This window comes from Electrona antarctica (assembly GCF_951216825.1).
Source record: "Electrona antarctica genome assembly, chromosome: 22".
NCBI lineage: Eukaryota > Metazoa > Chordata > Actinopteri > Myctophiformes > Myctophidae > Electrona > Electrona antarctica.
In genome coordinates this window covers 26,166,852-26,311,030 of record NC_136805.1, presented here as the reverse complement: position 1 = coordinate 26,311,030, position 144,179 = coordinate 26,166,852, and the positions used below count along the sequence as shown (strand labels likewise).

Here is a 144,179-nt window from a genome sequence, read left to right as displayed (position 1 = left end):
AGTCGGGATAGACGGATGGATAGAGGGAGGGAGGAAAACAGTCAAAAAATAAAAACTGGTTAAAAAATGTTCACTCTTACCATTTTTCACGCCTACCATTCCTTTTTTGTGTGAGTGTCCCAGGCTAGGCAGGGTGTTAGACCTTGCAGAGGGGATAACTATCAGAATCAGAACACTATCAGAATATCTTTATTGTCATTGTACAAGACAACGAAATTGATTTGCAATCCAGCTCAAGTGCATTAAAACAAGACATAATACTCTATATAAAAACATACATTAAGACATATTGGTCCCTAGGCAAATAGGGGAACTATTTGCCTATACTATAGCCAAAATACAGCAGCAAGAGAAGACCTGTTTTAACACAGGTCAACTTTGTGTATGAATCTGTTAAGTTGGCCATCTGGAATAGGAGGAGGAATAAGGTTACAGGGACTGGGGTCGGTTGATCCCTTGTTGATGGCAAAGAGGTTAATGGCAGCTCGCTTCAAAGTAGAAAATGCCTACTACAGCCTGGTGGGGTATACGTACATTGGGGGCTTACAAATTGCTTTATTTTATTTTATATAAATAAAATAAAATAAGAACTGGCAAGTGCACAAAAAAAGCCAGAGGCTTGTTTCCATTGTGCTCCATAAACATTCAAACACATTAAACGATAAAAATGGGTTAAAACTGCCTATTTATTTTGTTTGTAGGCCTATCGTTGTTTGTTGTAAGTTAAAGGAGAAAGAACACTGGGATGATTATAAGACTGTCTATATTATGATCTGAAGGTTGTAGGTTCAAATCCTCCTGCTTCTTTACTGTGAAGCATGTTTTTTAACACTGACGTCATCCAGACACCACAATAAAAAGCGCCAAAGAAACGTGTAAATGTATGGAGGTGCTGTAGGGCAGCGGATAGTTGGTGGACAAGTGTTAAGGATGACGTAACGTCGAACTACCGTTACGTCATTCTCCCTTCTTTATAAGGCTACACCCAGCCAAGATCTCTTTGTCAGAAAATAAACATACAAACGTAACTCAACTTGGTTCAAACCCTTAACTAGTCAAGACAGACCAGACTTTGTCAGACTCCCACCTTCGACCTAAGAGGCCAAACCAAAACCTTAACAGTATTTTCTGACCACCTCAGGTCGAAGCCGAGTCCTCATGGACACTAGGAAACCCAAGGACCGTAGAGTCAAGCACGAAGCACTTATCCCGTCTTCTTCCAACGACGAGGGATCCACTTCTGTTATGATGCACGACGCACCTATCCTACCTTCTTCCAACGAGGCACCCACTTCAGTTATGCAGACCAACCCGCCATCCTCCAAACAGGGGGAGACTGACTCCACTTTCACACAACTAGTGAAACAACTTGCTGCTGGCAGTCAAGTTCTCTTGACTAACTTGACTAACATTCTTGCTGGCAATCGACCCCTCAGGCAAGATGCCCCCTCCCCCACCAACCACCAACCCTGTTGGTGGCCCTGGGGCTAGCCAGCAACAACTTGCTGCTGGCCAGCAGAGACAAGAAGTTCTCTTGACTAACTTGACTAACATTCTTGCTGGCAATCGACCCCTCAGGCAAGATGCCCCCTCCCCCACCAACCACCAACCCACCCTCCCTCCCTCCCTCCAAGTCGAAGCTGCCCAGGGGTCCGCTGGAGAAGGCCTCCTGGACATACCTCTTGAGGACGACCCCTGCTGTTTGGTCGACATGAACGTTGAGAATCGTGCCGCACCTCCACTCCGGTCTTTCCGGCCCCCGTCTTTTCCTAAACCGCTTTTTAATGGCACTTCCGGGGCCTGTGGCCGATACATTAACATGTTGAAGCTGTTTTTCGCCTCTGGCGACGGTGAGCCTACCAACGAGGAACGCATTGGCTACTTTGTCTCAGGTCTTTCCGACAGAGCGGCGGAGCTGGCTTTTACTCTCCTCGATAAAACGCCGGCGATCTCTTACTGGGACCTGTCTGCCGACCTCCAGAAGACTTTCGACCCACAGCTCAGTTCTGCTGATGCCGAAGGGACACGGGGCCTCTACTTGGAGCAAGGGAACCGGACCGTCTCTGAATTCGCGATTGAATTCCGCCTAGTCAATGCAGCAGCCGACCACGCTGAGGGCACTTTGATCAGTTGCTTCACCAGCGGCCTCGATAAGCCCATAAGGGAGTTTGTTGTCCTCCACCCTCGGTTCACCCGCCTGGACACCTTGATTAACGCGGCCTCCGATTATGATAATCGACGCCGTGCGGCACATGCCGATTCACGTAGCCTGGCCGCTCGGTCCTCTCCCTCACCCATTATTCTCCCCACCCATTATGCTCCCTCACCCATTATGCTCCCCACCCATTATGCTCCCCCTCAATCCACCGCGGAGTGGCTTTTGCCCCCGCCCTCTTCCCAGCCTTCGTCTGCTTCTTCTCTTCCCCCCGGGCCGAGCTTCCGATCTGGTGCTCGCGCTCCCCTCTCCCCTGAAGAGAAGGGGCGTCGTCTCAAAGCTGGGACATGCCTCTACTGCGACTCCAAAGACCACCTGGTAGGATCTTGCCACCTCCTACAGAAGAATACGATGACTCAGAGTCCCACTACCAAACTTGCTTTCCTCCTTGTCGGAGAATCGACAACGGCTGGTGTGTCTACTTTGGTCCACACCCCTCTCGAAGCGTCCGTCTGTTGGGAGAATCAGCACACCACTGTCCCGCTCCTTTTTGACTGCGGTGCTCATGGCAATTTCCTCCCTCAATCGGCTGTTGATATACTTGGGGTACCGACTAGAACCCTCCCGACTGTTTGCCGATTTTTATGCGCAAACGGCACGTTCTTGCTCTGCCATCGCGAGACGCTTCCGGTGGAGGTGATCCTCTCCGGTAACCACCGTGAGTACCTTCGATTTTTGGTTCCTGAGAAGGACTGCCCCTTGCCGTTAACCTTAGGTCTCCCGTGGCTTAACCTCCACCAGCCATCGCTTCAGTACACAGGGCAGGGCTCCAGAATATCTTCCTGGAACCCTGCTTGCCATGCCACCTGCCTCCATTCTGCCTTTTCGCCACCATCGTCGGACTCCTCTGTGGCCCCACACCCGGAGCCCGTCGACCTACCCCCACACCGAGACTACGACACTCCTACCGGTCTCCCCTCGGAGCCCCAGGCAGCGGGTGACTCCACTCCCATCTCTACCGCCGACACGGATCCTGAACCCCCCACCTCCCTCATGGATCCATGCCCTGTGACTGTCACGGACCCCTCCTTACCACTTTCCCCATCAGCGGCTGCTACTCGTACCTTCCTCCCCCTGACGCCCAACATTGCTCCCCCGCCCATTTCCCCACCTATTGAACCCGATGCTCACACATGGAGGTTGGACACTCACAGGATACGAAGGCTACTGGCCGTCCGCCGGAGGAACCGCGACCTGCAGTACCTGGTTGAATTGCTGGACGGGAATCCCGCTAAGCCCCTTTGGATGCCCTGTACTGCGATTCCTCCTCACTTCATCAGAGAATTTGACAAGACCCAGTCCACTACCCCCATGATGACGCGCGGACACGTCCGTCGAGGGGGAGGTACTGTTAAGGATGACGTAACGTCGAAACCCCCATGAACCCCCATGAAGACGCGCGGACACGTCCGTCGAGGGGGAGATACTGTTAAGGATGACGTAACGTCGAACTACCGTTACGTCATTCTCCCTTCTTTATAAGGCTACACCCAGCCAAGATCTCTTTGTCAGAAAATAAACATACAAACGTAACTCAACTCTAAATCTACGTTCTTAACTTCACGACTTGGTTGAAATCCTTAACTAGTCAAGACAGACCAGACTTTGTCAGACTCCCACCTTCGACCTAAGAGGCCAAACCAAAACCTTAACTTTGGCATGGTGCTTTGGTCTTTGGCATGGTGCCACACAGCAAGCAGAATGCAGGCATGCTGATAGCATTCATCCCTGTAAGCAAGACTTGCCTAGGAAGGCACCAAAGCCAATACCCATCAATGTACTCAGTACAGTAGGGGTTGAGGGGTAATGATTCCCCTGTTGTTTCCACACAGTAAAATTGGGTCGTTATGGCACCAAAAAGAACACCCACCTGATGTTTTATGTAACCAAGGTAACAATGTCAATTTGGTGAGGTCACTTCCTGAACTGTACTTCTCTTCCCTCCTCACTGTGGTTGTGCTTTGAAGGGCTGTGCTGTTATGTGTCCTGTTTTGTAAACTAAACTAAACTTTATAAACCACTGTTCAATATATTGGAATGCAGCCTGTCCAGTAGACGGCGCTCACACACTGTCTTTGGTTTGTGGGTTCAGTGTCTGGTGTATGACATCACATCCAGGTCAACAGTCAGTGATGTTGCTGCCAGAGAAACAAGTCAAGTGTATTCATAAGGTACAGTAGCCCTGTTGATCACCTGTCTCATACAGTTGGAGGCCATCGATATTGTCCTTTTCTTTTTGCTGAGGTTTGCGTGATCTGCGCAAAAGGACAGTTAACCCATTTTGGGCGGGAACCCCTTTTGGTGTTTTAAACATTGTTATAATTTAGCTATTGAAAAATAGCAGATCTACAAGCTCATAGCGCGCCACCGAGTGGCGCGCTACGAGCTTGTAGGTCTGCTATTTTTGAAAAATCGTGAAAATATTTATTTCAGAAAACTGGAGGATTTAGAAGGATTTTTTTTCAATGTTGAGGTCAGACCTAAATGGGTCAAATGATAAGGGACAATATCGGTGGCACCCAACTGTATACAGAGCCGGAGGATGTTGCTTCTGTCCAGCTGGCAGGTGCGATATACTGTAAACTGACGTCAGTTAAACAAAATGACTCTGAGGCCATGCAGGCATATAGTCTATTGAAACACCTTATCTGTGTGTACAGTAAATTACAGTTGCCTCATGCTCAGCCGCTGTGTTTGTGAAGGTGATATATCTAAATGGATTTAGCCTTTTTATGTTAGAGCTGGTTGTGAGAGGTTGCATCTGTATGAGGGTCAAGGCAGTATTAAGCATCCTATATTTCGGGAACCCTATGGTTTGTATTTAGGACTGTTCTTAATTTCTTATTTCTTCTTTTGCTCTAAAAGTGATCTGTCTGACTGGGTCTAAAAAACAGCAGTTCCTAAACTTGGCAGATTGGGCCTACACATTGGGAATTGGTAGTCTCCCCCAATGAATCACAAAAAAGAAAAATACACAAACAAATATATAATTGTGATACTGTACATGTCATGTATGGTATGAAATAGCCTACATTTCCTGTGTCTTAGTCGTAAATGGGCACAATCACATTCCCCCCACCCTATCTCTAGCTTGTTTGGAAGTGTTATATAATTCATGTGCAGCACATAGGATAGGCCTCGCCTACATGATAACAGATTTAGCCTATTACCAGTCTGTGTAGCACTCTGAATTTAAATGAGAATTGAATTGAATAGTCTCCTGTTCACTAATGGAGAGGTCCTAACAACCTCCTGACAGTAGGGGGCGCCTACGCTGCAGGGAACTACACTAGCAGCTACACACGCAGCTACACATCACACTCACAGCTAAACAGGAAGTGAATACTTCAGATGTGGTGTTCTGTGCAACGTGGTGTTCTGTGCAAATGTGCAGCAGAGATAAACAGTGTGCCCTTTCTTCTGTTTTTCAGGTAAATGTAATGAGAAAGGTAGAATAGTGTAATAGTAAATAGAACAGTCTGTTTATCTGTTTAAGTTCAGGTGTAGTTTGATGCAACATGATGGTAGGAATGATCAATGTAATCAGAATGTGTCTGTATGGTAATTGTATTGGTAGTCCACTGAGTTAATACATTAATAGGGATGTAGCCTACTGATATGAATGAAAGGGAAAATGAATAATTGGTCTGTGGAAATGTGAGAAGGGTAAATCCGCGAGGGAGTGTGTTTAAAAATAGAGATGTTAAAATGTTATGATTGTTATGGCTAAGAGTTATACTGAAGATACTACTACTGCTACTTATACTACTTAAGAATGTTTGGGGAATCTTTAATGAGGTTTATATTTGTTTTCTTTAATGTGGTTATTAATTAATGGATGGTAAGGTATTATCTGAGGTGTCTGTAAAAAAGACACATCACACTCACAGCTAAACAGGAAGTGAATACTTCAGATGTGGTGTTCTGTGCAACGTGGTGTTCTGTGCAAATGTGCAGCAGAGATAAACAGTGTGCCCTTTCTTCTGTTTTTCAGAAATAAATCAAAATAATTAAATGATACAGTGGCTGATTCATTCCACGTCAGACCTGTAACATTTTGGTGCCGAAACCCGGGATCCGGACATCAACCTCAGTAACAAAGTTAACAAGAGGACCAAGATTGTTCGTCTATTACCCTGTCCCAGAAAATGGAGCTTGAGGAGCTACAGGAACAGGCCAGTGCTGCATTGGGGAAGCTTCAGAAAGAAGAACTGGTCCAGGTCGGCCTGCAGGCAAAGTGCAAGGGACTGGACGCAGCGAAGCAAAGCAGACGTGGCCTGGTCAAGCTGATTGAGGCTACCATTGATGAGGTGGCCGAGAAGGAGGACGCAGAGGGGGCGTGCCATTTCATGAAAGACTTATTAAACACAATAGAAGGCTTCAAGGGCAGTGGGGGAGAACAGGACGTGCTGTTGGAGCTGAGGAAAAGATATGTCAATCTAGAGATGGAGCAACAGAAAGCCAGAGACCAGATGGGGGAACAGATAAAGTCACTCAGTCAGAGGCTGGGCCAGCCTGACAGCCTGGCAGACAATAGTACCCCTCAAAAGGAGACTGGACTCGCCCCAGAAGTGACTATAAAGAAGGAGTTTAAGATTTGGGGTCAGATTGGAGAAGGCGGCCAGAAGGAGAGGCTGAGCTACACCAACCTGCTCCACCAGATTAACGGGGGTCTAAAGAAACACTATAAAGACTCAGAAATCATCGAAGCAGTAATCCGAGCCATAAGCCCTGGCCTACCATTGCGAAGCATGCTGGAGTCTAAGAGAGACCTCACAATTCCCAAGTTAAAAATCGTGTTGAAGGGCCATTTCAAAGTGGAAAGCCCCTCTGACCTATATCATCAGCTGATCAACCTCCTGCAAGAGCCGAAAGAGACAGCACAAAGTTTCCTCTTCAGAGCCATTGAACTCAAAGACCGTCTTATTGCCACCACAGATGATGAGGGGGAAGAACAGTATGGAGCAGAACTAGTCCAAAAGAAATTCCTCAGGTCAGTGTACACCGGACTGCAAAGTGATTCACTGAAATTTGATATGAGGCATGTGCTTGAGAACACAGCAATAACAGATGAAGAGTTGATTGAACAACTGAACATGTCCTCACGGTTGGAAGAAGAAAGGAGACATAAGTTTAAGAAAACCGTCCACATGAGGGCAGCAACCGCCAGTGAACTACAAACAGACCTGACCATCAATTACAGTCCCATCCAATCGGGAGGAGATAGGCAACAGTCAGAGTCCCCACCGCAGAGTAGTGTGGCGGGGAAGACAAAAGTTGTAACAGAGAAGAGAGGGGAGTCTGCGACTAAAGATGTGGTGCACGAGTTGAGAGCAGAGATGGCAGAGATTCGGGAACTGCTGAAAGACTGTATGGGGCAACGTGGCACATCTCAGCCTGGGCAGCTGATGAGAAGAAGGCAGATTAGGGCTTGTGAGACATGCATGACCCAAGGAAAGATGGACTCATGTGACCACTGTTTCAGGTGTGGAGACGTAGGGCACTTCGCATGGGGGTGTCGCCAGTCCAGATCGAACCAGGGAAACTGAAGAGGACTGCTGAGAAGGGGAGCACTGCAGTTCAGAACACATTCCCCATGAGAGCAAAAACTACAAACGCAAAGCAGGAAGGGGATATGGGCCCTGCAAGCAACAAAGAACAAATTGAGACTCTCCGGATAGGCTTCCTGAACCCTAAGAGTCAAGCTACATTAGTGGATGTGGTAGGGAAGAAATGCATGGTGAACTGTTTTTTTGACAACACCCCAGTCACGGCCTGGTGGGACACTGGTGCTCAAGCTTGTATGGTGAATGAAGATTGGAGACAGAGACAGACATTTCTCCCACACACCCAAGTGAGACCCCTCAGTGATTTATTGGGACCAGTGAAACTCAGTGGGTTAGCGGTAAATCAAACACAGATACCTTTTTGTGGGTGGGTGGAAATAGAAATCAGCTTTGGCCAAACCAAAAATTCCCCGAAAGCTGTACAAGTACCCATTCTGGTAAGTCCTGACCCAAAAGTGGCTGAAGACCCCATTATTGGGTTTAATGTGATTGAGTGCATACTGAAAGAGGGGGTAACACCAGAGTTAATCTCCACCCTTGGAGCAGTCTTCACCCTGGAGGAAAAAGATGTAAAAAAATTGGCAGAAGTACTCATCGCCCCTGTAGAAAAACATGAACATACGCCAGTGAAAGTGGGAAATGTATGCATTAAAATACCACCTGGGGAACTAGCCATTGTGAAGGGCCGCACACACGCTGGCATTTTAGAAGATAAGAAGGTGATGCTCTTTGTACCAAATGGAGGACTAGACTGGCCTGAGGGGCTAAGCAGTGGCGAGATGCTTGTCACTCTACAGAAGGGGAAATCATCACGTATCAGAATTCCAGTGATGAATTCTACAAAACACACACTGACATTAGACAGGAAAATGCAGGTGGGCCACCTAGAGCCAGTGAGCGGATTATATCCGGCTTTGCGCAGCACTTTTGGGGCCAATGATGATAAAGACACAGACAAAGAGAAGCATCCGCCAGCGATCAGTGGTAACAGAGAAGAGACCGGAGACGACGGGCCCCCAGAAGAAAAATGGGACCCCCCAGTGCAACTAAACCACCTGCCTGAAGAGGAGCGGAGGAAAGCACAGCAGTTGCTCAGGGAAGAATGTAAGGCATTTTCACGTCATGAGCATGACATTGGATGTATTCCATCATTGAAGATACATATCACTCTCCATGATCCCACCCCTGTGAAGAGAACATACATGTCTATCCCTAAGCCACTGCATCAGGAAGTAAAGCAGTATTTGCGTGACCTGTTGGATAGGGGGTGGATTCAAAAGTCAAGATCACCATACTCCTCTCCAGTGGTGGTAGTGAGAAAAAAAGATGGAGGACTACGGCTCTGTTGTGATTACAGAGAGTTAAACAAGAAGTCGGTTCCAGACAGACATCCGATCCCCAGAATCCAGGACTTAATTGACAGTCTATGTGGGAGTTCCTGGTATTCAGTTTTGGACCAGGGGAAGGCTTATCACCAGGGTTTCGTGGATGAGGAGAGCCGGCCATTAACCGCATTCATCACACCCTGGGGCCTGTTTGAGTGGACCCGGATACCCTTTGGGTTGAGCTCTTCACCTGCGGAATTCCAGAGGGCCATGGAGGAATGCCTGGAGGGGATGAGAGATGACATCTGCTTACCCTATTTGGATGACAACCTGGTCCATAGTCACTCCTTTGATGAACACTTGAACCACATCCGTATGGTATTACAGAGCTACCAAAAGTTTGGCATTAAACTCACGGCCAAGAAATGTGAAATGTTCAGAAGGAGTGTTCGGTTCCTAGGCCGGTTAGTGTCAGAGCAGGGCTACACAATGGATCCAGCAGACATTGAGCCAGTGCTGGCTTTGAAAGAAAAGAGGCCTGCCACCGTGGGAGAGTTGAGAAAAGTATTAGGCTTTTTGTCGTACTACCGGCCGTACATAAAGAACTTTTCACGCCGTGCCAGAGCCCTATATGGGCTGTTGTGTCAGCCAAGTGATACAGACAGGAGGACCGGAGCAGCAGCTCCAATTGAACCCGTGCGTGGAAAGAAAGGTCCCAAAAAGAAACACCACAGTCAGCTGGCCAGTAGTACCCCCATATGCTGGACAGAAGAACACCAGCTGGCATTAGAGGAATTGGTGGACTGTTTGACCAACCCTCCAGTGCTGGGCTACCCAGATTTCTCCCAGCCATTCATACTACACTGCGATGCCTCCCAGGAGGGTTTAGGGGCCGTATTATACCAGAGACAAAACGGGGACATGGTGGTAATTGGATACGGGTCAAGAACCTTGAGCCCAGCTGAGAAGAATTACCATCTGCACTCCGGGAAATTGGAATTCCTCGCAATGAAATGGGCAATATGCGAGCGTTTCAGAGATTACCTTTACCACGCCTCATCATTCACCGTCTACACGGATAATAATCCGTTGACTTACGTCTTAACCTCAGCCAAACTGAATGCAACCGGCCACCGCTGGGTGGCAGAACTGGCTGACTACAATTTCAACATCAAGTACCGCCCTGGCCGGGCGAACCGTGATGCTGATGGCCTTTCCCGGATGCCCTTGCAAATAGAGAGATGGGATGAGTACACAGAAGACACTCAAGTTAATGCGGTGAGTGCGGCGCTGAAGGGTGTGTCAGTACAGATGGAGACCCTCACCACCTGGATCAGCCCAGTAGTCTTAGAGACTTTGGGTGGTGACACAGTCTGCTCAACATTGTCACAAATCCCTACAAAACAGCTAAAGACTGCTCAGGAAAAGGATGAAGTCATTGGACGGGCCCTGTGGTATCTCAAAAGAGGGCAACCACCCACAAATGTTGAACGGAGAAGAGAACAGAGAGAGGTGGGCATCCTTCTGAGAGAGTGGAAGAAGCTCCACCTGGACACTGAAGGAATCCTTTATCGTCAGACCCCCAGAAGACGTCAGCTGGTGCTGCCCCGGGAGTTTCTCCCCTGCGTCTACAAGGAGCTGCATGAGGAGATGGGGCACCTGGGAGCTGAGAGGACCATATCACTAGTAAGGGAGAGATTCTTCTGGCCTCAAATGCAAAGTGATGTTGAGCATTATGTGACTGAAGTCTGTGAGTGTCTTAAGCGTAGGAAGCCGAATAAACCCACTAGAGCCCCTCTAACAACAATCAAGTCAACTTACCCCTTTGAGTTGGTGTCAATTGATTTTTTGCACCTAGAGACATCCAGACAGGGCTATGAATACATTTTAGTGATCATGGATCACTACACAAGGTTCGCCCAGGCTTATGCCACAAAGAATAAATCTTCCAAAACAGTGGCTGAAAAATTGTTCGAGGACTTTGTGCTTAAGTTTGGATTCGCGACCCGGTTCCACCATGACCGAGGTGCTGAGTTCAATAACAAAATGATGGCAAGATTGCATGAACTGTGTGGCATCCAGAACTCCATGACAACCCCGTATCACCCCCAAGGGAATGGGCAGGTGGAACGGTTCAATCGGACTTTGCTGTCAATGTTACGGTGTCTACCTGAAGAACAGAAAAGAGATTGGCCGAAATCCCTCCCCAAAGTAGTGCATGCCTATAATTGCACAAAACATGAGGCAACCGGGTATTCCCCCTTTTACCTACTTTTCGGGCGCTCCCCAAGACTTCCAATTGACTTAATGTTCAACCTGAATCCAGACAACTCAGAGAACACACATGCGGAATATGTACAAAAATGGAGAGAGCAAATGACAGAGGCCTACCAGATCGCATCCAGAGCAGTAGAGAAACATGCTGAAAGGGGGAAAAGCCATTATGACAGGAAAGTGTATGGCACAGACCTACCGCCGGGAAGCAGAGTCCTCATCAGAAACCTTAATGAGCGAGGTGGCCCAGGCAAATTAAGATCCCATTGGGAAGACAAAATACATGTTGTCATGGGCAAGAAAAATGAAGACAGTCCCGTCTTTGAGATCCGACCAGAGGATGGAAAAGGAAGGAACAGGATAGTTCACAGGAATCTCCTTTTGCCTTGTGACTCACTCCCACTGAGTCGAGACGTTGATGCAAAGAAAAGGCAGAATCAAAGAAGGCATCTCCAGCAAAGACATGTGACAACTTATCAGGGACAAGATGATTCAGATGAGGAGTATGAAGGTGTTCTCATTCCTGTAATTCCAGTGGGAAAAGAAAACAGTGCAATGACCACCATGCTAGATGACATGGATATGGATAACGGCAGGCACGAAGGTAATGTTGAGGCAACGGGAGGGGAAGAGGAATCTACAAGTGAGCCAGAGCTGGAGACGGATAGCCTAATAGCCCCGGAATCAACCGTGTCTGACGAAGAATCTTCAGATGGGGAAGGACAGGACAGCTCCACTGATTCGGTGGACAGACAGGATCAAAGACTGTATCCTACCAGGAATAGGAGAGCACCGTTGACCTTGACCTATGACAATTTAGGACAGCCATCCCTGGGTCAACGAGGGGCCGGGGTACAGAGTCTGATAGTATCCTGCAACCAGAGTGCAGCGAATGGATTTTGGAGACCATGGCAGATGTGAAGCCCAGCAAGGACTAATTCACACAGTCACTCCTTACCACAGAGACTCTAGTGTATTTGAGACTGTGAATGACTATGGACTGAAAAGAAAATGAGAGAAGTAAACCCAAGGTAGCTGAGAAGTGTATAAAAAAAAGTGATGTGTTTTTTTTTCTTTCGCTAGTGGGGGAGGGTGTAGCACTCTGAATTTAAATGAGAATTGAATTGAATAGTCTCCTGTTCACTAATGGAGAGGTCCTAACAACCTCCTGACAGTAGGGGGCGCCTACGCTGCAGGGAACTACACTAGCAGCTACACACGCAGCTACACATCACACTCACAGCTAAACAGGAAGTGAATACTTCAGATGTGGTGTTCTGTGCAACGTGGTGTTCTGTGCAAATGTGCAGCAGAGATAAACAGTGTGCCCTTTCTTCTGTTTTTCAGGTAAATGTAATGAGAAAGGTAGAATAGTGTAATAGTAAATAGAACAGTCTGTTTATCTGTTTAAGTTCAGGTGTAGTTTGATGCAACATGATGGTAGGAATGATCAATGTAATCAGAATGTGTCTGTATGGTAATTGTATTGGTAGTCCACTGAGTTAATACATTAATAGGGATGTAGCCTACTGATATGAATGAAAGGGAAAATGAATAATTGGTCTGTGGAAATGTGAGAAGGGTAAATCCGCGAGGGAGTGTGTTTAAAAATAGAGATGTTAAAATGTTATGATTGTTATGGCTAAGAGTTATACTGAAGATACTACTACTGCTACTTATACTACTTAAGAATGTTTGGGGAATCTTTAATGAGGTTTATATTTGTTTTCTTTAATGTGGTTATTAATTAATGGATGGTAAGGTATTATCTGAGGTGTCTGTAAAAAAGACACATCACACTCACAGCTAAACAGGAAGTGAATACTTCAGATGTGGTGTTCTGTGCAACGTGGTGTTCTGTGCAAATGTGCAGCAGAGATAAACAGTGTGCCCTTTCTTCTGTTTTTCAGAAATAAATCAAAATAATTAAATGATACAGTGGCTGATTCATTCCACGTCAGACCTGTAACATCTGCATGTACTGGACAAGATAAGATGGATACCAACTTTTGTTCCTCAGAATTTCACTACAGTATAAGAATCATTCACACTTGCTGCTTTTCACTTTGTCATCGTTGTTTATTTTGTCCTCAGGCATGCATTAGATATCAACTCCTCCAAAGGTCTCAGAGTAGTCAGAAGATCTGTTAGCAGCCAAAGTTGGCCTAATTTTAAATGCCACAACAGACAGCATCAGAAGACTGATTCTGTATTAAGAGTCAGATCGCTCAACCATCAGCTCGATGAATGGAATTGACATCAAACAAATTGAGGACCTCAATTGAAAATGTCTCTGTGTAAATTGGTGGCATAGAGAAACAGATGAAACAAAATTCTTGATGGGACACATTTCATGGAGGAGCCATCCCACTAAAGCTCAGATGTATTGCGGCATCACTCCCATCTCAGTTGTTGTGGCACAAAGAGCCGTCTGCTTAGCTGGACATTTATTTAGAGCAAAAGACCAGATAATCTTGGACATTCTGCTCCAGGGACTATTCTGCCAACAAGAGGAAGCAGACCGTCAGATTTCTAGATGTTCTGAGCATGGGTACAGGACTGAGTCGACTGACTGACTAGGTGTAACAATGAGCAACAGAATCCATTGGAAGCAGCCTGTGTCTCAGATCGCTAGGGCACCCAAAGGATTATGAAGAGGAGGATGATGATCATGATGATGAAGAACTTGTTTATATTATTATTAGCCTATGCTGCACAAGGTTCAAGGTTTCTTTATTTTGTCTCCCGAAGGAGACATTTGCATACATTTGCATAAAAAATATACTGATGTACAGGGTGTCCATAAAGTCTCCTTAACAATTTTTAAATTTAATTACAAAGGCAATTGATACGATTTATAGATTTGTTCTAATGTACTCGGTGGTTATCAAAGTTTTTAACACATTCCCTCCCGTTCCCTCCCTTGGCCGTTACCATAGGCAGCAGGATCGTGAGGCCAGTGAAATGCGCGAAAAAGCAAAGAAGAGCCCTTATCCGGCATATCCGCCCCACCCGGAAGTAATAGCCTCTGTAGTCTAGCCTCACTCTAGGCTGTGGGTGATTGCCCGGAGGATTAGGATTAAGAAATGGCTACTCCTCAAGAGAAGGAACAATGTGTATTATGGTTTATTGAGACAAAATCGGATACGCAGACTCAACGAAACTACGTGCGTCAATTCGTGCATGGCACAAGACATTTATGGAGACAGGGACAGTGTTAGAAAGAGAAGTGGATGACCAAGAACATCTGAGGAAAATCCACTGAGTACAATAGAACAAGTCTGATTAAGATATTTTATCAATTGCCTTTGTAATACAAAAATGTAATTGTCCATGTCAAAAAAACTAGATAAATAAACTACTACAATTTACAATTTACAATTTAGGCATTTGGCAGACGCTCTTAATCCAGAGCGACTTACATTAGGCAGGAACAAAAGTATGGGAATACATCACATATATAAAATGCATTTATCAAGAAACATGCGTAAGCTAAGAACGTAACTAGAACATATCTATATAATGACACTATACATATTAACTATACATATATACTATACTATGCTATACATATGTAGGCTACTATGATGTGCTATGACTATATACAATGCAATTATTGTGCTGTCTACATGAAATGCTATAAGTCTGTTTCAAATGCTATCTAAATGCCATCAGGTTACCTAACAAGATTCTTACTCACTTGTTCCAGTTCTTTTTTCTCAAAAAGCCTTTTTTTCCATTCCAATTCTCATCATTGTATGTTTGTGTAATCATTTGCTGTTTATTGTTGGTTTATTTGCATTACTGCCTTATTTTAATGTTTTTCTTTTATAAGAACTTCATAAGTGACGGATACACAAAGAGTATTATTATACATATCCATACAGCATTGCTGTTCATCGCAAAAGCATGTAACTTTTCTACCATCTACCACGCTTCAGTAGATTATACATCTTTATACATGTATCTTTTGCACATACTACTAATGTTTGTGCTTTATTTTGCCACTTGTTCTTATCTGATCTGACCAAGATCATATATCAATCTAATACGGTAATAGTCATCTTTCCCCCTCCAAAATAACATTAAGCAAAGAAACAAGTTAAAAATGTTCCTATAAATTTCATCTGTTTGCAAAGTGATGTTGGCAGCAGTGCAGTGAAAGCATTCTGACAGTACAGCACCAACAGAAAAGCAATAGCATCTGTCTGTTACTGAGAGAGACAAACAGGTCTTTCCAGAAAGTAAAATGTCCCCTGATTTATCTGTTTGACAAATGCCATTTTAGCATCAAAATAAAAATTGGTCCACCAATATTTACATCAGTGAATGGATAATGGGCAAAAGAATTAACGAAACACCAATTTGATGTGGATGAAATAAAATATCATCTTACATCAGTTGAATCGTGCGTGCGTGCGTGCGTGTATAGCTACTTGAATTTGTATTCATTGTCACCAAATGAGCTTCATTAAGGTGTAAATTTGGCGGTGGCTCATTTGAGCTTCAATAGCAGCCTACCAGTAAATGGGTTGACTGTGTTTTTGTTGTTGAATAGGACAGTATCAATCTTGTTTATCACAAAATGAAGGAGGAGAATTCCAGAGCACCAATAGGTCTAAATGAATTTATAAGCAGCCTGGTTGTGGGCTTCAAAAACAAAGGCATGCAGGCCACATGAGGCCCATGGGCTGCCTGTTCGTTATCAGTTCTTACAGTACTGTATCTCATTTGGTTATTCAAAATTGAAGTCCCAGTCAACAAGGTCTGGTTTAGAACGACATTACAATAATGCAAATACATTAGATTACATGTTGCGGGAAGTGATGACAGTCCTACCGAAAGAAGACCTGGAAAAATGTACTGTAGATTATGCATAAAACAATAATCTATTCTCCACATGGGCTTGGTTTTCTTTCACGCTGTCGATGGCAGGATGTACGGTTGGTACCCATTTATTGGCAAAGTTTAATAGTTTTCTCTACAATGAGACTAAAGGCTGAACTTTCCTACTTACTGTTTGTTTTACTCCAACAAGACACCGAGTCCTTCAAAGCCTCAGATGCGGGACTATATGATGACGACCCAGTGCAACATCATGTTAACTTAAATCTGGATTAAAATTCAATTGAGTTCAGTTTTTTGCTTCAAGACATGTGGTCTTTGGTGGTGTAGTTGAAGTTGATTCAAATACATGTAAGGTTTTGTTGCCAGTTATAGCTGAAATTAGAGATTGGATTCAGTCGACAAACTGCATCCAACACAACCTTTGGAGTCTTTGCTAAAACTTCTTCAAATCCAGCAGACCATCATGGATACCAGAGCAGAGTGCCGTGTTCCGCTCCCATAGAGTACAGATCCACTTGCAGAGTCCACAGTAAGATTCTCAGAACTCCACTACAGATCAACCAGGAGAGCAGGAGGACCACACTAGAAATTGTGCCCCTGTGAGCTCAGAGCCCGCCCAAAGATCACTGGACTCAGGGAGCATGTCCACTGAGCTGGTCCTGATTGCGCTGCGAAAACAGCAGCTTGAGAACAGACGTGCCCTGCTGCAGAACATGCAGCAGTTTAGGACGAGGGCCCGGGAAGCTGGTAGCACTGCGGGTGATGGTGAGTAAAGGGAAATGGGATTTTCACTTGATTTCATCCTGTGTGCCGTCTTCTTTTCTGTCACACCAAAGTAGCAAAATTACAGCTCAAAACGTGTCACGTCTTTCTTGACCTTGTAGATGTACAATACATGTATGATAAGATCTCTCTCTGAATCAACATAAACACAGGGGGCTCTATTTGGTTTGAAAGTGTAATTAAGAACAGTAATTGAGTACATGTACTTTGTTGTTACTTTACGCCACTGATTCTTTGAAATCAGAGAGCGGCTACCAGCCGTGTGAGCTGGAGACTATTAATGAGGAGCTGAAGGAGCTGGCTCAGAAAGAGGAGGATCTCCAAGGACAGGAACAGAGAACTGTTTTCTCTGAACTCACTCCAGGTAGGAGACCCAGACATCTCACATCACCTTTCTTGGTCAGTGTCAAGGAATTCTCTGTCAACATTGCTGAGTTAGACAGAGACACTATTTCCATCTTAATTAACAATGTTAATTCATGGGAGAAGTACATTAAACACATACAGTACGTCGGTGGTCCAGACTCAGAGACTCCAGACGTTCTCTGCAGATAGAGACCAGATCATCCAGTGAGACAATAGAGCGTTGTAGTCCCGCCCCCTTTCAGAATGACGAGGGCACCGTTAGAGAATTTCCCATTCATTTTTCCATAGACGTTTCAAAAAGTATTTATTTCAAGACTTTTAAGGCCTCAGACAAAGCCAACAGCCAAGTTGACAAATCATGACAATAAACACATTTTTTTGGGGCCGAACAAATAATTAGAAAGAAGAAAAACAACAAAAAAAACACTGCCCTTTTTTCTTCTTTCTAATTATTTGTTCGGCCCAACTTTTTGAGTGGTGCAACCACTCCCTTATGGAGCTACATTATGTGTGTGGCTGGCTGCCTGGGTGCCTGGGTATGAGCACGAAAATAGCATGGTTGTTTTTCACCACCTGTGCGCAACCTAACACACTCACAAACGCACATATTAACTGTATATATGATGATTTCGGGTGTGCCAGTACAGTACAGTACAGTGACAGTACAGTACAGTACAGTACAGTACAGTACAGTAGAGGGACCCCCACACGGTAACTCTCATTTCTCTACCGTTTCGGACGTGGGGCGACTCGCCGGAACCGGGCCGGCACCCTTTCCGTGGTCCTGTGCATCTGGAACTTCTGGGGACTCCCCGGGGACCCCCACAGGGAGTTGCACCACTCACTTCACACGGGGGTGATTTTTTGTTTATTGTCATGATTTGTCACCATCCGAGTTGGCTTTGTATATGTCAGGGTCTGTCTCTCCACAGACCATGTCAGCCCTGGCCACTCCCACTTTCCATTCCACACTGCAGTCCCATTTACTCACCTGTCTACAACTCCCTCGTCATCCCACCTGTGAACAATTCAACAATCAACCTTCCCCCTATAATACTGGACTCATTGCAAATATTCAGTTGTCAGTTCATAGTTTGTTGTTTCCGATGCATGTTCCTGGTTTCGAGTTGTTCCTGTTTGACTACTTTGTCATTTTTCTGTTTGATTCCTGCATTCCTGATTTTCCTGCATACAACTTCAGTGTAAGGTTTTTGCAACTTCTTCATCTTTTGAAATCTGCCCTTGTTTGCTGTGACTGCATATGGGTTCAACTCTCACTGCATCATGAGGCTTAAAGGTCTTTAAATAGGCTAAATACTTTCTGAAACCTATGGGAAAATGAATTGGAAATGGTTTATTAAGAAGATATTAAAGGCATCAATGTATGTATATTTATTCAGAGATGCAACAAAATCATACTCCTTCAAATATCTACCATGAATGTGTAGTTAAACATGAGAATGAAGTAGACAACTATCCCTTTTATACTTGTTTTATTTTTATCTTTATTTGTATGTTGACAGAAAAGGCGAATGGGCTCCAACCGTATCCTGGGATCTATGTCCTCCCAAGCCGCTCAATTGCCTTTTCTGCCTCAGGTAAGAACATAGGAGATTATGGTCACTGTTATGGCCAGTGTGGATCGTAGCACTAACACCTTTTCTTTGTAGTGGATTCTGAGGTCTGCATTAGTAGTACACTGGACAAGAACTGCTATACGTGTTTAACTTAAGATCAACACCATCACCCAACACTTGTAGCAAAGATAATTATTTAACAGAGGGTTTCTATCGTTCCTTGGTTCGCTAAATGGCTTAATGAATTTGTATCACTGATACATCTGGAGAGGCTGCGTTGCAACAAACGGGACTGTTTAGGGTAACACTTTACTTTAAGGGACAAATTCATACACGTAATTAAGGCTTAATTAGGCCTTAATTAAGGCTTAATGGGTGATGCATTAGTTATCATTGATAACTAATGCATCACCTACGCCTTTAATATAGGCTTAATTAAGCCTTAATTACGTGTATGAATTTGTCCCTTAAAGTAAAGTGTTACCCTGTTTAGCAACATCTATCTGTCCCATTACGGGTCATCTTGACTCTGCTGTATGACTGCTCTACTTTACAGGCAAAATTGTTAAGGTGTCCAACTGTTGTATTGTGGTTGCCTATACCTCAATCATAAAATGATAGGTTCGTTACTCATGTTTACTGTATGCATTATTGTCTGTTTGTTATGTCTTGTTGATATATCTGTCTGTTATGTCTCATAAAAAATAAAATAAAAAACGAATAATAATGTTAAGGGTTAGGCTGAGCATTAGGATCTTTTTAATTTTTAATTGATATCAATGTGCATGAAGCCTAAATGACTATTCATGATTTGTCATAAGAATTTAACAACCTTAATTTAGAACATAAAGGAATAAGTCAGTTAAAAACACTTTCATATCCGTATCACAAATTAGGAACTTTGAATTTTCCCATATGGTAGTTTACCGTAAGTTACATTGTAGCCCTCATGGCCATTTTGAAATAGAGCTCTTTATATGAATGTGTGCTTGGAATGTGACACACTCCCGCTATTCTGAAGGCAATCGCATGGCACCCAATGGGGGGATCTACATCTTACCCCCTGCTGCAGAGGAGCAAGCTACTCAGGAACAGCCTGCAGAAGGTGAGTATGACCCTTCTGGTCCATAGCATAGCTCTAATGCCTTCATTAGATATGTTACTCTTCTCTTTCCTCTGTCCTTAGTGGACGCACTCTGAGCCACCCACCACCCGTATAAAGTGCACTTTTTGCCCATAAAGGGATTTATTTTTCACCGGGAAAAAATACTTTTAGTTACTCCACTGTGCCCTCTACCGATATTGCCAAGATAAAAACCTCATAGGCAAGATTTTTCCTTTCCTGGTGAAAAATAAATACTGGGCAAAAAGTGCATTTTATATGTGTGGTGGGGTGGGGTGGAGTGTGTCCACTAAGGAAAGGCTTTCTAAGAACACAAGCCGCCTTTGTATTGGTGAGTAGGTAAAACCTCTTTTATATTATATTATATTTTCGCAACAGAGGACAGGCTGGTCTGCAATTCATGCGAGGGCAGGAAGACAACAGTCCCATAGCCTTAATGCAACGGCAGCAAAGGGCATTAGGGCTATGGACTAGAGCTATGACCCGGCCTTCTTAGTTTCCGCACTCATGCAGGGGCGCCGCTGATTTTAACACCCCAATCGCCCAGGACAAAGTTCACCGTCCTTTCAATTAGTAACGCCCAGGACGAAGTTTTATCCAAAAAACGAAGATTATGGATATCACAATCGATCGCCTGTTGCGCAATACTCGATGTTGCGTAACAGTGGGACGTCATCGAAAATGTTCCCCCCCTGTTTAGCCGACGAGCACGAAAATCGTAAAACGTTACTAACTCTAAATCATCCCGTCCAATTCTAAGAAAAGATCCTGTGTTAGAGGGCCCACCGCGGCCCCATCGCTAGTCACAATAGAATGAATCATACCTCCCGTTGTTGTCGATCGGCTCTAGAGTGTTTTGGCTACATTTAGCTGCTACATCCACATCCGGGATAACATCCGGTCCGTTGGTAAAAATCGCTGGGCGCTATGATCTAATGGATTAAATAACCCTGGGCAACCCTGGGCAAGAGTGTTTTAAGAGGCGGAGCCGCGGAGCCGCGGAGCAAATTATTATTATAGGGGCAGCGGTGGCTCAGGGGTAGAGTGGCTGGATGGTAACCGCAAGGTTGCCAGTTCGAACCTGGGCTCCTCCAGAGTTAGTGTCGAAGTGTCCTTGAGCAAGACACTGAACCCCTAATTGCTCCTGATGTGCTGGTTGGTGCCTTGCATGGTTTCCACCGCCATCGGTGTATGAGTGAATGGGTGAATGTAATGCACAATCTATGTAAAGCGCCTTGGATAAAGGCGCTATATAAATGCACCATTTACCTTTTTCCATTTATTATGAGGATCGGCTTGCCACATTTAGTTGTCCCCTCAGTGTGTTGCCACAGTGCGTCTTGTGCATATGCCTGGCGGCGACGCTGCATGCATGCACGCACACATTATTATACACTATGATTCCCCATAAACCTTAAGCCAAATTTCAATACCCAAAATCTCGGCCACTCGCTCATTTCCACTTGGTCACTACAGCATGGTGGTGTTACGGTTAAATTGGTGACCTGCTGAAATGTGTGACAATCGTGTAGACAATCACATAACGTCAGTGTCCGAATGTAAATCGGTTCAGTTTTTTATTAGCAGAGTTTAGGCCACGTATTTAAAGACTTCCATGTAAGTTGTGTGAAATCCACAAGATGGTCACATTATTTTAGATCACCAATTTCACCATAAGGCCATGCTGGAGTGATGGAGTGTGAGTGAGCAAATCCATTCTTCCTACAGGACAGGTTACAGAGTTGAAGGATCTTGGCAGAACACCAGCCGTTGTCAAATGTGCCTCCTGTGAAGAAGTCATTACCACAGAAATCGACGGAAAAGTTGGCCCATCCATGTGGATTCTGTGTGGTATATGCGCCATGTTTGGGTAAGCCATGTAGATCTTTTGAACTGGGATTAGAGTCTAACCAAACCAAAACCCAACCTAACCAAACCTTTAGTTTGTCCAAAACATCAATCTCATAAAGCCTGACTTATGTTTCGGCAACAAAGTGTCACATGATTTGTCCTAAAAAAAATGTATTGTTGACTTGAGCGATAACATTTGGAATAGTTCAAATCAGGCTTTACTCTCCACTTGCTGCCTCTTTTACAGGTGTGTTGCAGGCTGCTGTCTAATTCCATTCTTCATGGACAGCCTGAGGGACGTCCATCACCAATGTCCTCGATGTCACACTCTCCTACACACATTCCAAAGGCTGTGACACATTGATGTGCCCCCGCAAAAACACATACAGTTCTGGGGTGATTAGGAAATACATTCTACTGCAATGATACTGAAGTTTGAACCAGGCCTTTGAGACTGTCCTTGCTTTCATGATATAGGCACCATGCAGCACACATCGTATTTCCTTATGCGTACAACATCCTGTTTATTGAGAATGCTCCACAGTCAATTACTCACGTTGTTCACATTTTTTGATCAGTTCAGTGCCATCTCAGGCTACAAAATGAATTGGACAAAATCGGCCCTGTTGCCGCTAAAATGAGGAGATGAGATCTGTCGTTCTGCCGCCCATAATCCCAGTAGTGAACAAATGTAAGTATCTTGGCATAGATGTGTTCTCGTTCTCGTTCAGGCTATTGTTAAAAACAACCATGGTGACACTTTGAATAAAATTTCTCTTGATTTAGGCCAGGGGTGGGCAACTTTGACGATGGAGAGAGCCACTATATTTCCACACTCACTCCAGAGGGCCGCATTGCATATTACTGTCGTTATTTAAAAACCTCATAGCACATAATCTACGGGGGTCAAATATGTTCGGTGAATAAAATGTAAATGATTTGTTGATGATCAGGATTCCTAGAAGATAATATTAGACCCCAATGTGTCCCAGCTCCAATCTGGATCTAGATTTGGTATGTCATTCCTCCATATAGTATCAACAGGTAAGGTCCCTAATAAAAAAAGCATACAGTGTGGAAACGAAACCTCTCGATCGACTAACATTACAGATAAGACTATTAAAGGGTGCATTGTAAGGAGGGTCTGCCATGGAACCCCATAAGTCTTCATGGTAGTTCTCAGTTTAGTTGTAGATAGAAAGAAGAAAAAATTACCAGGCAAATTAATAACATCACATAAATTCTGGAAACAACGTAAACCATTTTTATCAAATAAATCACCCAAAGTATGAATCCCCTTGGAACTCCATCTAGGAAAACAACTAGGGCGTTCATCCAACAGTAAACCTTCATTGTTGAACACTGGGGGAAACAAATTCCATTTCAAATACATTTTGCACATTTTTCAGCTGCTCTCCACACTGTTACTAACTGAGAAATGATTGGCCCAAAGCAAACTTTGCATTGATTATTCGTTATGTTTGAATAGATCAGATCTCTTAATTCAATAGGATGCACCAAACTCTCCTCAAGCTCTCGCCAAGAGACCTTAGCGTCGCGACGCGTTTTGAGCTTGTAGATCAGCTATTTTTGCTATATTTGAATTGAAATACTGAATTATTTTTTGCTTTTTTTTTTTTTATTAGAATCCTGAAAAGTAACCTTTTCATTGATTTTCAAATAGATTTAGTTTTAGTTATGATAACTTTATGAACTAAATACAAATTGTACACAAGACAATACTACTAATACTAGTCGGTAAGTACTAGTCATTTAATACTAGTCATTAAGTATAATTAAAGCTGGTCATGTTTGTAATTGCAACAGCTGAAATCAATACTATATCAGTATTCTGATATTAACCTGCGGGCCGCACTAAGTGAAGGTGGGGGCCGCATGTGGCCCCCGGGCCGCCAGTTGCCCACCCCTGATTTAGGCAGATGGTCGTCATTGCCCAACTCTCTTCAAGCTCGAGTATCAATCATAAAGATGAATGTCCTCCCTAGGGTTAATTTTGTGAGTTCTATGCTGCCACCGCCATCACAGTATTGGACTAAACTTCACTCTGCTATATCTAAATTTGTGTGGAATGGGAAATGCCCACTTCTCAAACTTTCCTTGTTACAGCGGGCCAGAGCTGATGGCGGCCTTTCGTTGCCTAACTTCAAATGATACTATTGGGCTTTCACTGTTCGCCCCTTTTTAAGATGGTTCGACTCAACTAAGGTCTCTTGGCGAGAGCTTGAGGAGAGTTTGGTGCATCCTATTGAATTAAGAGATCTGATCTATTCAAACATAACGAATAATCAATGCAAAGTTTGCTTTGGGCCAATCATTTCTCAGTTAGTAACAGTGTGGAGAGCAGCTGAAAAATGTGCAAAATGTATTTGAAATGGAATTTGTTTCCCCCAGTGTTCAACAATGAAGGTTTACTGTTGGATGAACGCCCTAGTTGTTTTCCTAGATGGAGTTCCAAGGGGATTCATACTTTGGGTGATTTATTTGATAAAAATGGTTTACGTTGTTTCCAGAATTTATGTGATGTTATTAATTTGCCTGGTAATTTTTTCTTCTTTCTATCTACAACTAAACTGAGAACTACCATGAAGACTTATGGGGTTCCATGGCAGACCCTCCTTACAATGCACCCTTTAATAGTCTTATCTGTAATGTTAGTCGATCGAGAGGTTTCGTTTCCACACTGTATGCTTTTTTTATTAGGGACCTTACCTGTTGATACTATATGGAGGAATGACATACCAAATCTAGATCCAGATTGGAGCTGGGACACATTGGGGTCTAATATTATCTTCTAGGAATCCTGATCATCAACAAATCATTTACATTTTATTCACCGAACATATTTGACCCCCGTAGATTATGTGCTATGAGGTTTTTAAATAATCCCAACTGCACTACCTTCTTCCATATGGTTTCGGAATGTCCAAATGTTTTCACATTTTGGAATATGGTTGCTGCTAAACTTTCAATTATATTACGAGTTAACATTACACCTTCTCTTTATTTATTTATTAACGATGTATCCCAATTGTAGTTAAATAGCACTCGCAAGTGTGTCTTTGCTGGCTTAACAGCTGCAAAGAAGATGGTTTTAACCTTTTTAGATATCGTCTATCTAGAGATGTCAACGGCAAGGTTACATGGAGCAAAAGAGGAAAATATTAATATTTGGTCGAACATTGAGGAAAAATCTAGGATATGATTTAGTTTTTATTATTTTTCTATTACACAGTGGTGAGAAACTTGGCGCAGGTGTGCATTTTGTGGCGCCGTTGGTCCTGGGAGGGAGGGGTGGGTGGGTTTGTTTGTTTGTTTTTGTGTTCCTTTTCTTTTGCTGTGTATGAGTATTGCATGTGCCCTTTTTTTGTGTTTTTATTCATTCATGATGTAAGTTTGGTTGTGCTGTTTGTCTTAAAAAAAAAACATTTGATAACAAAAACAACAAATGTTATAGGCACCAGAACTACTTTAAATCGAGTGATTAGGCTACACTGAAAGAACGATGCAAGTCTGGCATGATACAAGTTGGGGGGCAGCGGACTGACCTCATGCTTCCTTCTATGCATGAGGAGTCCAAGCTGCTTCTTGGAGTTTCCCCGGCCGGACGTAGCGCGTGGAAGGAACACGTTATTCTAACCAGTTCCTTTCTCCTCCATCAGGCGCCCCGGCTTGCCAGGGGGAGGTAGTTTAGAGACCAGGATTACTGCATGTTTTTTGTGAGGGTACCTACCCTAGGGGACACGGGGAGAACATGCAAACTCCACGCAGAAAGGCCCTTTGCCAACCCTGCCTCGGGTATGGGCACTGATGACGCGGAGGAGAGAGCATGCCCCCAACGCCCACAGTGTCCCCAGCGGGAATCAAATCCAGGACCTTCTATCTGTGAGGCGACAGCACTATACCGACTGCGCCAGGGCGAAGGGAACATTCGCCTACCAAGGGGGAGAAGGGGGGGGGGGGGGGAAATGTAAGGGGAGAGGGGGAGAAGGGGAAAGGATGAAAAACGCAAAAGGCCTTTGTTTTTGTGCATCTCCCCAGTGATTCATCCAAGTTCTTTATAGTATACATGATAGATTAATGAAAATTGTGACTGTCAATTTTAGATATACTCGCTGAGGATCCAAAGGTCAGGGCTGGTCCTGGGTTCAATTCCCACCTATGCCTACACCTAACCAATTTGTACTATTGTTGAGGGGCTAGCCCCTCCTATGTCCAGCTTTGAGGGTCTGTGTAAACACAAACAGACAAAAGTGAGGTCGCAAATTGTGATTGGCCAGAATGAGATGATGTATGATGACGTATGATGATAAGAGCACCCCTCACTTCACATTGGTGTGATTTTATATTGTATGTAGGGCAGGCCTACATTGTCAAACTTTGACAGATGCCTGTTAAGTATAACCCCTGAGACTGTACTTCATTCATACTTATTAAATTGTAGAACTATTCATATATTCGCTGGTGATAATTGTACAGTACACAATACAGTAGGCTATACAATATATTAATGTATATATTCACTACATTATCTTTCACTTACTCCAAATCAACTGCAATAACCGAGAAACCCCATTCAAACCTATTTAGGTTCATCTTATGGTGGACATGTTTGCCTGAAAAGGAATCTTTGAAATGTTTCATAGTTTTAAAAATATAGCGCTTTCAAATTTGAGAAAGTCCTGTTGGGGAAAAAGTCCCATTGGGGAAAAAGTCCCGTTGGGGAAAAGTCCCAAAAAGTCCCGTTGGGGGAAAAATCCCAAAAGTCCTGTTGGGGAAAAAGTCCCTTTGGGGGAAAAGTCCCTTTTGGGAAAAAGTCCCAAAAGTCCCGTTGGGGAAAAAGTCCCTTTGGGGGAAAAGTCCCTTTTGGGAAAAAGTCCCAAAAGTCCCGTTGGGGAAAAAGTCCCTTTGGGGGAAAAGTCCCTTTGGGGAAAAAGTCCCAAAAGTCCCTTTGGGGAAAAAGTCCCATTGGGAAAAAAGTCCCTTTGGGGTAAAAGTCCCTTTGGGGGAAAAGTCCCTTTTGGGAAAAAGTCCCAAAAGTCCCGTTGGGGAAAAAGTCCCTTTGGGGGAAAAGTCCCAAAAGTCCCTTTGGGGAAAAAGTCCCATTGGGAAAAAAAGTCCCTTTGGGGTAAAAGTCCCTTTGGGGGAAAAGTCCCGTTGGGGAAAAAGTCCCAAAAGTCCCTTTGGGGAAAAAGTCCCTTTGAGGGAAAAGTCTCGTCGCAAAAACCATGAACTATAGTTCATGGTTTTCGCAACGATTTAAAAAACAAATATGAAAATGATGAAAAAACGACATACTATAGTTCATGGTTTTGGCCCATCATCTGACAATAGTCTGTGTATTTGCATACTGGGCCCTGATTGGTGGCCCAAAACTTGGTGGGAAAGTCCCTCTTTTATGTCTGGCTTCCAGGCCAGTTGGAAAAGGGCACACTGAGAGCTGGTAAGAGTATGTTAAATTGGACATTTTCATGGTAAAAGTTTAGCTGGACAGGGTTGTTTCAGACATAAGCCCCAACCGTTACATCTCAGGAAACAGGGGGAGAGAGCACCGTCTCCCGATGGTCCTCCAGCACCTTGATGACATGGGACTTGAACCTGCCAACTGTCTGTAGCAGAGGCAACCGATCAAGCGCACCACACCATTGAGCCAAGGCACCTTTGGGCATTCAGCAGACGTCTCCTGGTGCTTTTGAGTTTTTATTTTTTTATTCGAGCCTTGAAAAGTTCAAGTTACTGCAGCATTGAATGAGACTTGAACACAGAAAGCCTGTACTGAAAGACTCATCATTAGACCACTGCGCCATCAGTCAGACGCTCTCAGCCAAACTCTCCTGGTACTTTTGAAGTGATCTTTTGTGTGTTAGGCTTCAGTTAGTAAAGTGAAGATAACACAGAATCATATTAATCAGATGTTTCTTAGCGCTGTTGAGGTCTTCTTTTGCATGTTAGTGTAACAGCCGGGAATCGAACCCAGGTCCCCCGCACGGAAGGCCAACATCCTAACCACTAAACCAAAGCAGTTGCCTATGGCGCAGGGGAGATATGAGAGGTCATCAGGCTGGGGCTGTGAGCCCCTGCTACAATAGGCTTCAGTTAATACAGCTCTACATGTTCAAATCCCTGTTCGCCTATAGTTTAATGCTGGAGTGTTTCAACTTTACTAACTGAAGGCCAACAAACACAATTACCAGGAGACTTTGGCTGAGGGTGTCTGACTGATGGTGCAATGGTCTAATGATCAGTCTCTCTGTACGGACATTCCATGTTCAAGTCCCATTGCTGCTATATAGCACAATGCTCTATACTTTGAACTTTTCAAGGCTCGAATACAAAATAAAAACTCAAAAGCACCAGGAGACATCTGTTGAATGCCCCAAGGTGCCTTGGCTCAATGGCATGGTGTGCTTGATGTTGGTTGATTCGGTTCCCTCTGCTACAGACAGTTGGCAGGTTCAATTCCCATGTCATCAAGGTGCTGGGATGGACCATCGGGAGACGGGTGCTCTCTCTCCCCGTTTCCTGATAAGTAACCGCTGGGGCTTATGTCTGAAAGAACCCTGTCCACCTAACATTTTTACAGATAAGAATTAGGTCAAACGTTTAAAGATAAAATAGCAATGCATTTTGGCCCATCATCTGACAGAATAGTCCGTGTATTTCATCTGACAGAATAGTCAGTGTATTTGCATACTGGGCCCCGATTATAATCGTCGACAATGGCAATGTCATTTTTCTTGACTTTTGACGATGAAAAAACTACACACTATAGTATATTTGTTTAATCATTTTCATCTTTTTTTGTAATCGTCGCAAAAACCATGAACTATAGTTCATGGTTTTCGCAACGATTTAAAAAACAAATATGAAAATGATGAAAAAACGACATCATGGTTTTGGCCCATCATCTGACAGAATAGTCTGTGTATTTGCATACTGGGCCCTGATTGGTGGCCCAAAACTTGGTGGGAAAGTCCCTCTTTTATGTCTGGCTTCCAGGCCAGTTGGAAAAGGGCACACTGAGAGCTGGTAAGAGTATGTTAAATTGGACATTTTCATGGTAAAAGTTTAGCTGCACAGGGTTCTTTCAGACATAAGCCCCAACCGTTACATCTCAGCAAACAGGGGGAGAGAGCACCGTCTCCCGATGGTCCTCCAGCACCTTGATGACATGGGACTTGAACCTGCCAACTGTCTGTAGCAGAGGCAACCGATCAAGCGCACCACACCATTGAGCCAAGGCACCTTTGGGCATTCAGCAGACGTCTCCTGGTGCTTTTGAGTTTTTCTTTTTTTATTCGAGCCTTGAAAAGTTCAAGTTACTGCAGCATTGAATGAGACTTGAACACAGAAAGCCTGTACTGAAAGACTCATCATTAGACCACTGCGCCATCAGTCAGACACTCTCAGCCAAAGTCTCCTGGTACTTTTGAAGTGATCTTTTGTGTGTTAGGCTTCAGTTAGTAAAGTGAAGATAACACAGAATCATATTAATCAGATGTTTCTTAGCGCTGTTGAGGTCTTCTTTTGCATGTTAGTGTAACAGCCGGGAATCGAACCCAGGTCCCCCGCACGGAAGGCCAACATCCTAACCACTAAACCAAAGCAGTTGCCTATGGCGCAGGGGAGATATGAGAGGTCATCAGGCTGGGGCTGTGAGCCCCTGCTACAATAGGCTTCAGTTAATACAGCTCTACATGTTCAAATCCCTGTTCGCCTATAGTTTAATGCTGGAGTGTTTCAACTTTACTAACTGAAGGCCAACAAACACAATTACCAGGAGACTTTGGCTGAGGGTGTCTGACTGATGGTGCAATGGTCTAATGATCAGTCTCTCTATACGGACATTCCATGTTCAAGTCCCATTGCTGCTATATAGCACAATGCTCTATACTTTGAACTTTTCAAGGCTCGAATACAAAATAAAAACTCAAAAGCACAAGGAGACATCTGCTGAATGCCCCAAGGTGCCTTGGCTCAATGGCATGGTGTGCTTGATGTTGGTTGATTCGGTTCCCTCTGCTACAGACAGTTGGCAGGTTCAAGTCCCATGTCATCAAGGTGCTGGGATGGACCATCGGGAGACGGGTGCTCTCTCTCCCCCTGTTTCCTGATAAGTAACCGCTGGGGCTTATGTCTGAAAGAACCCTGTCCACCTAACATTTTACAGATAAGAATTAGGTCAAACGTTTAAAAATAAAATAGCAATGCATTTTGGCCCATCATCTGACAGAATAGTCCGTGTATTTCATCTGACAGAATAGTCAGTGTATTTGCATACCGGTCCCCGATTATAATCGTCGACAATGGCAATGTCATTTTTCTTGACTTTTGACGATGAAAAAACTACACACTATAGTATATTTGTTTAATCATTTTCATCTTTTTTTGTAATCGTCGCAAAAACCATGAACTATAGTTCATGGTTTTCGCAATGATTTAAAAAACAAATATGAAAATGATGAAAAAACGACATCATGGTTTTGGCCCATCATCTGACAGAATAGTCTGTGTATTTGCATACTGGGCCCTGATTGGTGGCCCAAAACTTGGTGGGAAAGTCCCTCTTTTATGTCTGGCTTCCAGGCCAGTTGGAAAAGGGCACACTGAGAGCTGGTAAGAGTATGTTAAATTGGACATTTTCATGGTAAAAGTTTAGCTGGACAGGGTTCTTTCAGACATAAGCCCCAACCGTTACATCTCAGCAAACAGGGGGAGAGAGCACCGTCTCCCATGGTCCTCCAGCACCTTGATGACATGGGACTTGAACCTGCCAACTGTCTGTAGCAGAGGCAACCGATCAAGCGCACCACACCATTGAGCCAAGGCACCTTTGGGCATTCAGCAGACGTCTCCTGGTGCTTTTGAGTTTTTATTTTTTTATTCGAGCCTTGAAAAGTTCAAGTTACTGCAGCATTGAATGAGACTTGAACACAGAAAGCCTGTACTGAAAGACTCATCATTAGACCACTGCGCCATCAGTCAGACGCTCTCAGCCAAACTCTCCTGGTACTTTTGAAGTGATCTTTTGTGTGTTAGGCTTCAGTTAGTAAAGTGAAGATAACACAGAATCATATTAATCAGATGTTTCTTAGCGCTGTTGAGGTCTTCTTTTGCATGTTAGTGTAACAGCCGGGAATCGAACCCAGGTCCCCCGCACGGAAGGCCAACATCCTAACCACTAAACCAAAGCAGTTGCCTATGGCGCAGGGGAGATATGAGAGGTCATCAGGCTGGGGCTGTGAGCCCCTGCTACAATAGGCTTCAGTTAATACAGCTCTACATGTTCAAATCCCTGTTCGCCTATAGTTTAATGCTGGAGTGTTTCAACTTTACTAACTGAAGGCCAACAAACACAATTACCAGGAGACTTTGGCTGAGGGTGTCTGACTGATGGTGCAATGGTCTAATGATCAGTCTCTCTGTACGGACATTCCATGTTCAAGTCCCATTGCTGCTATATAGCACAATGCTCTATACTTTGAACTTTTCAAGGCTCGAATACAAAATAAAAACTCAAAAGCACCAGGAGACATCTGCTGAATGCCCCAAGGTGCCTTGGCTCAATGGCATGGTGTGCTTGATGTTGGTTGATTCGGTTCCCTCTGCTACAGACAGTTGGCAGGTTCAAGTCCCATGTCATCAAGGTGCTGGGATGGACCATCGGGAGACGGGTGCTCTCTCTCCCCCTGTTTCCTGATAAGTAACCGCTGGGGCTTATGTCTGAAAGAACCCTGTCCACCTAACATTTTACAGATAAGAATTAGGTCAAACGTTTAAAAATAAAATAGCAATGCATTTTGGCCCATCATCTGACAGAATAGTCCGTGTATTTTATCTGACAGAATAGTCAGTGTATTTGCATACTGGGCCCCGATTATAATCGTCGACAATGGCAATGTCATTTTTCTTGACTTTTGACGATGAAAAAACTACACACTATAGTATATTTGTTTAATCATTTTCATCTTTTTTTGTAATCGTCGCAAAAACCATGAACTATAGTTCATGGTTTTCGCAACGATTTAAAAAACAAATATGAAAATGATGAAAAAACGACATACTATAGTTCATGGTTTTGGCCCATCATCTGACAGAATAGTCTGTGTATTTGCATACTGGGTGGCCCAAAACTTGGTGGGAAAGTCCCTCTTTTATGTCTGGCTTCCAGGCCAGTTGGAAAAGGGCACACTGAGAGCTGGTAAGAGTATGTTAAATTGGACATTTTCATGGTAAAAGTTTAGCTGGACAGGGTTCTTTCAGACATAAGCCCCAACCGTTACATCTCAGGAAACAGGGGGAGAGAGCACCGTCTCCCGATGGTCCTCCAGCACCTTGATGACATGGGACTTGAACCTGCCAACTGTCTGTAGCAGAGGCAACCGATCAAGCGCACCACACCATTGAGCCAAGGCACCTTTGGGCATTCAGCAGACGTCTCCTGGTGCTTTTGAGTTTTTATTTTTTTATTCGAGCCTTGAAAAGTTCAAGTTACTGCAGCATTGAATGAGACTTGAACACAGATAGCCTGTACTGAAAGACTCATCATTAGACCACTGCGCCATCAGTCAGACGCTCTCAGCCAAAGTCTCCTGGTACTTTTGAAGTGATCTTTTGTGTGTTAGGATTCATTTAGTAAAGTGAAGATAACACAGAATCATATTAATCAGATGTTTCTTAGCGCTGTTGAGGTCTTCTTTTGCATGTTAGTGTAACAGCCGGGAATCGAACCCAGGTCCCCCGCACGGAAGGCCAACATCCTAACCACTAAACCAAAGCAGTTGCCTATGGCGCAGGGGAGATATGAGAGGTCATCAGGCTGGGGCTGTGAGCCCCTGCTACAATAGGCTTCAGTTAATACAGCTCTACATGTTCAAATCCCTGTTCGCCTATAGTTTAATGCTGGAGTGTTTCAACTTTACTAACTGAAGGCCAACAAACACAATTACCAGGAGACTTTGGCTGAGGGTGTCTGACTGATGGTGCAATGGTCTAATGATCAGTCTCTCTGTACGGACATTCCATGTTCAAGTCCCATTGCTGCTATATAGCACAATGCTCTATACTTTGAACTTTTCAAGGCTCGAATACAAAATAAAAACTCAAAAGCACCAGGAGACATCTGCTGAATGCCCCAAGGTGCCTTGGCTCAATGGCATGGTGTGCTTGATGTTGGTTGATTCGGTTCCCTCTGCTACAGACAGTTGGCAGGTTCAATTCCCATGTCATCAAGGTGCTGGGATGGACCATCGGGAGACGGGTGCTCTCTCTCCCCCTGTTTCCTGATAAGTAACCGCTGGGGCTTATGTCTGAAAGAACCCTGTCCACCTAACATTTTTACAGATAAGAATTAGGTCAAACGTTTAAAAATAAAATAGCAATGCATTTTGGCCCATCATCTGACAGAATAGTCCATGTATTTCATCTGACAGAATAGTCAGTGTATTTGCATACTGGGCCCCGATTATAATCGTCGACAATGGCAATGTCATTTTTCTTGACTTTTGACGATGAAAAAACTACACACTATAGTATATTTGTTTAATCATTTTCATCTTTTTTTGTAATCGTCGCAAAAACCATGAACTATAGTTCATGGTTTTCGCAACGATTTAAAAAACAAATATGAAAATGATGAAAAAACGACATCATGGTTTTGGCCCATCATCTGACAGAATAGTCTGTGTATTTGCATACTGGGCCCTGATTGGTGGCCCAAAACTTGGTGGGAAAGTCCCTCTTTTATGTCTGGCTTCCAGGCCAGTTGGAAAAGGGCACACTGAGAGCTGGTAAGAGTATGTTAAATTGGACATTTTCATGGTAAAAGTTTAGCTGGACAGGGTTCTTTCAGACATAAGCCCCAACCGTTACATCTCAGCAAACAGGGGGAGAGAGCACCGTCTCCCATGGTCCTCCAGCACCTTGATGACATGGGACTTGAACCTGCCAACTGTCTGTAGCAGAGGCAACCGATCAAGCGCACCACACCATTGAGCCAAGGCACCTTTGGGCATTCAGCAGACGTCTCCTGGTGCTTTTGAGTTTTTATTTTTTTATTCGAGCCTTGAAAAGTTCAAGTTACTGCAGCATTGAATGAGACTTGAACACAGAAAGCCTGTACTGAAAGACTCATCATTAGACCACTGCGCCATCAGTCAGACGCTCTCAGCCAAAGTCTCCTGGTACTTTTGAAGTGATCTTTTGTGTGTTAGGCTTCAGTTAGTAAAGTGAAGATAACACAGATTCATATTAATCAGATGTTTCTTAGCGCTGTTGAGGTCTTCTTTTGCATGTTAGTGTAACAGCCGGGAATCGAACCCAGGTCCCCCGCACGGAAGGCCAACATCCTAACCACTAATCCAAAGCAGTTGCCTATGGCGCAGGGGAGATATGAGAGGTCATCAGGCTGGGGCTGTGAGCCCCTGCTACAATAGGCTTCAGTTAATACAGCTCTACATGTTCAAATCCCTGTTCGCCTATAGTTTAATGCTGGAGTGTTTCAACTTTACTAACTGAAGGCCAACAAACACAATTACCAGGAGACTTTGGCTGAGGGTGTCTGACTGATGGTGCAATGGTCTAATGATCAGTCTCTCTGTACGGACATTCCATGTTCAAGTCCCATTGCTGCTATATAGCACAATGCTCTATACTTTGAACTTTTCAAGGCTCGAATACAAAATAAAAACTCAAAAGCACCAGGAGACATCTGCTGAATGCCCCAAGGTGCCTTGGCTCAATGGCATGGTGTGCTTGATGTTGGTTGATTCGGTTCCCTCTGCTACAGACAGTTGGCAGGTTCAATTCCCATGTCATCAAGGTGCTGGGAATCTGGGATGGACCATCGGGAGACGGGTGCTCTCTCTCCCCCTGTTTCCTGATAAGTAACCGCTGGGGCTTATGTCTGAAAGAACCCTGTCCACCTAACATTTTTACAGATAAGAATTAGGTCAAACGTTTAAAAATAAAATAGCAATGCATTTTGGCCCATCATCTGACAGAATAGTCCATGTATTTCATCTGACAGAATAGTCAGTGTATTTGCATACTGGGCCCCGATTATAATCGTCGACAATGGCAATGTCATTTTTCTTGACTTTTGACGATGAAAAAACTACACACTATAGTATATTTGTTTAATCATTTTCATCTTTTTTTGTAATCGTCGCAAAAACCATGAACTATAGTTCATGGTTTTCGCAACGATTTAAAAAACAAATATGAAAATGATGAAAAAACGACATCATGGTTTTGGCCATCATCTGACAGAATAGTCTGTGTATTTGCATACTGGGCCCTGATTGGTGGCCCAAAACTTGGTGGGAAAGTCCCTCTTTTATGTCTGGCTTCCAGGCCAGTTGGAAAAGGGCACACTGAGAGCTGGTAAGAGTATGTTAAATTGGACATTTTCATGGTAAAAGTTTAGCTGGACAGGGTTCTTTCAGACATAAGCCCCAACCGTTACATCTCAGGAAACAGGGGGAGAGAGCACCGTCTCCCAATGGTCCTCCAGCACCTTGATGACATGGGACTTGAACCTGCCAACTGTCTGTAGCAGAGGCAACCGATCAAGCGCACCACACCATTGAGCCAAGGCACCTTTGGGCATTCAGCAGACGTCTCCTGGTGCTTTTGAGTTTTTATTTTTTTATTCGAGCCTTGAAAAGTTCAAGTTACTGCAGCATTGAATGAGACTTGAACACAGAAAGCCTGTACTGAAAGACTCATCATTAGACCACTGCGCCATCAGTCAGACGCTCTCAGCCAAACTCTCCTGGTACTTTTGAAGTGATCTTTTGTGTGTTAGGCTTCAGTTAGTAAAGTGAAGATAACACAGAATCATATTAATCAGATGTTTCTTAGCGCTGTTGAGGTCTTCTTTTGCATGTTAGTGTAACAGCCGGGAATCGAACCCAGGTCCCCCGCACGGAAGGCCAACATCCTAACCACTAAACCAAAGCAGTTGCCTATGGCGCAGGGGAGATATGAGAGGTCATCAGGCTGGGGCTGTGAGCCCCTGCTACAATAGGCTTCAGTTAATACAGCTCTACATGTTCAAATCCCTGTTCGCCTATAGTTTAATGCTGGAGTGTTTCAACTTTACTAACTGAAGGCCAACAAACACAATTACCAGGAGACTTTGGCTGAGGGTGTCTGACTGATGGTGCAATGGTCTAATGATCAGTCTCTCTGTACGGACATTCCATGTTCAAGTCCCATTGCTGCTATATAGCACAATGCTCTATACTTTGAACTTTTCAAGGCTCGAATACAAAATAAAAACTCAAAAGCACCAGGAGACATCTGCTGAATGCCCCAAGGTGCCTTGGCTCAATGGCATGGTGTGCTTGATGTTGGTTGATTCGGTTCCCTCTGCTACAGACAGTTGGCAGGTTCAAGTCCCATGTCATCAAGGTGCTGGGATGGACCATCGGGAGACGGGTGCTCTCTCTCCCCCTGTTTCCTGATAAGTAACCGCTGGGGCTTATGTCTGAAAGAACCCTGTCCACCTAACATTTTACAGATAAGAATTAGGTCAAACGTTTAAAAATAAAATAGCAATGCATTTTGGCCCATCATCTGACAGAATAGTCCGTGTATTTTATCTGACAGAATAGTCAGTGTATTTGCATACTGGGCCCCGATTATAATCGTCGACAATGGCAATGTCATTTTTCTTGACTTTTGACGATGAAAAAACTACACACTATAGTATATTTGTTTAATCATTTTCATCTTTTTTTGTAATCGTCGCAAAAACCATGAACTATAGTTCATGGTTTTCGCAACGATTTAAAAAACAAATATGAAAATGATGAAAAAACGACATACTATAGTTCATGGTTTTGGCCCATCATCTGACAGAATAGTCTGTGTATTTGCATACTGGGTGGCCCAAAACTTGGTGGGAAAGTCCCTCTTTTATGTCTGGCTTCCAGGCCAGTTGGAAAAGGGCACACTGAGAGCTGGTAAGAGTATGTTAAATTGGACATTTTCATGGTAAAAGTTTAGCTGGACAGGGTTCTTTCAGACATAAGCCCCAACCGTTACATCTCAGGAAACAGGGGGAGAGAGCACCGTCTCCCGATGGTCCTCCAGCACCTTGATGACATGGGACTTGAACCTGCCAACTGTCTGTAGCAGAGGCAACCGATCAAGCGCACCACACCATTGAGCCAAGGCACCTTTGGGCATTCAGCAGACGTCTCCTGGTGCTTTTGAGTTTTTATTTTTTTATTCGAGCCTTGAAAAGTTCAAGTTACTGCAGCATTGAATGAGACTTGAACACAGATAGCCTGTACTGAAAGACTCATCATTAGACCACTGCGCCATCAGTCAGACGCTCTCAGCCAAAGTCTCCTGGTACTTTTGAAGTGATCTTTTGTGTGTTAGGCTTCAGTTAGTAAAGTGAAGATAACACAGAATCATATTAATCAGATGTTTCTTAGCGCTGTTGAGGTCTTCTTTTGCATGTTAGTGTAACAGCCGGGAATCGAACCCAGGTCCCCCGCACGGAAGGCCAACATCCTAACCACTAAACCAAAGCAGTTGCCTATGGCGCAGGGGAGATATGAGAGGTCATCAGGCTGGGGCTGTGAGCCCCTGCTACAATAGGCTTCAGTTAATACAGCTCTACATGTTCAAATCCCTGTTCGCCTATAGTTTAATGCTGGAGTGTTTCAACTTTACTAACTGAAGGCCAACAAACACAATTACCAGGAGACTTTGGCTGAGGGTGTCTGACTGATGGTGCAATGGTCTAATGATCAGTCTCTCTGTACGGACATTCCATGTTCAAGTCCCATTGCTGCTATATAGCACAATGCTCTATACTTTGAACTTTTCAAGGCTCGAATACAAAATAAAAACTCAAAAGCACCAGGAGATATCTGCTGAATGCCCCAAGGTGCCTTGGCTCAATGGCATGGTGTGCTTGATGTTGGTTGATTCGGTTCCCTCTGCTACAGACAGTTGGCAGGTTCAATTCCCATGTCATCAAGGTGCTGGGATGGACCATCGGGAGACGGGTGCTCTCTCTCCCCCTGTTTCCTGATAAGTAACCGCTGGGGCTTATGTCTGAAAGAACCCTGTCCACCTAACATTTTTACAGATAAGAATTAGGTCAAACGTTTAAAAATAAAATAGCAATGCATTTTGGCCCATCATCTGACAGAATAGTCCATGTATTTCATCTGACAGAATAGTCAGTGTATTTGCATACTGGGCCCCGATTATAATCGTCGACAATGGCAATGTCATTTTTCTTGACTTTTGACGATGAAAAAACTACACACTATAGTATATTTGTTTAATCATTTTCATCTTTTTTTGTAATCGTCGCAAAAACCATGAACTATAGTTCATGGTTTTCGCAACGATTTAAAAAACAAATATGAAAATTATGAAAAAACGACATCATGGTTTTGGCCCATCATCTGACAGAATAGTCTGTGTATTTGCATACTGGGCCCTGATTGGTGGCCCAAAACTTGGTGGGAAAGTCCCTCTTTTATGTCTGGCTTCCAGGCCAGTTGGAAAAGGGCACACTGAGAGCTGGTAAGAGTATGTTAAATTGGACATTTTCATGGTAAAAGTTTAGCTGGACAGGGTTCTTTCAGACATAAGCCCCAACCGTTACATCTCAGGAAACAGGGGGAGAGAGCACCGTCTCCCGATGGTCCTCCAGCACCTTGATGACATGGGACTTGAACCTGCCAACTGTCTGTAGCAGAGGCAACCGATCAAGCGCACCACACCATTGAGCCAAGGCACCTTTGGGCATTCAGCAGACGTCTCCTGGTGCTTTTGAGTTTTTATTTTTTTATTCGAGCCTTGAAAAGTTCAAGTTACTGCAGCATTGAATGAGACTTGAACACAGATAGCCTGTACTGAAAGACTCATCATTAGACCACTGTGCCATCAGTCAGACGCTCTCAGCCAAAGTCTCCTGGTACTTTTGAAGTGATCTTTTGTGTGTTAGGCTTCAGTTAGTAAAGTGAAGATAACACAGAATCATATTAATCAGATGTTTCTTAGCGCTGTTGAGGTCTTCTTTTGCATGTTAGTGTAACAGCCGGGAATCGAACCCAGGTCCCCCGCACGGAAGGCCAACATCCTAACCACTAAACCAAAGCAGTTGCCTATGGCGCAGGGGAGATATGAGAGGTCATCAGGCTGGGGCTGTGAGCCCCTGCTACAATAGGCTTCAGTTAATACAGCTCTACATGTTCAAATCCCTGTTCGCCTATAGTTTAATGCTGGAGTGTTTCAACTTTACTAACTGAAGGCCAACAAACACAATTACCAGGAGACTTTGGCTGAGGGTGTCTGACTGATGGTGCAATGGTCTAATGATCAGTCTCTCTATACGGACATTCCATGTTCAAGTCCCATTGCTGCTATATAGCACAATGCTCTATACTTTGAACTTTTCAAGGCTCGAATACAAAATAAAAACTCAAAAGCACCAGGAGACATCTGCTGAATGCCCCAAGGTGCCTTGGCTCAATGGCATGGTGTGCTTGATGTTGGTTGATTCGGTTCCCTCTGCTACAGACAGTTGGCAGGTTCAAGTCCCATGTCATCAAGGTGCTGGGATGGACCATCGGGAGACGGGTGCTCTCTCTCCCCCTGTTTCCTGATAAGTAACCGCTGGGGCTTATGTCTGAAAGAACCCTGTCCACCTAACATTTTACAGATAAGAATTAGGTCAAACGTTTAAAAATAAAATAGCAATGCATTTTGGCCCATCATCTGACAGAATAGTCCGTGTATTTCATCTGACAGAATAGTCAGTATATTTGCATACTGGGCCCCGATTATAATCGTCGACAATGGCAATGTCATTTTTCTTGACTTTTGACGATGAAAAAACTACACACTATAGTATATTTGTTTAATCATTTTCATCTTTTTTTGTAATCGTCGCAAAAACCATGAACTATAGTTCATGGTTTTCGCAACGATTTAAAAAACAAATATGAAAATGATGAAAAAACGACATACTATAGTTCATGGTTTTGGCCCATCATCTGACAGAATAGTCTGTGTATTTGCATACTGGGTGGCCCAAAACTTGGTGGGAAAGTCCCTCTTTTATGTCTGGCTTCCAGGCCAGTTGGAAAAGGGCACACTGAGAGCTGGTAAGAGTATGTTAAATTGGACATTTTCATGGTAAAAGTTTAGCTGGACAGGGTTCTTTCAGACATAAGCCCCAACCGTTACATCTCAGGAAACAGGGGGAGAGAGCACCGTCTCCCGATGGTCCTCCAGCACCTTGATGACATGGGACTTGAACCTGCCAACTGTCTGTAGCAGAGGCAACCGATCAAGCGCACCACACCATTGAGCCAAGGCACCTTTGGGCATTCAGCAGACGTCTCCTGGTGCTTTTGAGTTTTTATTTTTTTATTCGAGCCTTGAAAAGTTCAAGTTACTGCAGCATTGAATGAGACTTGAACACAGAAAGCCTGTACTGAAAGACTCATCATTAGACCACTGCGCCATCAGTCAGACGCTCTCAGCCAAACTCTCCTGGTACTTTTGAAGTGATCTTTTGTGTGTTAGGCTTCAGTTAGTAAAGTGAAGATAACACAGAATCATATTAATCAGATGTTTCTTAGCGCTGTTGAGGTCTTCTTTTGCATGTTAGTGTAACAGCCGGGAATCGAACCCAGGTCCCCCGCACGGAAGGCCAACATCCTAACCACTAAACCAAAGCAGTTGCCTATGGCGCAGGGGAGATATGAGAGGTCATCAGGCTGGGGCTGTGAGCCCCTGCTACAATAGGCTTCAGTTAATACAGCTCTACATGTTCAAATCCCTGTTCGCCTATAGTTTAATGCTGGAGTGTTTCAACTTTACTAACTGAAGGCCAACAAACACAATTACCAGGAGACTTTGGCTGAGGGTGTCTGACTGATGGTGCAATGGTCTAATGATCAGTCTCTCTGTACGGACATTCCATGTTCAAGTCCCATTGCTGCTATATAGCACAATGCTCTATACTTTGAACTTTTCAAGGCTCGAATACAAAATAAAAACTCAAAAGCACCAGGAGACATCTGCTGAATGCCCCAAGGTGCCTTGGCTCAATGGCATGGTGTGCTTGATGTTGGTTGATTCGGTTCCCTCTGCTACAGACAGTTGGCAGGTTCAATTCCCATGTCATCAAGGTGCTGGGATGGACCATCGGGAGACGGGTGCTCTCTCTCCCCCTGTTTCCTGATAAGTAACCGCTGGGGCTTATGTCTGAAAGAACCCTGTCCACCTAACATTTTTACAGATAAGAATTAGGTCAAACGTTTAAAAATAAAATAGCAATGCATTTTGGCCCATCATCTGACAGAATAGTCCATGTATTTCATCTGACAGAATAGTCAGTGTATTTGCATACTGGGCCCCGATTATAATCGTCGACAATGGCAATGTCATTTTTCTTGACTTTTGACGATGAAAAAACTACACACTATAGTATATTTGTTTAATCATTTTCATCTTTTTTTGTAATCGTCGCAAAAACCATGAACTATAGTTCATGGTTTTCGCAACGATTTAAAAAACAAATATGAAAATGATGAAAAAACGACATCATGGTTTTGGCCCATCATCTGACAGAATAGTCTGTGTATTTGCATACTGGGCCCTGATTGGTGGCCCAAAACTTGGTGGGAAAGTCCCTCTTTTATGTCTGGCTTCCAGGCCAGTTGGAAAAGGGCACACTGAGAGCTGGTAAGAGTATGTTAAATTGGACATTTTCATGGTAAAAGTTTAGCTGGACAGGGTTCTTTCAGACATAAGCCCCAACCGTTACATCTCAGGAAACAGGGGGAGAGAGCACCGTCTCCCAATGGTCCTCCAGCACCTTGATGACATGGGACTTGAACCTGCCAACTGTCTGTAGCAGAGGCAACCGATCAAGCGCACCACACCATTGAGCCAAGGCACCTTTGGGCATTCAGCAGACGTCTCCTGGTGCTTTTGAGTTTTTATTTTTTTATTCGAGCCTTGAAAAGTTCAAGTTACTGCAGCATTGAATGAGACTTGAACACAGAAAGCCTGTACTGAAAGACTCATCATTAGACCACTGCGCCATCAGTCAGACGCTCCCAGCCAAAGTCTCCTGGTACTTTTGAAGTGATCTTTTGTGTGTTAGGCTTCAGTTAGTAAAGTGAAGATAACACAGAATCATATTAATCAGATGTTTCTTAGCGCTGTTGAGGTCTTCTTTTGCATGTTAGTGTAACAGCCGGGAATCGAACCCAGGTCCCCCGCACGGAAGGCCAACATCCTAACCACTAAACCAAAGCAGTTGCCTATGGCGCAGGGGAGATATGAGAGGTCATCAGGCTGGGGCTGTGAGCCCCTGCTACAATAGGCTTCAGTTAATACAGCTCTACATGTTCAAATCCCTGTTCGCCTATAGTTTAATGCTGGAGTGTTTCAACTTTACTAACTGAAGGCCAACAAACACAATTACCAGGAGACTTTGGCTGAGGGTGTCTGACTGATGGTGCAATGGTCTAATGATCAGTCTCTCTGTACGGACATTCCATGTTCAAGTCCCATTGCTGCTATATAGCACAATGCTCTATACTTTGAACTTTTCAAGGCTCGAATACAAAATAAAAACTCAAAAGCACCAGGAGACATCTGCTGAATGCCCCAAGGTGCCTTGGCTCAATGGCATGGTGTGCTTGATGTTGGTTGATTCGGTTCCCTCTGCTACAGACAGTTGGCAGGTTCAAGTCCCATGTCATCAAGGTGCTGGGATGGACCATCGGGAGACGGGTGCTCTCTCTCCCCCTGTTTCCTGATAAGTAACCGCTGGGGCTTATGTCTGAAAGAACCCTGTCCACCTAACATTTTACAGATAAGAATTAGGTCAAACGTTTAAAAATAAAATAGCAATGCATTTTGGCCCATCATCTGACAGAATAGTCCGTGTATTTTATCTGACAGAATAGTCAGTGTATTTGCATACTGGGCCCCGATTATAATCGTCGACAATGGCAATGTCATTTTTCTTGACTTTTGACGATGAAAAAACTACACACTATAGTATATTTGTTTAATCATTTTCATCTTTTTTTGTAATCGTCGCAAAAACCATGAACTATAGTTCATGGTTTTCGCAACGATTTAAAAAACAAATATGAAAATGATGAAAAAACGACATACTATAGTTCATGGTTTTGGCCCATCATCTGACAGAATAGTCTGTGTATTTGCATACTGGGTGGCCCAAAACTTGGTGGGAAAGTCCCTCTTTTATGTCTGGCTTCCAGGCCAGTTGGAAAAGGGCACACTGAGAGCTGGTAAGAGTATGTTAAATTGGACATTTTCATGGTAAAAGTTTAGCTGGACAGGGTTCTTTCAGACATAAGCCCCAACCGTTACATCTCAGGAAACAGGGGGAGAGAGCACCGTCTCCCGATGGTCCTCCAGCACCTTGATGACATGGGACTTGAACCTGCCAACTGTCTGTAGCAGAGGCAACCGATCAAGCGCACCACACCATTGAGCCAAGGCACCTTTGGGCATTCAGCAGACGTCTCCTGGTGCTTTTGAGTTTTTATTTTTTTATTCGAGCCTTGAAAAGTTCAAGTTACTGCAGCATTGAATGAGACTTGAACACAGATAGCCTGTACTGAAAGACTCATCATTAGACCACTGCGCCATCAGTCAGACGCTCTCAGCCAAAGTCTCCTGGTACTTTTGAAGTGATCTTTTGTGTGTTAGGCTTCAGTTAGTAAAGTGAAGATAACACAGAATCATATTAATCAGATGTTTCTTAGCGCTGTTGAGGTCTTCTTTTGCATGTTAGTGTAACAGCCGGGAATCGAACCCAGGTCCCCCGCACGGAAGGCCAACATCCTAACCACTAAACCAAAGCAGTTGCCTATGGCGCAGGGGAGATATGAGAGGTCATCAGGCTGGGGCTGTGAGCCCCTGCTACAATAGGCTTCAGTTAATACAGCTCTACATGTTCAAATCCCTGTTCGCCTATAGTTTAATGCTGGAGTGTTTCAACTTTACTAACTGAAGGCCAACAAACACAATTACCAGGAGACTTTGGCTGAGGGTGTCTGACTGATGGTGCAATGGTCTAATGATCAGTCTCTCTGTACGGACATTCCATGTTCAAGTCCCATTGCTGCTATATAGCACAATGCTCTATACTTTGAACTTTTCAAGGCTCGAATACAAAATAAAAACTCAAAAGCACCAGGAGACATCTGCTGAATGCCCCAAGGTGCCTTGGCTCAATGGCATGGTGTGCTTGATGTTGGTTGATTCGGTTCCCTCTGCTACAGACAGTTGGCAGGTTCAATTCCCATGTCATCAAGGTGCTGGGATGGACCATCGGGAGACGGGTGCTCTCTCTCCCCCTGTTTCCTGATAAGTAACCGCTGGGGCTTATGTCTGAAAGAACCCTGTCCACCTAACATTTTTACAGATAAGAATTAGGTCAAACGTTTAAAAATAAAATAGCAATGCATTTTGGCCCATCATCTGACAGAATAGTCCATGTATTTCATCTGACAGAATAGTCAGTGTATTTGCATACTGGGCCCCGATTATAATCGTCGACAATGGCAATGTCATTTTTCTTGACTTTTGACGATGAAAAAACTACACACTATAGTATATTTGTTTAATCATTTTCATCTTTTTTTGTAATCGTCGCAAAAACCATGAACTATAGTTCATGGTTTTCGCAACGATTTAAAAAACAAATATGAAAATGATGAAAAAACGACATACTATAGTTCATGGTTTTGGCCCATCATCTGACAGAATAGTCTGTGTATTTGCATACTGGGTGGCCCAAAACTTGGTGGGAAAGTCCCTCTTTTATGTCTGGCTTCCAGGCCAGTTGGAAAAGGGCACACTGAGAGCTGGTAAGAGTATGTTAAATTGGACATTTTCATGGTAAAAGTTTAGCTGGACAGGGTTCTTTCAGACATAAGCCCCAACCGTTACATCTCAGGAAACAGGGGGAGAGAGCACCGTCTCCCGATGGTCCTCCAGCACCTTGATGACATGGGACTTGAACCTGCCAACTGTCTGTAGCAGAGGCAACCGATCAAGCGCACCACACCATTGAGCCAAGGCACCTTTGGGCATTCAGCAGACGTCTCCTGGTGCTTTTGAGTTTTTATTTTTTTATTCGAGCCTTGAAAAGTTCAAGTTACTGCAGCATTGAATGAGACTTGAACACAGAAAGCCTGTACTGAAAGACTCATCATTAGACCACTGCGCCATCAGTCAGACGCTCTCAGCCAAACTCTCCTGGTACTTTTGAAGTGATCTTTTGTGTGTTAGGCTTCAGTTAGTAAAGTGAAGATAACACAGAATCATATTAATCAGATGTTTCTTAGCACTGTTGAGGTCTTCTTTTGCATGTTAGTGTAACAGCCGGGAATCGAACCCAGGTCCCCCGCACGGAAGGCCAACATCCTAACCACTAAACCAAAGCAGTTGCCTATGGCGCAGGGGAGATATGAGAGGTCATCAGGCTGGGGCTGTGAGCCCCTGCTACAATAGGCTTCAGTTAATACAGCTCTACATGTTCAAATCCCTGTTCGCCTATAGTTTAATGCTGGAGTGTTTCAACTTTACTAACTGAAGGCCAACAAACACAATTACCAGGAGACTTTGGCTGAGGGTGTCTGACTGATGGTGCAATGGTCTAATGATCAGTCTCTCTGTACGGACATTCCATGTTCAAGTCCCATTGCTGCTATATAGCACAATGCTCTATACTTTGAACTTTTCAAGGCTCGAATACAAAATAAAAACTCAAAAGCACCAGGAGACATCTGCTGAATGCCCCAAGGTGCCTTGGCTCAATGGCATGGTGTGCTTGATGTTGGTTGATTCGGTTCCCTCTGCTACAGACAGTTGGCAGGTTCAATTCCCATGTCATCAAGGTGCTGGGATGGACCATCGGGAGACGGGTGCTCTCTCTCCCCCTGTTTCCTGATAAGTAACCGCTGGGGCTTATGTCTGAAAGAACCCTGTCCACCTAACATTTTACAGATAAGAATTAGGTCAAACGTTTAAAAATAAAATAGCAATGCATTTTGGCCCATCATCTGACAGAATAGTCCATGTATTTCATCTGACAGAATAGTCAGTGTATTTGCATACTGGGCCCCGATTATAATCGTCGACAATGGCAATGTCATTTTTCTTGACTTTTGACGATGAAAAAACTACACACTATAGTATATTTGTTTAATCATTTTCATCTTTTTTTGTAATCGTCGCAAAAACCATGAACTATAGTTCATGGTTTTCGCAACGATTTAAAAAACAAATATGAAAATTATGAAAAAACGACATCATGGTTTTGGCCCATCATCTGACAGAATAGTCTGTGTATTTGCATACTGGGCCCTGATTGGTGGCCCAAAACTTGGTGGGAAAGTCCCTCTTTTATGTCTGGCTTCCAGGCCAGTTGGAAAAGGGCACACTGAGAGCTGGTAAGAGTATGTTAAATTGGACATTTTCATGGTAAAAGTTTAGCTGGACAGGGTTCTTTCAGACATAAGCCCCAACCGTTACATCTCAGGAAACAGGGGGAGAGAGCACCGTCTCCCGATGGTCCTCCAGCACCTTGATGACATGGGACTTGAACCTGCCAACTGTCTGTAGCAGAGGCAACCGATCAAGCGCACCACACCATTGAGCCAAGGCACCTTTGGGCATTCAGCAGACGTCTCCTGGTGCTTTTGAGTTTTTATTTTTTTATTCGAGCCTTGAAAAGTTCAAGTTACTGCAGCATTGAATGAGACTTGAACACAGATAGCCTGTACTGAAAGACTCATCATTAGACCACTGCGCCATCAGTCAGACGCTCTCAGCCAAAGTCTCCTGGTACTTTTGAAGTGATCTTTTGTGTGTTAGGCTTCAGTTAGTAAAGTGAAGATAACACAGAATCATATTAATCAGATGTTTCTTAGCGCTGTTGAGGTCTTCTTTTGCATGTTAGTGTAACAGCCGGGAATCGAACCCAGGTCCCCCGCACGGAAGGCCAACATCCTAACCACTAAACCAAAGCAGTTGCCTATGGCGCAGGGGAGATATGAGAGGTCATCAGGCTGGGGCTGTGAGCCCCTGCTACAATAGGCTTCAGTTAATACAGCTCTACATGTTCAAATCCCTGTTCGCCTATAGTTTAATGCTGGAGTGTTTCAACTTTACTAACTGAAGGCCAACAAACACAATTACCAGGAGACTTTGGCTGAGGGTGTCTGACTGATGGTGCAATGGTCTAATGATCAGTCTCTCTGTACGGACATTCCATGTTCAAGTCCCATTGCTGCTATATAGCACAATGCTCTATACTTTGAACTTTTCAAGGCTCGAATACAAAATAAAAACTCAAAAGCACCAGGAGACATCTGCTGAATGCCCCAAGGTGCCTTGGCTCAATGGCATGGTGTGCTTGATGTTGGTTGATTCGGTTCCCTCTGCTACAGACAGTTGGCAGGTTCAATTCCCATGTCATCAAGGTGCTGGGATGGACCATCGGGAGACGGGTGCTCTCTCTCCCCCTGTTTCCTGATAAGTAACCGCTGGGGCTTATGTCTGAAAGAACCCTGTCCACCTAACATTTTTACAGATAAGAATTAGGTCAAACGTTTAAAAATAAAATAGCAATGCATTTTGGCCCATCATCTGACAGAATAGTCCATGTATTTCATCTGACAGAATAGTCAGTGTATTTGCATACTGGGCCCCGATTATAATCGTCGACAATGGCAATGTCATTTTTCTTGACTTTTGACGATGAAAAAACTACACACTATAGTATATTTGTTTAATCATTTTCATCTTTTTTTGTAATCGTCGCAAAAACCATGAACTATAGTTCATGGTTTTCGCAACGATTTAAAAAACAAATATGAAAATGATGAAAAAACGACATACTATAGTTCATGGTTTTGGCCCATCATCTGACAGAATAGTCTGTGTATTTGCATACTGGGTGGCCCAAAACTTGGTGGGAAAGTCCCTCTTTTATGTCTGGCTTCCAGGCCAGTTGGAAAAGGGCACACTGAGAGCTGGTAAGAGTATGTTAAATTGGACATTTTCATGGTAAAAGTTTAGCTGGACAGGGTTCTTTCAGACATAAGCCCCAACCGTTACATCTCAGGAAACAGGGGGAGAGAGCACCGTCTCCCGATGGTCCTCCAGCACCTTGATGACATGGGACTTGAACCTGCCAACTGTCTGTAGCAGAGGCAACCGATCAAGCGCACCACACCATTGAGCCAAGGCACCTTTGGGCATTCAGCAGACGTCTCCTGGTGCTTTTGAGTTTTTATTTTTTTATTCGAGCCTTGAAAAGTTCAAGTTACTGCAGCATTGAATGAGACTTGAACACAGAAAGCCTGTACTGAAAGACTCATCATTAGACCACTGCGCCATCAGTCAGACGCTCTCAGCCAAACTCTCCTGGTACTTTTGAAGTGATCTTTTGTGTGTTAGGCTTCAGTTAGTAAAGTGAAGATAACACAGAATCATATTAATCAGATGTTTCTTAGCACTGTTGAGGTCTTCTTTTGCATGTTAGTGTAACAGCCGGGAATCGAACCCAGGTCCCCCGCACGGAAGGCCAACATCCTAACCACTAAACCAAAGCAGTTGCCTATGGCGCAGGGGAGATATGAGAGGTCATCAGGCTGGGGCTGTGAGCCCCTGCTACAATAGGCTTCAGTTAATACAGCTCTACATGTTCAAATCCCTGTTCGCCTATAGTTTAATGCTGGAGTGTTTCAACTTTACTAACTGAAGGCCAACAAACACAATTACCAGGAGACTTTGGCTGAGGGTGTCTGACTGATGGTGCAATGGTCTAATGATCAGTCTCTCTGTACGGACATTCCATGTTCAAGTCCCATTGCTGCTATATAGCACAATGCTCTATACTTTGAACTTTTCAAGGCTCGAATACAAAATAAAAACTCAAAAGCACCAGGAGACATCTGCTGAATGCCCCAAGGTGCCTTGGCTCAATGGCATGGTGTGCTTGATGTTGGTTGATTCGGTTCCCTCTGCTACAGACAGTTGGCAGGTTCAATTCCCATGTCAGCAAGGTGCTGGGATGGACCATCGGGAGACGGGTGCTCTCTCTCCCCCTGTTTCCTGATAAGTAACCGCTGGGGCTTATGTCTGAAAGAACCCTGTCCACCTAACATTTTACAGATAAGAATTAGGTCAAACGTTTAAAAATAAAATAGCAATGCATTTTGGCCCATCATCTGACAGAATAGTCCATGTATTTCATCTGACAGAATAGTCAGTGTATTTGCATACTGGGCCCCGATTATAATCGTCGACAATGGCAATGTCATTTTTCTTGACTTTTGACGATGAAAAAACTACACACTATAGTATATTTGTTTAATCATTTTCATCTTTTTTTGTAATCGTCGCAAAAACCATGAACTATAGTTCATGGTTTTCGCAACGATTTAAAAAACAAATATGAAAATTATGAAAAAACGACATCATGGTTTTGGCCCATCATCTGACAGAATAGTCTGTGTATTTGCATACTGGGCCCTGATTGGTGGCCCAAAACTTGGTGGGAAAGTCCCTCTTTTATGTCTGGCTTCCAGGCCAGTTGGAAAAGGGCACACTGAGAGCTGGTAAGAGTATGTTAAATTGGACATTTTCATGGTAAAAGTTTAGCTGGACAGGGTTCTTTCAGACATAAGCCCCAACCGTTACATCTCAGGAAACAGGGGGAGAGAGCACCGTCTCCCGATGGTCCTCCAGCACCTTGATGACATGGGACTTGAACCTGCCAACTGTCTGTAGCAGAGGCAACCGATCAAGCGCACCACACCATTGAGCCAAGGCACCTTTGGGCATTCAGCAGACGTCTCCTGGTGCTTTTGAGTTTTTATTTTTTTATTCGAGCCTTGAAAAGTTCAAGTTACTGCAGCATTGAATGAGACTTGAACACAGATAGCCTGTACTGAAAGACTCATCATTAGACCACTGTGCCATCAGTCAGACGCTCTCAGCCAAAGTCTCCTGGTACTTTTGAAGTGATCTTTTGTGTGTTAGGCTTCAGTTAGTAAAGTGAAGATAACACAGAATCATATTAATCAGATGTTTCTTAGCGCTGTTGAGGTCTTCTTTTGCATGTTAGTGTAACAGCCGGGAATCGAACCCAGGTCCCCCGCACGGAAGGCCAACATCCTAACCACTAAACCAAAGCAGTTGCCTATGGCGCAGGGGAGATATGAGAGGTCATCAGGCTGGGGCTGTGAGCCCCTGCTACAATAGGCTTCAGTTAATACAGCTCTACATGTTCAAATCCCTGTTCGCCTATAGTTTAATGCTGGAGTGTTTCAACTTTACTAACTGAAGGCCAACAAACACAATTACCAGGAGACTTTGGCTGAGGGTGTCTGACTGATGGTGCAATGGTCTAATGATCAGTCTCTCTATACGGACATTCCATGTTCAAGTCCCATTGCTGCTATATAGCACAATGCTCTATACTTTGAACTTTTCAAGGCTCGAATACAAAATAAAAACTCAAAAGCACCAGGAGACATCTGCTGAATGCCCCAAGGTGCCTTGGCTCAATGGCATGGTGTGCTTGATGTTGGTTGATTCGGTTCCCTCTGCTACAGACAGTTGGCAGGTTCAAGTCCCATGTCATCAAGGTGCTGGGATGGACCATCGGGAGACGGGTGCTCTCTCTCCCCCTGTTTCCTGATAAGTAACCGCTGGGGCTTATGTCTGAAAGAACCCTGTCCACCTAACATTTTACAGATAAGAATTAGGTCAAACGTTTAAAAATAAAATAGCAATGCATTTTGGCCCATCATCTGACAGAATAGTCCGTGTATTTCATCTGACAGAATAGTCAGTATATTTGCATACTGGGCCCCGATTATAATCGTCGACAATGGCAATGTCATTTTTCTTGACTTTTGACGATGAAAAAACTACACACTATAGTATATTTGTTTAATCATTTTCATCTTTTTTTGTAATCGTCGCAAAAACCATGAACTATAGTTCATGGTTTTCGCAACGATTTAAAAAACAAATATGAAAATGATGAAAAAACGACATACTATAGTTCATGGTTTTGGCCCATCATCTGACAGAATAGTCTGTGTATTTGCATACTGGGTGGCCCAAAACTTGGTGGGAAAGTCCCTCTTTTATGTCTGGCTTCCAGGCCAGTTGGAAAAGGGCACACTGAGAGCTGGTAAGAGTATGTTAAATTGGACATTTTCATGGTAAAAGTTTAGCTGGACAGGGTTCTTTCAGACATAAGCCCCAACCGTTACATCTCAGGAAACAGGGGGAGAGAGCACCGTCTCCCGATGGTCCTCCAGCACCTTGATGACATGGGACTTGAACCTGCCAACTGTCTGTAGCAGAGGCAACCGATCAAGCGCACCACACCATTGAGCCAAGGCACCTTTGGGCATTCAGCAGACGTCTCCTGGTGCTTTTGAGTTTTTATTTTTTTATTCGAGCCTTGAAAAGTTCAAGTTACTGCAGCATTGAATGAGACTTGAACACAGAAAGCCTGTACTGAAAGACTCATCATTAGACCACTGCGCCATCAGTCAGACGCTCTCAGCCAAACTCTCCTGGTACTTTTGAAGTGATCTTTTGTGTGTTAGGCTTCAGTTAGTAAAGTGAAGATAACACAGAATCATATTAATCAGATGTTTCTTAGCGCTGTTGAGGTCTTCTTTTGCATGTTAGTGTAACAGCCGGGAATCGAACCCAGGTCCCCCGCACGGAAGGCCAACATCCTAACCACTAAACCAAAGCAGTTGCCTATGGCGCAGGGGAGATATGAGAGGTCATCAGGCTGGGGCTGTGAGCCCCTGCTACAATAGGCTTCAGTTAATACAGCTCTACATGTTCAAATCCCTGTTCGCCTATAGTTTAATGCTGGAGTGTTTCAACTTTACTAACTGAAGGCCAACAAACACAATTACCAGGAGACTTTGGCTGAGGGTGTCTGACTGATGGTGCAATGGTCTAATGATCAGTCTCTCTGTACGGACATTCCATGTTCAAGTCCCATTGCTGCTATATAGCACAATGCTCTATACTTTGAACTTTTCAAGGCTCGAATACAAAATAAAAACTCAAAAGCACCAGGAGACATCTGCTGAATGCCCCAAGGTGCCTTGGCTCAATGGCATGGTGTGCTTGATGTTGGTTGATTCGGTTCCCTCTGCTACAGACAGTTGGCAGGTTCAATTCCCATGTCATCAAGGTGCTGGGATGGACCATCGGGAGACGGGTGCTCTCTCTCCCCCTGTTTCCTGATAAGTAACCGCTGGGGCTTATGTCTGAAAGAACCCTGTCCACCTAACATTTTTACAGATAAGAATTAGGTCAAACGTTTAAAAATAAAATAGCAATGCATTTTGGCCCATCATCTGACAGAATAGTCCATGTATTTCATCTGACAGAATAGTCAGTGTATTTGCATACTGGGCCCCGATTATAATCGTCGACAATGGCAATGTCATTTTTCTTGACTTTTGACGATGAAAAAACTACACACTATAGTATATTTGTTTAATCATTTTCATCTTTTTTTGTAATCGTCGCAAAAACCATGAACTATAGTTCATGGTTTTCGCAACGATTTAAAAAACAAATATGAAAATGATGAAAAAACGACATCATGGTTTTGGCCCATCATCTGACAGAATAGTCTGTGTATTTGCATACTGGGCCCTGATTGGTGGCCCAAAACTTGGTGGGAAAGTCCCTCTTTTATGTCTGGCTTCCAGGCCAGTTGGAAAAGGGCACACTGAGAGCTGGTAAGAGTATGTTAAATTGGACATTTTCATGGTAAAAGTTTAGCTGGACAGGGTTCTTTCAGACATAAGCCCCAACCGTTACATCTCAGGAAACAGGGGGAGAGAGCACCGTCTCCCAATGGTCCTCCAGCACCTTGATGACATGGGACTTGAACCTGCCAACTGTCTGTAGCAGAGGCAACCGATCAAGCGCACCACACCATTGAGCCAAGGCACCTTTGGGCATTCAGCAGACGTCTCCTGGTGCTTTTGAGTTTTTATTTTTTTATTCGAGCCTTGAAAAGTTCAAGTTACTGCAGCATTGAATGAGACTTGAACACAGAAAGCCTGTACTGAAAGACTCATCATTAGACCACTGCGCCATCAGTCAGACGCTCTCAGCCAAAGTCTCCTGGTACTTTTGAAGTGATCTTTTGTGTGTTAGGCTTCAGTTAGTAAAGTGAAGATAACACAGAATCATATTAATCAGATGTTTCTTAGCGCTGTTGAGGTCTTCTTTTGCATGTTAGTGTAACAGCCGGGAATCGAACCCAGGTCCCCCGCACGGAAGGCCAACATCCTAACCACTAAACCAAAGCAGTTGCCTATGGCGCAGGGGAGATATGAGAGGTCATCAGGCTAGGGCTGTGAGCCCCTGCTACAATAGGCTTCAGTTAATACAGCTCTACATGTTCAAATCCCTGTTCGCCTATAGTTTAATGCTGGAGTGTTTCAACTTTACTAACTGAAGGCCAACAAACACAATTACCAGGAGACTTTGGCTGAGGGTGTCTGACTGATGGTGCAATGGTCTAATGATCAGTCTCTCTGTACGGACATTCCATGTTCAAGTCCCATTGCTGCTATATAGCACAATGCTCTATACTTTGAACTTTTCAAGGCTCGAATACAAAATAAAAACTCAAAAGCACCAGGAGACATCTGCTGAATGCCCCAAGGTGCCTTGGCTCAATGGCATGGTGTGCTTGATGTTGGTTGATTCGGTTCCCTCTGCTACAGACAGTTGGCAGGTTCAATTCCCATGTCATCAAGGTGCTGGGATGGACCATCGGGAGACGGGTGCTCTCTCTCCCCCTGTTTCCTGATAAGTAACCGCTGGGGCTTATGTCTGAAAGAACCCTGTCCACCTAACATTTTACAGATAAGAATTAGGTCAAACGTTTAAAAATAAAATAGCAATGCATTTTGGCCCATCATCTGACAGAATAGTCCATGTATTTCATCTGACAGAATAGTCAGTGTATTTGCATACTGGGCCCCGATTATAATCGTCGACAATGGCAATGTCATTTTTCTTGACTTTTGACGATGAAAAAACTACACACTATAGTATATTTGTTTAATCATTTTCATCTTTTTTTGTAATCGTCGCAAAAACCATGAACTATAGTTCATGGTTTTCGCAACGATTTAAAAAACAAATATGAAAATGATGAAAAAACGACATCATGGTTTTGGCCCATCATCTGACAGAATAGTCTGTGTATTTGCATACTGGGCCCTGATTGGTGGCCCAAAACTTGGTGGGAAAGTCCCTCTTTTATGTCTGGCTTCCAGGCCAGTTGGAAAAGGGCACACTGAGAGCTGGTAAGAGTATGTTAAATTGGACATTTTCATGGTAAAAGTTTAGCTGGACAGGGTTCTTTCAGACATAAGCCCCAACCGTTACATCTCAGGAAACAGGGGGAGAGAGCACCGTCTCCCAATGGTCCTCCAGCACCTTGATGACATGGGACTTGAACCTGCCAACTGTCTGTAGCAGAGGCAACCGATCAAGCGCACCACACCATTGAGCCAAGGCACCTTTGGGCATTCAGCAGACGTCTCCTGGTGCTTTTGAGTTTTTATTTTTTTATTCGAGCCTTGAAAAGTTCAAGTTACTGCAGCATTGAATGAGACTTGAACACAGAAAGCCTGTACTGAAAGACTCATCATTAGACCACTGCGCCATCAGTCAGACGCTCTCAGCCAAACTCTCCTGGTACTTTTGAAGTGATCTTTTGTGTGTTAGGCTTCAGTTAGTAAAGTGAAGATAACAGAATCATATTAATCAGATGTTTCTTAGCGCTGTTGAGGTCTTCTTTTGCATGTTAGTGTAACAGCCGGGAATCGAACCCAGGTCCCCCGCACGGAAGGCCAACATCCTAACCACTAAACCAAAGCAGTTGCCTATGGCGCAGGGGAGATATGAGAGGTCATCAGGCTAGGGCTGTGAGCCCCTGCTACAATAGGCTTCAGTTAATACAGCTCTACATGTTCAAATCCCTGTTCGCCTATAGTTTAATGCTGGAGTGTTTCAACTTTACTAACTGAAGGCCAACAAACACAATTACCAGGAGACTTTGGCTGAGGGTGTCTGACTGATGGTGCAATGGTCTAATGATCAGTCTCTCTATACGGACATTCCATGTTCAAGTCCCATTGCTGCTATATAGCACAATGCTCTATACTTTGAACTTTTCAAGGCTCGAATACAAAATAAAAACTCAAAAGCACCAGGAGACATCTGCTGAATGCCCCAAGGTGCCTTGGCTCAATGGCATGGTGTGCTTGATGTTGGTTGATTCGGTTCCCTCTGCTACAGACAGTTGGCAGGTTCAAGTCCCATGTCATCAAGGTGCTGGGATGGACCATCGGGAGACGGGTGCTCTCTCTCCCCCTGTTTCCTGATAAGTAACCGCTGGGGCTTATGTCTGAAAGAACCCTGTCCACCTAACATTTTACAGATAAGAATTAGGTCAAACGTTTAAAAATAAAATAGCAATGCATTTTGGCCCATCATCTGACAGAATAGTCCGTGTATTTCATCTGACAGAATAGTCAGTGTATTTGCATACTGGGCCCCGATTATAATCGTCGACAATGGCAATGTCATTTTTCTTGACTTTTGACGATGAAAAAACTACACACTATAGTATATTTGTTTAATCATTTTCATCTTTTTTTGTAATCGTCGCAAAAACCATGAACTATAGTTCATGGTTTTCGCAACGATTTAAAAAACAAATATGAAAATGATGAAAAAACGACATACTATAGTTCATGGTTTTGGCCCATCATCTGACAGAATAGTCTGTGTATTTGCATACTGGGTGGCCCAAAACTTGGTGGGAAAGTCCCTCTTTTATGTCTGGCTTCCAGGCCAGTTGGAAAAGGGCACACTGAGAGCTGGTAAGAGTATGTTAAATTGGACATTTTCATGGTAAAAGTTTAGCTGGACAGGGTTCTTTCAGACATAAGCCCCAACCGTTACATCTCAGGAAACAGGGGGAGAGAGCACCGTCTCCCGATGGTCCTCCAGCACCTTGATGACATGGGACTTGAACCTGCCAACTGTCTGTAGCAGAGGCAACCGATCAAGCGCACCACACCATTGAGCCAAGGCACCTTTGGGCATTCAGCAGACGTCTCCTGGTGCTTTTGAGTTTTTATTTTTTTATTCGAGCCTTGAAAAGTTCAAGTTACTGCAGCATTGAATGAGACTTGAACACAGAAAGCCTGTACTGAAAGACTCATCATTAGACCACTGCGCCATCAGTCAGACGCTCTCAGCCAAACTCTCCTGGTACTTTTGAAGTGATCTTTTGTGTGTTAGGCTTCAGTTAGTGAAGTGAAGATAACACAGAATCATATTAATCAGATGTTTCTTAGCGCTGTTGAGGTCTTCTTTTGCATGTTAGTGTAACAGCCGGGAATCGAACCCAGGTCCCCCGCACGGAAGGCCAACATCCTAACCACTAAACCAAAGCAGTTGCCTATGGCGCAGGGGAGATATGAGAGGTCATCAGGCTGGGGCTGTGAGCCCCTGCTACAATAGGCTTCAGTTAATACAGCTCTACATGTTCAAATCCCTGTTCGCCTATAGTTTAATGCTGGAGTGTTTCAACTTTACTAACTGAAGGCCAACAAACACAATTACCAGGAGACTTTGGCTGAGGGTGTCTGACTGATGGTGCAATGGTCTAATGATCAGTCTCTCTGTACGGACATTCCATGTTCAAGTCCCATTGCTGCTATATAGCACAATGCTCTATACTTTGAACTTTTCAAGGCTCGAATACAAAATAAAAACTCAAAAGCACCAGGAGACATCTGCTGAATGCCCCAAGGTGCCTTGGCTCAATGGCATGGTGTGCTTGATGTTGGTTGATTCGGTTCCCTCTGCTACAGACAGTTGGCAGGTTCAATTCCCATGTCATCAAGGTGCTGGGATGGACCATCGGGAGACGGGTGCTCTCTCTCCCCCTGTTTCCTGATAAGTAACCGCTGGGGCTTATGTCTGAAAGAACCCTGTCCACCTAACATTTTTACAGATAAGAATTAGGTCAAACGTTTAAAAATAAAATAGCAATGCATTTTGGCCCATCATCTGACAGAATAGTCCATGTATTTCATCTGACAGAATAGTCAGTGTATTTGCATACTGGGCCCCGATTATAATCGTCGACAATGGCAATGTCATTTTTCTTGACTTTTGACGATGAAAAAACTACACACTATAGTATATTTGTTTAATCATTTTCATCTTTTTTTGTAATCGTCGCAAAAACCATGAACTATAGTTCATGGTTTTCGCAACGATTTAAAAAACAAATATGAAAATGATGAAAAAACGACATACTATAGTTCATGGTTTTGGCCCATCATCTGACAGAATAGTCTGTGTATTTGCATACTGGGTGGCCCAAAACTTGGTGGGAAAGTCCCTCTTTTATGTCTGGCTTCCAGGCCAGTTGGAAAAGGGCACACTGAGAGCTGGTAAGAGTATGTTAAATTGGACATTTTCATGGTAAAAGTTTAGCTGGACAGGGTTCTTTCAGACATAAGCCCCAACCGTTACATCTCAGGAAACAGGGGGAGAGAGCACCGTCTCCCAATGGTCCTCCAGCACCTTGATGACATGGGACTTGAACCTGCCAACTGTCTGTAGCAGAGGCAACCGATCAAGCGCACCACACCATTGAGCCAAGGCACCTTTGGGCATTCAGCAGACGTCTCCTGGTGCTTTTGAGTTTTTATTTTTTTATTCGAGCCTTGAAAAGTTCAAGTTACTGCAGCATTGAATGAGACTTGAACACAGAAAGCCTGTACTGAAAGACTCATCATTAGACCACTGCACCATCAGTCAGACGCTCTCAGCCAAACTCTCCTGGTACTTTTGAAGTGATCTTTTGTGTGTTAGGCTTCAGTTAGTAAAGTGAAGATAACACAGAATCATATTAATCAGATGTTTCTTAGCGCTGTTGAGGTCTTCTTTTGCATGTTAGTGTAACAGCCGGGAATCGAACCCAGGTCCCCCGCACGGAAGGCCAACATCCTAACCACTAAACCAAAGCAGTTGCCTATGGCGCAGGGGAGATATGAGAGGTCATCAGGCTGGGGCTGTGAGCCCCTGCTACAATAGGCTTCAGTTAATACAGCTCTACATGTTCAAATCCCTGTTCGCCTATAGTTTAATGCTGGAGTGTTTCAACTTTACTAACTGAAGGCCAACAAACACAATTACCAGGAGACTTTGGCTGAGGGTGTCTGACTGATGGTGCAATGGTCTAATGATCAGTCTCTCTGTACGGACATTCCATGTTCAAGTCCCATTGCTGCTATATAGCACAATGCTCTATACTTTGAACTTTTCAAGGCTCGAATACAAAATAAAAACTCAAAAGCACCAGGAGACATCTGCTGAATGCCCCAAGGTGCCTTGGCTCAATGGCATGGTGTGCTTGATGTTGGTTGATTCGGTTCCCTCTGCTACAGACAGTTGGCAGGTTCAATTCCCATGTCATCAAGGTGCTGGGATGGACCATCGGGAGACGGGTGCTCTCTCTCCCCCTGTTTCCTGATAAGTAACCGCTGGGGCTTATGTCTGAAAGAACCCTGTCCACCTAACATTTTTACAGATAAGAATTAGGTCAAACGTTTAAAAATAAAATAGCAATGCATTTTGGCCCATCATCTGACAGAATAGTCCATGTATTTCATCTGACAGAATAGTCAGTGTATTTGCATACTGGGCCCCGATTATAATCGTCGACAATGGCAATGTCATTTTTCTTGACTTTTGACGATGAAAAAACTACACACTATAGTATATTTGTTTAATCATTTTCATCTTTTTTTGTAATCGTCGCAAAAACCATGAACTATAGTTCATGGTTTTCGCAACGATTTAAAAAACAAATATGAAAATGATGAAAAAACGACATACTATAGTTCATGGTTTTGGCCCATCATCTGACAGAATAGTCTGTGTATTTGCATACTGGGTGGCCCAAAACTTGGTGGGAAAGTCCCTCTTTTATGTCTGGCTTCCAGGCCAGTTGGAAAAGGGCACACTGAGAGCTGGTAAGAGTATGTTAAATTGGACATTTTCATGGTAAAAGTTTAGCTGGACAGGGTTCTTTCAGACATAAGCCCCAACCGTTACATCTCAGGAAACAGGGGGAGAGAGAACCGTCTCCCGATGGTCCTCCAGCACCTTGATGACATGGGACTTGAACCTGCCAACTGTCTGTAGCAGAGGCAACCGATCAAGCGCACCACACCATTGAGCCAAGGCACCTTTGGGCATTCAGCAGACGTCTCCTGGTGCTTTTGAGTTTTTATTTTTTTATTCGAGCCTTGAAAAGTTCAAGTTACTGCAGCATTGAATGAGACTTGAACACAGAAAGCCTGTACTGAAAGACTCATCATTAGACCACTGCGCCATCAGTCAGACGCTCTCAGCCAAACTCTCCTGGTACTTTTGAAGTGATCTTTTGTGTGTTAGGCTTCAGTTAGTAAAGTGAAGATAACACAGAATCATATTAATCAGATGTTTCTTAGCGCTGTTGAGGTCTTCTTTTGCATGTTAGTGTAACAGCCGGGAATCGAACCCAGGTCCCCCGCACGGAAGGCCAACATCCTAACCACTAAACCAAAGCAGTTGCCTATGGCGCAGGGGAGATATGAGAGGTCATCAGGCTGGGGCTGTGAGCCCCTGCTACAATAGGCTTCAGTTAATACAGCTCTACATGTTCAAATCCCTGTTCGCCTATAGTTTAATGCTGGAGTGTTTCAACTTTACTAACTGAAGGCCAACAAACACAATTACCAGGAGACTTTGGCTGAGGGTGTCTGACTGATGGTGCAATGGTCTAATGATCAGTCTCTCTGTACGGACATTCCATGTTCAAGTCCCATTGCTGCTATATAGCACAATGCTCTATACTTTGAACTTTTCAAGGCTCGAATACAAAATAAAAACTCAAAAGCACCAGGAGACATCTGCTGAATGCCCCAAGGTGCCTTGGCTCAATGGCATGGTGTGCTTGATGTTGGTTGATTCGGTTCCCTCTGCTACAGACAGTTGGCAGGTTCAATTCCCATGTCATCAAGGTGCTGGGATGGACCATCGGGAGACGGGTGCTCTCTCTCCCCCTGTTTCCTGATAAGTAACCGCTGGGGCTTATGTCTGAAAGAACCCTGTCCACCTAACATTTTTACAGATAAGAATTAGGTCAAACGTTTAAAAATAAAATAGCAATGCATTTTGGCCCATCATCTGACAGAATAGTCCATGTATTTCATCTGACAGAATAGTCAGTGTATTTGCATACTGGGCCCCGATTATAATCGTCGACAATGGCAATGTCATTTTTCTTGACTTTTGACGATGAAAAAACTACACACTATAGTATATTTGTTTAATCATTTTCATCTTTTTTTGTAATCGTCGCAAAAACCATGAACTATAGTTCATGGTTTTCGCAACGATTTAAAAAACAAATATGAAAATGATGAAAAAACGACATCATGGTTTTGGCCCATCATCTGACAGAATAGTCTGTGTATTTGCATACTGGGCCCTGATTGGTGGCCCAAAACTTGGTGGGAAAGTCCCTCTTTTATGTCTGGCTTCCAGGCCAGTTGGAAAAGGGCACACTGAGAGCTGGTAAGAGTATGTTAAATTGGACATTTTCATGGTAAAAGTTTAGCTGGACAGGGTTCTTTCAGACATAAGCCCCAACCGTTACATCTCAGGAAACAGGGGGAGAGAGCACCGTCTCCCGATGGTCCTCCAGCACCTTGATGACATGGGACTTGAACCTGCCAACTGTCTGTAGCAGAGGCAACCGATCAAGCGCACCACACCATTGAGCCAAGGCACCTTTGGGCATTCAGCAGACGTCTCCTGGTGCTTTTGAGTTTTTATTTTTTTATTCGAGCCTTGAAAAGTTCAAGTTACTGCAGCATTGAATGAGACTTGAACACAGAAAGCCTGTACTGAAAGACTCATCATTAGACCACTGCGCCATCAGTCAGACGCTCTCAGCCAAACTCTCCTGGTACTTTTGAAGTGATCTTTTGTGTGTTAGGCTTCAGTTAGTGAAGTGAAGATAACACAGAATCATATTAATCAGATGTTTCTTAGCGCTGTTGAGGTCTTCTTTTGCATGTTAGTGTAACAGCCGGGAATCGAACCCAGGTCCCCCGCACGGAAGGCCAACATCCTAACCACTAAACCAAAGCAGTTGCCTATGGCGCAGGGGAGATATGAGAGGTCATCAGGCTGGGGCTGTGAGCCCCTGCTACAATAGGCTTCAGTTAATACAGCTCTACATGTTCAAATCCCTGTTCGCCTATAGTTTAATGCTGGAGTGTTTCAACTTTACTAACTGAAGGCCAACAAACACAATTACCAGGAGACTTTGGCTGAGGGTGTCTGACTGATGGTGCAATGGTCTAATGATCAGTCTCTCTGTACGGACATTCCATGTTCAAGTCCCATTGCTGCTATATAGCACAATGCTCTATACTTTGAACTTTTCAAGGCTCGAATACAAAATAAAAACTCAAAAGCACCAGGAGACATCTGCTGAATGCCCCAAGGTGCCTTGGCTCAATGGCATGGTGTGCTTGATGTTGGTTGATTCGGTTCCCTCTGCTACAGACAGTTGGCAGGTTCAATTCCCATGTCATCAAGGTGCTGGGATGGACCATCGGGAGACGGGTGCTCTCTCTCCCCCTGTTTCCTGATAAGTAACCGCTGGGGCTTATGTCTGAAAGAACCCTGTCCACCTAACATTTTTACAGATAAGAATTAGGTCAAACGTTTAAAAATAAAATAGCAATGCATTTTGGCCCATCATCTGACAGAATAGTCCATGTATTTCATCTGACAGAATAGTCAGTGTATTTGCATACTGGGCCCCGATTATAATCGTCGACAATGGCAATGTCATTTTTCTTGACTTTTGACGATGAAAAAACTACACACTATAGTATATTTGTTTAATCATTTTCATCTTTTTTTGTAATCGTCGCAAAAACCATGAACTATAGTTCATGGTTTTCGCAACGATTTAAAAAACAAATATGAAAATGATGAAAAAACGACATCATGGTTTTGGCCCATCATCTGACAGAATAGTCTGTGTATTTGCATACTGGGCCCTGATTGGTGGCCCAAAACTTGGTGGGAAAGTCCCTCTTTTATGTCTGGTTTCCAGGCCAGTTGGAAAAGGGCACACTGAGAGCTGGTAAGAGTATGTTAAATTGGACATTTTCATGGTAAAAGTTTAGCTGGACAGGGTTCTTTCAGACATAAGCCCCAACCGTTACATCTCAGGAAACAGGGGGAGAGAGCACCGTCTCCCAATGGTCCTCCAGCACCTTGATGACATGGGACTTGAACCTGCCAACTGTCTGTAGCAGAGGCAACCGATCAAGCGCACCACACCATTGAGCCAAGGCACCTTTGGGCATTCAGCAGACGTCTCCTGGTGCTTTTGAGTTTTTATTTTTTTATTCGAGCCTTGAAAAGTTCAAGTTACTGCAGCATTGAATGAGACTTGAACACAGAAAGCCTGTACTGAAAGACTCATCATTAGACCACTGCGCCATCAGTCAGACGCTCTCAGCCAAACTCTCCTGGTACTTTTGAAGTGATCTTTTGTGTGTTAGGCTTCAGTTAGTAAAGTGAAGATAACACAGAATCATATTAATCAGATGTTTCTTAGCGCTGTTGAGGTCTTCTTTTGCATGTTAGTGTAACAGCCGGGAATCGAACCCAGGTCCCCCGCACGGAAGGCCAACATCCTAACCACTAAACCAAAGCAGTTGCCTATGGCGCAGGCGAGATATGAGAGGTCATCAGGCTGGGGCTGTGAGCCCCTGCTACAATAGGCTTCAGTTAATACAGCTCTACATGTTCAAATCCCTGTTCGCCTATAGTTTAATGCTGGAGTGTTTCAACTTTACTAACTGAAGGCCAACAAACACAATTACCAGGAGACTTTGGCTGAGGGTGTCTGACTGATGGTGCAATGGTCTAATGATCAGTCTCTCTGTACGGACATTCCATGTTCAAGTCCCATTGCTGCTATATAGCACAATGCTCTATACTTTGAACTTTTCAAGGCTCGAATACAAAATAAAAACTCAAAAGCACCAGGAGACATCTGCTGAATGCCCCAAGGTGCCTTGGCTCAATGGCATGGTGTGCTTGATGTTGGTTGATTCGGTTCCCTCTGCTACAGACAGTTGGCAGGTTCAATTCCCATGTCATCAAGGTGCTGGGATGGACCATCGGGAGACGGGTGCTCTCTCTCCCCCTGTTTCCTGATAAGTAACCGCTGGGGCTTATGTCTGAAAGAACCCTGTCCACCTAACATTTTCACAGATAAGAATTAGGTCAAACGTTTAAAAATAAAATAGCAATGCATTTTGGCCCATCATCTGACAGAATAGTCCATGTATTTCATCTGACAGAATAGTCAGTGTATTTGCATACTGGGCCCCGATTATAATCGTCGACAATGGCAATGTCATTTTTCTTGACTTTTGACGATGAAAAAACTACACACTATAGTATATTTGTTTAATCATTTTCATCTTTTTTTGTAATCGTCGCAAAAACCATGAACTATAGTTCATGGTTTTCGCAACGATTTAAAAAACAAATATGAAAATGATGAAAAAACGACATACTATAGTTCATGGTTTTGGCCCATCATCTGACAGAATAGTCTGTGTATTTGCATACTGGGTGGCCCAAAACTTGGTGGGAAAGTCCCTCTTTTATGTCTGGCTTCCAGGCCAGTTGGAAAAGGGCACACTGAGAGCTGGTAAGAGTATGTTAAATTGGACATTTTCATGGTAAAAGTTTAGCTGGACAGGGTTCTTTCAGACATAAGCCCCAACCGTTACATCTCAGGAAACAGGGGGAGAGAGCACCGTCTCCCGATGGTCCTCCAGCACCTTGATGACATGGGACTTGAACCTGCCAACTGTCTGTAGCAGAGGCAACCGATCAAGCGCACCACACCATTGAGCCAAGGCACCTTTGGGCATTCAGCAGACGTCTCCTGGTGCTTTTGAGTTTTTATTTTTTTATTCGAGCCTTGAAAAGTTCAAGTTACTGCAGCATTGAATGAGACTTGAACACAGATAGCCTGTACTGAAAGACTCATCATTAGACCACTGCGCCATCAGTCAGACGCTCTCAGCCAAAGTCTCCTGGTACTTTTGAAGTGATCTTTTGTGTGTTAGGCTTCAGTTAGTAAAGTGAAGATAACACAGAATCATATTAATCAGATGTTTCTTAGCGCTGTTGAGGTCTTCTTTTGCATGTTAGTGTAACAGCCGGGAATCGAACCCAGGTCCCCCGCACGGAAGGCCAACATCCTAACCACTAAACCAAAGCAGTTGCCTATGGCGCAGGGGAGATATGAGAGGTCATCAGGCTGGGGCTGTGAGCCCCTGCTACAATAGGCTTCAGTTAATACAGCTCTACATGTTCAAATCCCTGTTCGCCTAAAGTTTAATGCTGGAGTGTTTCAACTTTACTAACTGAAGGCCAACAAACACAATTACCAGGAGACTTTGGCTGAGGGTGTCTGACTGATGGTGCAATGGTCTAATGATCAGTCTCTCTATACGGACATTCCATGTTCAAGTCCCATTGCTGCTATATAGCACAATGCTCTATACTTTGAACTTTTCAAGGCTCGAATACAAAATAAAAACTCAAAAGCACCAGGAGACATCTGCTGAATGCCCCAAGGTACCTTGGCTCAATGGCATGGTGTGCTTGATGTTGGTTGATTCGGTTCCCTCTGCTACAGACAGTTGGCAGGTTCAAGTCCCATGTCATCAAGGTGCTGGGATGGACCATCGGGAGACGGGTGCTCTCTCTCCCCCTGTTTCCTGATAAGTAACCGCTGGGGCTTATGTCTGAAAGAACCCTGTCCACCTAACATTTTACAGATAAGAATTAGGTCAAACGTTTAAAAATAAAATAGCAATGCATTTTGGCCCATCATCTGACAGAATAGTCCGTGTATTTCATCTGACAGAATAGTCAGTGTATTTGCATACTGGGCCCCGATTATAATCGTCGACAATGGCAATGTCATTTTTCTTGACTTTTGACGATGAAAAAACTACACACTATAGTATATTTGTTTAATCATTTTCATCTTTTTTTGTAATCGTCGCAAAAACCATGAACTATAGTTCATGGTTTTCGCAACGATTTAAAAAACAAATATGAAAATGATGAAAAAACGACATACTATAGTTCATGGTTTTGGCCCATCATCTGACAGAATAGTCTGTGTATTTGCATACTGGGTGGCACAAAACTTGGTGGGAAAGTCCCTCTTTTATGTCTGGCTTCCAGGCCAGTTGGAAAAGGGCACACTGAGAGCTGGTAAGAGTATGTTAAATTGGACATTTTCATGGTAAAAGTTTAGCTGGACAGGGTTCTTTCAGACATAAGCCCCAACCGTTACATCTCAGGAAACAGGGGGAGAGAGCACCGTCTCCCGATGGTCCTCCAGCACCTTGATGACATGGGACTTGAACCTGCCAACTGTCTGTAGCAGAGGCAACCGATCAAGCGCACCACACCATTGAGCCAAGGCACCTTTGGGCATTCAGCAGACGTCTCCTGGTGCTTTTGAGTTTTTATTTTTTTATTCGAGCCTTGAAAAGTTCAAGTTACTGCAGCATTGAATGAGACTTGAACACAGATAGCCTGTACTGAAAGACTCATCATTAGACCACTGCGCCATCAGTCAGACGCTCTCAGCCAAAGTCTCCTGGTACTTTTGAAGTGATCTTTTGTGTGTTAGGCTTCAGTTAGTAAAGTGAAGATAACACAGAATCATATTAATCAGATGTTTCTTAGCACTGTTGAGGTCTTCTTTTGCATGTTAGTGTAACAGCCGGGAATCGAACCCAGGTCCCCCGCACGGAAGGCCAACATCCTAACCACTAAACCAAAGCAGTTGCCTATGGCGCAGGGGAGATATGAGAGGTCATCAGGCTGGGGCTGTGAGCCCCTGCTACAATAGGCTTCAGTTAATACAGCTCTACATGTTCAAATCCCTGTTCGCCTATAGTTTAATGCTGGAGTGTTTCAACTTTACTAACTGAAGGCCAACAAACACAATTACCAGGAGACTTTGGCTGAGGGTGTCTGACTGATGGTGCAATGGTCTAATGATCAGTCTCTCTATACGGACATTCCATGTTCAAGTCCCATTGCTGCTATATAGCACAATGCTCTATACTTTGAACTTTTCAAGGCTCGAATACAAAATAAAAACTCAAAAGCACCAGGAGACATCTGCTGAATGCCCCAAGGTGCCTTGGCTCAATGGCATGGTGTGCTTGATGTTGGTTGATTCGGTTCCCTCTGCTACAGACAGTTGGCAGGTTCAAGTCCCATGTCATCAAGGTGCTGGGATGGACCATCTGTTTCCTGATAAGTAACCGCTGGGGCTTATGTCTGAAAGAACCCTGTCCACCTAACATTTTACAGATAAGAATTAGGTCAAACGTTTACAAATAAAATAGCAATGCATTTTGGCCCATCATCTGACAGAATAGTCCGTGTATTTCATCTGACAGAATAGTCAGTGTATTTGCATACTGGGCCCCGATTATAATCGTCGACAATGGCAATGTCATTTTTCTTGACTTTTGACGATGAAAAAACTACACACTATAGTATATTTGTTTAATCATTTTCATCTTTTTTTGTAATCGTCGCAAAAACCATGAACTATAGTCCATGGTTTTCGCAACGATTTAAAAAACAAATATGAAAATGATGAAAAAACGACATACTATAGTTCATGGTTTTGGCCCATCATCTGACAGAATAGTCTGTGTATTTGCATACTGGGTGGCCCAAAACTTGGTGGGAAAGTCCCTCTTTTATGTCTGGCTTCCAGGCCAGTTGGAAAAGGGCACACTGAGAGCTGGTAAGAGTATGTTAAATTGGACATTTTCATGGTAAAAGTTTAGCTGGACAGGGTTCTTTCAGACATAAGCCCCAACCGTTACATCTCAGGAAACAGGGGGAGAGAGCACCGTCTCCCGATGGTCCTCCAGCACCTTGATGACATGGGACTTGAACCTGCCAACTGTCTGTAGCAGAGGCAACCGATCAAGCGCACCACACCATTGAGCCAAGGCACCTTTGGGCATTCAGCAGACGTCTCCTGGTGCTTTTGAGTTTTTATTTTTTTATTCGAGCCTTGAAAAGTTCAAGTTACTGCAGCATTGAATGAGACTTGACCACAGAAAGCCTGTACTGAAAGACTCATCATTAGACCACTGCGCCATCAGTCAGACGCTCTCAGCCAAAGTCTCCTGGTACTTTTGAAGTGATCTTTTGTGTGTTAGGCTTCAGTTAGGCCAACATCCTAACCACTAAACCAAAGCAGTTGCCTATGGCGCAGGGGAGATATGAGAGGTCATCAGGCTGGGGCTGTGAGCCCCTGCTACAATAGGCTTCAGTTAATACAGCTCTACATGTTCAAATCCCTGTTCGCCTATAGTTTAATGCTGGAGTGTTTCAACTTTACTAACTGAAGGCCAACAAACACAATTACCAGGAGACTTTGGCTGCGGGTGTCTGACTGATGGTGCAATGGTCTAATGATCAGTCTCTCTGTACGGACATTCCATGTTCAAGTCCCATTGCTGCTATATAGCACAATGCTCTAGTACTTTGAACTTTTCAAGGCTCGAATACAAAATAAAAACTCAAAAGCACCAGGAGACATCTGCTGAATGCCCCAAGGTGCCTTGGCTCAATGGCATGGTGTGCTTGATATTGGTTGATTCGGTTCCCTCTGCTACAGACAGTTGGCAGGTTCAAGTCCCATGTCATCAAGGTGCTGGGATGGACCATCGGGAGACGGTGCTCTCTACCCCTGTTTCCTGATAAGTAACCGTTGGGGCTTATGTCTGAAAGAACCCTGTCCACCTAACATTTTACAGATAAGAATTAGGTCAAACGTTTAAAAATAAAATTGCAATGCATTTTGGCCCATCATCCGACCGAATAGTCTTGTAGACTTATAGAATAGTCAGAATAGTCTAGTTCTTGATTTTCTACGTTTAAAAAAAAGTACTATAGTGTGTAGTTTTTTCATCTTTTTTTTGTTCATGGTTTTGGCCCATCATCTGACAGAATAGTCTGTGTATTTGCATACTGGGCCCTGATTGGTGCCCCAAAACTTGGTGGGAAAGTCCCTTTTTTATGTCTGGCTTCCAGGCCAGTTGGAAAAGGGCAGACTGAGAGGTGGTAAGAGTATAGAGGGTATGCGTGTGACATCATCATCAAACCAGGAAGTTATGCAGGAACGCCTACTGAGTGGCAAAAACTACTTTCTGGCCTTGACAGCCCATACATCCACACAGAAAAGTCTTATCTGATTGCATTAAACAACATTAAACAATGTTAAACTCGCTTTGCCACTCGATTTGCCACTCGATGTGCCATTCACTTTAAGCATGCGCATACTCTCTATTATAAATTGGACATTTTTATGGTAAAACTTTAGCTGGACAGGGTTCTTTCAGACATAACACCCCACCGTTACTTCTCAGGAAACAGGGGGAGAGAGGTCCCGATGGTCCTCCGTATACCTTGTGACATGGGACTTGAACCTGCCAACTGTCTTTAGCAGAGGCAACCGATCAAGCGCACCACACCATTGAGCCAAGGCACCTTTGGGCATTCAGCAGATGTCTCCTGGTGCTTTTGAGTTTTTATTTTTTTATTCGAGCCTTGAAAAGTTCAAATTACCTCTGGCTTTTCTGTCAATTATCTATTTGTTTTTTGTACACAGCCAGCACATTGCCTCACTGGGTAAAGAGCCTGCCTGGGACTCTGGAGGCCACAGCTTCAAGTCCCATCTTTGATGCTGGAACTTTTTACTTTGAAATGTTTTGTAGTTTCTGAGTTATTTAACTTAAATGCACAATGCATTCTCAATGGCAATAGCACAAACTTTGGCATGCTACTAGTCCTACGTACATACACCTAGAAACCCCATTCAAACTTTAAAATGTTCATCTTACAGTGGACATGTTTGCCTTGAATCCAGATGCGTTAGTTGTTGCAATACACACACACACACACACACACACACACACACACACACACACACACACACACACACACACACACACACACACACACAGTATAGAAGTAGATTATTTGAATTATTTTGATTAAGTAATTACAATCAATGAAACGTTGTCACATGGAGGCTTTTCACAGTACACCAATCGTTTAATGACACATAAAGACATACAGTACTTGTATATACACATTTTTGAAGAATTATTTACAAAATAGAGCTGATGGATGCATTACACATGTATAAAAATATGCATTACATCTATATATGTACACAATGTGCAAAACATATGGCATACAAACATCACAAGAGGCATGGGGCAGTGATGTATAGTAGAGTATAATATGATGGTTGTCAGTGGACATTAATGATAAAACATCATGTTGCCTCAGTCCCCCCCCCCCCCCCCCCCCCCCCGCCCCACACACTATGAATCTTGATAAAAGTCAAGCGGCTAAACTACAGTTCAGTTCCTCCGTCAGTATCCTGGCATTATTTTCCTATGAAATGCCACTTGAGCCCTATTTTATACTTGTATTGTACAATAGTGTGCAGATCTATACAAACTCACAATGTGTTGCATCTTGTAGATTTATTTTTTACAATTTCTTTGAAAATGTGTCCCTATAAGGACATAGCCAAAATAGGGACACCAATGGTTCATTGAAAACCGAAACGGATGTGGTTCAGCAAAGGCCTGGCAGAACTTAGGCCCCTATCTTGCGCCAGCCCCTTACTCCCTAAACGTATTTGCCACTTTTTACTACATTAAACATTTTAAAATAGTTCAACTAGCCAATCTACATTGACACGTTGTGAGCTTGTAGATCAGCCATTTAAAATGTTTTAAAATAGTACATTTGGCAAATCATTTTAGGGATAAGGGGGTGGCACAAGATATAGCCGTTAGATACAGTTGGAGGCCATCGATATTGTCCTTTTCTTTTTGCTGAGGTTTGCGTGATCTGCGCAAAAGGACAGTTAACCCATTTTGGGCGGGAACCCCTTTTGGTGTTTTAAACATTATGTTATAATTTAGCTATTGAAAAATAGCAGATCTACAAGCTCATAGCGCACCACCGAGTGGCGCGCTACGAGCTTGTAGGTCTGCTATTTTTGAAAACTGGAGGATTTAGAAGGATTTCTTTAAATTTTGAGGCAGGCCTAAATGGGTCAAATGATAAGGGACAATATCGGTGGCACCCAACTGTAGTTGCAGCTGCCGGGTGGAAAACCGTTTTTCTTTTGTTAATAAAGTATTCACTCAATCAATCAATCAATCAAAACAATAAAGTGCTCATCTGTTCCCTTTGGATTTGTGAAGAACTTCCCTATAAAATTCTGAATTTAGAGTGCAAATGCACCACGCTCCACGCCTGTATGAAGTGCTCTGTCTGGAACTAGTTTTGCAGTACTTATGTGGTGAAGGCTCTACGCATCAAGTACAAGGCAGGATCTCACATACAGCACTGTATATAAAGGGAGATCAGCCATCGAGACTTATTGCTTTTAAGTGGTCCGTCCATAAACATGACTCATGACAGAGCACCCCATGGGAAGTGGCATCACATGGTCCATTCATGAAAAAAAAAAAAAAAAAAAAAAAAGGTCTAGGATGAAATACATTCTAGAATGCTGACAACAGTTTTGTATTCATACGCCTTATATTTAAAGTAAAAAAAAAGAAGAAAAATCCAAAAGTACAACAATCTAAAAACCAAAGATATACAGATAAAACTTTCATTGACATATGTTGAAAACGATTATGATTTTTTTCTTTTACACACTCCAAAAAAAGTGATAAATAGAAAAACAAATGTGTGAAATTAAGATAATCTATGTGATAATATGCTCCACTGCCATATTTGGCAAAAGAAAAATAAACGTGTATATATTGTACTTTGACGGCCCTACAGCTAACACTTACAACAAATAAACGAAAAGACAAAACAACAACACTGTGGACGACAAATTCCCCTAGAGGTTAAAATAATCAGAAATGAGCAACTCACTCTTTCTGTGCCTCCTACATACGGCAAAATAAAAACAGCTCAGAAGCAGACAAGCTTTTGGTAGTACACGCTGTACTCTACGTGCAATATTTGGCATTAATCTCTCCTTATGATTATTAGTGTTTTTATCTGAGGAACAAAAAGCACCATATATTTTATTTTCTTGTCAGTTCGTGATGAATGTAGGCTTGGCCCCTGGCATTTTTCAAGAAAAAACAGCTGACCAATTTTACACGGCACTCAAAATGTATTGCCATCTGCATTTTTTCATGTAAGAATAATACCCTTATTTAACCCTTTGTTGACCCTTAAATATCAGTGAAAGGGTTTCAATGAAAATGTACCAACACTGTGGTGTCCATTCTTGTGCCACAGAGGGCCCTAAACTGAGGGATTAGACAAATTCACACCACCTCGAAGCAGGTGTAGCTTGGTAGGAATTTAAAACTGCATAGGTTTGGCCCCTTGTGGCACATGATTGGGCAACACTGTGGCACTATGGACCAATCAGTTATTGCTCAAGCATACAAGGATGTAACAGCGTAAGGTAGATAGGATTTTGAATTATTTAAAATGAATTCCAAATTAAAAAATAAAATAAAAGCAGACGTATATTCCAAAAGTGGTATAATAAAGTGAGTCAGTATCAGCCCTATGCAGAATTGATGAGAATATCTTGACTGAAATACTTCAGTAAGTGTGATTTTAAAGTGGCAAGACCAAATTCTACAGCCCACATTGAAACGGTCACAGACCAAACCGAGATCTTGCCTTCATTTACTTGTACTGTCCCCCACATTGGGGTGTCTTGACTTTAACACCGGTCAGGACAGACAGACAACAGTCATCAGAAGCCATTTAAGAAGCATGGTATATCAATTACATAAGCTGGATAGCAAGTGATTTGGTTTATCTGTATGAACACTAAAACACCACATATGTTCAGACAGCTGAAGGGCCATGGCCGAGGGAAAACAAGGCTCAACATCACATATGTTCAGACAGCTGAAGGGCCATGGCCGAGGGAAAACAAGGCTCAACATTTGAAGACATAAAAACAATCATGCAGCACACAGAGATAAACACAGACATGCAGAACAACAGACAGGAAGACAAAGTCACACAGTGTCGAGTTAACGCACACACACTCTCACAGTCAGTCACACTCACACACACTCTCACAGTCAGTCACACTCACACACACTCTCACAGTCAGTCACACTCACACACACTCTCACAGTCAGTCACACTCACACACACTCTCACAGTCAGTCACACTCACACACACTCTCACAGTCAGTCACACTCACACACACTCTCACAGTCAGTCACACTCACACACACACACTCTCACAGTCAGTCACACTCACACACACACACTCTCACAGTCAGTCACACACACACACACACACACACACACACACTCTCACAGTCAGTCACACACACACACACACACACACACACACACACACACACACACACACACACACACACACACACACACACACACACACACACACACACACACACACACACACACACACACACACACACACACACACACACACACACACACACACACACACACACACACACACACACACACACAGCTCCCAGTAGAAAAAAAATATTATAGTTCTCAAAAACGTTTTGGATCGCTGTGGGTGTTAATCAGGTCTGATAGTTCTACTGGGAAGTGGGAACTACTTCCCTTCTCCTCAAAACCCAGAGTTTGCCAGCCCTTTTCACAACCTAAACTCTATTTGACTGAGGGCTATACTCTAATAGTCTATACTATTGACTTTTCGGTTTTTGCTTTACTTTGCTGAAAATAGCCAATCCACAAGCTCAAAATGCAGCTGATCTACAAGCCCACAACGCATCATGTCATGCTGTGAGCTTGAAGATAGGCTATTTAATTGTATTTTACATTCAACTAAGTATATACTGTAGTGTTTAAGTGGTCAAACAGACTAATATTTCTTCAAATATTTCTTATGCGAATAACGTTTGGGTAACTGCCACAGACCAGTCAAACTCAGTCACACACACGCACGCACACACAATCACGCACGCACAGATACGTGCAGAGATACTTCAGGACAGTTCGATACACATATCCCCTTGTCTGAAGAGCACTTTATGCCACATTACAATGTGTTACAATCTGCAGCATACACCTATACAGACCTATTGCCCACGTTGTGTGTCCTATACACTGTCTTTTGTTCCCGTGCCACTGTTGTACGCAAGTTATCCATCACAAGAAAAAAAAAAGGAACAGCTGCCAACAATGTGAGGAAAGTCTTAAGTCTTAAACTTTTAAAGCGCCCGTTTAAGAATACATTCAGAATAAAGATAATGGCTGGACAAAGAAGTGTTGAGGTCTCCAGACCAGAGGAGGTGGTGACTGGCATGTCATCACAATTTGCTGTCACACCATTTATGGTGATCGTTTTGTCGTTTAACTGATCGCCTCAAATTCAGAAATATTTCACATTTCCTTGTTCTGGGGTGTAACGTTCGAGCGAGGCGTGCCGCCAGATTGCCTTGAACCTTTATTAGTGCATAGTTCTCGCAGAATGGGAAGAGCATCCACTCGTCAGGAATTTGAGTCTTTGTTCTCAATAGACAGTTGATCTCGTTGGACCTCGGTGAAAGGTTGGAATAAAAAAGAAAAGCCCTCTCCAATACTGTGATGAATTGGATTGGCCGGGACACGCATAGTCTGTGTGTTATACATGTACTGTGCAAGTTTACCAGTGTGAATAGAAGCTTGATGGAGAATCGTTCTCATACTTCTCACTGCATGAGTGAGGTTGCCTGGCTCTGCACCGTGATTTGCAGACAGGCCTAAAGATTGAGCACCCTTACAAATGTAGGAGTCCAAAATATGGGAGACGAGTCTCCCATACACCTTTTTGTCCATTTCAATAATTCAAGGAAATGATCCAATGAATATCGTCTCACTCCATATGTGTGTACTGTAGTGGTAACAATCAAGGCTTTCTAGCGATTTGAAAGTGTTTCAAATGAACATGCAACTCCATTTTCATCAGGCCAGTGGTTGTCACAATATGCATGACAAGATAAAGCCCATATACAGTATAGGGCTGACGACTACCAACACAGATTAACGTAGATCTGATCCCAGACTAAGAACATGCCTTTTGCAGGGAAATACTTCCTCCATTTTAGGGTGGTTTCCCTAATGCAGAGCAGGATGGGTCATGTCATGTCCTCTGGGGCTCTGTACTTCCTGCCACTGTGCTTTAACTGTCCAGTGAGTCCAACCCAAACTGCCTTTACAAACATCCTTTAAGATGAGTTACTGCCGTTTGACTTTGTGGGGCAGAGTGGCACAAAAGAAGTCTGCGTAAACCTGTCAGCCTCTGAGACCTAGTATACGGATAGGATATGCTTGGGCTGTCAACTAGGTCCAAACCGTGTAGTACTGTCGGGAATATCTGCCCACACTTCTGTTGTGTTACTGTGGTAACGCAGAAACACAGATTAACATTCTGGCTGTAGGTCACAAACACTCCGGGTCAGGCATGTGTGTTCTCAGCTGATGATATTTTCTTAGCAACCAGCCAAACCACTGGTGGGATAAAGGGGAAACATCTGAGCAACCCATAATACCCAGGCTCTCCATAGCGACACTGCAGTCTAGCAGAGTGTGGTGTGTACAGTATTTACATACAGAGACTTTTTTTTTCTGCACAATTAATCTCTTTGAATCCACGTTGTTTAAAAAGAAAAAATATATTTTCTGTCCTTGATATACCTTTTAATCTAAAAGCAAAGTGTATGATGTTGATCATCATACATAGTCAAATCTGCAAAGTGTTCATTTAACTCTGAAAATGTAAGCATGTATCCGTATGGGTCCACCTTTGCACTCAGAGTTAAAAGAACACTCCTAAGGCTATTGTGTATGTGACATCTATTGGCTGTGCAACAATTTATGTAACTTTTGTTCTTTGTCAACTAATGTTGTGCAAATTCTCGCTTGTAAATCTACCGACTTCAGTGTACTGCCTATGCTGCAGGTGGTTGTAGGACAGCTAGTGAATGACTGTTATTGCATGAATGTACCAGAGATATGGTGCAGAATGAGGCGTCATCAGGAGACTCCTTCCTCCTCATCCTCTGACAATCAGTTCTACCACTCCTAAATCCACACCTCTATCTAAGTTCTGCTCTTGTCTGCTGGTTGCTTAGTTACTCATCCCGTCCTTATTTCGGCCCCTTTTTCTGTCCATCAAATGCTCTCTCTCAATCCCTCAATCCCAGTGTAGCTGCAGGTCCTGCGCGTCCAGGAAGTCCGTGGGCATCCCCAGGGGCGCGAGCCCCCCCGCGGGGCCCGGAGGCATGGTGAGGTCCAGCCACTCCATGTTGTCCAGGGTGGGGTCGGACAGGCCCATGTTGAGCGAGGAGGAAGGGGAGGAGGAATCACAGAAGGACAGTTCGGACGTGTCCATGGGCGAGTAGGGCTGCTGGTCCATGAGCTGCGCGTGCAGCTCCTCCATCAGGCCCAAGGTGCGTGGGTCTGACACGGGGGCCGTGCCACCCAGGGTGCTCTCCAGGAAGGCCTCCAGCTGGTTGTCCGAGGCCAGAGAGGAGAGGCTGGGGGGCATGCAGGGGTCCGCCGCGGGGCTCAGGGTGGGCGGTGGCGCCACCTGGATCTGCGGCGGCGGCCTGCAGAGGACCGTGTTGACCGGGAGGGTGGTGATGCTGGCCGTCACTGGGAGGGGCTTGGGGAGAGTGTTAGCAGCGTCCTGCTGGATGAACGGGGTGATCTCTGGAAACGAGAGGAGAGGCAAGGAAAGGAAAGGAGCTTATTGTGAATATAATGAAGATTAAAGGAACAATAGACAACATTCCGGCAGCCACTAGATGTCACACTTTTACAACACCTCTGTTTGATAAGGTTCACGATTCCCCTATAAGATGGAAAAGGCATGTAGTCTGCAATATTGTAATGCAATGGCTGAATGCAAAAATATATTTAGGGTATTAAGGATCTTACTCAATGAAACATGGGCAGTGGTGACCGTCAGCTTTCAGCTTACAGAGGTGAACAAATCATACTTTGATCTATCAGTCTGACAACATTTAAATGATTATTTCACAATCATACTTTTTGGAGAAAGCAATACCTTTATTCCACACCTTTTCAAAAGCTCTGTGGATGTATTATTGTCTTTTCTTTATTCATTTTCAGAATACTTTCCCTATAGTATAACTTTTAATGTTGTTCTGCGAAAACCAACAGTTTAGTTGGAACTGGGGCATTGTTCAGTTTAGTGGAACTGGGGCATTGTGACTTTCATCATACTACCATCTGTCAGGGTGTGTGTGTGTGTGTGTGTGTGTGTGTGTGTGTGTGTGTGTGTGTGTGTGTGTGTGTGTGTGTGTGTGTGTGTGTGTGTGTGTGTGTGTGTGTGTGTGTGTGGCTGTGTGTATGTGTGTGTACCTCCACTCTCGATCAGAATGTCGAACAAGTCATCCATTTGCTGGCTTGTTGCCGTGGGAACCTGAGAAAAGAGCCTTTTAGTTAGGAAGAAGTGGAGAGATGTGAAAAATAGCCTAACAGTGCCTCAAGGCTACTGACTGAAAGCTGATGAGGAGAAAAACAGTGTGTGTGTACATCCTGTCAGTATTTCTTCAATGTCCTTGAATAATATTAGTGTGTGTGCAGCAATGTGTACAGCATGTATTTCAGACCTGCGAGATGTTGTTGATGTGCAAATTGCGGGTTTGTTTGACCGCATCTTCGTAGCGTGGAGGCTCTCTGGTCTTGGGGGCCTGGCTGACTAGAGAGGAGGAATGGATGATGAAGGCAGGCTGAGTTGGAGAGGGACACTGTGGGAGAGAGAGAGAGGGAGAGAGAGAGAGGGGGGAGAAAAAGTAAGGCACAGAAAGTTTGACAGATGCGAGAAAACACGAGAGCCATTAAAACCCTAACACGAAGTTGCAAGAGAATAAAACATAATACATAGATACCGCAACATTCCTTTTACAGTACTCTAGTACTACAGTACTAGTCGTTCTTTCAGTGCCAACCAGAGTGGCAGAGGCCATCCATGTACAGAAAGAAGATAATACACAATATGATGCGTTGTGAGCCCTACCTTTCTGAGCGGGCCGTTGGAGATGGTACAGTGGTTGGGTGAAGCCCGCGGAGAGAGTCTGTTTTCTGGGGAACTGCTCAGGAAGGACTGGGGATTCAAGTCAGACCTGCTCTGGTTCTCCGAGCTAGTATTAGTGTGCACTGTCAGGGTCTGTAGGGACAAGACAAAGTAGTTAAAGGTATCAGTTTTTCAAAAACAAAACAAAACAAAATGAATGGAGGATAAACCTCTTGTTGCAGCATCTCGTTTTGATGATTGTTGATGTGGGACATACTGTTACTCTAACTGTATATTTGAGTATAAAGAGCACAGTTCACTGAAATCAGTCAAGTGTGCACATTATGCATGAACAAAAGTCATATCCTGCAAAAGTCATATGGCTGCTAGCTAAAGCAAGAGACACGCCAATACTGGTCACAGAGGTCTGCCAGTGCACCGGTGCTGTGTCTGACCTGTAACATGTGGTTGTGGTTGGCCAGCTGCTGGCTGGGTGTCGTGTCCATGGTGGTGCTTTGTAGCTGGGCCAGGCCCTGGGCAGGGCTGGACACTGTGGCCTGCAGCATCGGCTGACATTCACATTCAGGGGAGGAAAGAGAACACAATCCAGTGGTTAAACCCTCTGTTTCAGACGCCTATTTCTGGCGCTTCACAGTTAAGTAAGCCAAACTGTACAAGCAAGGCAATTTAAGATGCGTAAATAAAAACACGTCGTTTTCTTTTTCCCAGGCTTTGCCGTCGCAATGGCTGGGTGCTCGATTTCTTTGTGGTTAATCCATTTGGCTTTTGTATCATACTGCTGTACTTTTAAATTGCCACTAAAATATTCAATCAATCAATCCAATTCCTCATGGGACTCCAAGTGTACATGGAACTAAAATGTGTACAAGATAAATTAACTTTGAGAAAATTACACAGTGAATTACGGTCTCGGAGACCAATGCTACCAAATGGGCCTGTGGCATAATGCACATCAAACTGGGAATGCTTGAAATTAAAAAGATTGAGCATCACTGCACTACACAAATCGATCATTCAAGTCTCATCTAATTTGAGGGATTTCTTTAAAAAAAATCAAGCACCCCAAAGTCAGAATTAGATGCTTTGAGAAAATGATATGGGTATACAATTATAATCCTATGGTATATTGATATGATATGGGTATACAATGATAATCCTATGGTATATTGATATGATATGGGTATACAATGATAATCCTATGGTATATTGATATGATATGGGTATACAATGATAATCCTATGGTATATTGTACCTGCAGTTTGACGGTGGTGGTGGGCCGCTGGATGGTGGTGGCACTGCTGGGCAGTGACACAGGGAGCAAGATCTGTGTCGTGGACTGGCCAGCTGTGGTCAGCAGCGTCTGGGTTTGACCCGTGCTGGTAAACAGGGTCTGTGGCTGACCCAGTACCTGGGACACGCCACCCTGGTGGCTGATGAAGAACTGCTGCAGGCTGGGTGCTGCCTGTTGGGCCTGCTGAGGGCGAGCCTGGAGGTTGGGGCTTAGCTGAGCCTGGGAGACCCGCTGTGAGATGTGGGACGTTCTCTGGGCCTGGGGCTGGGGGAGTAGCTGGGCTGACGGTTGCTGCTGAACCTGGGGGATCATTTGCGTCTGTTGTTGCTGGGACTGGGGTTGAGGTCGGGCTGGTTTGGCAGAAGATACAGTCACATCCTCCAGCTTCAGAGCCTGCGGGGCTTGGAGAGAGGTAGGGATGGGAGAGGCAACGAAGGAACAGTTTGACAAAACCCTGCCCTCCGATTTAACCAGGCTCGAGTTCATGGCGGAGGGCACAGAGGTGGGGACAAGGTCAGAGCTGGCCACTCCCTGGCCTCTCTTCTCCACCTCCAGTTGCATCTTGAGATCCTCCACCAGCCGCTGTTCCTGCTCCAGCTTCCTCATCAGCTCCTCAATCTGGCGCTCCTTCTCGTGCAGCCTCCTGTCCTTCTCCTCCGGGACCCGGCCCTGCGAGGCCGCCAGCGGGGAGGATCCGGCCTCCACACGACCCAGGATCACCATCTGAAGGTCCGGAGGCAGGGCCTCGAACATGCCCACGTCCTGCGGGACTGGAGTGGAGGAGGAGCTGGCGGGGAAGGGGGAGACCGGAGGGGTGGAGCTCGTGATCTCCGGGGTGACCTCCATGGGGACAGCGGAGACTTTGGAAGGGGTGTTGGGGTTTTCCTGGAAGGGTTTTAGTTTCTCCATCAGTTCGGTTTTAGTTCCCGACACGGGGAGGCCGCGAAGTTTCAGCTCCATTTTTAACTCAGCCACCTGGAACAGAAGACATCAAATGACTCACCAGTCTTTACAATCAGCCCTTTCTAATGATGCTATAGATAGAGGTTAAGCCAGAGACAGCAGTTTGTTTCAGCGAGTTTAATGTCAAGCAGGAATATTATTTGAGTACCTATTTCACCACAAAAACTAATTTGAAAAGCAGGCAGTAAACCTTAAAGTACAGATTCATTACAATACATATTGTATGTCTTCATGAAGTGCACAGTGTCAGTTTGCTCATGCGTGTGTTGAGGTTAAGTATAAGCCACTTTTCTGTGTGAAAATGAGCGTGCACGAGGCAAGGCGCGTGCACGCGCGCGCACCCCCTACTGAAGGTTCAGCACCTCCTACTGTAAATATCTTCCCGCGGCCATGGTCAAACCCCACCATAACCATAATAACTATGCTGTCTCATATGACCATATATCTTAGTAAAGATTAGGAAATAAAATAATCTTTGGGGCCTATCAATGGCATAAAGTTGAAGCTGTTCACCACAGTATGGTTTCTTCCCCTACACACTGAGTCTTCACAGCACAGTGAAACTTCACAGGCCCACAGTGGAAACATTGTGTGGAATGACAACAATAGCAGCCCCAGCCATTATCCTGGCTTCATGTCATTTCAGAGCGAACACACACACACACACACACACACACACACACACACACACACACACACACACACACACACACACACACACACACACACACACACACACACACACACACACACACACACACACACACACACACACACACACACACACACACACACACACACACACACACACACACACACCTCTCTTTTGGGTATCGAGCTACAATGTTTGGGGAACCAGCTAAATACAGTATTTGCACAGCAAAAGCATGATGATGTCTTGATACCTTCATCTCCTCCAGGTTGGCAGGCAGGATGCCCGGCTTGCGGTTGGACAGGGAGGAGGTGCTGCTGGGCCGCTGCTGGACCGGAGTGGAGGGCGGAGGAGGTGCAGTCGGCAGGGAAACCATGATGGAGGTTGGCAGGCCGTTGGCACCGGGGCTCTGGGCCTCTGCCCTGCAGTGACGGAGGGAGAGAGAGGATGAGTAAAACAGAAGATGCAAACGAGGAGAAGTAGAGGGGAGATCAGAGACAGTGAGCAGGAAGGGGGTATAAAGAAAGGGAGGAAATTAAAGTGATATATTGGAAAGAAGGGAATAAGAAATGTGGAGGGAGGGAGAAGAAGACATGGAAAGACAGAAAGACAGAAAGAGAGAGAGAGAACAAGAGATGTCAAGAGATGAGAGTAATTACAGGGTATCAGGTACCGTCGCCCATAATCCATCTCGCCCTCGTTCTTTTCCACCGACCTCATGCCGACCGCTCCGGTGCGCCGGTTCTTGTATTCTTTATTTTGTTTTACTGAGAATAAGGTTACAAATAAGTTTAGGGTTAGGCGTAGTTTTACTGGGGTTAAGTTTAGGAATAGGGTTAGGTTTAGGCATAGTTTTACTGGGGTTAAGTTTAGGAATAGGGTTAGGTTTAGGCATAGTTTTACTGAGATCAAGGTTAGGTTTATCGTTTAAGCATAATTTACTTAGGTTACTTTAGGAAGGCTGAGCAGTTCCGCCGGCTGTACGCCCGGGGCGAGTTGGTAAATGGGCGACTAGTTTGGCATTGGATTACAGTACATACAACAGCCTGGGAAGTTTCAGATTATTACAAGCCTTAGTTGCTCAACAACTTAATTTGGGTGAGACAGAGAGAAAGAGACAGGAGATGAAGAGGGATAGAAGGCAAAAGACTAATTAAAGTAGACTAAAACAGAGAGTAGAGAAAAGTAGGAGAAAAAACCCCTCCTCTCTCAATATGAACAAACTGTCCTCTATCCTTCACTTCGTGTCTCATTGGCAGAGGTAGTCAATGGAACCACAGCACTGGTTCAAAGGCAGCCTGGCCATGACCGGTGTTCGTTCAAAACATCCTGTCAGATATCAATATGTTTTGACAGACCGTTGTTATTGGAAACTACTAGCCAATGGCCCTCGGGATTGCTGAAAACAATATTTTGTTGTTTTGGTCCGCTTTGTTCTGGAACAGAGGAAAACATTATGTGGAGTCATGGAGGCCGTTAACTGTTTCAAATCCAATCAAAGCCAATATGGCGTTTCGAAGGTAAGGCAGAAGCCATTTTCTGCCAACAGTCTAGTCAACATCGCCATACCAGAAGTAGTGTAGAGATTACAGATAGTTCTGTTCAGACATACGTTTCGAAAATGTAGGTTCAGTTGTGGTGTAATGATCAATGCTTTAAAGAGTTGACATACTTTATAGGTGCAGGTAGTATAGTCTGGTAGTTGTAATGCTGTTGTTGCTGGCTCAGGATCTGCAGCTGAAGGAACAGCTGCTGTTGCTGCAGTAGTCTAGCGTAGGACGAGTCCATTTGAGCCTCGCTGACATCTATCTTCTGGTCTGGTGGAACATACTGATGGTACTTCAACTTCTTCACCCTGGGCTTGGGCTCCTTTCCCTTCTTGCTCCGGCTCTTCTCCGATGGGTGTTTGGGCTGGCTTTGCTGTGGCGGACGTGGAAAGAGGAGTTGGGAGAAAAGAGGACATTGTTTTTACTTAACCCTAGAACACTAAACCTGGGTGATTTTCACCCGGACAACTATATTTGTGTAACTTATATAATATATAATGTTGCTGATGTCTGAGGTGGGTGGGTCGTTCAGGCCCTTTCATGTCCACATCCATGTTTTCTTCTACAGGCAGGTGTTCGGGTGAATATCACCCACGTTTAGTGATAGAGAAAAATCTGAGGTGGGTGGGTCTTTCAGGCCCTTTCATGTCCACATCCATGTTTTCTTCTACAGGCAGGTAGTGAAAAATCCCATACACCCACAATGGGCTTTTGTCCCAGGAATGGGTGGACCAAAGGAGAAGTTCCCAGCTCCATTATGTTTTTTTTTAGGAATATTTTTTAAATAATACCCACATTTTCAGCGTTTTTTGCTCCCCTATGATATCAAATTTTCGTGTTGTGATTTAAAAGTAAAGAAGAGTACCTCAAGTTGCCATATATTGCTGTCCTTCAATATATGTTGATTTGTAAGAAGAAAAACAAAACAAAAAGTGTTGTAACCTGCCTTTTTCTTCTTCTTTCTAATTATTTGATCGGCCCAATACATTGGGCCCAATACATTGTCATGATTTGTCACAAATCAAGTTGGCTTTGTCCGCAGCGTAAATGTCTTTAAATAAATACTTTTTGAAAAGTCTATGAGGAAAATGAACGGGGATTTTTTTTCCGGGTCTGGAAAGGGGGCGGGACTGCGACGCTCTATTGACATTCTCTTTTCAGGTTTCAGCCAAAGTAATCTAAAATAATTAATGCAACCTTTCTCCCAAATAACAGCATTTAGTTATTGATCAATTTAGTGGTTATATTATGGTTTGATGATGAAAGAAAATCCTTACTTTCACCAATATCGGGCCAGGTTTTGAGGGAGCAACCGTGGTGATTGGCTGAACAGGGGCAGCAACTGGGCGACTCACTGGCTGCTCATTGGTGCAGAGGACTTTCAGGAAGTCAGCAGCTCCTTGCGTAGTGACTGGTAGTGTCTGAAAAGCCAGGTTACATAACACTTTTAAGTCTGTGAATAAATACAATGTATTTGCATCTTGTGATCTCTTTTTACCACAACTAATGAAATTTTGCTCTTTTGCGAGATTACTGTATGCGTTCACAATTATTCATCACAAATATCTATGTCAATACGTGATTCAATCAATACTGTCAATACTGCTACGTGATGACGTAGCAGGTGTGATTCTAAACTTAGCCTGGGTGCTCTACCATGAAAAATAATGTGGACTTTTGGACTGTGTTTACTTGCAACTGTACACGACTGTGAACATTTTGTTCAAGGTGCTGCTCTCAGGCAGCACATCTGTATTACCTGTACTGGGGTGTGTGGGATTGCTGGAGGAGTCAGGGTGGTCGCTGAGGAGGGGGTCTCCGGTGTCCTGCTCTCCGCAGGCGAGGGAGTCGAGGTCTGGGACTCCTGGCTGGCAGGCTGCTCTGGGGACAGGGGGTCACAACTGTCCTCGTCAAACACCTTGGGGTAGTTCACCTGGCCTGGGACAACACAGATGGTAGACAGAGCAGGGGGGGGTCAGACATGATCATATAATATAGTTTTTGTCTCCATCTCATCACCTTCAACTGTCAACATTTTGTATGTTATTAATCCGTTGTCACAACTAGTACAGTATGTACTAAATACCGTACCTAGTATGTATAAAACATCAGTTTTTTTGTAGGGGTAGTTGTGATTGATTTCTACATGCTTTAGCTCCAGTGTCTCATACCCATGCATGAACAAAATCAACCGTAAATAAATCTTCCGTGCATGTATATTGTCCCGTGTCCCTCACCAATAATGGCCTCTTTGAGGGTGGAGTCTACAGGCAGGATGTTCTTCTCCACCAGCTCCAAGGGACCGGGCCGCTGGGCTAACTTCTCGTTCAGGTTGTCAGCCAGCCGAGCCCTCTTCAACCTCATCTGGGTAGCCTGCAACGAGGGCTCTGCTCCCGTCTCTGGTCGAAACAAACACAAGATACTCAACCTTTATTGTCACATCACGATACAAGTAAGGTGGGTGAAACTCTTGGTTGTGCAGGCTCATCATTGCAAAATAAATAGGATAGAGAGAAAAGAGCATAAAGTGCATAATATGACTAATCTGCATGATACAATTGTGGGTGCATAATAAATAAATGTACCCACAGATACTAAGTAAGATACTGTCTTAAGTAATTATCGATAGTTTGGATTATTGTATTGATTATTATGTGTCTCTATTCTGGTGCTACAACGTATTTCATTCACTTTTGTAGCAAAAGTGGGTGGGAGTAATTTTTCAGCTCCCAAGCTGCCCCACTCGTCCTTTTCCTAGTGTGGGGCTTTAAGGGTAGGCATCACATTTCCTCTTTAATACTAATGTAACAGCAAGGCAAGGTGTTAAAAGTCTCTGGACTCCTGTATAATTCAGGGTTTTAAAGGGGGCAAGGTGAGTGCTATTTAAACAGGTGGATCGAGTAAATAAAGACAAATGTCAGACCAGTACCTTGGAGGATGTGCATCCTGATCAGCTCTGCTCGTTCTGGACGACTGCGGATCTTATGTTTCAGGAAGTTCTCCGTCTAAAGCAACAGACAATAGAAACAGCATGCTCAGAGAAAACTACATCAGCCTCCCATATGTCTCCCATCAACACCTGAATCACATAACCTTGATGGCAAGGATATTTCCTTTCACTGCAATAAAACGAAAAAAACACTGGTCTTGAAACCATGGGCATGTGAAGGCATTGCTTTGAAAGAATACAATGAAAGTTCTGCTTCTGCTTGCATAAAGGCTTTGAGTGTTTGTTTTTGACCATACTTCTCTTTTTCTCTGTCTGACACCTCAACAATTCAATAACTTCTATAGTAAGTATTATTATGAACCCTATTCTGGGCATGTCATAATAAATGGATATTTGGCAAATGTGCTAACATTTGGCAAAAATACGCAAAATAACCAATCTACACAATGTGTCACAACTCACAACAAGCTTCTAGATCGGCTATTATCGCTAATTGATAATTGAGGGTTTAGGTGGTTAAATAAATGCTGAATGTCTTACCCTGGCTCTCTCCAAGCTGCGTATCTGCCCATGGAAAACTGCCGGACTCTTTAAAGCTGCAGCAGAAAGACAGACCAGTTACGTGAACACAAACATACTGTAAACATTGTCCTATCAAACACAATGTGTTTGTTTATCGAATAATCTTATCGCACCAAACGGTATGAACTCAACTGGGTATTGTTTTGTTGGTGTTGTAAACCCACGCTAATCTCACTTCGGCTAGTTTATTTAGAATAAAACATAGAAGCAATGGACAAAACGAAAAACAGCAGCTGCAAAATCATAAAAAAGATGAGAAGATAATTAATGTTCTCTGCAAGACTAGATTGGGGCTTGAGAAAATATCTCCCACAAGAAAATGGTGTTAAGAAGTTAGGTAAGCTGTTGTGTATGTGTGTGATGGTCTGGCACTTACGTGGCATTATGCCTTGGTCCACCAGTTGCTCTCTGGTACGCCTTTGTTGCAGCCTTAACTGCAGAACTGGAGGAGGGAGGGAGAGAGACAGAAAGAGTGTGTTAAGATTTAGTTGGTCAAACACTGTGCACAAAGATGCTACTCACACCAAAGTCCATTTAGTAGTTCTGCCGGTCCACAGGAGAGTAAACTGAATCTTCAAGGGACAAGGTGGTGGCCACACATACTGGTAGCCAAAGTGTCAATTATTTATTTATAGGATGCAGAATACAGAAACCAACGTTTCGGGCAGTTAACAGAGACAAACGTTTTCGCAGTCAACTGCCTTCGTCTTCCCTGAAGAGGGCAGTTAACTCCCGAAATGTTGGTTTCTGTACTCGGCGTCCTATAAATCAAGTATTGGTACTTTGGCTACCAGTGTGTGCGACTGTGTGGCCACCTTCTTGTCCCTTGAAGACTACTATTAAGATTTAGTTGGTATCATAGGTACAATCATAGAAGTATAATAACAGAAATGAGTAGCAAACTAGCAAACCTTTCTTGGCAGGATTAATACTTATAGTATAGCTCCTGTTATGCAAGACAAAGGAAACACCTCAACCTGAGTCAATGCGATAACCTTTACCACAAAACAACAAACATTTGACTAAACGCTACCGACATTTTTCATCTCATCTGATCTAAACAACAGATGTCACATCCGCTTTGTGATCATTTGGGGAATGTGTGTTTTAAACTGTGTAAACTACATACTGTACTGTGTACTACTCACTGTACTGTATGACCAAAAGTCCCTTTCGAATTGGTGTTCCAAATTACTGCCCTTTGTTCCAGTAAATGAAAATATTCATGCTACAGCTATGACATTCTAGACAATTGTGTGCTTCCTCTTTCTTGGAACTGTTTGCCGGAAGGCCATTTCCTTTTTTCCCGAATGAATCCCCCTGTGACCAGAATGAACAGAAAAAGCCTGCACACTGACAATTTTTTTTATAAAGTAAAAAAACCAAAATATATGTATATTATATATATATATATATATATATATATATATATATATATATATGGGGGAGTGTGGGCACAGGGGACTGTTGCCAAACAATTGGATGCACACAATTGTCTAGAATGGCATATAGCTGTTGTAACATTACTATTTCCATTAACAGGAAAAAAAGAACAGCAATTAAAATCACTCATAGTCTTTTGGTCACATAGTGTAAGTCCAATACAGTGATTATAGACAGTGTTAAGTGCAAGTAAGTAAACACACTCAATCAATACCACGAGTTGTTCAGAGTGACAGTACAGAGAACATGGAAGAATGAAGACAAAGTAAGAGTCATTGAGTATGAGCACCAATGAGCGAAGAACCAATTGAAACCCATGATGATGTAATGTAAGTTTTGACAGCTGGATTTGTCCGTTGGTTGTGTAAATATATTAAATAATATGCTGCTGCTGCTGCTATTGCTGTCATCTTGGCCTACTTTTTATTCAAAGGGTAACCTTTTTTTTTTTAAATAATCTTTTAATCCACTGGAAATTTGTGTATGTAGGCTTATGTAATGGTCTGCTTAGTTACCAAAAGAAATCCAGCAGGATATGTCCAGCAAAACTTATCCAACATCTGGCAAAAATAGTTGAAGCTACTTGTATTAATATTTGTATTAAATATGTTTCTTCCAAGCCCAGATGAAAGGTCCTGCTGAGGACAGGCCACTTGGCCAATTCTAAGCAGGGTTTTGCTTAATCAATGACGTGTGCAAGCACTATATTCCTAATTATATAATTATATTATACAGGCTAAACTGGTGCATGGGTTTGAGTGAAAACAACACACATTTGCTGTCCAATTTGTCCCCAAACAATTGCCAGTGTATGAGGAAAGGATAGACATGGTTCCTCTCCCATTGAGTTGGACCTTAAAGGATAGACATGGTTCCTCCCCCATTGAGTTGGACCTTAAAGGATAGACATGGTTCCTCTCCCATTGAGTTGGACCTTAAAGGATAGACATGGTTCCTCTCCCATTGAGTTGGACCTTAAAGGATAGACATGGTTCCTCTCCCATTGAGTTGGACCTTAAAGGATAGACATGGTTCCTCTCCCATTGAGTTGGACCTTAAAGGATAGACATGGTTCCTCTCCCATTGAGTTGGACCTTAAAGGATAGACATGGTTCCTCTCCCATTGAGTTGGACCTTGATACAAATGCATGCACTCATCGTACTGTAAAGCAATTTGGATAAAAGCTTCCAGCAAAAGCAATATTATATTACTACACCACAATACCACAGACACATCTGTATTAGGGGGAATTTTGGTTGCACATGAGGGTTGAAAACAAAATCACAACAGAAGAGTTACTGCCCCCACCTTCGAAATGTTCAAAAGCACACTCAAAACCCACCTTTTCAAACTGGCTTTCCCTACATAACCCCCCCCCCCCCCACACACACACACACCCTTCTTGTTTGTCCTTTTTTTATTTTGATTCCTAGTTTTTAACCTTTTAAACCTTTTTAACTAGTTTTTTTTTCTCTAATAAAAATGTTTGTAAAGCGAACTTTGGGTACCCAGAAAAGCGCTATATAAAACGTATGTTGTATTATTATTATTATTATTATTATTATTATAAGGATAAAACAGTGAAAGACTGTGCAATTTGAAAGTCACAGGAAAATTGACATCCTATATGACTACGATCTGAATCTTTTAATTGCATAATGTACTATACTTGTGAGGTCCTGTCCGTGCTGGGTTCATGGTTATGCAAAATCCTGTGCATGAAATCTGTGAAGAGCAGTTTACAAATTTTGGCAATACAATTCAATTGACTTGACCTGATTTTGGGGGGCAATAGGCAAGACAAGGCAATGGAAGGGGAAGCACTGCACTGCTAATGCACTACTTTTCTCAACTGGTAGAGAGAATGATAGCGAGAGCTGTAGCTTATTAAAAACGGATTCATTTTGATTAAACATGTCATTTCAGCAAATAACATCTTTTATCTTCTCTTTTTTACTGCAGCTTATAATATAAGCTTTCACTTTTCACTTCACTTAATATAATATTATTGTATAAAGTGAATGTGTATGTTGTCACACCACCATGGTGCTGAATAAGCACATTGCCAGAGGTCAGATAAACACATATTCCTATGGTCAACTCAACTGATCAGTCACAATATTCAAGACTAACATTCTTCCTCTGTAAAAGCGCAATAAATAAAATAATAATCACCCGTTACTTTTGTGTAAATATTAATATTGGACCATAACTTTGCTTAGCTAAACATCTGTGCAATGCTATACAGGACTTATTCCCTAGAAATAAATGCACTTAAAGCCTATTCTTCTAAATGTTTTGATCACGCTTTTTCTTTTTGTGATGGCCGTGAACGTTCTGAAAAATCAACCCAATTTCCACTGACGAGTCACAGTCAGGCCTCACCTGCACGGAATCTGTCGTGACAGTCAACAGGGTTCTCCACCTCCATAAAGGCCATAGTCCAAGTCTCAGGGAACCACCCAGAATCACCACATTAGTTCCTACTTCCTACATGGAACAATAGTCGACAATATTCCACAATAACTGGACCATCAGACAGTCTCCAGCTCAGGGAAGTCCCCACGGAACCGGCTACTGTTCCACAACCTCAGCATGTCCACTGGTGGAGCTGCAGCGAGAGAATCCGCAGGGATACAAAGCCCCCCGAGTGTTCCTAAATACCCAGAGCACTGCACGTGCTAAGCCTGTCCCTTCTCTCTCCCTCTCGCAGTCCGTCTATCACTCCCTCTGTTTGTCTTTCACCACTGCTTCTTGTTTTTCTATCAAGCAGCCAGCCACAACTGCCCTCCCCTTTCACAGTTTCACTTCTCTTGTAGCCTTTCTACTACCTCCCTGACTTATATTCAGCCAGTTTGAAATGGGTGATATTAGGGCCGTCGTGCTTTTAGAGATTTTCCAAGCGCATAAATGCGTCAACATCTACGACCCACAGTTTTTAAGTGACGTTATTTGGCCAACATTCCTTTACAAAAGGTGTTTAATTAACGTGTGATGAAGCAATCTCCCAACACTCATCAGTCATCATGTTCACACTTTGTGCTCCCCTCTGTGGAAGGTTCCACTGTAGTAAAACAGATGCCCAGCGAGCAGAGAAACTAGAAAATATTTGAATTTGGCAGCAGTTTTAGCATCACTTATGAGGCGTGGCAGTGGCTAGAGTGGCCATCTGCAAATAGGATCCCTGGCTCTTCCTGACTTCGTGTAGATATGTCCCTGAGCAGGACAGGGAACCCCTAATTGCTCCTGTGTGCTCACATGGAGCTCCTTCTACTAGTATGGGTCAAATGCAGAGATGTAATTTCCCCTCAGGGATCATTATACAAATTGTAAAAGCCTGTCGTCTCACACAGCATGTTTTAGTATTTTTCTTATGTCCAACCTTGCTTTTCAGCATTTTTGCTGCTATAAACGTGACACTGTCGTTAATTAAACTCACTGACTTCCTGGCTTGTGTCCAAATGTTCATGAGCAAGACCACGCTGCAGATTTGCAGTGTTGCAATTATTGTAACAGTTTGTCTGTTTCTATGTTACATCCAGAGGAACTGTTCCAGCTCCAGCAAGTAACCCCCAAGGTAAAGGTAAGATGTCCAAGTCAGAACTGATGGCAAATGTGGCAATAATAATGTGCCTGTTGAAATGATATTCGACAAATTCACCAGCCCCAGTATGTTACCAGGCTAGAGTAAAGGAAGAATTCCAATAACAAATCACAAATGTCATATTTATGTCAGTTATAATTACTATATTATATATATCATTTATAACTAACAGGCATTGTCAAACATTTACCAGCAACTGGCTGGTGTTGATTTTTCTCTCACTCACGCACGCACGCACGCGCGCGCGCAAGATCGGTGACCTCACAGCAGTTCAGCTTGTGGTGTTTGTGTGAAGGTGAGACATTCTGACAGAGACTGACCTTCCTCTCTATTACAACACCAGTTTCCCTACAAGCTTACAAGTTAGCCTACAGGGTATGGACAACAGTGGAGGCATTAGCCTAGGATGGCATGACTGCGATACTGCCTGGCCTCTCTTTTATTCTCTAGATTTTCATTCACACTTGATTCAAGCTACTGGCCTTCTGAGGGAAATTTTATATATTATTTTTTTTTTTAAATCCATTAAACTACAGAGAAACAGCACTACAGAGAAACAGCACTAACTGGTAGTTAGTGGCACTTACTTACCCCAATTACAGTCCCACCCGAACACCTCAGTTTCCCCATAAACTCCATGTTGTTTCCCCTCCCCCCTCCCCTCCCCTCCCCCCTCCCCCTCCCCCCTCCCGTGGCAGAGCCTTGCTCCAGACGGGTGACTTGGTCGAGGTCCAAGGCTGCGAGTTGTGTTCATGATTGTGGCCTCCAGTCACCTGAGTGTTACAACGCAATACGACTGGAGGAATTCTGCAGTTGGCAAAAGGACTGAGGAGGCTTACTGGGTAGGAAAATATTAGGTATGCATGTGTGTGTGTGTGTGTGTGTGTGTGTATCCCTGGAGGGGAAATGAGTGCAGCAAATATGATGATGATGACAGAGCTCTGCTACTGTTGTCATTCCACACAGGTTTTCCACTGTCAGACAGACAGATTAGTCTGTAAAGTTTTACTTCTAGATCATCTCCTGTCTAATATACAAATGCAGGCCCATACTGGAAGTAGTCCGTTTTGGCAAGGTAGTGCTCTCCTGAATCACAACAGTGACCTGTTGGACTGCCTTATTGTATGATGTTTCCATTTGGCAGGAGTAAGACAATAATTTTGAATGAAAGCCCATAATATACTATAACAATATACACTAACAACAAGATATGCGATCATTATCGACAATTAGGAAACTAAAACTTCTCATTTCAACACCAAAACCATCAACTGTCCAGATCAAAACACTGCTGCAAAAATAGACACAGTTACAGTATATGACACACACAACAGAACTACCATGGCAAGCTCCCTGACACTGTCCGTGTGCCATTGTCAAATTTTACATCTGGGTCACATTCCACAGCTACTTGGCATTGGCGAAATATTAACCACCAAATATTATCCCAATTTTATAATAATTTCTTGAGAAGGGGATCTATGATATCAAATCAAAGAAAAAGGTGCGTATACAGTACTCTCTAGAGACTCTAGAACCTGCAAAAGGATGCTCTTTTTTTATTTATTCATATTATTTCTTGAAAATAGCCATGTCGCAATGCTCCAAGCTTGTGGATTTTAGCTATGTTTGACATGACAACGACATGCCCAAAATATGGATGGCAGGTTAAAAAACAGGTTAAACACATTTCCTCCCGTTACCATAGGTGGTAACAAAGTCAAACGATTTGTCACACACGTTACCGCAGTGAAATTTGTTCTCCGCATTTGACCCATCTCTTGGAGCAGTGAGCCGCAGCCAAGGAGCGGTGAGCTGCAGCCGTGCCGCGCTCATTTGATTAGTAGATTTGACCGCCCAATCCAACCCTTTGATGCTGAGTGCCAAGCAGGGAGGCATTGGGTCCCATTTTTACAGTCTTTGGTATGACCCGGCCGGGGATCGAACCTCGACCTCCTAGTTTCAGGGCGGACACTCTAACCACAAGGCCACTGTCTGGTAACGTGAGACTACACACCATGGGAGCCACAGAAGGCTAACAATGGATGCAAAAAACGGCAAATAAAATACTATTAATTCTGGATTAAATTACATTAAACAAACCCGAGACTTCTCGTGTTGGCAAAGGAGATTGCAAGCACGAATCCCGGAAAATCACGGGATTAGCATAGATTCGGTTAAGAAAAGTACAAGGAGACCCCCGGGCAGACCAAGGACCAGATGGAGGGATTACATCTCCACACTGGCCTTGGAACGCCTCGAGATCCCCAAGGAGGAAGTTACTAATGTTGCTCTGGAGAGGGAAGTCTGGAGCTCTCTGGTGCTGACTACGGATAAGCGGTTGAAGATGGATGGATGGGTGGACAACCAAGAAACATTAGACAGAACTTTTTTATAATTGTGCTTTGTCAGTCATATAAAAGGTAAAATCCATTAAAATAAGACATCATGTGGAGAATGTACTCTACACATCAAACTAGCCAAATCTCACGGTCTTAATCACCGTTGCTGACTGCCTACAAAAGGAGCTGGGAGCCTGGGACATTCCCCCGGCGTTGATCAATATCACAGTGGTTGTACAAAGCTAAATCAGTGATCTGATCTCCCAAGTTCATCTAAGCTGTAATTAGGACCTGGCAACCCCTGTGGCAGGTCTAAAGCCCTGCTATTCATCGCTGTTCATCCATCAGTGTCTCGGCCTGACCCGTGAGGCTGCCAAAACGACGACAATGTGATGTGACTAATGGGCACATTGGGCAGCTAGCGTGCAAAGCCATAACGACATAACGGCAGGCTTATAATTTCCGAGTGTGTTGCATACTGTGTGTGTGTGTGTGTGTGTGTGTGTGTGTGGGGGGGGGGGGTATCTGAGCTTGAGGGTTCTGTTTTGGAGGTCTGCAGTTTGAGTGGTTGGTTGGCTGGTTGTATTGAGGTAGTTAGTACATGTCTTCTTTGTGTATGTTTGACTGAGGAAATAAATTGGCTATGCATTGATTAAATGTGTGTGCAGTGCATGTGGAAGTGTACCGGAACTGCATGATTTTGATCAATCCCAATAATCCCAATTTAGTCCTATTGAGACATTTAACCTTTTGTATCTTGACAATAGACAAAACACATCAGTACCAACTGATCGTGACTCGATCGGTGATTGCCAATTTATGCGATCTGGAGAAACCGATCGTTTATACCATTTAAGTGGTATAAAAGTCAATCAAATATAGTATTATATAGTTTTGCATGTTTCACATTTTCCCCTCCCTCCCCACACACAGTTTTGACGTGGGTTTTGACATATAATAATTTTGGAAATATTTTTTCCCCTTACGCACAAGAACGGGATCGGCCAATCGAGAGAAAAACAATCGGTGAGGCTATTAAGGTCTTATTGGTCCTATACGAGATCATTTTCACAAGAGGACGATGATGAGAAAATCGCCACTTATTTGTGGATGTGCAATTATTACTGACTACAATGCAGTAACATCCTCACTGTGTACTACTGTATATCAATGGAGAAGTCTGAGTTCTTCTCACAGAGCTTTACCGACAGTGCCTCAACATAGACCAGCATGCATTGTGGACAAGGTTCTCATTAAAGAGACGCACATGTAGTACTGTATATTTACACAGAAGAAGCTGTAGACCACAGGACCAATGCAAAGGAAGCTGAAGGAAGTTCAACATCCAAATATAGTTTGTGTGTTGGTTGGGTGACGTCCTTCACATTCTTTCTGTGTTGTGCAATCTGCAGCTACCTATGAAGAAGTTTGTTGTGACCGCAAGTCACAGTTTACTATGAAGTCGTATATGGTCACGCCTCGTGACACCATGCCTCGTGACACGTCATGCCACCATATGTGGCCGTCTCCATATATGAAGATCACGACACTGACCTCATCAAACCCTGCATAGCCATATATGGAGAAGATTGGATCATCACCTAGATCTGCATTTATGGAGTCGGCCAGCAACTCTACATCTAACCTCAAAAACCTCAAACCCTTAGATCTCCATATATGGAGCTGACCTGTTCTGACATTCCGGCATATGTCGATCGGACCCCCACCTGTCCTTCCACTTTGATGTCTCCCAATTGATTGATACCTGTCCATTCAAACTCTAGACGGACCCGCCCCAAAGTTATTAGTAGAGTTCTCAACAGGCCCGAAAATTAAGGCCCGGCCCTACCTGGGCCCTCATCAAACCCTGTACACTCAAGACACTGCCACCCTTAGATCTCCATATGGAGCTGACCTGTTCTGACATTCCATATGTTGATCTGACCTCATCAAACCCTGTACACTCAAGACACGCTCCATATACTGTATGGCCAGTACAGAATTCATTCCATGTTGATCTGACCCCCCATGCCAAAGCGTCAGCGCTCGCCCAGCAGTCTGCCGTCACCCAGGCCCTTTAGGGCGAGGTCGCTACTCGCCCTCAGGGCGTCTTACTGGTACTATACTGTAGTGATGTCAGAATACTGTACGACACTGGTTAACTGTAGTAACCTGGGCTGCTACACAGCTACAGAGAATATTGTGGCAAGTATTGTGGGCTTTATAGACATCAAAATAAGGTTTTTTGAAATGTCATTGTAGGCAACATTTTATATCGTATGATGAAGTATATACGTAGGGGTTAACCACTTGAACCCCATCATGCCTATTCTGGTCTACTGATCTACTGTACGTTTTGAGCTTGTAAATCTGCCATTTTTGGAGTACAGTTGTTCACTAAGACCAGAGGGTTTAAGTGTCTGATGCTGCAACAGCATAGAACGACAAAATGTGAAATCTAACCACTGAACAGTGCCTCGATTTGTCAATGAAAAACAAGTCCTACAAAGAACGTGCATTCCTAATCACACAGCATGTTGGGGCACCTCACCATTTTTGCGCTCATTCAGCGGGGGCAGGTTCTGCGTGGGATGGAGGGACAGCTCCTTCAGCCCGTGCGCCACCGCCTCGCTCTGAGGGCTGGGCGCCAGCGTGGGTGTCATCATCAGCATCATCATCCCATGATCCCCCCCTGCTCCCAGCAGCCCCTGGGCAGCCTGGGGCTCCATCCTGCCACGGGACGGGGTGGGGGGAGAGGGCAGGGAACAGGTTTGTCGTCCCGGTAGGCTGGCAGGCAGCGGTAGGGAAGGGCTCCGTCACCGGTCCCGCCCCCCTCGCCGGTGTCACGAGATGATGCCTGCAGACAGAGAGGAGGAAGGAAGGAAAGAAGGAAGGAAGACGTACAAGTATGTCAGCAACAGAAGTGGAACGCAAGCCTGGGCGATGTGCCCGACGGGCAAACTTCGATACTTGATCTCTCTAATTGTCAGATTTATCTGAAAGTCATCACAAGTCGTTACTCGACTCAACTGTTCACAGAGAGGCAGCAGCGATAAAGAGATGCATTATTTTCCTTTGCACTACTTAAGTATGCAAAATAGGGCAAAACATATTAGTTTTGATGCCGTCTCGATATTGACTTTTCCCATACTGTTCATTAAGTTCAGTACGTCATCAGACTGGACGTTTCTTGCTTGTATTGTCCTTCCCTGCTGGAACAGAGTGCTCAGCGATGGTGTCATGACTCATGGCCCACACATCCCTTGACTTTCCTTGTATAGACCCGAATAATGCCAGAGCATTCTAATTTGTACAGTACAGTAGGGATGCAACAGTTAACCGATTCAATTTAAATTGATTATAAAAACATCATTGATTTTAATAAAATATTTAAGATAGCGATTACAGCAGTCAACATGTCACGGCACAATTTTTGTGTGACACCCTTGTACGACAAAGTATAAAATAGGCTTAAATGGTTTAAATGGAATCGTGACCAAAGTCACAAAATAAAATAAAATAAAATAAAAAATAAATCACAAGCACTTCACTGGTCTCTGTGGAGATATACAGGAAGGAATACATCACTCTGGGAAATTGTGAGAGTCCTTCAGGACCTCAAAAGTGCCTGAGCATAATAGCCATCGTCATCGCTGTGTTGGCATGACTACACTCCCGACGGGCTGGAGAAGAAATGCTACGGGTGCCATTTCATCTGCAACCATCTGGAAGGACTCAGTCCATGTTATGTTATTCATTAAAGCCTGGTGGCGGGGCTCAGGCATTATGAAGAGTAATCATTTCAAACCGCTGCCGCCTGCCGCCCCCCAAGAAACAACGCACTCGAGTCTCGGCGGACAGGGTGAATGCTTCTTCAGTTTGGATGGACGGAGAGTCGGAGACCCTCGTAATCTCTCGTGTGTTGCCACAGCCACTTTCACCCGGTAGACTGGGTAGAGGGAACGGAAACATTTAGCGGCAGCGAAAACAAAACAGTGCAGTATCCATGGCAGTTGATAGATTGCCTGTGGAGTCCCAGCACCCGTGCCTGGGTCTTAGTAGCCTTTCTCCCTTCCAATTGTAATGTGTTGCTGTTGGCATCAGAATCATTCAGTGTCCCTGAAAGCAGCATGTATTAATCCACAAAAGCTTTCAAAGTTCAAAAAAAGAAAAGAAAAAACATCAGAGAGAGATCAGTTGCAGGAGAGAGAGAGGGGTAGTGTGTTGCCGCAGTATGGGTAATTAATGCACTCATTTACATTTTGGTTAGGAAAAAGTGAGCGTTATGCCTGTTATGGGTGCTGCAGAGGTGAGTGGTTCAGCATGAATACGAAACCCAGCAATGAACATGTCAGCGCCTCTCCTTATCGCTTTGTGTTCCTCTGGCTGACGTAGACTATAGTCTTTAGGGAAATTGCAATATTGCATATTCTCATTATTTTGGCTACATAGCCTTCTCCTTCTCTTTACATTGCTGAGGGAGTAATGTAAAGTTGATGAGAAAATATGTCCTGAAGAAATGCATTTGTCATCTCATTATTCTTGGACCATTCAGCTGCACTTCCCTTTGGCTGTGCATTTGTTTTTAAGTTGACATAATGTGTTTGTAATAATAAATCATTTTGACGCCATATTAAAGGGGTTTAGGCAGCTATGTTAAATGGTAAGGTACATGTGCCAGAGCAAACCCACACATAATCCATAAACACATTCTTCATTCAGTCACATTTCATTAAGTCAAAGGCAAAGCAGCAATCAACGCATTCATCTTCATCAGCAATGAATATGCCAAAAATATAAAAACATGCAATCAATGAAAACACAGACTTCAAGCTAATTAACTTAATTGCTACTTTAATGTAGCCTGAGCAGTTGGTTGGTGTGACACTATATAACCCGTCGCTGGCTGTTGTCGTTCAGGCCTCAGCCACGCCATCATTTATCGTATGACAAATAGCATAAATAGCCAATCTACAGTACAAGCTCACAAATGGGTTGACGACATATTGCGAGTTTGTGCATTTCTATTATTGTAGCATTTTTAAAACAATTAGGGGGCGGGTGGGAGGGGCGGACCATCTCCCGGGTGAGACAGCCGGGTTGACGGAAATGACATCGGATGTTGCCCAATCGACGCTCCCAGGCTGTAGACTGGTGTGCTACTGTATGTTATCGACGCTCCCAGGCTGTAGACTGGTGTGCTACTGTATGTTATCAAACGCATAATGTTCCGTCTTTTGATTAATCTCCGTCCCTGGCGACGAGCGGGATTATTTTATAGGGCGCAGATCTCCGTCTCCGCTCAGAGTGTTAACAGGTGGCACTGGCAACTGATACAAGATTTGTTTTATTAAAAAAGCTGAGCTGTCAGTGCTGTAACGAAAATAGTAGCCTGCATTGCAAGCTCGCAACATGTCATGGCCATATGAGGAAGTATTAATAAGGGCTTAATCAGCTTTCCTCAAATTATTCTCTGCACACATATGTCTCAATTAAACAGTAATTGGAAAAGGACGTGTAAATGCTTTGACCCCAGGTCATGTGTTGTTGGAAATGACGAAATCTCCAAAATCCAAGTTCAAGATGTCAGAGCGAGAAAATGAGGACAGTAATCTTCCAGTAAGCAGTATTGGCCCTCAACAAACATTGCACTTGTCTGGCATACAAAGCTAAAGAGGGGAATGCAACAAAGATAAGCTGGTGTCCATCCAACTCATGACATTACAATTATCACATGATGCATGTTAAGTGAGGGGCTCTCTTATCATCATACATCATCTCATTCTGGCCAATCACAATTTGCATCTTCACTTTTCTATCCTCACTTTTATCTTCAATGTTTGTGTTTACACAAATGTTTACACAAACATGGAAAGTTCGGCATGCAAAAGAAATTATATATCGTGGATTCGTCGCCGTCTTGTGGAAACCTTGTATGTCTCAAAGTAGTGAAAATAGCCAATTTACAAGCCCACAGCACTTCACATCGCAAGGCATTGTGAGCTTATAGATCTGCCATTTTCACTGATTTTGTGCGACACTCGTATTGTGACGTAGGGCATTCATTTACGAAAATAGTTTAAAAGAGTTTCAATGTGGTGATACAAGGTTTCTGCCCAACATCAACTATATATTTATAGAGCACAAAACCAAACAAATGCACCTAGTGGTGCAAACTCTGGCAACATTTCTTCTTCTATGTCTTCCAAATCCCACCTTGACCTTTGTGGCAGCCTACTGGAGATTCCCATCAGGTTTCATGAAGATCTGACCATCTGTCCTCCAAAAATATAGTTTGGCCTTTTTGACCCCAAATTAATTATTTCTTTGGGGCAACCTAACCTACTCATTATTCCAAGCAAGGTTCATGACAATCTGCCCATCTGTTATTCATTTTGACCGCTCGCAAACGCACAGAACAACCAGGAGGTTGTTCAAGACGATGAATGGAGGGATATCCAATCTGCAAAATGTAATAATCCTCAAGGTGTCTAGTTAATGAATTGTTATCGTTCCCCGAGCTAATTATTGTCCCATATAGGTTTTTTTTAACCATATGTTGTGTCCGTCCTGGATTTTCGGCTGTGAAAAATAAAAACTTTAAACCTGAACTATACATCCGACAGAAACCATTCACTCCATCTTATGTTCGTCTTTGCACGATGAAGTTTGGCCATGGTTCCATCATGTGTAGTGCATAAAAATCAAAATAAACACAAAAAAATTAAAAATTCGCCTAAACTGGATCACAACAACTCCTCCCCCAGGCACCCTATTGATATATTTTTTCTAAAATTTACATTTTTACAATCTTCAAGATGTATAGTAAACAAATGTTGATGTTCCCAACTTGAAATATGTATGTTTAATCTGGCATATTGGTTGCCATAGTGCATTTCCACAAATACAAAAAAGATCATGTAAAATCTACATAAGGTCTTAACTATACATAATTCTGAGACAAATGTCCAGTTTTTCTGTTTCATTGAAGCATTGAGGGAGATAACAGGAACATCTATGGAACATTAATGCTCAATTAAATGCTAAAAGTAGGCAAATCAATTGGGCCTGAGGGTAGAGGCTCCAAGAGGGGTCCACGTGCACAACCCTACGTTCTTCTTTCCTAGTTTGGATTTTTGGCATCCATAAGGACCTCTAATATACAGATTTCGATGATCCCAAGAACAAAAATGGTCCAAAGTGTGTTTATTCAATGTTTTATTACCCGTATGCTATGAGACCTGTGAAATTGCTGGCTGGAGCACGGGCAAGACTGTCTTGTCAATCATATAAAACATCATAAAAAAATCATATAAAAAAGAAATCATAAAAATATTTTTACATGATTTTTTATATGATTTATTATATGATTTAAGATTTTGTATGACTTTTTATTATTTTATATAGGCTTCCATGTTAAAAGAGGTATTTTCACAAGCCACAAACTACCGTTTTGTAAAGGTAAGGTTTATTCTACTTATTTGAGTTGTTATACCATTGTGTTTTCTTCATATTATTATCGGTCTTTGACATTTTAACATTAGGAAATGTACTTATATTCTCCAGAGAAAAAAAGTGTAAATGTCTAATATTAAATGACACCACTATCTACCGGAAGTGGGCGTGGAAAGGGGGCTGTGAGATAGGCCTATTACAGCCGTAGGTTGCTTATTGCAGCCGTAGGTTGCTTATCACAGCCGTAGGTTGCTTATTACAGCCGTAGGTTGCTTATCACAGCCGTAGGTTGCTTATTACAGCCGTAGGTTGCTTATCACAGCCGTAGGTTGCTTATTGCAGCCGTAGGTTGCTTATTGCAGCCGTAGGTTGCTTATCACAGCCGTAGGTTGCTTATTGCAGCCGTAGGTTGCTTATTACAGCCGTAGGTTGCTTATTACAGCCGTGGGTTGCGTATTACAGCCCTGTGTTGCTTATTACAGCCGTGGGTTGCGTATTACAGCCCTGTGTTGCTTATTACAGCCGTGGGTTGCTTATTGCTGCCGTATCTTGCTTATTACAGCCGTAGGTTGCTTATTACAGCCGTGGGTTGCTTATTACTCCCGCGGGTTGCTTATTGCAATCGTAGGTTGTTTATTGCGGCCGTGGGTTGCTTATTACAGCCGTAGGTTGCTTATTGCAGCCGTAGGTTGCTTATTACAGCCGTGGGTTACTTATTGCAGCCCTGTGTTGCTTATTACAGCCGTAGGTTGCTTATTGCAGCCGTAGGTTGCTTATTACAGCCGTAGGTTGCTTATTGCAGCCGTAGGTTGCTTATTGCAGCTGTAGGTTGCTTATCACAGCCGTGGTTTACTTATTGCAGCCCTGTGTTGCTTATTACAGCCATAGGTTACTTATTACAGCCGTAGGTTCCTTATTACAGCCGTAGGTTTATATGATTTTTTTATGTGATCACTATATATATATATAAAATATAAAAAACTCATAAAAACTCATAAAAACTCATATAAAAAAAATATGATTTTTTTATAGCCCTAGGTTGCTTATTACAGCCGTAGGTTGCTTATTACAGCCGTAGGTTGCTTATTGCCGTCGTGAGTTGCTTATCACAGCCGTAGGTTGCTTATTGCCGTCGTGAGTTGCTTATTGCAGCCGTAGGTTGCAATAAGGGGTATTTTTGTCATAGTTTATTGTGAATTACGTCGCCATGGTAAAGCGTGATGGAAAGAAAAGCACAAGCACACCATTCCCCGGCCGAGCCGCACATTTGACGTATATGTGCGCCTGGCCATAGGCGTCAAACTTTGAAAAAAAAGGAAAATACAAGTTTCAATAGTGGGGGGAAAAAGCGATAGAGAAAAAGCGATAGAGAAAAGGCGATAGAAAAAAAGCGATAGAAAAAAGCGATAGAAAAAAAGCGATAGAAAAAAGCGATAGAAAAAAACGATAGAAAGAAAAAGTCAAGGCTACAACTGACGCGCAGCGCAGTAGCCTACCTTATTGAAGGAACAAACTATTATAGGCCTACATGTAATTGATTAGCGAAAACATCTGCAGAAAGGTTTTTAACTGTTAAATCTGTTCATTGAAAATAGCTGATCTGCAAGCTCACTAATAGGGTCCATTTGGTTCCATTTGTATACTGTCATAGTTAAGGGGGGCCCTTGAACTGTAAACGTTTGAGAACCAGTTCCCTACACTATGTGCTGATACTATAGTAGTCTATTGATCGCCATAGAGGATTTAAAACGATCTACACACAATTATGCACAAATGTCTTATCCTCTACGAGTGTGTGCTTACCTCTGGTGGAAGAGAGGAGAGGCAGGACAGAGGGAGAGAAGGAGACGCCTCACTCTACTTGCAGAGACCCTAAGCCATGTAGTCCAACCTGGGGAGGAGATGAGAAAGCAAACGTAACCATCACAATCGGCTTGATACCGGAACTTGAGGGCATCTATCTACAATAAAGGTATCTACACAAGATTATGTACTAGGGTGAAGAAAATGAATGCATGAATGCTAATGCAACAATTGGATATCTCTACGCTCCACGAACAGACAGCGTCCAAAATGGCAGCGTGGCGAGAATTAAACATTAAGTAGCAACAAAACATTAGTTGCCTGATTAAAAAGTAGTAGACGCCCCTTAATTAAGGCTGCGTCGGGGGACGACCTGGCGATAGATGCTCGCGGATTACTAGGGCAACCCGCATCGGTCTCTATGACGATGGAAGTGGATATGCAGTGCGGAGACAATAGCGAGCTGCAGAGTGCGCCTCTTATCGCTGAACACTCTCAGGTTTGAGATTAAATCAGCCTGAAGACGGAGGCTCTGGGTAGCCTTTCAACAGAAGTATGCTTGATTTACAAAGAAGCTGGGCTGTATCCCAGTTGGCACTTGGACTTGGCATTCAACCGGATACAGTCTCTCTAAGTAATTTCAATTGAGAAATGAGTTTGTGTAAATGTGAATCAGAGTGACAGAGACAGAGGGAGAAGAGAGAAGAAAGGACAGGTGGGACTTCTTTTTTTTTTTAACCACTTAATCCCCATATTAGTCTACTTGCCAGAATGTGAACACGGACATGTTGAGTACACCAAGGTTTTATGTTAGAAATATTGAGTATGGGCCCTCAGCATGTAGAAACTGCCGGATGCTAACTTGCATATGTTGACTTGTTCCACCTTGTTTATGTTGAATTTGCTATAACATCATTTTTGGAAACAACTAAAAACAAACAACAAAACACTCCTTTGGCTAAAACGGCCATAGCCGTCATCACAAATGTGATGATGTCAGCACATTTGTCAGCACATAGCCGAGTGTTTTTTTTTATAAAACTAATGCTTGGAATGGATTCAGCATCATGAAAACCCCCTAGTTTGACATGTCACATGCTACATAAAGCATGATGAAATTTTGACTTTTTTGCCTTCTATAGGTTGTTAATGGTATGGTATGGTGATATATTATGCCAATTATGAAAATTGCTCAACATATCGTTGCTGTCGGGAGGAAACCTCATAACTCCATTTTTGAGGTTTTTGATTATTTTTTTTGCATAAATCAGTGCTATTGAACACCCTTTACGTCCTTTGTTTTTCGAAAATATTGAACCAATGGAAAGTAGTAAAAAGTGCTTTGGACAAAACCTCTTAACTCCATTGGACCCTCAAAATGTCTGCTAAAGCAACTAACTCCACCAACTCTCCCCCTCTCATGAACGTAATTGACAATATATAAAGTTACAACACCAACTTTGATGAGGCTGTATTGCTTTGTTTTAAAAAATATAAGGTTTTCTTAATTTCCTGGAAAAAATGTATATTTTTCATTTCCTGAAAAGTTTTGGAGTTATGAGGTTTCCTCCCGACAGCAGAGATATGCAAGTTAGCATCCGGCAGTTTCTAAATGCTGGGGACCCATACTCAACATTTCAAACATAAAACCATGGTGTACTCAACATGTCTGGGTTCACAATGGGGCTCTATGGGCTGGCGCTAGCTACACCCGTTTCGACTATATAGTGTGCAGTACTTCGTGAAATGAATAGCAAAAAATAGCTGATCTACAAGCTCACAACGCATCACATTCAGTGTCTTTTAGACTTTTGAAATTTTAATTTCCACTTCAAAGTGGTTATAACCACTTCAACTTACAGTATTTCATTTGTTTACGGGTTTGTACTTGGCCTCCTACGTTTTCCCTCCACCTCCTTATTCCCTCTACATCAAAATCGTTTTGCGGAACACTGCCGGTCTACAACTACCATGTCTCATTGCTACGTGTTGTGAGCAATGCCTTATGTGGAGGTGTATAAAGTGAAAGTGAGAAAGAGAAAGACAGCAGAAGGAAGGAGAGGATGAGAAAGAGAGCGATAAAGTGATTTGATTGATTGATTGAAATATTTATTAAGTTTGCAGAATTACAGAATTGACAGTACATTTCAAGCACAAACTCAATACAAAGACTGTTAACTGTGAGTGGACGACCCAATTAAGTATTACACTTGTTTACAATTCATCACCTTTGTTCAATTCATCAAAAACTAATACTAATACTACAGTGAACTGGAGACAGTGGGAGAAGTAAAGAGAAAGAGATAAGTGAATCAGTAAGAAAGTGGGGATGAAAGAAAGAGATAAAGAAAGGAGGGGGGGGGAAACAAGCAAACAACTATCATGGCTGACTAGGCAGCTGGGTATAAACACGGATGCTGCCCCAGCAGAATCAAAGTGCAGGTCCAGATGGCACAGACCTGCGTGCTGCTCTGCTAACGGTAACGGTGCTGGCAGCAACCAACAAGTACCATGTGTTTCATCAAAGAGGCCACACGCATGTACGCAGTACGCACACCAGTCTTAAACCATGGGTCTAATGGTAGATGATGGTGGTCACTGCTGGGCAGATATGACATCAAGAAAAATGACATCTGCACTCTCAGGATCAGGAGGGCCTGATTTTAGGTTCACTTCCCCTGAGAGCTATTCTCACTTGGTTAATGGCCCCTACACACGGCAAGTTATTTATTTGCTCCGATTATGCTGCCGGGGAGCTTTTTTGGCGCTCGCCGACAAAACCCCCAATTGACCCAGAGAAGTTCCGTATTACAGCTAGCTAATGAGAGCACAGGAAAGCTGTCTGTTTGTCTGTGTATGTATCAATAGATGGATATTATTCTGTGGGTAAATTCAGGTGTCTTACTTACTTTATTCCTTGGGTAAATCCAGGTGTCATACATATTGGTAGCTATATTAATAATAATATTGCTGTTAAATATAAATATAGTCCAACTTCACTCATTTGAATATGTTGATAAAACAGCGTCGGAATCTACGCAGCAGCTGTTATTATGGAATTGGAAACAGAACGACGTACACTCTGATGTGCATGCGCGCGCACATACAGAGAGAGAGACAGAGAATTATGTAATGAAAATCAAGCATCCTGCTCTACCGCAGCCGCTATCACATAGGCCTACTTTTCGCCCTCTGTTCCTGGGTGTGAGAGGAGAGAGAGAGAGAGAGAGAGAGGGTCTCACACATGTATCACAGGAGCCTGCACGTACATAAGACCGTGAGACGTCAAAATTAATTGGAATAAAAACAAATACTTATATGTATGTATTGGGTCTGGATCGCAATCGTTTAGTGTGAAAACCACAAAGATAATATGACAACAGATTTAGCCTAAGTACAAAGCACACACAGATTTATTTTTCTCATGACTGTGGCAGACAAAGAACACAAATCTATTATATGATATATACTGTACAAAGTGTACATATAAGATATGTATGTGTCTGTGTGTGTGATATATATACTTTATATGCACAAACACATTTTGAGCAGTTGGGTCACATGTTTTCATTGGGACTATTGTGTTGGGTGTGTGTGCGTGAGGCTGCTTTCTGTCACCACCATATAAGGCATCGTTCTGTTGCACAGTGCAGGACAGGTGTGTGTGGAATGTCTTCTTTACGACTCTCTCTCTACCTGCCTGCCTGGTATCAGCCAGCTGACAACCACAAGGGTGATGTGACCAAGTCAGATCCAGTTAAAAAGAAAGGCCGAACTACAAGCTCAAAACGTGGCCTATTTGTGTACACATTGGTGGCACACTGGTCAATTGGTTTTTTTTGTGTGCATTATGCTATTATGATACTTTGCATCATTGTGAAAGTACATCAAGTCTAGGAGCTCATACATAACAAGGCGGCAGTGTCCCAGGAGGGTAGACCAAGCGCTTGGGAATCGGAAAAATCCTGGGTTCGATCCAAGGCTTCTCCCAAGTTTAGTGTCGAAAAAGGAGCAAGACATTTAACCCCTAGCGTGTAAAGGCACTACTGTAGAATGTACTATTTATTCACACACACACACACACACACACACACACACACACACACACACACACACACACACACACACACACACACACACACACACACACACACACACACACACACACACACACACACACACACACACACCTTTATTCCCTCTCTCTCTCTCTCTCAAATGTATACAACATGCAATGTTGAACCCAATACCATATAGAGTGTGGCTTTCAGCTTAGACAAAGCCATTCATTATTTGACAATAAGACTGACAGTCTGACACACACATCATTATTCTCAATTACTTACACTTATATTTACATTCATATACAGGGCAGTCTTTAGGAGGAAAGGATTTAGACATTGTGTGAGAAGACTGCTAAAACAAAACACTACAAAGCTTCAGCAACGACAACTATGAAAAAGAATGACTGACACTTAGGCCTTTAATTGTGCCCCAAAATAAGAAATGGGGACGATTTCAAGACACACCCGTGGTGTTTTAGACATACGACTATGCAGGACATGGAGGACAATAACAAACACAGAGAACAGAGGTGCTCTGTGCTGCTCCCAAGGCTTGGCATACTGTCAAGAAAAGGTCAAGGGTCAACTATACTACAAATAGACCTGTCTTTGAAGCCGTTGGAGTGACAAAACACAGTGATGCGCGCACGCACGCACACACAAGATAACTGGTAGCAGTCTAGGTCTAGTAGCTGATAAACAAGGTTCAGTCAGGGTGGTCTGGTCTCTGTATGCCCGTACAAACACACTCCATCACCTGTGTGTGTGTGTGTGTGTGTGTGTGTGTGTGTGTGTGTGTGTGTGTGTGTGTGTGTGTGTGTGAGAGTGAGAGTGAGAGTGAGAGTGAGAGTGAGAGAGAGACAAAACAGAGAAAACTAGAAAAAGTGCCCTTCTGGGCACAGGTCTCCACCAGGAGGATAGGAGTGTGTGTGTGTGATGTTTGGCAAAATGTTTAGGAGCAATATAAACGTGTGTGTGTGTTGTGTGTTGTGTGTGTGTGTGTGTGTGTGTGTGTGTGTGTGTGTGTGTGTGTGTGTGTGTGTGTGTGTGTGTGTGTCGCGGCTTGGCCTGTTGTAGCACCACCATGAGGCTGATTTGAAAACGGTCAAGTGGCATTTCTTCCAAAGCCTAGTGGGAATATGCATGCACAGTTTCACCACAATCGGACGCTGCGTTGAGTAGTTGTGGCGATTTGTACAAAACGGGTACAAAGCGGGCTACTCCTGAAAAGTTTAGGAGCCAATCGTAGCCAATGAGGGTGGATTATGATAAATCAAACAAACCCGTCTTGATCACATGACTATGGAGAGCATGTGTACCGATTTGCGTGAAATTTGGATACAATCTGAAGGAGTAATATTAGAAAATGTGTTTTACATATGTCGGCCTTCTGGTGGCGCTATAAAGAGCAGATGTGAAACATTCCAGGCAAAGGTTTTTCCTTGGCCTCTAGGGAGTTGGCATACAAAGTTATTCACAGATCCGTGCAGTTAGAGGTAAAAACACTTTTCGGCCAGTTATAACGCCACCATGAGGCTGAGTTGAAAATGTTCATGGGGCATTTCTTCCTCTGCCTAGTGGGAATGTGCGTGCACAATTTCACGGAAATCACATGATGTGTTCATGATTTGCAGCATTTTGTTTGAAACCGAGCACTCCTGCAAACTTTGGAAGCCAATCTTAGCCAATCAGGATGGAGTCTGAGAAATCTGAAAGACCCGTTTCGTTGAATGGCTCTAGAGAGACTGTGTACCAATTTGCGTGATGTTTGGACAAAATATGTAGGTGTACTGTCCAAAAACTTGTTTTGCACAAAGCGGCCTCCTGGTGGCGCTATAAAAGGCCATTCTGGAAATTTTAGGGCAGAGGTTCATCGTTGGCATCCAGGGAGTGTGTGTGCAAAATTTGGCATCGACCGGATTAACGGTGCCGGAGATTAGCTGTTCACAGACGGACGGACACACGGACGGACGGACACACGGACGGACGGACGGAGTGCAAAACATACTCTCTCCCCATGCCTTCGGCCTGGTGGAGACAAACAGAGTGAGAGAGAAAGAGACTTTGAACAGTGAGTGCACCCAGCAGCAAAAGCATACTGTGTACTAGTCTCAAAAATCCATCCTGTCTCTCTCTGGATCAACAATCAGTCAGTACGTAGCTATTGAGTCAACCGTTTTGGCTGAAATAGAACACTTGAAATAGAACACTTGTCTGTTCCAACAAAAATGGCCGCTTTATCCGGAGATAAGACAACAGTGATGTCATTCATTTGGCTCATTCTCTCCAGTCACTGTTCCGCTCTGTTCCCACAAACACACAGAGGTTTGGTTGTTGTGAGTTTCCCTCCTGGCTGTCTAGTAGTCAGTGAGGGTTTCCTTTTAAAAATCAGTAGTACAAAAGGCTATCGCACGCGCACGCACACACGTGCGCACACACAAAAACATGCTCAGTGTGTGTGTGTGTGTGTGTAAGGAACAGGAACTAAACCTAAAGGTGAAACAGGACACAACAGATTCCACTGCAACGCAGTCACACTTCAGCAGGATTTGACAGTCACAGAACACAAAATAAATAAAGACACCAGTAGGAAGTCAGTCCTTTAATGTTCCAACAATGACTCTCTCTGTTTAACTACTCTGTAATGGTCCATTTGGTTACATTTGTACACTCAGAGTAAGAAATGGATGAATTAAAATGGATTTAGTAGACGGTTGGCTAAATTTATAGCAGATTTAGAGCAATGAAAACATCTGTAAGCATGCCAGGGCTCTGGGTAATGATATATGATGCATATTATTCTATGGCCCCTTAAACCAAGACACTTTACAATGTGCATTACATTATTCCACCCATTTTCACACACCGACGGTGGAAGAAAACCATGCAAGGAACCAACCTGCTCAGAAGGAGCAGTCCATTAAGTGTCTTGCTCAAGGACAGTATGACGCTAATGGAGGGAGAGCCTCAGGATTGAACCTGGAACTTTCTATTCCCAAGCCGTCGCTCTATCCTCTGAGCCACCACTGCCCTGGGTGAATTCATCAAGATCAAGAATCTAAACCCGTTTTGTAAACAGTAATAACAAAAAACCTCTGGCAAACAATCACCTTTCTGCACAGAACTAATCTCTCATGACTGTGGTAATCCGTCACGTAAATGGCCATTTAAAACCCTGATGACAAGAGAGACTGAGGATTGGGCCAAGACGGGAAGAGCTATCACATCATTTTGGGGCCAAATGTTTAAATACTCTGCAAAAGCTTGTGCCTGGATTACCTTCTCACTTTATTGTCATTCAACCAGACAACACAGTGGAAAAACACGTCTAAAATGAGCATGGTAGGCACAAGCTTGCAAAGTGATACTGTTCCCGCCACTGAAATTAGTCAAACAACTGGGGATACAGTTTACTGAAGAAACAGCCTGTGGAGATAATTTCTTTCCCATCCGGCCACATCCACACAGCAGCATTTGACAGCTTATAATTCACACTATACCATGAAACAAAGCCAAGTTATAGGACAGACAGGGCCTCCTCTGAGAACACACACACACACACACACACACACACACACACACACACACACACACACACACACACACACACACACACACACACACACACACACACACACACACACACACACACACACACACACACACACACACAGTAAATTGTTTTTGATTGAATGCAGTGCCCATCTCTGCCACCCTTGATCAGATTCATTGAATGATGACATTAAAGGCTTAATGTTCGGTACAGGTATCAGCCCACCCCACCCAGAGGCGAGATGACAAGCAAACAGTCAGCATTTCCAGCTGTCAAGACCAAGGACGCCCGATGACCCGTCATTTTAAACCTTGAGAAAAGAACATCCTATGTTCTTTTCTCAAGGTTTAAAATGACGGGGCATTTGATTATGTCATCATGAAAAGGAATAACATTGCCAAACTAACTAACCTTAAACCCCATCACACACACAGCATGTTGACCTTGGAAGAAATAGTCAAGTATTGGGTCAATGTGCAGGCAGATACCCACAACACTGGTTGTTGTGGGTAGGTACTATATAGGTGGGTGGGTGTGGGAGATGCTAACATCTGACAGGTGACAGCGGACAATACAGCAAAGTGCTTCGACTGACACGTTATCTAGGCTCACTGCAACAAACCATGTTGTCGTTTTCTATCCATCCTGAAAATGACGAATCCTCAACAAACAGGCTCTTCACACCCACAGCTAGTGTAAACTAGAGCAACTGACAGACAGCAGGCTAACATGCTAAAAACAAGACCCGTTATACACACGACACGGTCACCCGATGTCATCTTACCGAATCTGCCAGAGAGGATCTAGATCGGACGCGGGTCCGTGACTCGCTGAGACAACTGAGCGTGTCTGTGTGGAGTTGTGTGGAGTATTTTTCCTTAACAGCCAAGTTTATTTCCACGGAGTAAAATGGCTGCGACTGCTCGGCTCGCTGTTCGGCTGCACGGGGTGACGTCATCGCGGCTATCAGACAGGGGGTGTGGGGGGGTAAAGATAAAGCCCATTTACTGTGTTTATTGTAGCCAGCTAGAGACAAAATAATTGTATATTTCTCTATATATACACACTTACATTTATATACAATATTAAAAATAAATAAATAAAAAATAAAACACTGCCAGGAAACCTCAAACATTATATTGCATTTGGCAAATGCACAGCAGTTGAGCTGCCATATAATATCTCTTTAACTTCAAATTAAGCGCTTTTTTCAGGACAAGACAATGTTACATTTATTGTCATTTAGTGTCATGACCCTGCACATCAATGAAAAGTTTACAAACCACAAGTTCTACAGAATTGTGTTCTATATACAGTATAGAATCAGCTTTAATGTACACATCACAGGTCTGTAGGTTTATACAAAACAAACAATTACAACATAGTTTCCATATTTAATATTCACTGACAAACAATTTCTACAAATGTGAGACCCGAGTTAAATACATAGATTCAAATGTAACAAAGGCACTTCTAGTTTAGAAGAAAAAAGCCTGTTGCACGCCTACGGAATGGAGATGGACAGCAGTGCAGGAGTAATGAACATGAATAATAAAAATCACACCTGTGTGACGTGAGGGGCGCTCTTATCATAGTACATCATCATACATCCATCACCTTCGTCTTCAATGTGTTTACGCAATGTCTGTGCTCAAAGGCCATTCATTATCAATGGCATTCAATGTTTGTGTTAGGACAATGTTTGTGTTTACACAAAGTTTCAAGTCCTCAAAGCTGGACATAAGAGGGGATAGCGCCCGTCAAAAAAAGAACGTTTCGGTCGCTCTGACCTTTATAGAGTTGTATCTCTACCAATACATTTTTTCTAAGTGAAGAAAGTGTGCGGGACTCCCCCTTATTTTCTACTTTAACCTAGTTTAAAATTCAAAAATTTGAAAATTTTCTCTTTGGGGCAGGTGCAGGGACATCAGCAATATTGTGCAGAAAGTCATAGAGCATCCTTGCATTGGCGGTATGCCCCAGTATCTGTGCAAGCTTGTCCTGACTGAACTTAGCTAAATCTGCCAGGCTGTCAGCATTGCTGATCAGTGCCCTGCAGTTCTTGGCATTGACCCCCGGCATCTTCAACAGGAAGTCGTACGGTCCGGGGTTGTAGAGGTCGGCCGACTCGGCCACCGTGTCGGACGACTCGCCCGTCACGGCCTGTGCCACCGCAGCGTCTGGTTCTGGGCGGCCTCGCTTCAGCTCTCGGAAGAGCTCAGCTGTGGCGTGGGGTGAGGGGCACCACAAGATGCGGAGGCGGGGGAAGTGCAGGGTGAGGAGGGTGAGTCGGGAGATGACGTCTTGGGACGATATCTCCTGCCGGAAGTCAGAGCGGGCCACAAGGGAGAACGGTTTTGCCGGGTCAAACTCGATCAGCAGCACAGGCTTCTTGTAGTAGCGCGTCATGGACAGGCATTGGGTGTAGAGGCGGCCGCTCTGCAGCGAGCCGATCAGGTCGCTGACGCTCTTGCGCTCCACACAGATGTCGTCGGTCAGGATGTAGTCCCCCACCTCGAGGGTGATGGGGTCGATGTCCATCCCGCGCCGGTGGAGCAGGGAGGGCAGCTCGCTGCGGAACTCACGCATGTCCACAATGACACGCGACGGCTCCTTGGGCTGCTCCTGTCCCCCTGTTCAAAACCATGTCCTTCATCATTACTTTATTTCATGTCATTCACTTTTTTTATTTTTATGGCATGGCTCTGAAAGCAGCCGCCTACATGAGGATCGGTGTGTGTGTGTGTGTGTGTGTGTGTGTGTGTGTGTGTGTGTGTGTGACTGTGTGTGTGTCTATCTGTATGGACTCTGGAGCTAATCTCACAAACCGCTGGACTAATCAGTGCCAACAGTGCACAATGCCACTAATTATAGTTCACATGCTTTTTGAAATATTAACCCTTTACTTTTCTCAATCACTTATAATGGAGGTGCTAAAATTGCTAATTTGGACATGGGTGACCTATATATTATATGATGACATCATTGATACATTGAACTTATTTGAACTGTTTGACTGTATAACATAAATAGCTAGCCTATGCTACTAACACTGCCCGTAATGCTGTTTACTTCTGACCCCTGTTTCAAGTCACTGTACTGTACTCTCAATATGCTTGTCCAGAGAGAGTTGGGGGGATGGGGGAGTGGGTGGGAGAGGATGAGCAAGCTAACTGTATCTGTACATGTCTGTATTGTCTTTTGTGCTAACTGCACTGTACTGTATGTAATGTTTTTCCCTGTGTATGGGACCCCTCTAAAATGAGATGCTGCATCTCAAGGGGCTATCCTTTCAATACAATTCTGAGCAAAACTTCTGAGCCTCTTTCAGAGCCGAGCCGTCTATGAATGGGATGAAAGCCCATTTTTCATTTTTACAAGATACACATGAAGTCACATCTTCATGTGACTGAGTGACTCCATCTTGTTTCTTATCTATTTAATCATGTTCTGTGCACATCCTTCACGGTCAGACTGTAAGAATAACACATTCAAATCCAGGTATATTAAAGGATTATTGGCTCCTGGACAAGCACTAAAGTAACACTAACACTTTGGTTCAAATTCAGATTCAAAATGTCTAAGAGGGCAAAGAGGGAAAATGTCATACATAGTGAACAGTGAATAACAATCCTGATGGAAAGCAGAATGCCATGTTTGTACAAAGTCTAACAACCATAGTGCGGTAGAACAGCACAGTAAATTATTAATGGGACATGCCTGCTTTGCGAGTGTTGACAGTGGCGTTGGCAGGCTCCAGATTTCTAGCCAGGTCCAGGTTAGTGTCTTCTCTGCCCTCTCTCTCCTCTGGAACCACCATGGTGGCTTTCTCCCTGACGTGTCACACAACATATTGGGAAATTAAATATTGTCGCTGTCGAGCACAACTTGTACCGTACAAGGGTTTTGTGTTATGTGTTTTCAGGAAAAACAAAAACAAAAGTGTGTTCCTATGAAGTATGAATCCAATGTAGTTATTATTTAGTCACATGCTCTTGTTAATACTTTTTTATTGGTTAATATTTATCAAATTCACAGACAGACTTTTGACCTTATATCCCTATTTTCTTGACAGAATTCAAAATAAGAACTACTTCAAAATCAGTAATGACAAATAAATATCTCTGTCCAGCCACCTTGGAGTGTTGGAAGAAACAGTACTGACCTGATCAGGTGTTCAAAGGCTTTCTTCTCCTTAGAAAGAGCCGTAAGATACCTCTGCTCCTCTGTTGAGCCCCCATAGATAAGGAAGTACACCCTGAGAAGAACAATGAGAAGAGAAACCATGAGCAGAAGGACACGACTTAAAGCAGAGCAGACCAAACTAATACTAAGAGTATTTAAAAATGCCGACCAATCTACAAAACACTGAAACATGCAAGTCAATTTCCATGTTTTGAACAAACTCCCAGAAAACTGCAGGTCTGCTGCCACTCTTATTTATTTTAAAACACAACTAAAGACCTTTGTGTTTGTCGCTGCCTTTGATAGTTATTTTACTTTTGTCTCTTCTATCCATTCTTTTTTTCTTCTTGTTTTATGCATCCTAATGTCATTTTATAATCTCCTTTGCTTGATGTTCTGTGTTGCGTTATTGTTGAAATGTGCTATAAAAATAAAAAGCAAGGCTTTTGCACACCTACAGGCGACAGGTGCGTAGGAGGACAGCCAGGTTCCCACACTTTTCAACACAGTTGAAAAGTGTATTAACCCATTTAAACCTGAACTCAAATCTACAAAATGTCTTCTAAATCATGACAGTTTTCTGTAAAACCTATGTTTCTATGTCAGTGGTTCTCAAACTATTTCATGTCAAGGACCCCAAAATAAATACTTTGATTGTGCACAGATCTGAGTGTGCGGAGCTTCCCTTTATTTTTCTCATTATCCCTTTGTGACTCCAGCACCTCACTTAAGTTTTTTCAGCAGATGAGCGGTGGTTCTTTTTACATTTATGTCAAGGACCCCAAAACGTATCTGTATTTTATTTGGCCACGGACCCCCATCTGAAAATATGTTGTTCCAGGTAACCCTCCCCCCAGAAGCAAAGATTTGAGTTAACGTTTAACGTTCACACTGAAAGAATATATATTCAAAGATTTGCACCACTTTTTCACGATTTTTCAAAAATAGCAGAACTACAAGCTTGTAGCGTGCTATGAGCTTGTAGATCTGCTAGATCTGATATTTTTCAATAGTTAAAGTATAACATAATGCTTAAAACACCAAAAGGGGTTCCCGTCCTGAATGGGGTAAGGGAACTGCAACGTTTTGGCCTAATTATTTGTATCTTTAAGATACAAATAAAATTGCCTTGCCTACTTTTTCCAAATTAACATTTATACATTTTAAAATAACTAAAGGGCATACTTGGCATACCCAGTTGAGAATGCTTTTCTGAGTATCACAATGAAGGGAAACTGAAGGGGAGTGGACACGCACACATGCAAGCACACACACACACACACACACACACCTACCTCAGCGGAATCCCCGGCCGACTGGCCTTGTAGACCTCCAGCTGGCGGACAAAGCTGAGCTCAGCGTCATACAACACCACAAAGCTGGGCTCCACCTCGTGCAGCACACGTGTCAGGCTGTAAGGGTCGCTGCAGCCCCTCAGCGGGTGGATGACCGTCATGGGCTCCTTCAGCAAGCCGTAGTAAGCGTCGGACGACAGGTCCAACTTCAGCTGCTCTTCCTCTTCTTCCTCGTCCATCAGTCCATCTTCGTCTATGCTACTGGCCGTCCTCTCAGCTTCGTCCCTCTCATCGTCTTCGTCCTTCCCCATCGTCTTTTTTGTGGTCTTTTGTGCTACTTTCTTCCCCTTGGAGGTCTTGGCAGGCTGTCGGTTCCTGGTCCAGCCTTTGCCATATCTATGTGCGTCCAGCTCTAAGGCGGCAGCAGCGGCCGCGTCCCGCTTGCCGACAGTACGTAGATACAGCCGGTTGAGCAGCGCGTCAGAGCCGCGGTTGATGTACTGCTGCAGTTGGGCGCATGTCCTGTCATCACTGGCACAGATCAACACACGGCCTGCTTGGAGAAAGCAAGTGTTAGACCATAGAGGATGCTTGGTTGATAGATAAAAACAGCAGTCAGACAGTCAGAGTCTATACTGGGACATGAGCTGAGAGGATGGTTAAAAGGAGGTTGATTCTCCTTAGGGAAGGGTGTCTGATACAGCACAGGGGAGGAAAGATGGTTAACTCTTCTTTAATCAAACTATAATTCACTCAATATCTGTCTGTCTGTCTGTCTGTCTGTCTGAATGAATGTCTGAAACACTGCCGCTGCTCCTCACTGCCTGCACCAATCGCTCACATTTTTCACACAGGCATTGACCATAATATTATGAATATTAACAAAGCCCCTTTTCCCCATTTCACAAATTATGAATTCATAATTAATTTATTAGTGCTTTAAAATGTCCCCATCTACTTACATGGGAAAACGCGCAACCTCACACCTCCGCCTTCACTGTTATGTGTGTGTGTGTGTGTGTCTGTCTGTCTCACCCTTCGTTTAATTATTGCTTATTTTTTCCATCTATGACACTACTTCTGTGTCGCTGTGTGTGTCTCCACTGTCTCCAGCTACTTCTGATGCCATACATACCTTAATGCAATTGCTACACAACAAACGCGACACTGACTGTTTTTTTATTTGTTTGATGTACTGTTTTTCCATTTCCTGTGATCAAGTATATTCACAACTATATTAAAGCAATCCTTCCTCAAAATACATCAATAATATGATCTATTAAATCACATTACCCACACTGTAAATCATTTGGTGTTCATTTATCAGAACGGTAAGGACTAGTAAGTATAATGTCAGAGCTCCAAAGACACTATCAAGTTATATTCTAATATATCAACACAACCTGAAAAAGAGTAGGCATTGCAATGCTAGGTTAGTGTTCACACATTTTTCAAAGACAATAGATATGTTGTTACATAAAATGTTATCATATCTACCATGTGATGAAATTGTGTGGCTAGGACCCATGTAATACTAAATATGAAGGATTTTCCATGCGAAGTGTAACGGAGTATGGAATTGACTCTAATTGACTCTAATTAACAAGCAATCACCAATTGACACGGTTTAACAATGATTGACACCTGGAAATTCAGTCTGCATGCTGGCAGCAGCACTCAAGGACAGTTCAGTTGTCCAGCACTCTTTATCCGTTAATTTATTTTGTCATAGAAGTGGCTCGAGTTGGGGAGGCCTGTATTCAGCCAGAGGAGAATTGGAACTGGTGATGTGAATTGTTTGGAGAAGAGGATTTGTGGAATTGTTGCTATTCAGGATCCTTTTTGTGTTTGGAGTGACCCTATTGAACACACATGTAACACAGAACGGCAATATTAACAGACATTCATGTACTGTATCTGATGGAAAGACTCGACTGACAGAAAGAGGATTTCATTTCAAATAGGCCTGCTTTACTGGGAGCAAAAGGGTTTTTTCAAATAACTGACAGCAAGAGCATTTGTTTGTTTTTTCTGAACTGAACTGTGTTTGGAAAAAAACATTAATTTCAATTTTATTCCAAAAGGTGTGGTGACTGATTGCTTGAAAATAAATTAGTTTTGGGGTTGCTATTGTTGCTAAATGTGTACAATGGGTATTGCATAACTGAAAAGGGGCATGCGTCCCTGCGCAAATAGTATGTACATTTATGTGTGCTTATGTGTTTATGCATCCATTCTTAACATTCAATTCAAAGGGGCTTTATTGGCACGAGAAAACATGGTTATATTGCCAAAGTAAATATCTAACAAGACAATTAATGTATGTACAAGTAGTAGATGTGTGCAAAGCCAAGCAGCATTAAATACTGGTAGGTACTGAGGTGGATAATGATAAGTGCATTCTTTGTTGACTTGACATGCAAGATGTGTGTAGACCTTTTTTGAAAATGCACATAATTGTAATTATAGTAAAGTCTGACCTGGTTCATGTTCAGAGCTTTTGTTCTCCTTCTCAATCTCCTGGAGGACCTCAGTCAGAGCCTCCCACTTAGGATTCTTCTCCAGCACCAGCTCTCGCTTCACCTCTGATATACGCACGCGTGCACACGCACACACACACACACACACACACACACAATTTATTTATGTCCACACAGAGGAAATTGCATACTAGAACAAAAATTGTTCAGGTGCAGCAAAGTTACATCCACAAAATCAAGGCATGTGTCCTCAGTCACGATACAACAAGCATATGCATGTCACCCAGCATTCCATGGGCACAAGTAGTGTAGGCATCCGAAGTTCGAAACCCCCTCCAACAACCAGTCCGCTCGACTTAAAAACAACATTCTCCGATTAAAAAATGAATCCAATAACATTAAATATTGCATAGTATCGTCATCCGTCTGAACTCCTGTCCATGACAGACTTCAGACAGCATTAAATGCTGTAACAGTGAACCTGAGGACATGACTTCAGAGATTACTTCCCGTTCCAAAACTCCATACACTGGCACTATGATAAATGCTATTGGGTAACTACTCTGACAAATGTGTACAATGGGTATCGCATAACTGGAGGGGCATGCGTTCCCGCACAAATAGTATGTACATTTATGTGTGCTTATGTATGCATGCATTTAACATTCAATTAAAGTCTTGGCTAAATATGACATAGTATAATACTATGTCATATTTATTGTCATAGTATTGTACATAGTACAATGTTGATGATTTAAGGATTAACTTAGTCTGTAGCTCTGGCCAAAACTATTAATTTAAAATGTTTCGTCAGTTACCTGTGCCAGAGGTCTGCTTCGTCTCCAACTCTGCTGCCACTTTCAGCTTCTTCTTGCTCTCTGGGATGCGGTACACTCTGCTCCTGGCATTCACAAACATGGAGTTGCTAGCATCCAGGAACAGCCAACCTGGTGGTAGCATGTTCACATGATAAACCAAGTAGCAGCTCAGTAGTAGCAGCAAAAGAAGCAATTGTAGTGTAGAGGTACAATGAGGGTGTGTAATCATCACAGCCTGGACAAGATTTTGTACTTCATTACGTAAATACCCTTAGTTTCAGTAAAGTATTATGATCTAAAGAAAACACCTGTTTCTTTAGGTATTGCTATACTATTACCATATTTTGCTGCACATTATTCAAAGTTGAAGAACTTTTCTGTAATCAGCAGACTACCTCTATCTAATCCTAACTGTATGCACCTGTTGTCAACCATGCTTGCTCGCCTTGCTGGTGCGAAAATATAAATGCTTTATAAACCTACAAATGACAGGACAAAAGGGGTGTTTTGCTGATTGAAAACATATCCAGCTTCCAATAACCAGATGCAGGGAGAGACAAGACAGGACTTCCCCAAGGTGAAGTTGGGGTTGTTGTATGTCAGCAGTGCAAACACATTTGGCCAGCCTCACCAGAGTTGTTGCCAAAGCTCTTCTGGCTGGTGTGCAGGGATTCGAGCAGGTTGAGGAAAGTGACACAGTCGTACTGGGTCAGGTAGAGCAGTAGAACTCTCAGCACCTTCAGATCCTGGACCAGGGCCTTGGTTTTGGCCCCCAACTGGTGCCACAGAGGATCCAGGTAGTGACGGATGGTCTGGGCAGGGGGAGAGAGCAAACAAAAAAACAAAACAAACAGATCAGATTCCATGACTGGAATGAATAATCTCTCTCAATGTCATTGTTCAAAAATGTAATCAAACGTTTCTTTTCTATTAAGAAATAGAACAAAAAGAGGCATTGAAATTTTGACAGAGTCGTAAAAGGGTTGACTCTTAATCGCAGTTAATTTCCCACACGGTCTAGGTTCTATCCTCAATTCTGTTTTCTAGTCTAACCTTCTCGAAGGCGTTGCCCAGTGTGTTCTCCAGGGAGAGGTCTTCGGCCTCCAGTGAGGGGTTGTAGCGCTTCAGCTCCTTCAGGCAGGCACCCATGATGTCCAGGATGGAGCTCTGGATGGTTTTCATGGCCGGGGTCAGAGCCACGTGCAGCTCCACCACCTCTGGCTTGTGTTTGTCTAGAGCTGTGTTCACCGACGCTTGGAACCTGGGAGGAGGATGAACGAGTTAAGAAATAGAGAGACAGAGACGAGGGAGAAAGAGATCGATAATGTTATCAGACTGAAATACTTGTCTATAATGTCTACAATACTTGCCAATGTTCCCTGTGGTAACCTAGTTTTCTAAGAAGAGGAAGAACATCCGCACACCAGTTTGTAGAGCTCTGAGACTTTATTTTAAAACAACAATTTTGCAACGTTTCGACCGACTAGGTCTTCATCAGGCAAATAAAGTAAGTCTCGGAGCTCTACAAACTGGTGTGCGGATGTTATTCCTCTTCTTTGATGTTTGCCTTCATGCCTGACATCCAGCACCTGGCCTGAATATAGGCATTGAGATGTGCACACAATCTTCTCTGTGAACCTAGTTGTCTACCTATTGTGACATATCTTGGTCACAGAAGAACTACAGGCAGGGTTTCATTCAATTATGTGGCTGTGGACTGCAGAATGAACATTAGTTAGAAGTTAGTAACCTGACAAACTCACTAACCATATTTGGATGTTCAACTTCCTCCCTTGCAATGCACACTGGTAAATGAAGACATCATCAGTGTCTGAGCAGAACTCTGCTTTCTCAGTGAATGTGAATTTATTGCTTCCATTGACAGCACTTGATCACTTGAAATGATTGCACATCCACAAATAAGTGGCAAAGTTATCCCTTAAATACCAATACCGAGACAAAGTCATGATGTTTTATCAGAATCCAGCAGACCTGGGCCAGAGGTAGAGTTTCTTGACAAAAAGGTTCCTCATGACGCGCTCCACCTGGCAGAATCCAGAGGAGAAGGATGTGGCCTTGTCTGTGAAGGCTTTAATGAAGCCTGTCTTGTTCTTCTGTCTGAACAGGCGCAGGATGAAGGCCTCCTGGCATGACTCGATGATCTTATGAGCCCGGTAAACCAGGATGCCTGGAGACAAGGGAGTGACACAGCAGTTAAAAGCAATATCAGTTTTATTTGCTTGTTTTTCTGCAACCGATAGATTCCAGAGTCTCAGGGTTAACTCTTGAAAATAACCATTTCAAAGTAAAGCACTACTGTATATAAATTACAGAAAGTTCAATCTTAGGTCTGAAGTTAGCATCTTCTTAAAACATTCATACTCGTGCGCAGAGTAGACAATCTATATTTTACAGATATTGAATGGTACACTTCAGAATTTCAGATATATTTTTTTGTATATTTTGTGCCGTTTGAGAACACAACTTGAGCTGTATGAGACCTGATATGAGGTGTGCAGGGATGCGGTCTGTGAGGAAGTCCACCACCAGGATTCTGCTGGTAACAAACAGCACCCCTCCCTGGGTGTACACATTATAGCGTTCTGTGCTTTGGATGTCACTGGTCACTGTCCTAGGCAAGTGCGTCACACCCTCAATTCTCAGCTGCTCTGTGAAATACTCCTGGGGAAGACAAGGAACGAAGACAATGTAAGCAACTAAGCATTGTTCAATATTGTGTTGTTAAGTCCCCCTACATGCTAGTAAAACATCAGGGGACTAGGGGACACCATGAATGATGACCTTTCTGTAGTAGCAAACAATCACTAGTATCCTGTGCAGTAAATGTAAAGAAAATGATCTATACTGTAGCTGTAAATAATATGTACAAGCTTGCAACACATTGGGAGCTTGTAGATCTGCTGTTTTCACTAATTTCTTTTTTAAATAAACATTCATTAACATAATCAAGAAAAAACTTTGAAATAATCATGATGTCGCACAATGATATAAAGTGATCTCTTATCTAGTCTATATTATTTAGTGTAGGGGCAGCTTTATTTTTAAAACATTCTGAATCGTACAGTAGGATGCTTGCCACCAGTTCTGTACAGTAACTGTTACAAACAGCTACTCTCCCTCCCGGTGGTGACATGGAGTCGCCTATGTGATGCAATCACTACACGTCTAGGCTCCAAGACAGCTTCCTCCAGGAAACCACCAGACACACACAAACAGACATACACACACACACAATCATTTGTAACACCCCAGACACCTGCCCTATTATTTAAAAAAAACACCCCAAAAAATGTCTCATTCTCAGTACATACAGATACAGTAGAATTACTGTACACACAAATCTTTAAATATATTTAAAACCTTTAAATATATTTTAAAAAGAGAAGAACTGCTACCATTTGTCTCAAAGGTTTTTTTTTTTTTTACGGACAAATCTTGAAATATTGGTAAGCACTCTTAAATGTATGGACATGTAGGCATGTATGTAGCTGTAGGCCTACATAAATCGATTTGATGACTGAATGCGTTATATTAAACGTGGCTCTTTAATCATCAGTTACAAATTTACAATTTGTCACTTATACATGGTGTGTATGTACAGTACGTACACTGTATGTGGGCCTGTCACTGGTCACTTGACTGGAGTTTATCCAGACATAATCTCTCAAAACAGATTCAGAGCTCCTCAGCAGAAATACATTCAAAGGAAAAAACAGCAGATGGCGCTGTTTTTCCTTTATTTTGCCGATGGGTTCCCAGATTGATCCAGACATGCGCGACAGTAAAACTAAAAGTGTAACATTACATAATGATCTGTTGGAATTTGGGAATACAGGACCGTACCTATGTTCCCTCAGCCCTATGCCCTCAAAGAAATTGAACCTATGGTTCAAGAGTTATAAGCCAAAACGTAAAGTGGGCTGTTATAGCATGAGGTCATGAGGCCGACCGATATAATTATAAGTTAATTAATTTTAGTAATTATTATGAACCTATTATTATGACGAGACGAGAAAAAAAAACGCGACGAGAAATAAAAGACGAGACGAGAAATGGTGCCATCTAATGGCTAAAAGCGAGATTATAGTACGAGTGGCTTTTTTCAGCCATTTTCATTGGGAAAAAATGCTGTCTGTATTACACTATTATACTTATTACACTATTACATTTATTACACTTGCACTTATCGGATTGAGGGAACATAGGCATGACCCCGGGAATACATCATATTTCAGAGCACTTGCAGTAGTAAGTAAGTAACCATCGTAGCCAGCTCTTCGAGTGGGAGTCTGTGGGACATGTAACTTGTGTCTTGTTCTCACCTGTTCTGGAGTAGTTGCGTTGAGCAGTAAGACCAGGTTGTCCTCCACGGAGTGGACCCGCATGAACTGCAGCAGAATGCGGTCTATCCCCATCCCCTCCGCCGTCACCAGCAGCCCGTCACACCCGAACACGTTCAAGAACATCTCCGTCTCAAACTCCAGCAAAGGCCCCGTCATGATTAAATAGTCACGACTAAGACTAAGAGGAAAGTAGTCTCGTCTTCACGATGATTTAAAAAATAGATTGCTAAAAAGGCTAGGAGGATAAACCATGCATTGTCAGAGAGCAGAGCCACTTATGGCCATATGACAGAGATGTTATTGTTAATGGACAATGTTTTGAACGTGAACTTCCGGTCACGTGAGACGGAAACACTATAAACAAGGACAATACAATCTAAAATCTAGCGCCATCTGCTGCACTGGGGGTTCTAAATAGGTGAAGGTTACTTTGTGCATATGATCTGGCACCTCGATGTGTAAAATTGGCTATATGCAGTTAGTTCACTATTATATGTAAAGTAGTTAAGACTATACGAAATGAAAGCCTGGGTATCGAGGCTAAGGCTAGGCTATACAGGCTATTTACCATTTGTACATGATGAAGATGCACCGTACATCATTATCAGACTTAAATGTTATCATTCAACCCCAAATACAGGGTAGTTTTGTAGCAATCTGTAGCTATTGTAGAAATACTAGACATTAAGTGTCTAATCAATGATTCAGCATGTTCTAATCATGTATAATAGTAGCCTACTTTACTTAAATACATTTTGGGCAGTCGTCTATTCTGGAGTCTGGACGCTGAAACCAAACTACACAAATGAGTATCAATGCCCTGACCTGAACGCGCCCATAGAGAGCAGTAGAGCACTTCGTTTTGCATTGCAGTCTTCCCCATGTGTCCAGCTGTGCGGTCATACAGGACAGGTCCAACCTCTTTGGGGAGACGCTTGGCGTCTTGTTGGAGTGAGAAAATGAAGACGAAGTCATTAGGCAACGGCTGAGACGAGAGGCAGGAATAACTTGCCAGCTCATTGATTCGTATTTATTGCCGTTTTATCGCACATGACATTTAATCAAATGATCCGAAAACGAAAACATGCTGTATTGCTGTATCTCCATTCTCCACGGTCACGGGGTGGCAGGTTCGTGCATGCGAAAAGATGACACGATTGAAGGGGAGTCACACAGTGTCCATTTCGCCATATATCATTCTTCATGTCATTGTGGTGGATGATGCTGTAAATGTAAAGTGAGTGTTGAGTGGGTGCAGGAGCAGCTTGACATTTTATGACCGGCTCGAGGGCGAAATATGGGATATTTAGCTGCTTGCAGGGAGCGGGGGACGACGACTTCCTTAACCCTAATTAGAAAAGGAGAGAAGCAGCAGGGTTTGGGGCAAATGGGGGGTTTCACTCACCAGCAAAGCGGATCTGAGGGCTGCCGCTGTGTTAGCCTACTACTGAGAGAGATTTAAAGTTAACAGCCAGGCCCACTCATTTATACCAAAACTGGAGAACAGGCCTGCCACTGCCAGTAATGCTAGGTTACTATAAAACAGAGCCAGAGGCACATCGAGTTGTTTTTCAACCATTTCAAGTGAAACGATCGAGCCCCGGCCGAACATCCAGGCCCAGGGGTCCCCCTATAGGGCACCCCCCCAGAAAAACAAAACGAGGACAATGGTTTTGGGTGGGTCACATGCCACGTTGCAGGCCATCTCCTGCCAAGGTTCAATATTCTCGGGGGGTGAGGGGGCTATCTAGGAGGAAAACAAAGAGTAAGACCAAGGCGTTGTAGCTCTATGCACCTGCAGGATGCATACAACAACAAGCGCTTTCTCAGCGTCTTTGGTACGTAGGCCTACGTGTCTCAAAGGCAAAGCCCATGCAGGGCTCATTAGAAGAGTTTGTTTTTCCCAAGGATCATTTCAGAGTGCTGAAAAAGGAAAGAAAATGTAAATATACCCCTTGTAGTTTTTCCACTAATGTGTATTTATTGTATAGCCTATATCTACCACTGCACATTACACAAATCTACTGTGTGTGTGTGTGTGTGTTATTAAATTAGAGCCATTCAACTCAGTTTGCAAACTGATTTCAGCCATCCATCCTAGTCGACAAAATGTAGGCTACTGTTTTGTAAACACCAGTACGTTTATTTAATTTGTTTCATTTGTTTATCTCTAACTGTGCATGACATAGGCTACAAACCAGAGAGTCTCTAGAACAAAACATACCAGTAGTGTTGCAGACTTTTTTTAGGAGGATGCACAACGTGCAGATCACACCTCACAGGGGAAATTAGCTCTGATCCATAGCTAATGCCTTTGCATTAGAGCTATGCTACTCTCGACGTTCCTGTGCTCGCATGAAATGCAGACCAGCCTCTCCTCTGTAGCGAAAATAAAAAGGATGTTTTCGCTACTTACCAATACAAAGGCGGCTTGTGTGATTAGAAAGCCTACTTTCCGCAGTGGACGCTGCCTTTTTGGTGAGTAGCGAAATCGTTCTTTTTATTTTCGCTACAGTCGAGATGCTGGTCTGCATTTCATGCGAGTGCAGGAAGTTGAGAGTAGCGTAGCTCTAATGCTAAGGCAGTGTGTGGAGTGTGTGTGAGAGGGGTACGGGGGTGGCCCCACAACATCAGTTTGAAACAAATCCGACACTTAACAGAGCATTATAGAGCAGAGGCGTATCTACAATAATGCGAGGACAGGCGTCCGCCTGTCCAAATCCATTTCTGCTTGGCCAAAATCCATACAATGAGAAAAAAGAGAGGGCAAAAACAAGACCTGAGAACTATTAGTGGACAGCTGATTGGCCGTTGCGGTAGAGCGTGACCCTCAATCACCCATTGGAATGTAAATGCATGCCTCTCAGCCTTTGTATCCTACTCGTCTGGCAGGTATATCTCTTTGAAAACCTTTAGTGCTACGATTGTGCCCGGGGGACGACAATTAACACATCTTGCCTGCCCAAAATGTAATTCCTGGAAACGCCACTGTTATAGAGGCTTTTCAATCGCAAATTGATGACAAAGCATGCAAGGTGCAGAGGTACTAAGAAAGACAAAAAGAGATTGTGCAGAGAGTAGGGATCTTCTACATTTTTATGGCCAAGGACCTCTTAGTTAAAGGGATAGTTCAGATTTTTTGAACTTAAGTTGTATGAAATACTTGCCATTAATATAGTGGTTGCAACTGTATTAATTGATTGCCCGAGTCCCATGGTGGGAGTTCTGCTCTGGTTTTGGTCAATATTAAGTAGTTCCGGTCATTTTGTGGGGGGCACTGGGGCCACGCAGTAAAAGTAAATGAATCCACAAAACCAACGTAATTTGTATTGTTGACCTATTTCTAAAATATTAGCGCGACTTTCGTTCAACTTTGACCCCTCTATCACATGGAACTATTTTTTTGGGCGTAGTGATATGGACACAAAAAACATAGTTCTGTGTGATAGAGGGGTAAAAAAAGAACGAAAGTTGCACTAATATTTTAGAAATAGGTCAACAATACAAATGACGTTAGTTTTGTGGATTGATTTACTTTTACTGCGTGGCCCCCAGTGCCCCCCACAAAATGACCGGAACTACTTGATATTTCACCAAAACCAGAGCAGAACTCCCACCACAGGACTCGGGCAATCAATGAATACAGTTGCAACCACTATATTAATGGAAAGTATTTCATACAACTTAAGTTAAAAAAATCTGAACTATCCCTTTAAGAGAGATGAAGCAGAGATCCCCACTACAGTACATACGTATATTGTATAATATATAAAATTGTGTTGCATATTAGATATTATTAACAACCCTCAGGCGCTGAAACAACAGAGCTTCTTAATATGGCACAGTTGAGAAGCAGGAGTTAAACTATTAATCTGTTGTCAGTGAGGTCAGATGTAGATTTGCTGGCCGGCTCCATATGGGCAAAGAAGTCTCCAAGAGAGACATCAACCTAATGGACGAGATCACATAAAGAGGTGAGAGTCACCGCAGGAAGTTTGATGGTTCTTCTCAACCCATTGTAGCCGTGAAAGCAGCTTCCCTGTCAAACTTTGGAGGCCGATCTCTGTCAGCATCGTTCACCTCAACGATGATGGTCAACCCAGAAATACCGCAGCCGCGTAAACTTAAAGCATGGTATGATAAAAAAGGGAAAACCTCAAAGGTCGACACCCTGACACACAGTAACGTAACTGTGTAGAGGGTTTGATGATGTCAGACTGGAGACGTGAGTGACTAGACGTACGTGATGTCACGATGCGTGACTTATATGGAGGCGTGAGGTGACTAACGGACTGACGGGAAATGCAAGTTTTCATAGTAACTACTAGTACTATTAATAATAAGGGTAATAATAATAATAATAATAATAATACTGTGCCAACTGCTACTACAATTTACAATTTAGGCATTTAGCAGACGCTCTTAATACAGAGCGACTTACATTAAGCAAGAACAAAAAGCATGGCAATACATCACGTACATAAAAAGTAGTTATCGTGAATCATACGTAAGCTAAGAACGTAACAGTGGAATATCTATATAATGAAACTATGCATGTATACTTTATAGTGCTGTCTACATTAAATGCTATAAGTCTACATAAAATGCTATCTAAGTTACATAAGTTGGGCCTTTACATACGCCTGTAAGGTCGTTGGGGTTAGGGCAAGTGCTACAGGCCATGATGGAGTCTGAAGAGGTGAGTTTTCAGACTACGGCGGAAGATTGGGAGTGAGGCTGCAGTTCTGATTGTAATGGGAAGTGCATTCCATTGTTTTGGAGCCAGAAGGGAGAAGAGTTTGGGACATGTGGAGCGGTGATCTGAGTGCGCAGGAGGGTTTGTAGGGTTCGATCAGACTTGCAAGATATGTATGGGGGAGCCATACCTTTGGTTTCTTTAAATGCCAGCATCAGAGTTTTGTATTCTGTGCGGGCAGTGACCGGGAGCCAATGGAGGGAGCGGAGAAGGGGGAGACATGTGAGAATTTTGGCTGGTTGAAGACCAAGCGAGCTGCAGCATTTTGGATCAGTTGGAGGGGCTTAAGTGTGCATGCCGGTAGGCCAGTATAAGGAGGAAGTTACAATAGTCACGTTTTGACAAGACTGTTTTCTGGATTAGGAGCAGTGCTGACTCCTGGGTGAGGAACGGTCAAATTCGCCGTATGTTATAGAGTGTAAAACCTACAGGATCGAGTGACAGCTGTAATGTGTGTTTTGAACGAGAACTGTCCAGGACAACACCAAGGTTCCTGGCTGTTGGGACAGACGTTACCAAGGCGTTGTCTACGGAAATAGTTAGCTCCCGCATGGGGCAGGACTTAGCTGGGAAGAAGAGAAGCTCAGTCTTGTCTGGGTTCAGCTTGAGGTGGTTAGAAGACATCCACTGTGAGATGTCAGCCAGGCATGCAGTGATGCGCTCTTCCACCTGAGTAGCAGAGGGGGGAAGGATAGAAACAGTTGCATGTCATCGCCATAGCAGTGATAGGATAGATTGTGAGCAGTGATGATAGTGCCAAGAGATTTAGTGTACAGGGAGAAAAGGAGGGGACCAAGACAAGTACAGATCCCTGTGGGACCCCAGTTTGGAGGGTACGGGGGATGATAGCAAACCTTTCCAAGAAACCTGGTAGGTCCGGTGGGTGAGCATGGGAGAGCTTCTCTGTGGAACTCACTCCCAACACACATCAGAGCTGCCCCCACCTTCGAAATGTTCAAAAGCACACTCAAAACCCACCTTTTCAGACTGGCTTTCCCTACATAACCCCCACCCCACACACACACACACCCTTCTTGTTTTCCACTTTTGATTTTGATTTCTAGTTTTGAACCTTTTTAACTAGTTTTCTAATAAAATTGTTTTTACTTCTGTTCTGTAAAGCGACTTTGGGTACCTAAAATCGTATATATTATTATTATAACCACTTTAGCGCCATCCCACCGATGCCTAGACCAGCTAGGGTGTCTAGGAGCAGCTGGTGGTTCACAGCGATAGGTCTAGATTCTAGACCTATCGGCAGCATTGGAAGCAGCCTGGGCAGCATTTAGTGCTTCTGTGACTGCGAGGAGTGCAGTTTCCGTGGAGTGGGCCTTTTTGAATCCTGACTGTTTGGGATCCAGCAGGTTGTTCTGTGAGAGATGGAGAGAGAGCTGGTTGGAGACAACACATTTAAGAGTTTTGGAAAGAAAGGAAAGGAGTTATACCAGTCTGTAGTCCCCTCTCTGAGGGGTCAAGAGTTGGTTTCTTGAAGAGTGGCGTTACCCTGGCTAACTTGAAGAGAGATGGGACCCAGCCTGAGGTTACCGAGGTGAGATGATCAGGTGCGATGGTCTGGAAGATTGGAGACGGGACGGGGTTGAGAGGACGGGTCATAGATCTAGTGGATGTGACTAGTTTTAGGACCTCGTCTGGGGATAGAGGAGAGAAGGAGGTACGTAGTTAGTTAGTTAGTTAGTTAGTTACATTTATTGTCCACGTGTGGAAATGTGTCTTCGGTCTCAACAACAACAGTAACAACACTTACACAATTATTTTCATGGCAAAAGTGGCAAATACATTAAAAAACGAATCTAGCGAGACATGGTATAATTTAGTGCCTTAATGGCATTAAGAATGAAGGAATTTTTAAATATGTTTTGGTACTTGGGCTGATATCATCAACCTTCCTTTCAAAGTAGGTGACAAAAGCATCAGCAGTGACTAACGTGCACTTACCTCAGATTCATATTGGCTCCCAGTATTAGCACAGAATGGACATTGGATCAGGGTGGGACATGGCTGACGCTGACCCCTAGATCTGTCTGGTCAAAGGCAACTGTCTTCTTTCAGAGTGTCTGACTCTAACTGGACTGGATGTCCTCCAATGACACACCTTCTAATTTAGAACTCCTCCATTGTTATCTTGTGTGTTTCTGCATCAACTCTTTGGCCAGGATGTTGGTCACTGCATGACCAGCTTGTTGGTGGTTGGGCTTCCTCTTCCTCCTAAAAGCAGCACCAGACTGCAGCGCATCCAAGAGGCCATCCATGATACCAGTTTCACCACACTCTACGTTGACGTTAAGGAGCTGACGCTTCTCGAGTTTCTGCGCCTTCTCCTTTTCAAACATCTCTCTGGCCAGCTTGGCTCTCCTGATCTTCTCCTCAGACTCCCTTCTCTTCTGATTCTCCATCGCAGCTTGTTGAAACATGTCCTTGAAGATGTTGAGGTCTCCAAAGAAGTCCCCCACTGACATCTTCCGTGGGTCAAAGACAAAGTACACTCCCAGGTCACTGTACTGCTTCTCCATGTTTTTATGCATCAGGCCCAGCTTCTTGTACTGCTCACGGGCGCTGCCCACAAAGCTGGTCATCTTCTCCACAAACAGGTCCCTGTCACTCTGTGGAAGAGGAAAGGTTTCCAGGTCTTTCTCCATGTTCTTAATCTGACGTCCAATCTGGTCCAGGTTCTTCTGAAGCATCTCTGCAGACACTCTGCTGGCCTTCTCCACGTGGATAAGCTCGTCAGGGAAGCTCATGACGTTAGGGTACTGCTCCAGACACATGTCAGCCAGGAAGTGGAGCAGCGTCTGCTTCTGATCAACTGACTTGGTGTCACGCAGCTTGCAGAGGTAGGATAGGGTGAACCCAAATGCCTTGGCATTGCGGGAGCCAGCATTCATGTAGTTTCCCAACAGCAGGATGATCTGCAGTAGTTGGGAAAAGTTCTGGCTCTTTCTCAGCTCCTCGCAAGCCATTGTCACAGATACCACTTCTGACTTGAGGTTGTCTAGCTGCTCGTCAAACTGCAGCTTGAACAGCATAGCCTGGAGGCGGGGCTTCAGACATTTCACACTGGACATCACCACTCCAAACTGTTCGGCCTCAGCAAGGTCGTCATACTGATCTTTCATCTCCGCCAGCACAATCAGCTGTTCCTGTTCCGGTAGATATTTGATCAGGTTCTCCAGTATGGATTCAGTCAGAACCTTCTCATTGACCTCAAAGATGAAAATTTTGATTTCTTCATAGAGAGCACGGAATGAACCCAGGAAGATGGAGAGGTTCTGGGAAGACTTGGAGTCCAGCACCTTCAATTCCTTTACTTTCTTCTGTGTCTGTTTCTTGTCCTCTCCACCATTCTGCTCCTTTTTTGTGTTGGAAATCTGGGTCTGCGAGAAGGCAAGGGTCAATTTGGCAAAGAGCTTGTTGTTTTCAAATTTCTCCTCTTTGACGTTGGTCCAAAAACTTTTCTCTGATAGATCCTCTGGGCCAATCTTGCTCCAGTTGGCTCTCTTCAACCGCAGCTCAGGTTTGTACTCCTTCTTAGCCTTGAGGCCGAAGGGGAGTGGCAGGGGTGTCCAGGCACTCATGCCATGCAGAGGAGGTGGTGGAAGTCCTGGACCCCCAGGAAGTGGTGGAAGTCCCATCCCAGGTAAGGGCGGAGGGGGTGGGGGCCCTGGCATGCCAGTCAAGGGCAGAGGTGGAGGGAGTGGAAAGAAACAAGAATGCCCGGGTAAGGGTGGTGGTGGTGGTGGTGGGGGTGGAGGTGGCATCACCACGCCTGCTAGGGGTGGTGGGGGAGGCACACCCGTTTGTGCCCTGGGGGTTAACACAGGAATATTAACAGTGACAAGTATAGTCTTGGCATTTTCCAGATCATTAGACAGCTTCTCAATCTGCTCATGCACTGTGATAAGCTGTTGCTGCAATTTCTTGTTCACTCTATCTGTGTCCTGCTTTTTAGAGGCCAGCTGTTCCTTCTCCTGCCTGAGCTCCAGCAGATGCTGCTCATAGTATCTCTTCAGCTTCTTCCACTCTATCTGCAGCTTGTGGCGTGCCATCAGCTCTGCATCCAGCTTCTTCTCAAGTTCCTTGGCCCTGGCCTTGCTGGACTCCACCTTGGTTTGATTCACCATGTTGTCTATCAAGCCCTCAATATCCAGGCCGAGTTTGCGGCACTTGAAGTCTGGGTCGGCACCATTTCTGTGAAGCACAATCTGACCAATGCACTCATCGATCAACTTGTAGTACTGAGGCCTGGCCAGATAATCATTGCGGATCAGCAGCAGGTGCTGTAGCAAGGACAGGAAGTAGCCTTTGACTTTTGAGTCCTTCACTGTGCTGACCAGGACTTCAAACACCTCCCTCACATCGTCCATCTCAAACTGTATATCGTTCAGGCGTGCTTTGAGTTCTTCAGAGTTCTCCTCTGCCTGCTCATCAAACACATCGAGTTGTACCCTCAGCTCGTCGTTCTCGATCATCCTCATCTCCTTCGTCAGCTGGTCTTTGAGTCCCAGTCTCATCAGTTCAGAGCGGATGTGGATCCTGAAGTCTGGCTCCTCTCCTCGACTGATCAGAGCATTGATGAGCGTAATGCAGCCGGCCTTTAGGGCAATGTTTGGTTCATTCATGCCAGTCAGAAGAGGCTGAAACCTTTCAATGCCCTGTTTCTCTGCCTCCACTGTTATGGCCTCCAGAACACGTTCGTGAAGGTTGTCTGGGTGATCTAAGATGGAGATGACGGAGAGCAGCGTGACGGCATCCAACATCAGGGCGGGTATCCTGGAGTTGATGGCTCGCACCAGTAGAGGAATCCCCTCAGCCGAATCCACCATGGATTTCAGTCCATACTTATTATTCATTAAAGCTTTTAGACAACGGAGGATCTCATGTTGACACCTTACTCCAATGTTAGGGAACTCATCTCGTTCCTCCTGCAGTCTCCTCAGCAGGCTGAGCAGCAGGGCAAGGCCCTCATCTCCAAAATCCTGCACCCAGCTGACAGGGTTGTTACTGAGTGAGACTCGTAGCGACTCTAGACAGCCCAGCAGCTGTTTGTCTCGGATATCAGACTTCAACTCCTGAATGTACACGATGGCTGACTTGCTGCCCTCCTTCTGGTTCTGACCAGCCTTGGAGGTGTACAGGTACTGGGAGACCATCTCTCGCTTAATGGTGATGTCTTTAACTTGCAGTGGCTGCTGCTTCTCCTCGTTCAAGTTCATATCCACCAACATTTGTTCAAACAGCTCCAGGATGTATTCATCAGTGTGGTCGTGCAGCATGGCACTCTGGGCGTTGATCTCATAGTTGGATAATGAGGAGTGTTGCCTATTGGGTGCAGAGCCCATCTTCTTGTCCTGTTTGAGTTTAAATTTATTTTTCACATCTCCATCCTCGTATTTGTTTGCTTTCTTATCCTTCTTGGGAACAGAAGCTGAGGCTAAATTCCCACAGTATGGCTCCATTACTTGAATTCACTGCACTTTCAACTGGTTGTACATTGCCCAAAAGTTGTTTTTCGCAGGAGAGAAGACTAGCTATTTGTAGGCCTGTGTATAAGCTAGAAGTGCCTGGGCTAACTAGCCACACTTATCACAAAGTGGCTAATTAACGTCCTGCTAACTCCTCAGCAACCAGCCAATATATGGTAGGTACGGTAGGATTACCAGCTGCACACGTTCTTACCTGCAAAAAGGTCGTGTCACCAGCTAGTGCTAACCTCGTTCACCAAGTGTCTTCATCATATTTAACTTAGAATGTGATATATAATGGAATTGGGCTCCGACCAGGCTGAAACCATGCCCAAATTTGGAATCATTCGTCATAGATATGTCATAGACAAATGACATCATAGATAACTGACGTCACATGCTGGCCACATTCCGAGATCAGTATATGTTCATAAAACCACTTGTACGAGTGCTTTAAGCCCTAACCACACCAAAGGGTCACCATGTACGAGTGCTTTAAGCCCTAACCACACCAAAGGGTCACCATGTACGAGTGCTTTAAGCCCTAACCACACCAAAGGGTCACCATGTACGAGTGCTTTAAGCCCTAACCACACCAAAGGGTCACCATGTACGAGTGCTTTAAGCCCTAACCACACCAAAGGGTCACCATGTACGAGTGCTTTAAGCCCTAACCACACCAAAGGGTCACCATGTACGAGTGCTTTAAGCCCTAACCACACCAAAGGGTCACCATGTACGAGTGCTTTAAGCCCTAACCACACCAAAGGGTCACCATGTACGAGTGCTTTAAGCCCTAACCACACCAAAGGGTCACCATGTACGAGTGCTTTAAGCCCTAACCACACCAAAGGGTCACCATGTACGAGTGCTTTAAGCCCTAACCACACCAAAGGGTCACCATGCAATTCCTTAGGTTCAAACGGTTGCTAAAACCGTCTCGGCCCTTTTGGACCATTGAATTCCATGCGTTGAATCAATAGGGTCAACATGGGTCAACGTGCAACAAGACATCACACCGCAGGGACAACGCTAAAACCGTCTTGACCCTTTGGTGTACGTGTAGTTAGGGCTTTAGAATCAAATCTTATCTGAAAAGGCTCTTATGAGCCAATTGATTGCCATGGCAACCCCGCATGTGCCATTTGATTACTTAACCAGTCCACTTTACAGTTTGAACTCTTCAGACATTCTCCACACATTCTCCACAGATGTTTACCACGGCACAAGGACTTTCCATAACCTATATAAGCCTGTATAATTATATCAACAGGGATCTCCATATATGGGCATAAAGGGGACAAGGACAGACAGATATAGAGAGCTCCATATATGGGCATAAAAGGGATACAGGCAGACAGACAGATACAGAGATCTCCATATATGGGCACAAAAGTGACACAGACAGACGGTTAAAACGGGTGCTATGACAACGGATATAATGGGTATTGTGTATATGTAAGCCGGTGGAAATGTATAGATGTGTTTGGTTTATTGTAATTTTTGTGCTTTTGCTGTGTTAATACTTTGCATGTTTGTTTGAAATGTTTTTCTTTAAGTTGCTGTGAGTTGATTAGAGTGAGATTATTGTCCAGTGATTTTGCTTTAGTGTTTTGCTTATTTGTGTTTGAGTGTTGCATGATTTTGTAAACCTTATTTTTTTCCACTGACTGGCACAACCTAAACTGAGCTAATGACCTGCACCTGGGTTGGGTGTGGCCCACCAATCAGTAGCCCTATATAGCAGAGACAGTGTGTTTGGAGGACAGAGTTTTTCAGAAGAGGAGAAGGAAGGAGAAGGTTCTGTGGAGAACAGGGGGGCAGCTACCACGGCTGGGGGCCAGGATGCAGCCGGGGGCCAGTGGTAGCCATGTAGTCGACACTAGATGGGCTGTAAGCGCCACGACCACGACCCCCATGGGGGGCCAGTGGTAGCCATGTCCTCGACGCTTTAAGTGCCACGACCACGACCCCCAGAGTGTGCGCCCTTGCCGTGGGGGGGCTGCCCAGAGATGAGACGAGGAGAGACGACACGGAAAGCAAGGAAGAGGTTTCGAGAGGAGAGCTGGATGTGCACATAGAGAACGAGAGGAACTGACGGAATGCAGGGGATGTGATTATAGGGAAGGCACTACGCACTTTAAGTAAGACGCTGGAGAGAGGATCTGTTGTGAGGAGCCAGGAGTGATTGTTCCAGTCCGACCAGAGGCGAGGCGGCGTTGCGACGGAGAGGGTTTAATACTGCAAGCCAGAGACAGATCGGCCCAGGTGAAATAAGCCTGGGGCGCCTGTAAGTACCCGACCACAGTATTATTACCCACGTGAACCTTGCTGTCGAGCTGTGAATGTAGAGTGCCCCGGACCAGATGAACTGGCGTCTATTTTATTGTGTTTCAGTGACTACAAGGCGTAGAAGAGTACCCCCTTCCCTGACTGCCTGCACAACCTCCCCTTGCTACTTTGCACATCGTTCTTTTGCACATTGTTCTCCAGACCTTTTTAATTGTTTTGTTAGGGTTTTAGGTTTAGGGTGTTTTTAATCATTGTATTTTGTATTGGCCATTTTTAGCGTGCCCCCTGTATAAGGCAAATAAAACTATTGTTGTAATCCCCCACCTTATCCTGTTTCAGTCTTTTTATGGTTTTCCTTAATTTATTGCTCTTTTTAAACTGGTTTTAATATCGAACCTGAGTGTCCTTTTATTGTTTAGAGTTAGAGTTCCCTTGACTCTTTTAATCCAAGGGTGGCGTAGTTGGCTATATGGTTTTAAATGAGTCTCACAGTACAATGCACCCCGCACTTTAATTAGTGCACTTTAAATACACTGTGTTTCTCAAAGTCCTTGTGACATAAACGGCCCCACGTCACAAATTGGCGTAGCGCGGCAGGACCAGATAAAGAGCAATTAGGAAAACGGGAAAGACTGAATTAGATATAGATATTATTATTTGTTTTGGGTTTGTTTATTTTTCTTTAATCATGATGATGATGCCTGTATATCCGGGTGCCCCTTGGCTGCCTCAATTTAAAGGACCAGATGGTGATATAAAGTATTCAATGGCAGGAACAAATGCAAGGGTTGCTGGGTTCCCAAGACCTAACTGATGAAAAAAAGGTAGCCATTTTGTTTAGTACCCTTGTGTGGTGGGTGCTAGCAGGTGCGCTATAGTGGATTGGGAGGACTGGAGTCAGGGTTGCAGGGACTGCCAACCATTCAGTGTGGGGGGATGTAAGCCGGTGGAAATGTATAGATGTGTTTGGTTTATTGTAATTTTTGTGCTTTTGCTGTGTTAATACTTTGCATGTTTGTTTGAAATGTTTTTCTTTAAGTTGCTGTGAGTTGATTAGAGTGAGATTATTGTCCAGTGATTTTGCTTTAGTGTTTTGCTTATTTGTGTTTGAGTGTTGCATGATTTTGTAAACCTTATTTTTTTCCACTGACTGGCACAACCTAAACTGAGCTAATGACCTGCACCTGGGTTGGGTGTGGCCCACCAATCAGTAGCCCTATATAGCAGAGACAGTGTGTTTGGAGGACAGAGTTTTTCAGAAGAGGAGAAGGAAGGAGAAGGTTCTGTGGAGAACAGGGGGGCAGCTACCACGGCTGGGGGCCAGGATGCAGCCGGGGGCCAGTGGTAGCCATGTAGTCGACACTAGATGGGCTGTAAGCGCCACGACCACGACCCCCATGGGGGGCCAGTGGTAGCCATGTCCTCGACGCTTTAAGTGCCACGACCACGACCCCCAGAGTGTGCGCCCTTGCCGTGGGGGGGCTGCCCAGAGATGAGACGAGGAGAGACGACACGGAAAGCAAGGAAGAGGTTTCGAGAGGAGAGCTGGATGTGCACATAGAGAACGAGAGGAACTGACGGAATGCAGGGGATGTGATTATAGGGAAGGCACTACGCACTTTAAGTAAGACGCTGGAGAGAGGATCTGTTGTGAGGAGCCAGGAGTGATTGTTCCAGTCCGACCAGAGGCGAGGCGGCGTTGCGACGGAGAGGGTTTAATACTGCAAGCCAGAGACAGATCGGCCCAGGTGAAATAAGCCTGGGGCGCCTGTAAGTACCCGACCACAGTATTATTACCCACGTGAACCTTGCTGTCGAGCTGTGAATGTAGAGTGCCCCGGACCAGATGAACTGGCGTCTATTTTATTGTGTTTCAGTGACTACAAGGCGTAGAAGAGTACCCCCTTCCCTGACTGCCTGCACAACCTCCCCTTGCTACTTTGCACATCGTTCTTTTGCACATTGTTCTCCAGACCTTTTTAATTGTTTGTTTTGTTAGGGTTTTAGGTTTAGGGTGTTTTTAATCATTGTATTTTGTATTGGCCATTTTTAGCGTGCCCCCTGTATAAGGCAAATAAAACTATTGTTGTAATCCCCCACCTTATCCTGTTTCAGTCTTTTTATGGTTTTCCTTAATTTATTGCTCTTTTTAAACTGGTTTTAATATCGAACCTGAGTGTCCTTTTATTGTTTAGAGTTAGAGTTCCCTTGACTCTTTTAATCCAAGGGTGGCGTAGTTGGCTATATGGTTTTAAATGAGTCTCACAGTACAATGCACCCCGCACTTTAATTAGTGCACTTTAAATACACTGTGTTTCTCAAAGTCCTTGTGACATAAACGGCCACACGTCACATATACTAGGGTGGGGTATGCATTCTATGCTGTTCTAGTTTCATGAATGAGGCCTAATGAGAGTACACCGGATGGGTAATATTAGCTCCCTACCTTATTCCAGGCGTTCGCCTGTGAGTATGCCTAGAACAAGATCAGGTGCAACCTCCGTTGTATGTGACTCAGCCTTTTGGAAATGGCAAAATGTCACAAACTGTATTCACAAATTGAGCTTATTACACAGGTACAGGCTTTAGTTCCGACACTATTATTGGTCCGACAGTCATTAGACAACAACCTACCTCAAACTCGCCTAACCTAACCATAACCGCAAGCACGGGAGCAGCGCATGTTCGAGCGCTAGTCCGACCGGTGTTCCCGCATGTCGGACTAATGCTCCGTCGGAATTACCATCGGATCCCTATTACACTACAGCCTCGGTCTACTGAGATATAGATGAGAAGAGAAGGATGTTGTCATGGAGCGGGGCCATTCAAACAAGTCAGCGAGCCTCTGTGCAATGCTAACAACACTCTCACAGTTAATTGCTTTGTTTACGTAAAGGGTGAGCTGATTAAACCGTAAAAAGCGAGGAGACCTACTTCTCTGGGGCTACTGTTTCTCAAAGAAAGAACGTTATGGAGATACGTAGATGAAGTGAACCCTTCCTCATGATTAAGACAAAATGCATGGATGAAAAAGCACAAAGGTGGTAGAAGGGAGTTCTTCAGAACAGCATTAAAGCAAATGTATGGCTCTTATAAGAAGCATGAACCAACTCCTTGTCTGTCATATCCACTTTGGCAAATCACTGTGACAGTCAACGGCAATACAGATGGTGTTGGGAGACATACAGTATAAAGATAGCAAATAAAGACAGAAAAATAAATACAGAGGGGAGAACGAAATAGCGAGCCGGGGTGAGATAAAGATACAGTATTCAGAGGGAGATGGGGAAGGAGAGGAGGAAATAGTGTGAGGGGGGAAAACAGAAAGAGTTAGATGGATGGATGGATGGAGAGAGAAAAGGCTAGGACAGATATATATAAAAAAAGTAGATGAACTGTACTGCCTGGAGAGGATTGAAATGATGTGTGATGACGTGTGCATGTGTAAGTATGTGCACGTGTGAGGGTTTGTGGGTGAGAAGTGGAGGCGCATGGGAATTCTGTGTGTGTGCTGATTGAAGCAATGGAGAACTGATGATGGAATTGGTGTCTAAAGATAAGATAAGATGAGATAAACCCTTATTGATCCCCACAGGGAAATTCAGATAAGAGAGTGAGAGAGAGTGTGTGTGTGTGTGTGTGTGTGTGTGTGTGTGTGTGTGTGTGTGTGTGTGTGTGTGTGTGTGTGTGTGTGTGTGTGTGTGTGTGTGTGTGTGTGTGTGTGTGTGTGTGTGCGTGCGTGTGCGTGTGCGCGCGGATGCATGCATGTAAGCAGACACAAACTGAAACAACCCCACATGGTGTGGGATTTGCATGGAAGCTACCAAAGGACATTAGCATAGCTTTTACACTAAGTCCTGAATCTCATAAATTATGATTACGGCTTGTTTCAGTTGCCAGTACGAGACACAAACTGAGACTGTCTTCATCAATGTTTAGGATCCAGGTCTGGAGACCAAGATAGGCCTGTACTGTCACATCACATCAACTTTGAATCGAATGGAATTTGAATAGATTGGTCATTACTGAGTATCCGTCTGTGTCGATTACCAGAACAGCCAATACTGATCCCTGAAGTCTTAGGTGTCTAGGTGATCTAGGATGTTTATTTTCTACTGTTGTTCTCCTCATCAGTGACTCACCTATTAACCGTGACACCTGTGAGTGTCGTGTAATACTATGTGAGCACTTTCCATTGATTTCCATTGACTCTATTCGTCCCCCAAACCCCTAACCTTGACTAGTACATGCTTAATGTTAAGCCTTACATTATGTCCAACCAAATGTGATGCTAAGCCATAACATAACCCAGCAAAAATGTCCTCAATTCACATGCCTTTCCTTTACTTATATCCTTACAAGAATAATGATGCAAGAAGAACACATGGTGTCTCTCACACACGCATGCACACTTCCAATTTAAAGGCTGAAAGCTGTCAATGTGATACAGCGAGTCAGAGATGGAGGCGGATTTCAAACATTAACCTTCCACTGTAAATCCTGTTAATCCAAACACTCACACAACACCAGGAAGTTCACAGTAAACGAGTGGGGGATGAAAGCCAGGGATAGCTTGTGTGGGAAAAGATATCTGGATTAATTAGTATTGTAATGGATGGAGTTAGTGCGTGTGTGTGTGCATGTGTGTGTGTGTGTGCATGAGCATGCGTGCATGTGTATGTTTGTGCATGGATATGTGTATGCATATAATCTATGCACATAGCCATGTGCGAAGGGATAATCGTTAGTGTGGCACGCATGCAGAGAAGCCATCTCATCAGTGAACCTACACAGTCATAAAGAAGCATGTTTGATTGGATTTCCCTGTTTTAATCAGCACAGCTCTATTTTTGAAGGGTGGTGGTGGGACCCAACTAATTAGAAAGCTGGATTAAAATTGAATGTCAACATGTTAAAAACACGCAATCTGGCACTGTAAACAGAAGGCAAACTACACTGTAAACAGAAGGCAAACTACACTGTAAACAGAAGGCAAACTACACCTGTAAACAGAAGGCAAACTACACCTGTAGAAGAACAGAAGGCAAACTACACCTGTAGAAGCTTTCAAATCTGTGGTTTTCAACCATTCTCATATCAAGGCCCATTATTGATTGGGCATTTGAACCACGGACCACCATTTGATGAGATTTAGCCTCTCAGACCCATGACAATGTTGTTATCGTTGGATAAGATGTTGTCCACAATTCCATGTTTCATTGATGTTGTACCATTAGGAGAGATAACAGGCAAACGTTGATCACAATACCAATTATTGTACATTCTCTAATTGTGTAGTCTTCATGTAAATTATAAGTAATCTAGATGTTTAACAATATGTAACTATACGAGGTAAAGATCTAATAGGGGTCCATTTCAAGTGACATAATGGTATGTTCTTGAAACGAGCACAATTCCTATATTCTCTGTAATAGCGTTTCAAAGCTACAAATGGACAAAAGAGAGTTTCTCCACAAGACTATTCATGCCTTTCATGGTTAGCAATTGATCCTTCAACATGATGTGGGATTATTTGTGTGAAGTATGAACAGAAAATAGTTTGCAGACCATTTTCCCATGTTCACACCTGGCCAATCATGTGGAATGAGGTCTGGAGTGTAATTTTGTTCCTTTTCAGAGTATGCAAATTGTGAAATGTATAGAAGTAAAAGAAGAAGTTGTGTGTGTGTGTGTGTGTGTGTGTGTGTGTGTGTGTGTGTGTGTGTGTGTGTGTGTGTGTGTGTGTGTGTGTGTGTGCTTATACAAGGTGGTGAATAGGTTCTGTTTTGGTGACATTCTGAATGCAGAAGGAGAGGTGGACCTAGTACTGATGGCAAGGGTTAAGGAGGGATGGAAGAAGTTCAGGGAACTCGATCATACGTTTCCTAGCATGAAGATGAAAGGGCAAGTGTACACAGCCTGCATCAGGCGTTGCATGTTGCATGAAGCATGATGTACGAAAGCGAGACATGGGCCCTGAGGGTGGAGCACGAGGAGAAGCTGGACCGAGTGGAGATGAGGATGATGAGATGGATGCATGTGTGGCATGTCAATGAGGAGGATGAAGGATGAACTGCGCAGAACTGAGATAGATGATGGGAGAGGAGGCGTTAGCCGATGTGGTGAGGGTTGGCAGATTGAGATGGTGCCAGGGACACATTATGGAAGGTAAATGACAATACTGACAAATGACAAAGAAAGCAATATTGTTGAAGTTGGAGGGGACAAGGCTGGCCAAAGACGAATTGGTAGATGACCGTGTCAGTTGACATGAGAGCACTAAACATCGACCAGGAGGTGGCCATGGACTGTCCCAGGTGAAATCCAATCCTAAACTAGAGTCATTTGTTCTAAATCTAAATGTTCCAGAAGGACATTTTGTAATTGCTCACTGTTGGATAGAAGAGATAAAATAGAAGACAACGCAGAGATTTAAGCACACTAGAGACCCAAACTTGATTCTTGCAGGTCATGTAGTTATGTATCACTTCAGTAGTCATGTGTTTTACAACCACATTTTAATTTTACATAACTTCCTAGTTAATCGCATCTACATATTCATTTGTTCTTTATTTGTTCTTTACTCTATGGCTCGGAGACATGGACACTTTCAAAGAAATTAGAGAAACGGTTGGATGGCACTTACCCGCCTTCTAATGAGAGCGCAAAATCTGTCTTGGAAGAGCCACCCATCGACTAATCTAATACACGGCAACCTTCCCCGTGTTTCTTCACTAGTCCGATTCAGAAGAACACAGTTTCCCGGCCACTGCTACAGAGCTGACAATGAGGTTATATCTTCCATTCTTCTCTGGAATCCTGCCTCAAAGCAGACAGAGGTAGAAAACTGTCGTTCCCTTATGTCATCGCTAGGGACACATGCATCAGTAAGCAGGAACTGGGGATGGCAATGAAGGACCGGAAAGTCTGGTGTGGCATTGAAAAATGCGGTTGAAAAATGATGATGATGTTCTTTATTTATAGTCCATATTTGACCACTTAAACCCCTTATACTTTGTTGACCGGGTCTATCTATAATCTGTCTATCCATGGCCCCATCCTGTTGACCGGGTCTATCTATAATCTGTCTATCCATGGCCCCATCCTGTTGACCGGGTCTATCTATAATCTGTCTATCCATGGCCCCATCCTTATACTTTGTTGACCGGGTCTATCTATAATCTGTCTATCCATGGCCCCATCCTGTTGACCGGGTCTATCTATAATCTGTCTATCCATGGCCCCATCCTGTTGACCGGGTCCATCTATAATCTGTCTATCCATGGCCCCATCCTGTTGACCGGGTCTATCTATAATCTGTCTATCCATGGCCCCATCCTGTTGACCGGGTCTATCTATAATCTGTCTATCCATGGCCCCATCCTTATACTTTGTTGACCGGGTCTATCTATAATCTGTCTATCCATGGCCCCATCCTGTTGACCGGGTCTATCTATAATCTGTCTATCCATGGCCCCATCCTGTTGACCGGGTCTATCTATAATCTGTCTATCCATGGCCCCATCCTGTTGACCGGGTCTATCTATAATCTGTCTATCCATGGCCCCATCCTTATACTTTGTTGACCGGGTCTATCTATAATCTGTCTATCCATGGCCCCATCCTGTTGACCGGGTCTATCTATAATCTGTCTATCCATGGCCCCATCCTGTTGACCGGGTCTATCTATAATCTGTCTATCCATGGCCCCATCCTGTTGACCGGGTCTATCTATAATCTGTCTATCCATGGCCCCATCCGGTTGACCGGGTCTATCTATAATCTGTCTATCCATGGCCCCATCCTGTTGACCGGGTCTATCTATAATCTGTCTATCCATGGCCCCATCCTTTTGTCACTGCCCCAAATCTCTTGGCTAAAGTCTACAAGCTCACAACGTTATGCTATTATGAAATGCCCAGAATACGGACGGTAGGCTCATGTGGTTATGATTTATGATTTTAATATTTGCTAAATACTTAAATTAAATTTGAAATTGTAAATAGGTTAAGGAGAGTTCAACATTTTCTCCACTATACAGCGAAGTAACCCCCGAGATTTTACTCGTCTCACATTTCTGGATCCGGCCAATGGCAATTGAAAAGGATGCATTGGGGCATTGGGTACTAAGCTCTCCACTTACACTCCATTCAAGTTAAAGCAGCGGAGCATTCCACTTTAAATACTCATACTCAAAGGATCAAAAGGAAAAGAGCCCAAACTGTTCAGGGAAATGCATTACTTCACTCTGTGGGATCAGCGTGTGTGCGTGTATGTGCACACGCTCATGTGTGCCCCTGTGTACATGCAGTGGTGGAAACTAACTAAGTACATTTACTTAAATACAATACATCAGAGGCATTATAGAACATTATACTTTTACTCCACTAGAATTATTTGACAACTTTAGTTAGTTACTTTATAGTTTTTGATTATTATTACAAAACATACATTAACCACTTCATGAGCTCTGTATACATGTCGGCCATTTGAAAATAGCTGATCTACAAGCTCATATTGTGAGCTTGTAGATCTGCTATTTTCTAAATATTTTTTATACCTTTTGAAATCCATGAAATGGGACATTCTGCATAATGAGTACTTTTACTTTTGGTACCATACTTTTGGTATATTTTGATTTTTACTCAAGTAAATTTGGAATTATATGACTTGTTGTTGCAGTATTGATACTTGTACTTATGTGTAACATGTGAGTACCTCTTCCATCACTGCGTACATGCAACAACTGGCCAACCCAGCGGCTCTTCCCATGCGTCACAAAGCACCACCTCATGTTTCTCACATCCTACCACTAGTGCGCCGCCGCCCTCATGTGAGACACTCTTCTACAGTAATGAATGCTCTTCCCGCAGGGGGGA

At 43.7% G+C, this 144,179-nt stretch overlaps 4 protein-coding genes and 2 long non-coding RNA genes across 6 annotated transcripts; 2 read left to right on the top strand and 4 right to left on the bottom strand.

The window, feature by feature from the left end:
* Window positions 1-16,870: 16,870 nt before the first annotated feature.
* On the top strand, window positions 16,871-22,775 carry LOC306915056 (lipopolysaccharide-induced tumor necrosis factor-alpha factor homolog; the record flags this gene model as incomplete). The annotated part of the gene is made up of 6 exons (XM_079492302.1): window positions 16,871-16,994; window positions 17,257-17,376; window positions 18,902-18,976; window positions 19,977-20,060; window positions 21,807-21,948; window positions 22,177-22,775. The coding sequence occupies 6 exons, from the start codon at window positions 16,871-16,873 to the stop codon at window positions 22,283-22,285; spliced, it is 654 nt and encodes a 217-aa protein (XP_079348428.1). The 3' UTR covers window positions 22,286-22,775.
* A 46,566-nt stretch (window positions 22,776-69,341) lies between these two features.
* On the bottom strand, window positions 69,342-69,742 carry LOC306914874. The gene is made up of 2 exons (XR_013788753.1): window positions 69,640-69,742; window positions 69,342-69,600 (listed from the first exon to the last, which is right to left on the bottom strand). It is a non-coding gene; the product is annotated as an uncharacterized lncRNA (long non-coding RNA).
* Window positions 69,743-70,026: 284 nt separating this feature from the next.
* LOC306914873 lies at window positions 70,027-70,788 on the top strand. Its single transcript, XR_013788752.1, has 2 exons — window positions 70,027-70,100; window positions 70,399-70,788. It is a non-coding gene; the product is annotated as an uncharacterized lncRNA (long non-coding RNA).
* A 2,083-nt stretch (window positions 70,789-72,871) lies between these two features.
* Window positions 72,872-110,561, bottom strand: mrtfba (myocardin related transcription factor Ba). The gene is made up of 17 exons (XM_079492085.1): window positions 110,415-110,561; window positions 102,014-102,101; window positions 95,307-95,612; window positions 85,742-85,807; window positions 85,324-85,379; window positions 84,763-84,838; window positions 84,071-84,232; window positions 83,593-83,771; window positions 83,111-83,254; window positions 81,959-82,206; window positions 80,540-80,708; window positions 78,633-79,646; window positions 77,815-77,928; window positions 77,363-77,512; window positions 76,956-77,093; window positions 76,705-76,765; window positions 72,872-76,029 (listed from the first exon to the last, which is right to left on the bottom strand). Exons 3-17 carry the CDS (start codon window positions 95,482-95,484, stop codon window positions 75,512-75,514), a joined length of 3,273 nt encoding a protein of 1,090 aa, XP_079348211.1. The 5' UTR covers window positions 95,485-95,612; window positions 102,014-102,101; window positions 110,415-110,561; the 3' UTR covers window positions 72,872-75,511.
* A 285-nt stretch (window positions 110,562-110,846) lies between these two features.
* On the bottom strand, window positions 110,847-124,237 carry ercc4 (excision repair cross-complementation group 4). Its single transcript, XM_079492089.1, has 13 exons — window positions 124,178-124,237; window positions 123,598-123,714; window positions 122,752-122,998; window positions 120,910-121,090; window positions 120,401-120,596; window positions 119,462-119,669; window positions 119,040-119,220; window positions 118,409-118,537; window positions 117,591-117,695; window positions 115,111-115,663; window positions 113,796-113,888; window positions 113,351-113,463; window positions 110,847-112,263 (listed from the first exon to the last, which is right to left on the bottom strand). Exons 3-13 carry the CDS (start codon window positions 122,926-122,928, stop codon window positions 111,515-111,517), a joined length of 2,685 nt encoding a protein of 894 aa, XP_079348215.1. The 5' UTR covers window positions 122,929-122,998; window positions 123,598-123,714; window positions 124,178-124,237; the 3' UTR covers window positions 110,847-111,514.
* A 5,429-nt stretch (window positions 124,238-129,666) lies between these two features.
* On the bottom strand, window positions 129,667-133,002 carry LOC306915055 (protein diaphanous homolog 1-like; the record flags this gene model as incomplete). The annotated part of the gene is made up of 1 exon (XM_079492301.1): window positions 129,667-133,002. One exon carries the CDS (start codon window positions 133,000-133,002, stop codon window positions 129,667-129,669), a length of 3,336 nt encoding a protein of 1,111 aa, XP_079348427.1.
* Between the last annotated feature and the right edge of the window lie 11,177 nt (window positions 133,003-144,179).

Coding starts and splice junctions, on each gene's coding strand:
- ercc4 (XM_079492089.1), bottom strand. CDS start 122,928: ATGACGGGGCCTTTGCTGGAGTTTGAGACGGAGATGTTCTTGAACGTG. Junction 118,538..119,039: donor GAGCTTTGGCAACAACTCTG/GTGAGGCTGGCC, acceptor TGCTACCACCAG/GTTGGCTGTTCCTGGATGCT. Junction 113,464..113,795: donor GCCTTTGAACACCTGATCAG/GTCAGTACTGTT, acceptor GTGACACGTCAG/GGAGAAAGCCACCATGGTGG.
- mrtfba (XM_079492085.1), bottom strand. CDS start 95,484: ATGGAGCCCCAGGCTGCCCAGGGGCTGCTGGGAGCAGGGGGGGATCAT. Junction 84,839..85,323: donor GCAGCTTGGAGAGAGCCAGG/GTAAGACATTCA, acceptor CTGTTGCTTTAG/ACGGAGAACTTCCTGAAACA. Junction 76,030..76,704: donor CATTCTGATCGAGAGTGGAG/GTACACACACAT, acceptor TCTCGTTTCCAG/AGATCACCCCGTTCATCCAG.